Source organism: Carassius gibelio, chromosome A13 (assembly GCF_023724105.1).
Source record: "Carassius gibelio isolate Cgi1373 ecotype wild population from Czech Republic chromosome A13, carGib1.2-hapl.c, whole genome shotgun sequence".
NCBI lineage: Eukaryota > Metazoa > Chordata > Actinopteri > Cypriniformes > Cyprinidae > Carassius > Carassius gibelio.
In genome coordinates this window covers 6,570,276-6,694,467 of record NC_068383.1, presented here as the reverse complement: position 1 = coordinate 6,694,467, position 124,192 = coordinate 6,570,276, and the positions used below count along the sequence as shown (strand labels likewise).

Sequence of the window (124,192 nt, the reverse complement as noted above, 5' to 3'; positions counted from 1 at the left end):
AGACCACGTGAAGTGCTGTGTTTGAACACCGGTGAGTTTAACAGGATCTGATGAATCTGACTTGGCTGCACAGATCAGTGAGCACACAGACAAGATTAGGAACTAGTGGTCATGTGAAAATACTTATAATTCCCTCTGTAAGGCCAGTCAGTACACTGATTTGAGCTCTGGTCCCTACTGAAGCAGAAAACTGAGAAGCTCATTAGTCGCTCACCTTTTGTCCTGGGGGGCCATCGAGGCCGAGTTCTCCTATGGGGCCAGTCAATCCCTAAAGAACATGGAGGGGAAATGTTACATTATTACCTCTTACAATAACAAACGATGGAGGACTGTAACTGAAAAGGATGTTTAAAGGCAGGGTTTGTTGCATGAAACTAAGCTGAAGTTTCAAACATTTAACCAACCAATGACTACTCAACAATTAGCCACAGAATTTGATGCCAAAACAAAATAATCTGTCATTTCACAGGGAATCCTCTTTAATTAAAGCTGCGGTAGGTAACTTTTGACGCTCTAGCGGTTAATAAACAGAACTGCTTGCGTCTTGCGGAAGAACATCGTAGCCGGAACTACTTCTCTCTGTTTATGTCTATGAAGAATCACAAAGGTACTGGGTTACTCCGCCGCGGTACCCCAGAAGCAATCTAAAATAGTCTGAATATAAACACTTATAATAGGTGCACCCTAGTGATTCAGGACAAGCTAAAAACACAATTTGGAAAATGGATTCATGGTGTACTCGCTTATTATATACATTTTTCTACATTTTGAACACAAACAAAGTTACGGACCGCAGCTCTGATTGGTTATTTTTTACCAGGAGCGATGGAGTTTCTGCAAATGGCAATAGGACACTGGGAGGAGCCAGAGGAGCTTGATTTTTTCACAGATTATCTGTCTCATATTCTACTGTCAGGACATAATGACAGGTTTAACAAATATGTAAAAAAATATATATTTACAAAAGTTACCTACTGCAGCTTTAAGTCTAGGCTTCGGGTATCTGTGCTTAAACAAAAACCCTTTTCCTGTGTTCTTTGCTCCAGTCTGGAATGAGAAATTCCTGACATTTTTGACCCATCTAAGAGTGCCGACCACCACTGACTGAACTCTGTGAAACTGAGGTTTGCTTTCCCATATAAATGAGAATCCAGAAGAGTTTTTTAATGCGTTTCCTTACATCAGCTCCAGGTGATCCAGCAAGGCCAGCAGAACCAGGTTTTCCAGGGTCCCCATCAGGGCTCTTCAGTAGAAATAACAATATGTAATATGCAACAAATTCCTATATAGCAAGTTATAATCTCAATGTATGACACACTGATAATCACAGCCGAACGTCTCTCCCCCTGCAAGAAACACATACTTTTAACTCTTCTGTAATGCATAATGGTTTGGTCATTGAATTGTTTTATATTTTAATTTATGTTCAGATTTTAAAAAATCAACTCACATCAATGCCGTCTATTCCAGGCACACCGGGAGGACCAAGAGGGCCGGCTTCAGCCCTCTGTTCAAAAATAGAAACTACACAATGCTCTCCTATAGTAAGTTCATATGTATATGTTTATAGATGCATTAATACAAAGCTTGTGTAATATGAAAACTAAAATGATCCCTCGGGTAAAAATATACAACAAATCATTCATGCAAAAAAAGTTTAAGCAAAAGTTTAAGCACTTGAATGCTATAGGTGTGCACGTACAAGATATGGACCATACAGATGGATTCAAAATTGCAGTGCAGCCTATAATATCTCACAGAATTTTGATTATGTTTAAGAATGCAAAGTTTATTTTTCTTTACATATGCTGAAAATGTAAGCGCTCACCTGAAACTCTGCCTCAGATATCTAAAAGGAAAAGAACAAAGAAGAGGTTGCATTTTCCTGAGCTGTGCAGATGACAGATATCTCCAGCAAAATCAGTAAAAAGGGCCCGCGCACACCAGCAGCGCAAGCCATGCCTTCCCAAAGACACTAAAGCCCCTCCTTTCTGGGATCAGTTGGATTGACGGACCCCCCTACCAAGAAACCCAACTAAATCCCCTGAACACAAGGGAGACCTTAACCACAGAGCCCTCAAACATACGCATGAGGTGGTTTGTTCTGGGTCTGTGATTGGAGGACAGTAGCACAGTTAGAGGTGGAGTCCGGTAGACTTTCGAATAGATGGCGGGAAATATTACTGGACTGTGACATTTGACCTCTGTTAACAAACACTACACTCTTAAAAATAAAAGTTCGTTATGATGCCATAGATGCCTTTTTGTCTAAATGGCTCCTAAAAGAATCTTTAACATCTGAAGAACCTTTCTGTTTCACAAAAGGTTCTTTGTGGCGAAAGAAGTTTCTTCAGATTATTAAAAGGTAAGAAACAAATGGTTCTTTGTGAAACCAGAGATGGTTCTTCTACTGCATCGCTATGAAGAACATTTTGAAGCACCTTTATTTTTAAGAGTGTAATTGGTCTTTTGGAGACAGAGTGAGAATGCTGGAAATAGTAGAGCTGTACCATTAGATGCAGTTTTTGAAGTTTGGACTTTTAGTTTCTTAGATTAAAATTGTGATGTTAGACATGTCTCACCTCCCTCTTTGCAGGAAGGTCACCGCATGTGTCTCTCTGTGGGATGTTTAAGTCACAGTGGATCAGCATTGACTGCAGTTCAAACTGAAACAACAGACCAACAACCATCAAAAAGCATCATGATAATGTGTGCCTGTGGGGTGTATTGAATTGTTTATCATTATATTCAAAAATGTTCAAAAAGAGATTGATTAGTTTTTTTTGTTTAAGAATGAGCTTTTTTATGTTGCACTTTTTGTAGTATATTATTTTTGCAGAACAATGAATTTAAATTAGTTTTCTTGTTGATGGTAGTGATAGACTGAGCTCATAATATGTGCATATATCATTTGCTGTCACTTAATTTAAAAATTACTCAAAAGTTACTGACATAATTACTTAGAGGAAGACACAAACCTCATGTCTGATCGTATAAATTTACACACTAAGACTTTACACTACCGTTCAAAAGTTTAGGGTTTTATTTTATTATATTTAGAATGAAATGAATACTTTCATTCAGCAAGAATGTATTAAATTAATAAGAGTTGAGAGTAAAAAACCTATTTAAGATTTCTATTTCACAAATAAATGCTGTTCTCTTGAAATTTCTGTTGAGCCAAGAATCCTGAAAAAAATTTATCACAGATTAAACAAAAAATATTAAGAAGCACAGCTGTTTTCACTGTTAATAATAATAAGACATGTAAATTAAAATGATTTCTGAATGCCACTGAAAACTGAAGTAATGGCTGCTGAAAATTCAGCTTTATCATCACATCAAATTACTTATTAAAATATATTAAAATATAATTATTCTAACATTTCAAAATAATAATGTTTTTATTGTATTTTAGTTTAAATAAATGCAGCCTTGGTGGAAAAAAAATCTTACCAGCCTTAAACTTTTGAATGGTAGAATATATATGGACATATTATGCTTTAATACAAATCTGTAAATAATAACCTATTATGTTTTTACACAAATTAAAAATTAAAAAGCTACATAACTAATTCTCCAAACATTTAGATCAAAATCTATATTTACACAAAAATTGCCCTTAATGATCCTTGATTTTATCACATTCAGCTTCTGATTAGACTAAAAGACAGATGAGTGCAGATGTTTGGTTTGTGTCTAAATCAACTTTGCAAATGTTATTCCTGCAAGTATTGTTGTGAGTTTTTTATGCAGGTCAGTTGTTGGACTAGAACCTCACTGCTAGAATTCCCACATATCCGCTGAAATGTATTTTGTAAAATCCAAATCTATTTAAATAGACAGTCTGCTGCTGATCCTTTAAACGGCCTCCATACTCACATCTCATAATGACACAAAAACATTGTGACCACAAGAAAAAAAAAAAAGAAAAGAAAGTGTACATATAACATGATGTTTTGGACATAGTGTATGTAAGTACTATTGTTAGTTTTTAATTGCTTTGAGGGGCATTTAAATATCAGGGTACTAAAACAGTAATGACCTTATGGATTAAGATAGAAAAATATGGAATAAGAAATATGTGTAAGAAACAAAATTTTACCGGCACAGCTATTGTTGAATTGTACTTCAGTTTTCCAATAGCCTATGTTTGAATCCATCTAGGTTTACTTCCTCTGGGTGCCAGCTGCTGTGAATCTGTTGCTGTACAGTCTGTTATCAGACTCACACAGCCTTTTTTGACAAGCAATAAAATCTTGTGCCACTGAGAATTGAAGAGGAGTGTTTGGAAAGGGAATAAAGCTGTCTTCCGTTTGTTCTCTTGGGTTCTGTAGGAGAACTCCACAGACAGGGCCTCCCCGTTGAGTCTGACTGCAAGCTGTTCATTTCCATTCAGATCTTGCATTTGCCATAATTTCCAACTCTTATTCAGTGCACTTCCACTTATTCGATAGGTTGCAGAAAATGCTAATTCCTCAGGCAGCCCCATGGGAAACACACAATCTGATCGAAGGATGGAATACCAAGACTCAATTAGACATGATTACAAACAGAAATATTGTCTACACTTATCCTAATGTATGTTACAATACTTAAATGACATAAAAAATATGCCATACTGAACATTATTAGCATAATTTCCGTCTACAAAAAAATATTGTAGTGGTTCTAAGGGTACAGTAATGATATTAGATGGTAGTAACATAAAATTCAGAAACGTACTATGGCACTGATTGATTAGTGATATAGTTTTTACGTACCATGGTATTTGTTTCACTTTTCAAAAAATACTATTTGAAAAATACTTTCGCATTGTTCAAAAATATGGTGTAACCATGGAATTATGTAATATTATAATATTTTTTATTTTGTTACCAATGCATTTAAATAATAATAATAATTACTGCCTATAATTTGGTTTTCTAATTCAGCACCATGGACAGAGGAATTCCATCAGTGACCAGTAGATGTCATCACATGCCAGTAGTACAAGTCATTCTCTAGTATTGACCCTGGTTACTGGGTTAGAGATTTACTGACAAGGGAGAGATTGCAAACACTTTGTCTGTATCATTGGAGAAATCATTAAACTCGTGGTTCTCATTCAGGGGCCCATGGACCACTAGGTGGCCTCAGCACACTTCCAAGGGCTTAAAACTAAAGACAACACCAGATGTAAAATAAATAAGCTAACACAACTAAACAGCCGGAATCATTTAATCGGTTGCTTTAGAGAGGCTGTGAACCACTGACTAAACCTTCAGTTTGATGAGACTTACAAGCTTCATATTAAAGGGGTCATATGACGTTGCTAAAAATAACATTATAGCCGCGTTTCCACCGCAGGAACTTTACCCATAGACAGTAAAAGAAATGGACACAGCGACCCCATTGGAACTCAATTGAGACAAATGAAGCCCAGTTTTAGCGTTTTTTAGCACTTCCTTTTCTGACGCGCAGACTCAAACGAAGCTTGACGACGTCAGCAACCTGTCTGACAGATGTAAATCTTCTAAGTGGCTGTGCGTGCAAACTGCCATCGTTAATCTTGCAGAGACGGCGAGCTTGAGCGGGGAGTTCTTTGTCGTGAGTGAGCAGGAGTAAGTATACTGATTAATTATTTTGTATAGTATTTTAAAATGTAACGCCAGTACGCCATATTAAGTTAATTGCCTGCGAGCTTCTCCTCCTGTCTGTACGGTAATGCGACATAGAGCCGAGTGGTTATGACGCAATCGTTAGCCTATTTTTTACAAAAACTGTTTATACGGGGCCATAATGTAACATAAAAGGTAATGGAGCCCTTTATACATTGTCGTGTATCTTTAGAAATACATAATGGACAAACGGAGTCTTTAAACGCCTCAGATGTAAAGTTATTCGCTGTCAAAGTGACGCCAAAATGAATGGGAGTCAATGGGAATGCTAACGCAAGTGAAGTTCTGCTAAAAGATGGCAGCCCCCGCCCGACTTCAACTTCCGGTCGAGTTCCTTGCCCCTTGACTTTACCCAGGAACTAGGGACTTGGTCCGGTACTTGGTGTGTTTCCACCGCAGGAACCAGGAACTAAATAAAAGTTCCGGGTAAAAAAATGCCCCCCAGAAAGTCCCTGCTGGCGAGGTGGTACTTTTTTAAAGTTCCGGAACTTTTGGGGGCGGGACTTTGGCGCTAAACATACTGATTGGTTGAGTTCACGCAGCATTGGTTGAGTTCCACCACCATTTATCAGTGTTGCCAACTTAGCGGATTTGTCGCTAGATTTAGCGACTTTTCAAACCCCCATAGCGACTTTTTTCCAAAAAAGCGACTAGCGACAAATCTAGCGACTTTTTTTTGACAGACCTTATTTATTCTCTGAGACTCTCCAGTACTGCCGAACGAGCAGTGTTGCCAACTTCTTTCAATGGAAAGTAGCTAAACCGTGCCTGAAAAGTCGCTAAATACCGCTAGATGACGTCATATGCTAATTAGCATATTCATGACGTAAGTGCGTCATATTATTCTGCCCTTTCTGTGCTCATGTAGCCTACTGCATTTTAATGCAGCCAAAATTCTCAATAAAACGTTTTTTATTATTATATGTTAATGTTTCTGTTGTCCGACAATGGAATTCATTTTATAATGACTGAAACGCGTTCCATTAATACTACATACCAGGTCTCAAAGATGTTAATCTCTGCACTAAAATCCTATTCACGACATTGTCTAATGAAATCAAAAACACAAAAGATTAAGACAATGGTAGTACTGTGATTTTGGCTATACTTGTATGTAAAATAGATTCGGAAGCAACAGAATATCTTTTTTTAACTGAAAGTGCTCCTCTCTGCTCGCAGATGCAGAGAGAGAGAGAGGCGTGTGCGCACGCTGGGAGAGAGAGCGAGAGAGAGAGCTCGTGCTGCAGTACCGGAGAGTCTCAGAGACTAAATAAGGTCTGTCAAAAAAAGTCGCTAGATTTGTCGCTAGTCGCTTTTTTGGAAAAAAGTCGCTGAGAGGGTCTGAAAAGTCGCTAAATCTAGCGACAAAGTCGCTAAGTTGGCAACACTGCGAACGAGCACAAGCGCTCGCGCGCTCTCTCTCTCTCTCTCTCTCTCTCCCCCCCCCACAGGCAGCGCGCGCACACGCATCTCTATCTGCCCTGTTCAGCGAGCAGAGAGGAGCAGCACTTTCAGTTAAAAAAAGATATTCTGTTGCTTCAAACTCTATTTTACATACAAGTACAGTCGAAATCACAGTTCAACCATTGTCTTAATCTTATGTGTATGTTATTTCATAGTCGTGAATAGGATTTTAGTGCACAGATTAACATCTTTGAGAGCTGGTATGTAGTCTTAATGGACCGCGTTTCAGTCATTATAATATTAATTCCGTTGTCTGACAACAGAAACATTAAAATATAATAATAAAAAACGTTTTATTGAGAATTTTTGCAGCATTAAAATGCAGTACATGAGCACAGAAAGGGCGAGATAATATGACGCACCTACGTCATGAATATGGTAATTACCATATGACGTCATCTAGCGACATTTAGCGACTTTTCAGGCAGGGTTTAGCTACTTTCCATTGAAAGAAGTTGGCAACACTGCCATTTATTCGGATCAACATTTTCAAAATATTACTGTTATTGTGTCATGAAATGAAATTTTAAAAGTATTTCAGGCGAGAATGTAGTTGTTTGAAACTCAAATCTGTTGTTTATTTATAAAGACAGCGCCTATTTAAAAATGTGTTTCGCCGATCTCGTAGACGATGAGCTCCACTCCATCAGCGGGAGCTCAGTCCTCATGTATCCGCAGAGAGCAGCCTCTCCTGGGATAGACCTTCTGATATGCCCCGCTGGCTCTGATGTGTCTTTAGTGGTTAAAACATAACATATAATTCAGCTGCGGGGTAAATCTAACAGGTTTTCTTTGGTCTGTATTCAATTTATCTATATGTAAAAATGAAAATAAAAAGGCAAGTCTATATAATATTTATTTCATTGTAATGGCTGTATATAACATTACACTTATCCCTGAATTAAGTACATTTCTGCAGCTGTTATTATGTTTAAATGAAAATGAAAGGAGGCAGTGGTATTTTATATCCTATTTCGTTTTATTGTAAATATACTGAGGGGAAAATTGCAGTAGCCAAAGCGATCTGAGTTCACGCAGCATTGGTTGAGTTCAACCACCATTTATTCGGATAATTTACAAATATTACTGTTATTGTGTCATGAAATGTAATTTTAAAAGTATTTCAGGCGAGAATGTAGTTGTTTGAAACTCAAATCTATGGTTTATTTATAAAGACAGCGCCTATTTAAAAATATGTTTCGCCGATCTCGTAGACGGTGAGCTCCACTCAATCAGCGGGAGCTCAGTCCTCATGTATCCGCAGAGAGCAGCCTCTCCTGGGATAGACCTTCTGATATGCCCCGCTGGCTCTGATGTGTCTTTAGTGGTTAAAACATAACATATAATTCAGCTGTGGGGTAAATCTAACAGGTTTTCTTTGGTCTGTATTCAATTTATCTATATGTTAAAATGATATATTTATATAATATTTCGTTTCATTGTAATGGCTGCATATACACATTTCCCTGAACTAAGTACATTTCTGCAGTTGTTATTATGCTTAAATGAAAACGAAAGGAGGCAGTGGTATTTTATATCATATTTCGTTTTATTGTAAATATACAGTAGGGAAAATTGCAGTAGCCAAGACGAGCTGACTGAAGTTATCATATATATATATATATATATATATATATATATATATATATATATATATATATATATATATATATATATATATATATATATAGTATATAGTTACGCTGCTGTTTATAGATTTACCGGACTTGCGTAGTTGCAGACATCACACTCCCCAGTCGAATGCACAAAGTCTGAACCAACTACCGAGGATGCACGTCCAAAATCAGCGTACTTTTTTTTTTTTTTTTTTTAATCAGCAGGTACTTTGTATTGAGAAACGCGCGCAGACCTACGTCACCAGTCTATTTGCCTAATCTACCCGGTACTTTACACCGCGGTGGAAACGCAGAAAGCAACAGGTCTGGGGGGAAAAAAGTTCCTGGGAAAAAAAGTTCCTGGTACAAATGTTCCGGGTAATTTCGGTGGAAACGCGGCATATGTTGTGTATTTGGTGTAATGTATTGTGAAAAAAAAAAACATTATTTTCCACATATTATACATTATTGTTGCTTCTTTACATCCCCACCTTTCTGGTAAGCGTTTGATTTTAACAAAGCACATTATTCTGAAAAGCGAGGTGTAAAGCCAGCTATGTGCTTTGTGATTGGCTGAATACCTCAGGGGTCACTGTAATTTTGCAAAGTGAGACATAAATTTGTGATATTTTAAAAATCCAATGGAAAAAAAAAAGAATTACCTTAAAAATAGAAACTATCTTTTTATCTTTTGTATCTTTTTGCCAATAGTAGGTAAAAAAAAAATATCTGGAAAATAAACACTTTTCAATAGTTTACAATCAATTGCTTTAAAATACAGCAGTTCCTTTGGTAACATCCAGTGTGAACACAACGTCACAGACAGTGCTTTAAGTGGGCCGGTACGCACTGTTACTCAGTACCGCCACTTCCAAATATAGCTCTTGAGCGTACCGCCACCTCTCTGTGCACACAGAACGGGCTTTTAATGTAACGGTACGTTCATTTGGACATCTGTTTTAATAGAGGTTTTAATCCTTTGCCTTTGCCCTCTTCACAATGCACGCTTCCTAAATCTTCCTAGTTCGGCCCTTACGAAAATTAACCATGGTTTTACTACAAATAAAACCAAAAAAACATGGTTTTGCTATATTAACCATAGTTTAACCATGGTATTTGTAGTAAATCTGTGGTTTTACAAATGGCAGTCAATACGCCAAAAAACCATGGGTTACTACAGTTTTACTATAATAAAACCATGGTTATTTTTCGTAAGGGGGACTATGGAGAGTGAATCATTTGAACCAGTTTGGGAGTTCGGAGCAGTATCGCGAATCATTTGAGTCAGTTTGGGGATCGCAAATCATTTGAATCAATTCGGGAGTTCGGAGCCAAGGGGCAAGGAACTCGACCGGAAGTTGAAGTCGGGTGGGGGCTGCCATCTTTTAGCAGAACTTCACTTGCGTTAGCATTCCCATTGACTCCCATTCATTTTGGCGTCACTTTGACAGCGAATAACTTTACATCTGAGGCGTTTAAAGACTCTGTTTGTCCATTATTTATTTTTAAAGATACACGACAATATATAAAGGGCTCCATTACCTTCTATGTTACATTATGGCCCCGTATAAACAGTTTTTGTAAAAAATAGGCTAACGATTGCGTCATAACCACTCGGCTCTCTGTCGCATTACCGTACAGACAGGAGGAGAAGCTCGCAGGCAATTAACTTAATATGGCGTACTGGCGTTACATTTTAAAATACTATACAAAATAATTAATCCGAATACTTACTCCTGCTCACTCACGACAAAGAACTCCCCGCTCAAGCTCGCCGTCTCTGCAAGATTAACGATGGCAGTTTGCACGCACAGCCACTTAGAAGATTTACATCAGGCAGACAGGTTGCTGACGTCGTCAAGCTTAGTTTGAGTCTGCGCGTCAGAAACGGAAGTGCTAAAAAACGCTAAAACTGGGCTTCATTCGTCTGAATCATTTGAACAAATTCGAGAGTTCGTATAGGGTTCGCGAATCATTTGAATCAGTTCGGTAGTTCGTAGCGGGTTTGTGAATCATTTGAGTCAATTTGGGAGTTCAAAGCGGGTTCGTGAATCATTTGAATCAGTTCGGGAGTTCAAAGCGGATTCGCGAATCATTTGAGTCAGTTTGGGGATCGCAAATCATTTGAATCAGTTCGTGAGTTCGTAGCGGGTTCGCGAATCATTTGAGTCAGTTCGGGAGTTCAAAGCGGGTTCGCGAATCATTTGAGTCATTTTGGGGATCGCGAATTATTTGAATCAGTTCGGGAGTTCGGAGCGTGATTCATTTGAGTCAGTTCGGGAGTTCGAAGCTGGTTCGCGAATCATTTGAGTCAGTTTGGAAGTTTGAATGCAGTAATGCAGGAGCTCTTTCTAATGGTATTTTTTCAAAATCCTTTTTTACATTTTTTTTGTGGCTATAATAGAGTACCGGCACCTCTTTTGGGCCACTTAAAGCACTGGTCACAGATGTCAAAGTTGAGGATGGTAAAGCTTCATGTTGGTTAATTTTCATAAATCTCCATCAGATATGTATATAAGACACCACACCACACAAGTGTCCTGTCTTCATCCTGTAATACACGCTTCACTGCACTGACAATAAATTCTGTAAAATAATATACATAATTGATAACTTGAAAAATAGGAAATATGTGCAATAATTTATGACCACAGAAATTAATTTTTAATTTTGTACTGGGATCCCTATTTTGCTCTGGCATCCAAAAAACATCTTTTATAGAATGCATAACTGAATGCAAGTTTGTCTGCCCACAACTTTTGTTGGAAATTACCACCACAGACTAAACACAAACTAGGAGGATCACAGTTCAACAGGATTTGCTCTGTTTCAGCATTTCAAATTAAACCTGACTGTTTTGAATATGCTTATAGAAATGTCCTTAGAGAGAGAGAGAGAGAGAGAGAGTCATATGGTAGCACATATGGTGTACCCACAGGCTCCTTAACGAACTTATGACTTTCTGTGGGGACAGTTTTTATGCTTTATGACAGTGGTTTTCAACCTGTGGTCCGCGGCCCCCTAGTGGGCCGCGGTGGTATTGCAGGTGGGCCGCCAATTATTTTCTGTTCATTTCCAGTCCATTCTAGGGCTGTGCGATTAAAAGAAAACTTCCTAAAATCACGATTTGAGCGTGCGCATATGCCTAACTCCAGGTTCACACACGGTCTGTGATGCGCCTTTTTTCTGAGCCAATGTTGACGGATCAGAGCGTTCTCACTGCGGTAAAAGGCTAGAAATAAAAACGTGCGAAAATAATTCATGTCTAACACATGAGCATAGAGTGAATTTGTTAGTGAACAGGATGCAGTTTAAGTGAGAGGAGACACGTTTTAAGTGTGCACACTCTCTCCTCGCAAAGCAGCGTGTATCTGAGCAAGCACGACCGGTTTTGTGACAGAGCAAAGGAAATCTGCTGCGAACAGAGAGATTCGCACTCGTGTATTATTTTAATGTGCTTTCACGTTATATGTATGCGCTCTCACTGCTGACCGCATACACATACTGTATACACACTGCAAACACCTGAGGCACCGCTACAATTAATGAGCTCTATGAACAATGCATGGCAAAAAAGAAAAAAAAGTCCCTGTATACAGGATTTTTTTTTTATTTTTTATTTTTTGCCATAAGTCTATAAAATGTTTTTACATCTTCACTATAGGGATCATTTTGACTTATGTCTGTTCTAGAGATGTTACAACTTTTTGATAAAGCTCTGATTGGTTTTCTTTTGGAAATATGTTTCAAATTAATCCTGAATGCGTTCATGACTGTAAAAGCACAATTGCAAAATTGATCAAAAAAATCGCGATAGTTTTTTTTTTTTTTTCTCCATATCGCACAGCCCTAGTTTATTCAATAAATATAGTTTAAAATCTAGCTTCTGAGTACTAAGTTATTAACCCAACAATAGCGGGGTCAGTTAATTTTTTTGAAGTGGGCCGCGCAAACATATGTGTTTGGTTGTGTGGGCCGCGAGTTGAAAAAGGTTGGGAACCACTGCTTTATGACATTTGCTTCCTTTTTATAGTAGATCAGTAAAATCATCTGTTAAATGACTAAATGTAGATGTAAATCAGACATGTAAATTTAAACCAGATGAACCAGTTGGTGATACTGTAAGTCATTTGAATGGCAGTGGAGCTGCTGTTAAATGTTATCCCCAAGTCTTAAAGTAACACAATAATTTTGTGTTTGTCCTGTGTGGGAGATTTATAAACAGAAACAAACTCAGATTCACTTGCATGTCCGTATGCTTTGAGATTTACTCTTCATATACAACAAGAAATGCATATAATATTGATACACTCTAAATATTCTGGGTGAATGCATTGGGTTTGTTTTTTGTTATCCTGTTTAATCTATGGGGGACAATTTATTGTTTAGAACACCTAATTATTATTATTTATTTGACAATATAACCCAGATAGCAAAATGCACTCGGATCAGTTCCGGTTAGATTATAACCTGCCGGAGACTTACCTCTCAGTTCAGCTCCATCTGCCACACTTGGGCAGGATACCTGTGTAGGTAATCACTGCCCAATTCCAGCCCGGATCAAATGTGCCAGATGCAGGAACCAGTAACTCGACAACCTGCTACATCCAAGCTGAAATCAGGCCGTCACTCATTTGCACGATATACTGTAGCATGTCAGACGTGGCCCAGTTTCATTTCAATATCTACTGTACTGTTTATTAAAAGTTCATTTAATATAGATAGATACTTTATACAGATTTTAAAACATAAATGACATGACTTAACAAATCTATAAACATCTTATTATTGTGAATGCAAAGTCCATTAAAAAAACTCACTTGATCAAGCTGGCATTAGGAGAAATTTATTTACACAACAATGCATTTTCAAAACAATTGAATTAAATTAGCAGTTATACAGTAAGTTTAAATAAAACATTTAACACAGTTTTCTAAATTTCCCATGCATTTACTTATACAGGGATTTTACAACTGAATGGCCTGGTTTCACTTAGAGGGCTTAGATTAAGCCAGGGTTAAGCCTTAGTTGAATTAGGACATTTTGTGTGTTTATTAATTAATTAATTAATTTATTTTTATTATGCGCCTTAGAAAAAAAATTACTGGTGTGTATCTTGATACAAATCAATGGCACTGGCATATTTTAAGATATGTAAGTGCAAGTTGCTTTCAGTTAAAATAGCTCAAACATGCATTTTAGTCTGGGACTAGGCTTAAACCTTGTCTGTGAAACTAGGCATAATAAGTACAACTTAAAACATTAAAAGTGTAAAAAGTGTTTTGAACAACACATTGGTAACTGGCAAAGTTTTGGAATTAAACGCATTTTGTACCCTGATGAAATTATTTAAATCATTATCTAATGCTTACTAAGGACCATTTTTGAGGGAAACAGTGACTATACTGTTCCGTGGTTGTTCCTCATTTTCCAAATGTCTTATCAGGATTTGTGGTTGATGTGTTACATGTCTGTATACATCTTAATCCTGTGAGTTTCTTGTTTGGGAACTTCCATTTCTGCACCTGTAAAGAGCAATTAACATAGAAGTTACTGAAGGTCTAACTTAAAGCACCAAACTAAATCCTATACTGTAATAGGGGAGGGAACAATTTAGGTGTGGTATGGTAAATAAATAAACAAACCTAAACTTAAACCAGCCAGTTATGATTTGCTAGTTTAGCTGGTTTAAGGTAGGCTACTGTCTGGTCACAGTCAGCTGAAACGTGCCAAATCCTCTTTAAACCAGGACTCACATGACCAAACTGAAAGACCAGAAATAGACAAAAAAACAACAACAATAACAACCAAAAAAAACAACAATCATATATGTATTTATATATATTGGTTTTTATTAGAATTATGAGTTTTGCTGTTTTGTTTTGGAAACAATTTAACATTATAGGTTATATAATATTTATCTTTATTGGACATGGCTGTAATTTTCAACACCTTCATAAAACTAAAATGCCTGAAGTGGATCATTATAATTAGGAAGGGACTGAATAACGTTTTCAATAATAAGGGAAGGAATCAGATATTAACGCCTTTGATAGGAACCGGTGTTGTACCGGCTTGTGTGTGAGCGCCTCCCTTAAACTCACTCTTACAACAGAACGCACTAAACACAAGTTTGGACAATATTTATGATCTACGACTCTAACCGCTTGAACATATCAATATGTTATTCCCTTTTTTCTCTCTCTTTATTTTCAACCAGTCTAAATGATCTGTGCTTTTAAGTGTTCTGCGAAGACCGAACATAGGCGAATTTTCAACGGCATGCAGAGGAATTAAGCAGTCGGGTGATCGGAGCGTCGAGGCTGTATCGCTCTGAAATCCAACCCGTGGATTGAGGCCTAAATCCCCACAGCGGATACATGTACGTGTTTTTAATTACTTAACTGCCAAAAATTTGGTAAACTATAACTGTTTGTTGCGTTTCAGGTTGTAGGTTTGATAACGCATCCGTTAACCCACGCAAATAGTGCGCCGTTCGTGAAGGCTGGTTATTTGACAAGCAAAACAGGCTAACGCTAGAGCTAACGTTAACTGTCTTTGAGGACGCAAATTCACACGACATGAATGAAAAACGAAGGCTTTGTTAACAAATCATGTTTAAACCTATGATATTACAGAAATCGATAATATAATACATTAGATAAATACGCTTACTTGTATTATAAAATGGTATCAAATGCTTGTTTAAATGTTTTATTTGAGAAATTTAATAAAATAGCTGTTTTCATGTATTTTATATGTGTTCATGTATTTTTATATAGGATTGTGGTTTATCAGTTGACATGAGGAAAGAAGATACTGAACCGAGTCAGGACGGGTGAGTCAAATAACGTTTACTTTACACTATGTAACGTTACTCAAATCACTGATAAAAATATGTTATTGTGTGTGTATTAATTTTGTGTAAATTAAATCAATCATAGTGGATTAAATAATGTTCCATCATCATTCAGTGAAAACGGATATATTTGTATAAAAATCAAACAACATATTATTCTGAACTGTATTTGATTATTCTAAACATATTTCAATATATTTCAAATGATTCGAAACTTATTGCTGTCAAATGAGTAAAACCTAGTTGAGCTGAAGGATAAAGTCAAAGCTTGATAAAAATGTACTATTAGAAGTTAGTTTTTAGGAGCTGCACTGTCTGTGATCCGTAAATATAGTCTTTTAATGTTATCTAATTATTCTTGTTCTAAATACGCCTACCAAGATTTTTTGTTATATGTTACCATGAATGTTTTTTTCTGTAAACCATGGTAAAAATGCATGGTAGTCATAATTTTTTTGCCCAGGAGAATTAAACAGACACATTCTAATATACGAGAAAAAAAACTGAAGCTTTCATTAAACTTTCATTGTTTTGATTGCTTGAAAACCCGTTTCATCTTTGACCCATGTACATGCCCATAACAGTACAATGTCTGTCCATAAAGTATTTGTCCCATTCTTTTTCTCCGTATTCATCTTAAAATAAACCATTTGGCTTTTGAATGAATCATATAGATGAAAAGAAGCCACAGCATTTGATTTGAAGACCAAAAAGTCAGAACAAAGGTACAACAACGTGAACATTAATTATTGCTATGAATTGTGATCTTTAAGAATTATAGGTAACATAGTATTTCACTGGGAATTTAGCAATCAAGCACAATTTTAAAAGTTGAAATAACAGATATTTGGATTGTACTTAAACATATGGCATACTAAGCTCAACATGAGTTAACTAAAAACGGTGTCCAACAGATTTAACACTTATGTATTAAAGTCTTTAATTTTGAGAGAGAGTGAGCAGATAAAAGCATAAAACAGTAGGACATTCAAGGATATGAACATATCCCAAGCAGTAGGGTCACACTGATATCATAACCTAATTTTCACCGGAACAACTCGGAGGAAGGAAAGTAGCTGCCCTTGCACAAATAAGGCCTGTTTTCTGTTGTTCATTTTTGTGTATGCAATGCTTGACACTGGGGACGGGGCTGTTGTGCTCTTATCACCAGCTCGACACATGTTGGGAAGGAAAATCTAACTGTGGTTGATCTGATTTGACTTGTGGTTTGCATGTGACAGGCAGCTGCAGTTCGCCTCTCATTTAAGGTAGCTAATCTGTATTAATGAAAGCTAAAGCCCCTGATAATGCCACTAAGCGCGTGAAATCCTCCAGAGACCCCCGCAGGCTAGTCTAGCCAGCGTTAGCGGAGGTATTTGCATTGAACCATCTGAAGTGTGCTGGACTTGTCAGGATCTTGCATCACACCTCAGTACTGTACTGTGACTTGCAAATAAGGGTGAATCATTCTGAAGACCTGTGGGGTGTGTGAAAGCATTCTGTGGTAATTCAGAACAAGCACAGGCAGGGCTTAAAGCTGTCATGGTGAAGCGCATCAAGAATACACTGTAGGAATGATATCTTGTATGCAAATCCATGCCTGTTTGCAGACGAGAATGCCGTTGCTATATTTGTGGGGTTTAAATGTCAAGAGGTAGTCAGACTCGTCTGATGAACTTGGGTCAGAGTTGCTTAGTGAAGTGGAAGTTCATGAGGTTTCACTTGTTACTTCAGGTTTTTTACCCAGTTGTCTTGTTTACAGTCGACTTACAAGCAATTTTCAGATTCTGTTCTCTTTCTAGTGTGAGATTTGTTCGTTAAAGTGAGTTGCACATTTTAGAAATGGTTCAGTTTTATGTTATAAATTTGTGTTGTGTAACGAGACATTCAAGTTAGTACATTTAAAGGGATAGTACACAAAAAAAAAAAAGCTGTAATTCTTTCAATCCTGTGTGCTTTTATTATTATACTTTTTTATTATTTGTGTTTCAGTGGAGGGGATGATTATCACTGAACTTGCACTATTATAAAAAAAAAATTGGGGTCAGTAGGATTGTAATAATATTTGATTAGCATTGTATAAATTGTATAATTAAAGACTTTTAAAAGGTGAAAATTCTTACTGGCCTCAAACTTTTGAACAGTAATATTTTAGTCTGTTTCTCACACAGAGAAAAAATTAGTATGCTATTTTGTTAGTAAGCACAGTCGCACATAATATTGAATGCACACGTATGTGCATTTTTTTTTCTTTCACACATATTAATGCATATTTTGGCTAAATTTCAGTGTAGAAATGTGTATTCCAACTTCTTCTCTGGTCCTTCTGCATGTGATGACACAACTGTTCAAATCGTTGATCTGTTCTTCCGCAGTTTTGCTGCCGATCGTTTGAGACAGGCCCTCCTCCAGTCCTGAATCCAGCATGACGGAGGTCCAGGCCACAGTTGAGTTCTCTGTGGAGCTCCACAAGTTCTATAATGTGGATCTCTTCCAAAGAGGGTAAGAACATGTTTTAATACCCTTCTGTTCCACTAAAGATCTCATCCCAGAGAAAGTGTCATTCCAGGTTGGGTTGCACACAGGCAAAATATTTTCAAGGTTTATCTTGCTTGGAATCCACGACTAAAACAACAAAGAAATAGGGATGAACTGCATTTGAGCAAAGTTTGTTTAGTTTATGCAAAAAGAAGGTGGTGAACGATGGAACGTGTTTGTAATAAGATGTTTGGCAAATTTGGAAGGAAGTTAATAGTCAATGATATTGTTCCACATCCCTTTTTAAGTTAGATTTATTTGAATGACACTTCTTGGTCTTCGAGTTGGTCATTTTGAACCTAATTGGTAAAGCCTAGTTTGTTCTTGATATTGAAAATAAAGCTGTTTGTTGTAAAATGCAATGCAGAGCACAAAGCTAAAACTCACCTTAGAAACTTGCAGCCAGCAACTCTCTTCTCCATTTAGGCACTCCCTATTAGGGATGTAACGATTAACCTTGAGCTGGTTGAAAATCGATTAAAATATGTGACGATTCAAATCGGTTGAGATGCTAAACAAATCGTGATTCATTTAGAGGTATGAGTTTATCTGAATGCATGTCTGAGGGGAACTTACTGTCTTTAGAAAAGTTTAGATAGTATTTTTTCTGTTCATCTTGCCTCTGGACAATGCATATTAAAGTTCATAAGTGCAGCACTGCTTCATTTACAGTGGAGACCAAGGAAACACTTTAAGCGCCACCTGCTGGCAGAGTGAATATGCGTCTCATTCAGCTTGTCTGCTGTTTAATGCAGATATTTTTATGTATAGTTTCACAAAACTGAAGTCAATCCATTCTGTTTTTGCTTCTGAATTTTTTAATTATACAAAATATTTTAATGTTGTCATTTAGCAGACACTTTTATCCAAAGCGACGTACAAATGAGAACCATAGAAGCAATTAAAACCAACAAAAGAGCAATACTATGCAAGTGTATAATAGTATATTATTATAGTTATATTTGAATTTCACAAATAAATGTACAGCAATAATAAAAGGACACACTTTTTTCATAATTTGGCTTAAAGGTATAGTTCACTTTCAAATTAAATTTTGGTATGTTTTAGCTTCCCTCAAAGGCATCCAAGATGTAAGTGTCTTTGTTTCCGCAGTAGTTTCCATTTTAATAATATAAGGTCAAACGGTTCTTGTCTGTGACTTACATAATGCAGGTCTATGGTCACCACCTCAAAGAGCATGCACAGAGAAGTCCAAATTAAACAATTCCCCATCGTAAGTACACATTGATGACCTAAGACACGAAACGAGCGGTTTGTGTAAGAAAATGAAAAGTATTTATATAGTTTTTACCTCTTGTACACAACCATGTCCAAGTGATCTGAGGGCGCACGTGCTTCCTGGTCTGACATGCGCAACTTCTGGCTTAGTCTGCGCAAGCGCGGAAAGTGCCGGAAGTGATCTCTCGCACGTGCACGTCACTCATTGTTTACCGTTTACCAAACAATATGCCACCAATCGGCACTGTCTGAAATATAATGCAGTAATTGTAATGAATTAATTGGTTTATAATGCACCCTTTAATCATTGCGATAATAATAAAAATAGAACACATTACTCGCTCTATTGACAGCGTGCCATTGGGTGCCTCTCGCCTCCAGTTTACACGTGGCAAGTCAAGTCACTTTTATTGTCACATCACCACAGCACATATGCCTTTGTAAACACAACGTGCAAAACGCTGCGGCTCAACAGCGGAGTAAACTCAGGATCTTTAGTCAGATACTGTCAATGTCCTCGTCATCGTCTTTTAGTTCTGGCATTGCTATGTTCCATTCGTGACAACATATGATCTCCACTTCTGTTAACATCTCACAGCACTTGCTACTAAAGCACCACCAATTTTGAAGAGATCTGTCTCTCTGAGACGTGCTGCTGCAGCGGATGCTTCCTCCATCACTCTGAGTACTTGATCTGTGTATTCTGGTTCAAATAAATATGGTTTTGAAGAAAATTTCAACGTTGTCTGTTGATATATCGAAATCGTCTTCCATTGTGATTTCCTGTATGTCTAAATATGTTTAGATCTTCACAGTAAAAGGTAACACTTCTGATATCTGTGTAAACAATGAGTGACATACACGTGCGAGAGATCACTTCCGCCACTTTCCGCGCTTGCGCAGACTAAAGGCCCGTTCACACCAAGAATGACGATAACTATAAAGAGAACTATAAAGATAACAATATTAGCATCCACACCAGCGAAGGATATTGTCTGTGGATTCTAAGCGGACGCGCCTCTGCTGCTTTAAATTCTTTGTTTCCTCACACAAACCGCTCGTTTCGTTTCTTAGGTCATCAATGTGTACTTACGATGGGGAATTGTTTAATTTGGACTTCTCTGTGCATGCCAAAAATTAATTTGAAAGTGAACTTTCCCTTTAAATATCATTTTGTTAAAAAAATAAAATTGTGAATTGAATCGAATCGAATCTGGAAATCAAAATCGCAAATCGAAACGTGAGTTGAGTTAATCGTTACATCCCTACTCCCTATGATATCATATTCACTGATATTAATAACGTGCTCTCTTACAGTGCTGTACAGTCTCTCTTTCATTCCTGCCATTGCTTGCCGGCAAGAGTCTCAGCTTCTCTATCTACATGTGTACCAGCTTTTCTTAGAATTCGTAATTTAAGAGTCTTCTCACAACTATTTCTGTTCAGGCACGTCTCACATGTCTGGTTGGACTGTTTTGTTTAATGTTACACAGTTTTATTCTCAATGAGTTTTGAGGGACACCTCAAAATACCTACCTAAGTTTTATTTATTTTTTATTTTTTTTTAAATCAGGACCCTAAATTAACCCTGACCCAATTGCCAAATGAGGGTAAATATATCAGCCTTACTTGCCAGTTGGCTGTTAGATGGCAATTGGAATATGTACAATATGGTGCAGTATAAAGGTACTGTGGCTTGCTTGGTGAAATTTCATGGGCAAAGTCCAGGCATTTCGATATCTGCATATGTGAGGTTGAAAATATTGTATGAAGGAAAACAGTTCCCCATCCAGATTTCAATTGTGTGTTGCAAATTGGTAACTAGAATTCGCCAGTGACCCTTTAATTTGTCAACTTGATAATGATAACCTTTAAGTCTTAACCTGTTTGTTGTAAGTGATATGAGCGAATCAAAGACATTCTGGTGCAGGATGGTTGGCTTTGGGTAAGCAGTTTCAAGCAATTAAGGATGCACTTACGTATAGCTTTATTATGTATGAGCTTCACTAATGTATAGATCATCTAGGCAAACTGAATGCATATTCATATTTAATGTGAGGATGACATGACAAATTGAGGGTAACTGCAGATAGTGCCAAAGAACTGAAATGACCCAGCATGCTATTCAGGTATTTCCTAAACCTAATCTCTCCTAGTCTTATGCTAAGCTTTGAAACATGGGCATTTCAACACACAAGAGCCTAATGGCCCATTCTTGTAACGTGATCTCTAGAGGCTATTGTTCACTATGAAAAGCCACAGTTTTATTCAGCACGGGTAAGAGTTAAGTCACAATGATATATACAGTTCTATTTGCTGGATATCCAAAGCAAAAAAAATTGTTATTTGTGATAAAATAGTTTAAAGGGATAGTTACCCAAAAATAAAAATAGTCATCATTTGCTTACCGTCCTTTCATTCCAAACTTGTATGACTTTCTTTTATGTTCTGAAGAAAAAAATAAGATATTTTGTAGAATGTTGATACCCAAACAGTCTCAGTTCCCATTTCCTTCCATTATATGGAAACAAAAAATTATTATATGGTCAGAGGGAATCAAAAATGTTTGATTACCGACATTATTTAAAATACAGGTGAGTAAATGATAACAGAATTTTCATTCTTAGGTGAACTATCTCTTTAACTTAGTCATAAGTTTATGTAGCGTCACACTTTCTATGTCGCAATGTAAATGTCTAAAGAGTCCATTTTCAGAGCAAAGGAAGAAACTCTATAATGTGTTTATTGTCATTGCTCAGTAGGGTTGTTTGGTGTCAACACAGCAGTTTGCAAGCTCAGGTTAACATTCCACATCTGCTGACATCTAACTGCTGGGTCTAACTAAAACAGCAAGCCATTGGGTTTGCTCAGTTGTTTGACAGGAAGCATAATGCAACCGTCATTCTCCTCTTCAGCTCCTGCAAGGGGACTGGTTGTTTGTTCCTGTTCTCAGATCTGTTTTCCGGCCAGTTGGTTATATTCTTACCTATCTCCTCGCTTCCACATAAGTGCCTCTGTGTGCTTTTGGTGTCATGATATTATTATCAGAAGGATAATTGCAGCTCTATTTTGGTTGCCTGAACTTCCTCTTTAATTGCAAATGCATGGGAAGATGGAGAACAGGAAATAAACACGAGCTGTGTGGATACAGCCACGTTCAGGAGCTTTCTGATATGCTCCGTGTGTCCCGATTATTCAACCGAGCTCTGATGAGTAGAAATGAGGAACTGAGAGGGTGTGAGATGTATTTGACAGTCATAGTGGCTTTTTCCATTCTAAGAACCACAGAAAGAAGAAAAGCTGACCGGTTTCTTTTAAAGGGGGGGTGAAATGCTATTTCATGCATACTGAGTTTTTTACACTGTTAAAGAGTTGTATTCCCATGCTAAACATGGACAAAGTTTCAAAAATTAAGTTGTACGTTTGAAGGAGTATTTTTGTTCCAAAAAAACCTCTTCCGGTTTGTCACAAGTTTCGGAAAGTTTTTCGAGTATGGCTCTGTGTGACGTTAGATGGAGCGGAATTTCCTTAAATGGGTCTTAAGGGCACGTCTGCCGGAAGAGCGCGTGCTCCCGTATAGCAGAGCACTGAGAGGCTGAGCACAGCCTGATCAGAGCGAGAGCGTCGCGAAAAGTCACAAAAGAAGTGTGTTTTTGGTTGCCAGGGCAAGACAACCCTGCACAGATTACCAAAAGAGAAACAGCATGGATGGAGTTTATTTATACGGAGCATCAACGGAGTTGTGCAAGTGTTTTTGTTTGTTCCCTGCATTTCGGATTGCACATCGTTTATTTCTTAAGGATAATGCAGTCCCAACGAAAAAGGGTCACGGTCGTGTGTTGGAACTGCATGCGGTGAGTAAAACTGCTTCAAATATCTCTGTGTTATTAACTTAGCTATCAGCGCGTAAGCACATCAAGTAAACAACATGCGATGTTGTCATCAAACTGCACTTTCCACATGTACAGCTTAAAAAAAAAAAAGACGACATAAAGTGGAACTTAGTCATTTTCCAAAACCGCTAAGCAAATATATACAGTTTCAGTACATACCACATATAGACGTCGTTGCTGAAGCTGCTCTTGTTAAATTTCAGCCTCTGGATCTGTGTCACCGCTTCCAAACGCTCTCAACACAAAAGCCTACTAGCGCTCGTGATTCTTTAGCTTTGCCCACACTTCACGCCTCTAGGCGCTCGTGTTTTTCCGGGAAAAATCGGTACAGACTATCTTTCTCTTATAAATATATTTATGAAGGATGCAGTACTACTCTATAGGTACTCAAGATTAACAGGATATTGAGTGAAAACGAGCATTTCACCCCCCCTTTAAAATACAATGCAGAAACAATTTGGTTTCAAGAGGTTTGTTTGTGTTATTGGTTCATAAACTGCACTTTTCTGTTGAAAACTGTATCAGTATTTTCTGTATTTAATATATTCAGAGTCTGACAGTCTTTCTTTTTTTTTTGCATCACTAAATCATTCAAGGCATCAAAAAAGGATATTTTAGATCTGCATTTCAGTCCATAATAAAATTTAGTATTTAATTTTGTGTTTTTTAATAGTGAAAAAGTAGGTATACATTTTTAAACATGTATAATGCTTTGCTTGAGTTCTTAAGCTTATTTTGAACACTCTTTGTTTTCTTGCATGTGGTGACAGGTTTTATCAGATCCGAGCCAGTATGAAAGTGCCCCCACGGATCCCGCAGAGGGTGGAAGCCAGTCTGCTGCATCCCACAGGTAAAATCACTCATCCATCTCAAATGAACATGTCATGTCAAGATGCCATAGAAATATAAATCAAGGGACCAAAAAAACATTAAGCTAGAAACTATGCTGCTAGCAGTTTGCAATGTCAGTCCTAGTTTTAATGTATGTATGTGTTCTGGATCATTGTTTGGTCAATTAGATTTTTACTTATGTCTCATTCCATTTTGCCATTAATGTGAGTGTGCTGAATCTGCATTACTAAAGACAAATAAAATGTGTCAGCCAGGTAAATTATTAGTTTTACCTCCTTAGAGGTTTCTTCAGGCTGTGTATTTCAAAAGAATGCAGATTATCTTCAGTTATGAGAGATAATCATCTAACTTCCTCATAAATTTAGCCTACGGCTCTCTTAATATTACATCAACATTCACCTCAGGGCCTACAGTGTTTGACAGTGGGTTGAAAGAATCTTTGCCTGCACTTTAACAGACTCTGTGTTTGAGTTTGTAATGTCTTTCCCTGTGTTGAGAAGCTTTATTATCTGTCCAGTGATTTCTCGTAGAAGTATCAGGGCAGTCTGTATGATGGATGTTTGTTTAAATTTTATCTATTAGCTTTACATTTGAAAAGAATGTTGGTTCACATTGATAACAGTTAGATGCAAGATGCACAAACACATTGTTGGTGCACTTTTTCGCACTATGCGAGAAATACAACAAGGCGGAAAGATTTTCTGAGAACAGAACAATTTAAATTTTAAGGAATAACAGCAGTTATTTCCATTCAATCATTGTGCGGGTTAATTGATTTTATATAGTTTTACATGGAAGAGTAGCACCTGTATTTCTGTGCTTTGTAATGCCCTTCTAATATGTTATCATCCCACAGGTTCAGATCTGGCTTTCCCAGCATCAGTTCAAGATGATGTGGTCTGCAGCAAAACCTTTCAGATCCTTTATAAAAACGAGGAAATTGTAGTCAACGATGTCCTCGTATTCAAAGTGATGATGCTGCTAGATGCAAAGAGGGTGAGCCAATCTCATGACTCAAACAACATGCACACTAAGGGTTCAGTGATAAAATCTGCCTCTGTATGCATCACTAGCGATGGTGGTGATGGTATTTTCTTCCCCTGCAGGTGGAAGAGTCCTTAAATGAAATGGACTTTCAGATGTCGTTGGACCTGTTCTTCACCGATGGCGACTACTCGTATGTAGAAGGATAACTGAATGTTTTTTATAGAGATTATCCTATAACATTTAATGAAGATTTTGCTATTGCTCATATTTAGAGTTTGGGATTTGAACAAACAAAAACTATTACCTAAAACAGTTGTTTCACATGATTCACAGTGTTTGTATTTGTCTGGGTTCAGGCCCGAGGACCAGAGTCCTCTCCAGAGCATCAGCAGTCGAATGCTGCATTTGCACTTTAGCCTTCACAGAGGCATCCATCAGCACGTCAACGTCATGTTTGACTATTTCCATCTGTCTGTCATCTCTGCCACTATCCACGCATCACTGGTGGCTCTGCATCAACCTCTAATCAGGTCAGAAGTACACTTAGAACTGGACATACTGAACATAATAGTCATTTTGAATATGTCACATGCGAAGACAGTAGATTGAGTTCTATAGAGTTGTGAGATGTGCTTCTCAGGCCAGACAAACACATAAAAAGCCTTTACAATAAAGGGGCAAATACATTCAAATGGTGCAAATTATCAAAATTGTGCTTTTATTTTAAAAGCAGCAGAAATGTGTGTACTGTATTTGACTGTCCGTGTTTGTCCCCTTAGTTTCCCACGGCCAGTCAAAAGCACCTGGCTGAATCGGAATGCTCCGGCACAAAGCAAAGACTCTCTCATCCCAACGCTGGAGTGTGTGGTGTTCAGTAACACCTACGTCAAGCAGCTGTCCTCAGATGTAAGAATACATGCACACACACACACACAAATATCCTTACTAAAACCAGTACAACATCTAATGTGCAAGAGAGCTAAAATGTCTACACACATAAATAAAATTTTAGCTAAATGACTAAAGTGTATTTTTCATTTTATTACAGTTAGTCTAAAACACTTTGCTGACATTGCATTTGCAAAGCAAAGTACAGTGGCAGTGATTTTCTCATACCAGTGAGAGCTTTAAATCTGTCCGTAAATACACATCATGTAACTGAAAGGCTTGAGCTGTTACTGTAAATGAGATGATGTAACATTTGCATTACAGAAATTCCATTGGACCATAGTGAGCTCTAGAGTTCACTTTTATAGCTTTATTAAATACAAAACTTTTCTCGAATGTAAAAGATTCTATCACTGAGGGGAATTGATTATTATGAAAGTGCAAAAACTCTTAATGCTCTTGCAGTTCACACAACGTTCAGTGATGCATTAAGATCTCTTTCGTGATTTGCAGGGCAAAACCTTCCTGGTATCGGATCAGTGCCTACAGCATGCCTTCAGCCTTCACCAGAACATGTGTGCCAACTTGCTGCGTGCATATCAGGGTCTGTTCTGCTATTTAACCTCCCTGACCAAGAATCTGCCCGCATCTCAGCGCATAGAGCTAGGTATGTAGTCCATCAGGGCTGAAAAAAATAAAAGTCTTGTTTCCAAATGAGTTGGAAGGCTAAAATTATTTATTTTTACACTGCACTTCAATTATTGACCCTGTATAAAGCATTTTTGTAGCTGATTGTTTTGCTTAAATTAGTTTTGAAGGGTGTCGTTTTAAAAAAAAAATGCAGCCTTGGTGAGCATTAAAAAATGTCCACAAATGACCAAAAGACTACAGGAAATTGGTGTGGAGAATTTAGGGAGAATATTTAGAAGATCTTATTAGGGCGAAAAATAGTTTTTGAATTTTTGCGAATTTTGTGATTTATTTTCTTTCAAATTATATGTGATTGTTGATTACATTTAAAAATGTATATATTAATGTTTTATGTTATTTTGTTATATATTTTTTCATAATATATATATTTTTGCATATTTCCTTCCTCATACTGTTATATATATTTGTTTTTACTGTAAATGCATTGGCTCATTTGCTTTCACATATTAATATATATGTTTTTATATTATCATAGCCCATCAGATCACTGAATACTCACTCACACTAATCCACTCATTCACTTGAATAACTTTTTAGAGACTTTTGGAGACCTGCTGTTATTTACCTGCATATTGTATGCCTCGTTCTTATGTATAGTATGTATCAGCATGCGGATGCTTTTATCTCCTGTTTTTGTGTGTTTGCACCTCAGACCTAGTCTTTAATACGACTTTCCCTCCAGAACTTTCGCTGTAAGCCCTCACTTACTCATTCAAAGCTAAACTACTCACCCCTTGCTGCTTCTGACAGTGACTGAACTTGCATGTATTTGAGGGTTCATTTTGAGCTCAAACAGCTAAAGGTGAGAGTGAAAGTTTTAAACGTGCCTATATGTGCAATCCCACCACTAGCCAAGCCCAGCATGCAGGTCCTTTATGAACGAGTTCTCAGAAGACCTTACCCTCGAGGCCAAAGTCACGTCTACATAGGTATGTCCCTTCAAAACCGACCCTCAAAATAGCTCCACATACCTCTTGCCTTTCATTCGTGACTTTTTTTTTTAGCTCTCTTTCTTTCTTTCTTTCTTCCGTTTCCCCTAACGTGGATGTTTGTCAATGGCAAGTGTCCTTCAGTGAGGGACCTTTTAGATCAACTTAGTCCTACTTTCCTTTAGTAGTATCTCAGGTTGACTTGGGATCAGTCTTATTGCTTGAAATTTGCTGGTATTCTGTGTCCTCTGACTCCTACTTCCTGTGCTGTTGATCCTCTAGATCCCTCTCATGTGCTGTCAATCACAGGCTCTTCAGACAGACCCTTCTCTCTCATTCACTCTATGCTGCTCCTGTTGGAACAATATTTGAACTGCTCTTTTCTTTTCTTTCATTAGAGGAACTTGATGTGGAGGCCCGGCTTGATGAGCTTTGTGAACAAGTCAAGGTATGTCATAGTTGAAAATCATTTAATGCAAAAGAAATGGAAAAATACTGAGCAGGATGTGTTCCAAACAAGTAAACACAAACTTTATTAGAGGGTGCTTTTACCGTCTGGCAACATCTGAAAAAAACGGGATTTTGTTATTTTTCCGTTTTTTATCAGTGATGCAACATGGTCATATATAAGTTGTTATTATCCAAAAGTTTGGAAAGTGAATAATCCAATAAGAGTTTTATCATTTATTTCTTTTATAATATGTTCTATTTTACATGTTTTGTGAAGATGTTTTTTGTTTAGAAAAATATTTCTTTACATTTATTTTACCTGAAGTATTAAATAATCTAAAGTGTGTGTGTGTGTGTTTTTTTTTTTTATCAATTCCAGACATATCATGAACTTATTGTGAATAATGTGTTTTGGTTATGCATCACATTTTTTAAAGTGTTTAATTCACTGAATTATTCAAGTAGTGAATAATGACTTATTCAGGTCATTACAGCTTGGTTATTTAATGTACAAAGGACACATGTAGCCGCAACGCGTAGATGTACCTCTCACCAAAAGAGTTTTAACGTATGAAGCCAGTGATGCAATAAAGGCTTTTTTACTTTTCACTATACATTTCGAGTGCCTTGGAGTTCTAGTTCTTAAATATATGGCTCTTTGTGTATGTGATCTTGTAGCAGAGGGGAGAGAGCCCAGATGAGTTGGCTGAACTGGTGAACATGAATTTGGCGCAGCTATGCTCTCTGCTCATGGCATTGTGGGGGAATTTCCTGGAAGTGGTGTCCCTGAATGAGCGTGTCTCTGAGCTGTTGGCTCAGGAGCACCATACATTACGGGTGAGTTCTCTGAGATTTCTTATTACCATTGCAAATTCTACTTGCATACTTTAATCGGAGCAGCACGCGAGCGTCAAGCAGGAGCATCATGTGAGCAGCACTGAAGTGATGATTTTGGGACCTAATCTATATTTGCTGCTCAAGTTCAATTAAAGTGACCGCGCACTGTTGATGGACAAAATAAATGTGATTTCACACAAAAAAGTGCTAAAAATGCACAGAATAAGCGACGTAAGCAGCACGTTCTATATCAAAATCTGACTGAAAAGACATGATCAGAGCTGTTTTTATTGTTTACCATTTACATATGTATCAACAAACAAACTTTCAAGTTTGTAACTGACCAACTTCTAAAACAAATGTATAGTTATCTCTGTAAAGAAATGTGTAGCTTTGGAGCAGTTACTGTGATGCTGTACACGTGTTTCCTGTGTGAATACTCTCACTGGTCTGCAGCTGCAGTGAAGATGAAGTTACACTGACGCAAATCTCAAGCTTTCGTTGTGAAACGGGCACTACATTCTGACACATTTTGTAATGCAAAGATACATGAAATTGATGCTGCATAGTTGGAGGTGTTTGTGCATAGTATATTTCTGGCTTTATGTATGTTGTATTTATAATTTTTAGGTGCAAAGATTTGCAGAAGCTTTCTTTTGTCTTGAACACCCAAGACAGAGTGCACTAGCCTACCAGGAACTACAGTACGTCTTAAAATATAATTTCTGTGATGTAGTTATTTTGCGCACAGAAAAGATGTGAATACTCATTATAATTCAAATGAACTACTTAATTTAACAGTGCTCACAGTCACCAGCAGATGACCACAGCTATTAAGAACTCCTCCTACTTCTTGTCCTTGCCACCACTTCCTGTTGAATGTGCAGATCTTGATGGTGATGTGAACTCCCTACCAATCATCTTTGAGGACAGATATTTGGAATCGGTTACCGAAGGTGTGTATAACGGCTCCTCTGGATTGATAACGTGATAATCTTTGATTATCATTTTATCCATCAGCTCATATAAAAAAGATTTGTTCCAGCCTTTGGATAAATAGTCTGTTAAATGACTACTTACCATATTTTTTCTACCCTGAAGATCGCGATGGTCCATGGCTTGGTCTCCACAACAACAGGAGTGGCTCTGTGTCCACTAAAGCAGACAGGTCCAACTCAAAGGACTCTATTGCTAGTGGATTGGGAGGCCTTGGTCCGTACCCAGATAAGCAGCAAACTGCCCTCGCCACGGCTTGGCCTGAGCAAAATGAGCCTCCCCTCAAATCCAAAGCCAAATCTATCAAGCTGAAGAAGAACACCAAGACTGAAAATTCAAAGAAGCTGATCAGGCAAAGCTCCAAAGACTCTGTGATCCTCACAGGCTACAAGAACTTGAAGGTTCCTCATGGTGAACCAACCACCAAGTCCAAAGAAGTAGACACTCAGTGCACTCCAAAAGGCGAGCTCGATGACATAGGCAAATACATCTTCCAGAATGAAACTGCAACCACACGTTGTGCTCCAAATACAAGTGACATTCAAGGCAACGTCGGTATCCAGAACGACAGCTTTTCCAATCTTTTGAGTTTGCAAATGCAGGCTAGGCCCCAGGCTGGTACTGGAGCAGAAGCCACACAAAGCGCAGCTGCCAGAATTGATTTGACACATCCACCTGCTGGGCTCAGACATATAGATGTAAAGCCGAGCGACAAGGACCCCTACCAGGGTGAAAAGGTCACCATTCTCTTACCGCACCACTCGGATCCAACCGCCAAGATGGACGTTCCAGAGTTCAAGAGTCGATTCGGGGACGGTGCCATGTTCATCGGAGCTTGTGGAGCTGTGTTGAGGAGTGATTGTGTTCCTCAAGGCTCCTCCAGGCTCTCAGACTCAGGAATCGAAAGCGAGCCCAGCTCTGCAACACAGCTAGCCCCATTCTCTCCGTCTCCTTTTGCTTCTACTAGCCTGGAGCCGCCAACAGAGCCGATTCTACCAAGTGCCCACCAGAGACCATCTCCTCTTAGCCCTGCCTCCAGGGGAGCCACAGCATTGGAGGGTGTGAATCCAGAGAGCACCAGCGGCATTAGTGGAGTCCAGTCTTCCCTCACCTCCATTAATTCACTCCCCTCGGATGATGAGGTGGAGACGGAGGTCACTAGCAGAAAGTCCAGCATCCTGGTGCAGGAACAGAGCCTCATATTTTCAGGAGAATCTCACAACCTCGTGTTATCGAGCTCTAGAGTTTTGACTCCACAAAAAGCTTCCATCAGTCAAGGAGATGAGGACTCTGCTACCCAGTCCTGCTGTGAAAATAATGCTCCTGACAGGCCGTCAGGAGCTAGTGGGACCGATCTTCCAGGTGGTGCAGCTTCAGGGCCAGAAGCATGTAGTGAGCCTCAGACGACTGCCCAATCCAGTACATCGGTCACCAGCAGCACGGACCTGGTGAAGAAAGGCTTTGTGGAGAACTACTTTGGCTCACGTTCCAGCACTGATATATCTGAGATCAGCCCACTGGAGACTGCAGCTGTAACGCTGGGGATCCAGACTTGCACAAATGCTCCTGACAAAGAGGATGAAGAGGAGGAGCAGGATCATGAGATGATTGAGAACGGTTTCTACGAGGAGACCGATGGGTTGGTTTATGTTAATGGACTCCCAGAGGAGGAAGGAAGGTGTGAGGATGGGGGAGCAGAGGGAAAGACCCTTTTTTATAATCAACTGGGATTGGAACAGCTCCAGGAAACCTACACCCCCTCAGCCAGCCTGCAGACACTGCCTCCTGGACCAGCACCATCCAGCAATGACCTCTGCTGGTACAAGATCGCTCCCACTGCTCAGATGACAGCGTGAGTTTTCTTTTTTCCCTTCCTTTTTGAAGTTTGTCATGCATGGGAAATGAAAAAAAAAATATTGCCATTTGTTTTTCCACTGCGAGACAAATTTTCAGGATTGTTTGATGAATAAAGGTTCAAAGGGACTGCATTTTTAAATTAAAAACTTTAACTTTATTTTTTAACATTAATGTTATAAATGTCTTAAATGTCACTTTTGATTACATTAATGCATCCTTACTGAAAAAATATATATAGTTCTCGCATAGCCAGACCTTCAGACTGAAGGTCTTGAATTCATGGCAGCTTTCATTGGCCAAGGGCTGCCTATGAGGCTTTTTGACCGACATGTGCAACAACCAATCACAGTTTGTTTCATTCATCGTCACATTTCGAGTCATGGAAATACTGCCACAATACCACATCGGTGTGTAAAAATCTAGAACGTATTTTAAAGATGCTATGCTTTGAACTTTAAATATTTCACATACTTTTGAAACTTCAGTGTTTAGCTGATCCTGATAAGCGCTCATCGTCACCGTTGTAAATACGGCGGCTTTCTTCTTTCGTGAGAGGGTTTGGCGTCACAGTATCTTTGTTTCCAGGCATAACGTTACAGAATGTGGCACATGTCTCGGGGAAATCCTTTTAGAATTCAACCGTAACGACTTCGACACTTCTGAAGTGTTTCCACTTTTGTGTCCTATATGCATCAGACGTTTAGCAAACGGTCCATGGCTGAGACTACACTCGGTCTATTATATCGATGTTTATATTCATTTTAATGTGAAACAACAGCCATATAGCTTTAGGGATTGTTTATGCTACTCCCCCAGGTAATGGCATCTTTTATTTAAATTTTTCTAAATATTTTGCAGTAATTTAATGCAAATTAATATAATAAATGTTACATCAATAATGGCAAATAACAGTAGATTTAAAAGATATTGCAAATGCTGTTTCACGTTGCGTTTAAGTTTGGATCCTGTTACTACATTAAGACATTGTTAGAACTATATTAAAGAAAGCAGCATTAAAAGCTTCATTTTGCTTATGCATAATACATAGAAACTGCACATTGTAGATACAAGAACAAATACTTGAGAGTAGATTCCGGTTTTGTCTCACATTTTGAATGTGTCTTTGAATCTTTAGGTTTGCCCAAGCAAAAGAGGATTTGAAGCAACTTAATTTACCAGGCTTCCTGTACAGTGAGGTGGCAGATCTGGCGTCCACTGTGCCATATTTCAGCATGGACGAGGATGAAAACTGTGACGAGGGCATACATCTAATAGTGTGTGTACATGGTCTGGATGGTAAGCATCTCTAGATATCGGTATATACTATTTATAACTGAGTCCCAATCTACAGATTCAGATTATTTTATAACGATTAAAACGATTTCTTTAGGTAACAGTGCAGATCTGCGTCTAGTGAAGACTTATCTGGAGCTCGGTTTGCCTGGAGCTCGTATAGATTTCCTTATGTCAGAACGCAATCAGGTAAGCTGCAGAACATTCCCATGAACAAGCACTGGGTTTAGGGCACTTTCTAGAATTAATGAAGTGTGTGTGTGTGTGTACTGTATGTATGAAGTATATGTAAAATCACTGATAAAGAGTTGATAAATGATAAAAACCAATTTCTTTGGTTATTCAAGAATGACACATTTGCTGATTTTGAGTCCATGACTGACAGACTTTTGGACGAAATTGTGCAGTACATACAAATCTACAACCTCACGGTTTCCAAGATAAGGTAAGACCTTTTCCTCAAACTCAAATATATGCGAAAGTAAAACTCAGCTATGAAAAAAAAGCATCACAGTATCACTCTACTAATTGAATTTTAATTTGACCTTGTTGATAAATCGGAGTTGAAAAATACGAGCTTGTCAAAGCTAAAACACATCTTGCCTCGGAATGACAGAATTGCCATGTTGTCTTTGACAGTTTTGTGGGTCATTCTCTGGGAAATCTGATTGTACGCTCAGTGCTGACGAGGCCCAGGTTTAAGTGTTATCTCAGCAGACTGCACACATTTCTATCTCTGTCTGGACCACATCTCGGCACTCTGTACAACAGCTCAGCCCTCGTCAATACCGGTAACCCATCCGCATCAACTCAGCAGTTTTCTGAAGACAGTCATTTATGAGCTATTCCTTTTAAACCGCTTTTAGGAACCACTTTCTCATTTTTCCTATGCGTCAGGGTTGTGGTTTATGCAGAAGTGGAAGAAATCTGGCTCTCTGCTGCAGCTGACCTGTCGCGACCACTCTGACCCACGCCAGACCTTCCTCTATAAGCTAAGCAAGAAAGCAGGTGAGTGTGACGTTGTTATGCTTCCACCAAGCTGATGTTAGTTTGGGTTTCTCCCTTTCCAAACCCTTAAACTCTGTTTCAGGTCTTCAGTTCTTTAAGAACGTGGTGCTGGTGGGGTCTCTTCAGGACAGATATGTCCCCTATCACTCTGCTCGAATCGAGATGTGCAAAACAGCCTTAAAGGACAAACAGACTGGTGAGAATTAAAGGAACAGTAGTTTTAAAACCATTTATTTACCCTCTATTTACTTAAAATGTTTAGGGTCAGGAGTTTTTTTTATTTTTTAAATTTAAGCAAGGATCAAGATCTTAGGGACAATGTCCAAGCTTTTAGAATTTTAATTGAATTTCACTGCGTCTAACAACATATTTCTCTCCTTTTCTCTCTCCTTTTTATAAATCTTTATCATCTTGTGTGATCAGGTCCCGTGTATGCTGAGATGATCGAGAACCTTCTACTTCCTGTGCTTCAGAAGAAAGACTGTACTCTGGTGCGTTACGATGTCATACATGCTCTGCCCAACACCGCCAACTCCCTGATTGGCCGGGCAGCCCACATCGCCGTCCTGGACTCTGAGATTTTCCTGGAAAAGTTCTTCCTGGTGGCAGGGCTCAAGTTTTTTCAGTAGCCTTGCTAGACCAGTAGCGAATACCTCACTGCAAACGGATGTTTTTCTGGTTCTTTTTTTTTTTTCTCACGGTTTTAAGTATGCTCTTGGAGGTAAAGCAAAATATATCAGTGTTATTTTTGTTGTCGATTTAGTTTCTATTCAAGTCGGTTGTGAATGTAGAACTTCTCTTTTGTATTTTTCTTCTGGCATTTTTTTTGTAATATCATTTTAATGGTTTATTCATTTTAAAGAAAATCAAACCTCCCAAGTTTTTTGTTTGTTTGTTTGTTTGTTTGTTTTTTTCCAGTTTTATTTATGTACAACATACATTTTTACCATTCTACCTTATGCTGAACTGGAAATGTAGCTGCTAAAAAACAATGAACTATTTATTTGGGCTGGAAATCCAGGTCATTTTCATGGTAAAAACATGTTCACTTGAACGTTTTGGTATCTAAGGTTGGCTGGCATCCGAACTGCATAAAACATATTTTCTATTAAGAAAATGCCATTTGACTATACATTTTTTACAAAATTATCATTTTTATTGTTTTTTTTTTTTATTTTTTATTTACAATGTCAAAGGCTTCCTGAACCTAGACGAACGTGATTGTAGCTGAAACGAAGCAGCCTTGGACCGCGTGTAGGTTTTATACTAAGTCTCTGGTGCCCAATGCATTTTCATGCACAATCTTGACCCAGCCTGGTGTTGGGTGGAGAAAACCAACGCTTAGCATGTTAGTATATATATATTTTTAACTATTACAGGGGATACAGATAACTAATTAACAATGGGCCAAGTGTGTGGGATAGATGGTTAGTCAGTTGAAAACAGCACATATACTAGTAATCAGATCACATAGTTGTGGGAAAGTATGTTCAGTTTCCTATGAAGGAATTTGTTGATGCTTGTGTGTAAAAATACTTATAAGACATTTAAATTATCCAGTTTTTGTTTAAAGGGTTTTGTAACATGGACTCCACATTTCATTAAATGTATTCGCAATAAATGTTTTTTGTTCTTTTTTTTTTTAAATGGAAGCTTTGTTTTCATGGATTACTGTATTTATTTTAAATTAAAGGAATAGTTCCAAACCTGTGGAAGCCAAGTTCCATAATGTTAGGTAATTACAATCCCCCTTGTACCTTTATCTGTCCCGTTTTGTACATTTTGTATCTTTCAGTTGTGACTTGATTTCAAGAGATGACTTGTGCGCTTACCGTATATCATGTTTTTTTGTGTGTGTGTGTGTGTGTGTGTGTGAAGTCATACAAAAGCATTGTGTCTTAAGTTACATTGAACACTAATACAAGATAATGTAATACTTATTATACAACACACCACTTTTATGATACTTTTATTGGGTTTTTGGTCTTTCTATAAACTACTTGTATGTATAAAAAAAAGTTGCATGTCATTGACATTTTCTTCTCTAGATGGCACTGTTTACTAGCTCTCGGACATTTGATACTGTTCTGATGAATTTCGTAATACTTAGAAGTGTTATTTTAGTTTCATTGAGATACTATTATTATTTTTGTTAATTTTGAATTAGTTTTTATTATTTTCCATTTTTAATGCTTTTATTATGATTTATTTACATTTTATTATTTTTAATTTTTTTCGTTTTGGGGTTTGTCTATATAATTTTTACTAATTTAAATTTACTAAATGAAAAATTAGAAATGTTGCCTTGGCAACTAGCTAAATTAAGTCCATCTCTATTGTATTTATTATCTTAGTTTTACTTAACTGTAATAACTTGGTTTTATATTTTGTGATTAAAAAGGTAAGATTTAAATGCAACTTGAAACATCAGTGAATTATCGAACACATTTTGATGATCATGATCATGTATAATAGAAATGTTTACTCCCTCTGTAGTGTTTTTGCTGCATGCGGCCTCTTGAAACCTACTGATCTTTGGAATGTGGGGTCACCATGGAAACCTTAAAGACCTGAATGAGAGCAGTACCACCCCCAGTTCTCCAGACTCCCTCTCGAGTGCCGGATTGGTGATGGAGGATGATGTCATGCGGTCCGGCCAGAAAAAAAAAAAGCCAGAGATCGAAGGTCATGTGAATATGATCACAGCAGGGGTCAGTGGTTGAAAACAGCACACAGCTATTTTCCTCGAGACCATTAGGAGGCTGAAATTGGCCAGACAGCGGACATCTTTTCAGCACAATGGAAACAGAGGATAACTCCTATTGGCCTGTCATGAACCTTAACGGACCCTTAATCACCCCACATACACAAACAGCATGGCTCCTCTTATTCTGCAGACTGATCAGACCTCCAGGGGGTTAACTGTGGGATGGGGGTGGTCTCCGCCTCCCTGAATCAGTGTAATCTCAGACAGGTTCATGCTGATCTTGATTGTTATGGGTTTAATCTGACCCAGGCAGGTCCAGAGATTTCATTGTTATTGCTTAAAGAAGAGAAAACCCTGCTAAAGTGAAGAAAAAATATTTCTGCACAGTTTTGCACATATGGTGAACAGCACACAGCTGATTCGTTAATTCAGGAGCCTATACTGCAGCACAATATATAATATAATAATTTCCACCAAAATAATGTAGCTACTACAGATATTGTAGTTTTAAAATCATGAACTAATATGGGCTTTCTTTTAATCAATGTTACGTTTCAGAATGGTTTTAATACATTTAATTATTTAGATTAGATTAGATTCAACTTTATTGTCATTATGCAGAGTACAAGTACAGAGCTAATGAAATGCAGTTAGCATCTAACCAGAAGTGCAAGAATATAGTGTTTTATATACATAAAAGTGCAGAGTAAGTAAAGCTATGATATACAGAATGTACAGTGGAGTTGCTATATACAGTATTGAGCAGAGTATATACAGATTATAAATATGAATGCAATGTAGATATTGTATGTACATTATGAACAGAGCAATGAAGGATTATATATACATTGGTATATATAATACATTTATTAAGCATTTTTTTCTTTACAATATGTTTTAAACACATTTGTTAGATATGTGAATCTGTTTTCTCTGGAATTGTTCTGTTGTTTGTCATATATTACACCATTAAGCTTAAGCATTTTATATTGAGCATTTTGTCTTTGTACAGTCGTTACAGTTACAGCTGAGCTCATTTTCTTTCTATAGAGTCCACTTCACTGTTGTTTACAATATAAAACGAATGCAAAACCTTTGGCTAACTTTTCATTAGAAAATAATTTAGCATTATTTAGCATTTATATGTAGTTCTATAACCGAGATAAAAGGTTTCAGAGGATCCATGTCAGCTTGTAACCTTATTACAGTCATACACATTTTATTATATTATGTCAGACCTCTAACAATAGGCTAGCTATAATAAGGCTACAAGAGCTGTGTTAACTTTTAATTTTAATTGATGTATTTATTTGAGATTGCAAGAGGTTTCATGTTCTTTGATTGTAATTTATTTATTTATGACTGGTGAAAAGAAGGTTTCAGGATCCTTGACCGGTTGTAAACTACTTTTGTAGTCGTAAAAATTTATTATTTTTGACGATAATAAGAAGCTTACAAAAACAATAATAGTCCGATCTGATCACCTATGTTTTTAGACGAAAGCAGTTTATTCATGGTGAATATTTGTAGTTTTTGCAACGTGTTTTACAAGGCCCGCATGACAAGTAAACAAGCTTAATGCATTTTACACTTAATCGATTTATACAAAACTTTACTGCATTTTTTTCATCACAGCAACAAAATGCAATGTGTACAGTTAAACTCACACACACTACTATTGTTGTATATCTATTTAAAAGGAGGATCATACATATGCATGAATTTGGCGGAGGGGAATTTGTTTATATAGGTTTTTACCACGGACAACCAAAGTTTTACAGTTTTCCCTCAGTATTTCAGTTTTATTGTGCATTAGTTGTTGTCGCTGACAAATTTTACCTATTGAAATTTAGTAGTAATGTGTTAGTTTTTAGTGCGGTGTAATGAAACCTCCCCCCCTCGCAGCTGTGATTTGGTTCGGTCCTATCGACAGCTCCGATTCTCTCATCAGTGAGTTGTACTACAACAGCATCAAACTGGAAAACAAACGTGCACTCGCGATTTTAATAAGCGGTAAGTGCATTTTTCAGCTCCTAAGAGCATTTTTTTTTTTGTATTTGAAAGTAATGTACTAGCTGTACCTGTGGCAAGAATGTATTCTGGATCTAGGCTAATTCAGCATGTGCACAGAATTATTTTAACTACAGTCATGGGACTTAAAAAATCATGTAACTGTTTGTTTGTTGTTGTTGTTTTCCATCTGCAATATTTTGTCAGAGAAACTAATTGATTTATGGTCGTTTTGAATGTTTTGAGCAATTCTTTTCTCTTTATAGTCAATAAATGTGATGTGACCTCATTTATCTCTATTTTTATTTATTCTTTTTTTGCAAATAATAATACATTTATTAAGCTTTTTTTTCTTTACAATATGTTTTAAACACATTTGTTAGATATGTGAATCTGTTTTCTCTGAAATTGTTCTGTTGTTTGTCATATATTCCACCATTAAGCTTAAGCATTTTATATTGAGCATTTTGTCTTTGTACAGTCGTTATAGTTACAGCTGAGCTCATTTTCTTTCTATAGAGTCCACTTCACTGTTGTTTACAATATAAAACGAATGCAAAACCTTTGGCTAACTTTTCATTAGCCATTAAAAGAATTCAGATTTGATATATCTATTCTAAATCTGGAAATTAGGCTGATTTGTGTGTTTTCATGAGTGATATTGAAACTTCTACAGTTACTTTCCCACCCATGAAGTTGCTCTGCAGGTTGTTTCTTTATATGAACACTGAGATTGTAGTGTATGATGACACTAGTACAGACAGTGAGCTGGATTTAATGCACAAGAATATAAAATATGGTTAAATATAGCCTTTGGACAGATTTTGAACAGTTTGGACACATAGGAACTTTTAGGCTGTGTGAACGGTACAGAAAGGAAATCGGTTGGAAGTAAATTGCGGATATAACAGACTCACCCTTTGACAGGTCTAAACATGAACGCACATTCAACGGACACAGAGTTATGCAGGTTCATGACAAGATGATGAGTGTTTTTTCACAGCCACAGATGGGTGCAAAACCGGCTTTTGACTTCTTCTCAGATCTTAGTGGTTGGTAAAGCCTTGTGATTGGCATTGTGCAATAACTCAAAAGTTGCTTTCCTGTAGGAACTGCATTTCGCTTGAAGTGCCTGATTTATGCTTGGACATCATTGCTCTCAGTATTTCCTTAACAAACAAGCTCACCAAGTAGCCTGCCTGTTATCGTGAGGCTCATCTGAATCTGTTTACACTGGAATTGCTCTGGAATGGACAGACACAGTGATATTTGCATGTGTTCAGAGGTGCTGGGATTGTGAGAGAAACATAGCCGCAAACTGTTGGTGTGGTTGTGCTGAAGATTTGTTCTTGCTTCGAGACTTGAGTCATCCTTCTTTATCTGTCCTTGCAGAGAAAGTTGCTTTTTCAGAATGAAGAATGTTAGAAGCTAAATTTACTGTTGTTTTTCTCAGAGAGGCGTGTGTGCCTGAAAGTTTGATTTGATTTAGAGTGACAGTTTCCAACCAAACCAACTAAATATTCAACTCTATGAAAACAAAATGAATCAAATCTAAATTAGAGAACATTTTGTCAGCATTTATTCACCCACTGTTTGAGTTCCTTTTTTCCCCATAGAAAACAAAAAAGTGATTTTTTTTTTGTTCTTGCAAATACAGTGAACTTTAACTGAAGCTTTCAAGCTTGAATGTAAGGATACAATATGATTCTAAATGAAGCCTAAATTACTTGTTTGCTTTACTGTAAGGCTTACGATATCAGATTATGTACGATACGGTACTATATCTTTGTGTGATGGACAGGCAGTTATTCAATAAACTTCCTTATTTAACGAAAGAAGTACCAATTTTGAATCTGATATGTTCAATTCATCTTTTGAATTTTGTTTCATCTGGTTCACAAACCCAATCGGAATAATTCTTTCACAAATTGACTGATATGGTTCTTGAATTCAGCTCATTGATTAAATCATTTGATCCCAGTGGTTAACAGCTCACTGGAGGGAAAGTTTATCAGTGAATAATGACTTCATATTCTGTATCTTGCACAAAATCAATACTTTAGTTAGTATGATACTTTTGTATCCTTTTATGAAGACTGAAATTGAAGTTCAGTCTTATGGTGTTGGAGTATATGTTCTCTCTGACCTTCTGGGACTGTTTGCGGAGGTGTTCAGGTCTCATTCACTTTCAGATTGAACAAACAGGACTGTGGGTTGAGTTGGTTTAAGTGTTAAACTGCCAACTTCCTCTTGTTTATCAGTTTCTTGACATCTCTCTAAATAAATTATGAGCAGTTTGACATTGTTTGTTGCAGATTTCCTGGGGATATGTACATGATATTGGCAAATACAATTGGGATGTAAATGTATTAGGGCTTATAAATAAGGATGCCCAGATGATCTGGGCAAAAACGTGTAGGTTTCAAGGCCAATGTTGCTTTCTTACAACTAGATCATGTCCTTAGGTTTTTTTATGGTATTCAGACTTATACAATTGGTTTAGTTTGAAGTACTGGGCATTGATCTGTTGGCTAGTTTAGATTAGACTTTGTCAAAAATATGAGAAGAGTTGTGATAGTCTTGGAAGAATCAAACAAAGAAGTAATGTTTTGCACTGGATGCCATCCAACAAAAGTGTGTATGTAGGGATAGATTATGCTTTTCTTAATTGAAGAAATGAATTTCAAAATGCTGAATTGTTGGCGTGGATAATATATTGGTCTATACAGTTCTTGGATGTTGTATTTTATTTCATGACACCTTTGGAATAACATCATTAGTGGTGTGTATTACACTCAATGTTTGTTTCTGGTGCTGTTCCCAGTAAGTCAAAAGCGATGATGACTGTCATACTTTTGTGAAACACAAAAGGCAGAACAACAACTTTAGTCTACCTTCATTGGTACTGTATGAAGAAAAAATATGCAACAGAAGGAAATGTCATTAATTGTCTGCCTAACATCTCCTGTAGTGTTCCATAGAAGTCAAACCGGTTTAGAACAGCATGAGTAGGTTACAACAGAATCTTAATTTTTAGGTTAACTATTCCTTTAACATCATATCTCAGTCTTTAACTGTCCTTCCATTATCTTTTACTCTCAGGGATGTGTTTATTTTTTTCTGTATGCCATGTATAAAATGAGACTATATAAAATAAAGAAATCAGGACTAGCAGCTGGATTCCCCTGAGGCTGTAGCGGTTAACCGTAGCCTAACGTCTTGATTCACAGGTGTGGATGACATTACTGTGGCTCTGAATCACCCGAAGTTAAACACGTCACTGTAAACACAGTGTGAGAGAGCAACAGCATTAGAACAGCCAAAAAAACATTGTCTGATCTGTGCATATTTCTCCTGTTTCACTGGAGAAAGCAATATTATGTATAGAAGAAGACTGGTAGTTTAACTTGGAGCCTTGGTTTAAACTTAAAAGCGTCTTAATTATGATTTATTTATTTTTTAATTGTAATGGACTGAAGTCATGTGGATTACCATGTTGTTTTTATGGCATCCATTAACTACAAAAAGATCCATTGTTGAAAAGTGATGTAATGCTAAGAGGGCACTTTGCTGGAACTCCTGTGTAAGAATAAGTTTTGGTTAAAAGTAATGATAAAGATTTCAATTACATTCATACATTTTAAGTGTGACTTAAAGGGGTCATATGATGCGATCTCAAGTTTTTCTTTCTCTTTGGAGTGTTACAAGTTGTTTGTGAATGGATCCCTAAAGCTGCAAAGATTAAAGTCTCGAACCCAAAGAGATATTCTGTATAAAAGTTGAGACTCGTGAATTGTGATATTATATTTTTTCCATGTCGTCCACCTCTACATCAAATACACAAAATAATGTCCTCTGTACAGCATTGTAGATGAACGGGCTTAGTTTTGTATCAACAGGACAATGCTGATGTTTTTTGTTCAGTAAAAAATGAGAGCAGGTGGAAATTGAAGGTCCACAAACACAAGATCACCCAATAATATTCAACACAGAATTTGCGAGACTCATTGTTTTCAAGTTTAGCATTAATTTCATTATTATGTAATTGTGTTTATATAATCAACTCAACTGGACAGATTGTGCAACGTAATGAGCTTTTATTGCATGATTGAACTGTTTGTATGGACAAGTTTGTATGAAATATGAGCGCAGGATAAAACCTCATATTCCACCACAGACCTCCTCACCATTTCTGGACATTTTAATTACCACAGTATTTTTTTTTTTTTGGCCTTGTTTTGTGTTTTGAAATATGAAAAATATGAGTGCATGCTACTTTCAAACGTATGATCTCCACCCGGCAGATGATAAGATGGCCATAAAATCCTATACACTTACATTGAAGGAGAGTCTGGTTTGTTTTGTGCTGTTTTGCAGATAATCACAATGAAGGAGCCAATATCTGTGAGCAAAGCAACTTGAAGAGAAAGAGGCCAGTGTGAGTGTGTGACTGTATGTCTGTGTACACATATGTATGTGGATGAGCTTGCATAGGCCATGTCTGTCCCCACAAAACAAGAGAGGACAGTATGTGTCCTCCTTCCCACAAAGGAGACACTGGACATCACAGTGGGGGTAAATATTCAGCTCTTGTGATTTTTCATATTTTGATTTGCAGCATGTCTTCTTATTGTTTCCATGTTGGTCTGTCAATGACAAATTACAAAAAAGCAATAACCTACGTCTGGCTGTATTGTCTGTACAGTATATGCAATTTACATATTTGTGTTTATTGCATTGAATGCTTGCATTTAGAATCAGAATGCATTTCAAAATAATGTTTTTATACCGCATTCACTGTCAAATCTGTTTTTCTTTCCCTCCAAGTTGAAAGCAACAGGTCAAGATGTGTTTCACCGTGTCTGTGAGCTTCTCGGGGTTAAAGAGTTGCACTACTTTGGATTGACTTTAGTCAAAGGTAAGGATTGATTCTTCCCAATTACAGTGTACACTTTTAAAGGTTGCAGAGAATGAATGTTTCAGTGAACAGTTCTTAAAAGAACCAGTGTTTTCTTATTGTAAAGACCATTTTAATAATCTAAAGAACCTTTTCCACTGTAAAAACCTTTTGTGCAATAGAAAGGTTACATGGATGTTGAAGGTTCTTTATGGAACCATAGATGCGAAAGAACTTTTATAGTTGTAGTTGAGTTTATTTGTCTTTCACTGAAGACTTCCAAATGCAAATGCTTACAGCTCAAGGCCTTTTGGTCTTTTGCAAATTCAAGCAATGAATGCACTACATCCGAATGACATAATCTGCAGAACATGGTTAAATACACAAACTTGGTTTTATTCGCAGGAAATGTAGCTAATGTAGCATCTGATATTTGTCTTTTGCAATTCCAATCAGGTTCTTTCTACTGATCTTTCTTGTTCTTTCCTGTCTCTTTTTTTTCTCTCCTGTTCAACCTCTCATTGGAAAAGCCTCATTCCAGCTTCTTCCTCCCTTTGAATACCTTTTTATGATTTTGTGTCACCCTCCTCTTGGACAAGAACGTCTTTGTTTTTGTTTATTTGAGGGCTGGTGACCCCAGGGGATTGGAATCAAGCTATATTAACTTTGTTAAGCCTGGAATTCACCATGATTCACCAGAGAGTAATTGATATTGGCTGAGCGTTTAGCAGGGTCACAACCTTCTTGTCATGAACCTCGGATAAAGAGACAGGGAGTCAGAATGAATTTGAGTCATCTAGTAAGGGAGTTAGTGATGCAAAGTTAGCAGTGATAAAGGATGGATAAACAGAACGGAATGTGAACTTTCGCTTGTAAAAACATAACATAAAGTGTTCACATACATTTTTTATATAGATACTGAAACATACAGTATCAGAATTTTCAGCATCTAAAACTTAATTCGAATTACTCTGAATTGTCAATATCACACATCATTTATTGAATAATTCATAATAATAACTGAAAAAAGCTTTTGCCGCTTAATATTTTAGTGTTAACAGCGATACGCTACCATTCTGAAGTATGTAATCTTTAAATTTAAAAACTTTTATTCAGCAAGGATGCATTAAATAGATCAAAAGTAATCAAAATGTTACAAGATTTCGATTTCAAATAAATGCTGTTCTTTTGAACTTTCTATTCATCAAAGAATCCTGAAAAAATGTATCATGGTTTCCAAACAAATATTACAGTACTGTAGCACAACTGTTTTCAACATTGATAATAATAAGAAGTGTTTCCTGAGCAGCAAATCATTATATGAGAATATATTAGAATATACAAATACTAAATAGGTCACATTTACAAATCATATAAATCACATGGACCAGTTGGATGAAAAGGACGTGCGAACACTCTGGGAAATAAAATCCATTTCTTGGTTTTAGCTAAATCTTCTTACATTTTTCTATTGTGACATTTCTTTAAACCATCTTAATTCCATTCTTGCACAAGCTCCCTTTTAGAAGTGTTTCCATGATTTACTCAAAGTGCTAGAATTCTTTTGCAATCGCAGTCGCTCTGGCATCAGACTGCTAGTTTTCCTGGGGTGAGTTTTGTCTGCGGTTAGGGCTGTTGCATACCGGGGGCCTGCGTCCACCAATGGCTCAGCGGGTCTTTTCATTCCAGCCGTCTCCCTAATTGAGGTCATTGTTGGGCAGATTTCATGCATGAATTCATGATGCCATTGTTTGCACTCCGAGAGCATTTACGCTTGTTTCCTGTGTGTCCTTTTCTGGGCTGTTTTAGACAATGAGTACATCTTTCTCGACCTGGAAGAGAAACTTGCCAAGTACTTCCCTAAGGAATGGAAACAGGACTCAGGGAAGGTGAGCATAACACACGGTCCTCCATCATTAACACTATAAAAAAGTACCAAAAATTATAAACAACTATGGGATGATCATCATGGTGGTACCATGGTGTTCTTTTACATAGCTGTAATTGCCATGTCTCATCAGTGATAAATTATATCAATAGTATTCATTCCATCATAGTATCACTGTACCATGTCCTGCATGTTCCCTGTGGTAATCAGGGCGGTTACAGTATGGTAGTTAAGATAAACACTAGTAGTCCGGTCGAGATGTGGGAGTGACTTCATAATGAGGGGGTTGCCACAGTAACCTCGTCAAGCCTTTCTTTCTCTCAACAGGGGTCACAGAGGAGGTCAATCCCTCCCCTGCTCTGTCTGAAGGTCCAGTACTATGTGGAGAACGGCAGACTTCTCTGGTAAGAAACAGGCCAGAGATTCCCAGTGTTTAAAGGGAGGAACCCTCTCATTGGCCTCTTTCCTTCATTAGTTTTAATCCTCCGGGGGGTGTGGCCAGTTTGAGTGGGCTTGTGGTCTTGGTTTTTATGTGGTCTATCTTTGAAAGCTGTTTTTATTAGGAAGAATTTTCCTCCTCCATCTGGGAGTGGTGTAACCGTAAACTGCTCATAATGAAACTCAGACTAACTTTAGATTTGATTAAATGTGGGAAATGAGTGGAGGATTTTGAACTTGGGCTGAAGACTCAAAAACAGTCTCCTTTTTAAATGATTTTTTATGTGTCATATTTCGTTTTGCGTGATTAATATAGTTCACCTAAGATTAGAAGATTATGCTCGAATTGTCTTTATTTTGTTCTATTTTAAATTCTTAAATTAGGCTTGATGTGAATTCTTAGAAACATTTAATTTGAAATACAGTCTTTTAAAAGTTTAGGGGCCGTTTTAATGCTCATGTTAACCAAGGCTGCATTTATTTAACAGTAATAATTAATAACTCTGTAATATTATTACAATAAAAAAACGTTCTATTTTTATATATTTTTAAATGTAATTTATTTCTGTAATGGTAAAGCTGAATTTTCAGCATCATTACTTCAGGAATAGATCTAATATGCTGATTTGCTGCTCAAGAAACATTTCTTATTATTATCAATGTTGAAAACCGTTATGCTGCCTAATATATTTGTGGAAGCAGTAATACATTTTTTAAAGATTCTTTAATCAATAATAAGTTCAAAAGAACAGGATTTATTTGGAATAGATTTATAAATTCTTGCTAAAAATCGATATTCATATTTTTACATGTACATTTTTTTTATGTTCCCAGTGAGCGTAAAGCAAGAAAACTGTACTACTATGATCTGCGGGAACGTGTCTTGCGCTCAGAATGCAGACAGCAGGAGGAAGTGTATTTCCAGCTGGCAGGATACGCCCTGCAGGCCGATCACTCTGACCACCGCTCAGACGGCCACAGTCGGGGACACGCTGCGTATTTCCAACCCAAAGAATACTTTCCACCCTGGGTGAGTCTTCATTAGAGTGTATAAAATGTAATCACTTACATTTGCATCCAAGCAGGTAGTGCTTACTTTGTTTTGAATCCTAGTAAGATTCGTTTGAAGTTGAAAAGTCCCGAATTTGTTGTATGCTGGTGTCCTCACCAGTGTTTTTTAACTAACAAGACTTTCTTGGACAACCAGCTTCACCAGAAGGCCATGCTGATTGACTAGCATTTTTTTAAAAACACCAAACCAGCAAATTCTTATTGTGTTTTTACAGCAGGGGTTTGATTAAAGTTTTTGTAACTCTAATAAAGCATGGTGAGAGCCCACAGTCACTTCATAATCACGCATGACCTGTGTCTGCTCTCTTATAGATAATTGCGAAGCGTGGCATTGACTACCTGCTGTGTCACGGGCCCAAGGTTCATAAAGAGCTGTGGGGGATGTCCTCACGTGACGCCATCCTGCTCTTTATCAGAGAATCTTGCCGTCTGGAGGATGTCCCAGTCACCTTTTATCGCCTACAAAAGGTCAGAGGTCAAGCACGGTTATCGGATTGTCTTTCTGTAGGTCAAAACGTTCTCAGCTGTGGAATGTAGGGAGGTTTCCAAAGTATTTTCATCAAAGTAGAGGTTAAAGGTGAAGTAATTTCTGCACTACTAATGGCACCTGATGGAACTGCATTCTGCTTGATTGAGTCATATTACAACAGCAGCTCAACCAATGCTAGAATGATTTCTAAAGGATCAAGAGACACTGAAGACTGTAATGGCTTCTGAAAACGTACTATCACAGGAATTTTAAATTGTAACAGATATTTTACATTGTAGTTATATTTCAATATCACTGTGTTTTTGATCAAATAAATGCAGCCTTGGTGAGCATAAGAAACTTGTGTGCGCATATAATAAAGATGTGAATATTTTCATTTTCAGTTTTTAATATAAAAATTATTGTTATTTGTTTTAATTATGCAATATTATATATATATTTATATTAATTTATTATGAAGTGTATATAAGCATTTGTCTCTGTCCTGTAGGACAAGAAAGAAGAGAAAGGTTCAGCACTCCTTGGACTCACTCTGCGAGGAATGCAAGTGTATCAGGTGTGTGTATCAGAATGAATGAGGCTCTACAAATAGGGAAAACCACTTATTGTATTTAATTTGCTGCAGTGCAAAAAACTGGACACTGCAACATCACAACAGTAGTTGTTGCACATCACATGAAATCGACAGCCCCCATTGAAAACGAAAAAGGACTTCTGATTGCTTTCTGCTGCTAAACGTGTGTGAACAGCCTACTTTGTTGTGCAGTCCTTGTGTTTTCTCTTTGAGCCGGTGCCAATCACAATGATGGAGCTCTCCAGATAGGCCTGACTGGAATGCATATATTAGACGGTTCAGTCCATAAACAGGGATTTGGAGTGCATGCCTTTCCCCTGAGCCCTCTGATCTGCCCGTTAAAGCGTCTGGGGTTGGATTAAACTAAGGGCCCTGTGTCTAGGAGATCAAAGACCCAGTGTGGTGAGGCCCTGACCCCAACCTTAAATGGGCTCCCCTTCTGCATTGCTAAAGAACAGGATTTCTATTTTACTCCTTTCTCACACTGCCAAATAAGCTTATATTACAAACGATCTAACAAATGATTTGTGGATTTGAGCTTTGCAGCAAGTAGAGTTTAGCGATCTGATTGTTTGTCTATTTGAAAACAACTACTGAAACTGTAACCTGAATAATTTTGGTTGGAATGAACTGTGTATTATTTGTATTAGAATAACAAAATGTATAAAAATGTTATGCTTACTTAAGGCACGGTTTTTCTCATATAAATCTTAATATTTGTTATCTAATATAAATGTTATTGCAAAATCTTGTTTAAAATGTTTAAAAAAATCTAAATGCTCTATTTTTTTAAATAAAAATAGCGAATATTTTTATTGATTTTATTAAGTACATAATTAGCAATTATTATTTGGATTTCTCAAAAGTAATACATTAATCTGTAATGGAATCATTAAGGAACCCGAACCATTTAGTGAAATCAGAAACAGCCATTTAATTTTCTAACGATTTTTAACTATGAGTTGACCATTTTATGTGACAGAGGCCTTTTCTTTCTTCTTTATTTTGCAGGAGGTGAACAATGTGCGTGATCTGCTGTATGACTTCCCCTGGTTTCACGTGGGACGACTCACTTTTCTGGTAACAATTAATGTTACTGCTTTTTACGTTATTAGATCACACCAGACCTCACTGGTTCTCCCTCCTTCCAAGTCATTTTGGGTTGATTTATCTTGAACTCCATGAAGTGCTTTGAATTGTGGTGCTCGATCACCTGCTCTGACATTAAAAGCTACTTCTTACAAATCCAGAGGTTCTGTTTTCTGTCTTCTCTGCACAGGGGAAGAAGTTTGAGATCCAGCCGGATGGTTTGCCCTCTGCGAGGAAGCTGGTGTATTACACGGGTTCAGCCTTTCGTTCCCGACATCTTCTGCTGCATTTAAGTTCCTGTCACAGATTGTACCTCAGTTTGCAACCTGCACTCAAACACCTGCGGCAACTTGAGGACTCAGAGGGTGTGTGTCCACACAATATTCCTCTACAAGCCCTTCATGCTTGCTTTTGTAGTATGATATTGTTCCCCCCAGATTTTGCCATTTACATCACTCTGTTTCTAATGCAATACTTCAGAAACAGAGTGATGGAAACATAGATATTGACCTCTGGCTTCTCGATCGCAATATTTGAATCAAGCTTTTTTTCTCAAGCTGCTTTGAAATGATTTGAATTAAATTGAAAAATAAAGTGACCAGATTTTTTTTAATGAAAACTGGGGACATAATAAAATAAGAAATAATAACATGTATTATATAATAAACATAAAATAGTAAATAGTTACTGTTGCAAATAGAAAATAATTCAAAACAGTATTATAACAAAATTATAACTTTAGAAAAACACCAAAAACCGAGACAGAGATGTCTGGTCACCCTATTGAAATATACAGTTTATAAAATCCATTGATTTGGGTTGAAATAAGAACTGGATATGTTAAAGTGTTTGTGAGAATCACCCTTATTTGTCACTGAATTTTTGTACCATATCAGACTGTTTTTGACTAAATATAATTTCCTCCGTCTTCGGATCCAGAGAAGAAGAGGTACCGTGAATCGTACATTAGTGATGAGCTCGACCTGGATCAGCCGTGCAGCGAGGGCAGTCCCCGTCTGTCTAGACACTCCACCAGCAGCTCTGGCATTGTGGCAGACGCCAGGCAAGTCTCCACAGAGATGGTTTCCATGGTGGAGAAGGAAAAGCCCTTCATCTCCGCTGTCAGTAATGGCTCCTCACAAACCTTTGGCATTGACACCAGCAGCAAAGCTCAGACTGATGAAGATGAGTGGCAGGAGGAAGGTGAGGTTCAAACACTTTAGTGATATTTGGTATAATACTATTGCAGTCGTTTTGCAACAGTAAAACATGTCCTGCTTATCAGTTTGACATGGTCTGCTGACAGATAGGCATTGCTGGGATTCCTCACAAATGTAATGCTAGAAAGCTGCAGCGGTTGTTCTGAAGTTATTTAGTCTATTTGCTCAGTCAGCTTGACTTGCAAAATGTCACGTTCGCACTGACAATGAAAGACCAAATGTTTTGTCAGGTCTGTTAGGTTTTTGACAAGGTTAAGCATGGATTAGCCCATGATGGACAGTTTGTGATGAAATCTCAATGTAGATTTGCAGGAGATGGTGAAGGAGCCCGGGGAGGTCTCTGTGGATGACCCTGTGGATATCTTGCGATTGGCTGAGCTGCTGGAGGGCGTGTCCATCGACTGTCCCACCATCCAATCAGATACCGAATCTAAAGGTGACTCACAAAACAAACCGAATTAGGTCCCTTTCAAACAATTCTGCATCTGACACATCCAGTCTGAAAACTGATCTCCATTAATTGATCTGTTTCTAATTCATTTGTAACCAGTTGTTTAATTTTTGTATTTTTTTTTTTATTGTTGCTTAACATAAAAATAAAGTTACTGAAAGCATGGTAAAATATTTTAAATCATAGAGAAAGTGAATGCTTACAACCACTGGCAAGATTAATATAATTATATAGAATAATTTATTAGGGTGCTGATTATTATTTTATATTATCATATTATTTATCATATTATTTCAGTTGTATGTTTGATATATAATATTTAGCAGTTTTTTTATTTAAAAAAAAATACAGTAAAAACGGTGTGAAATATTATTAAAATTAAAATAGCTGTATTCCTTTTGTGATATGTTTTAAAATGTAATTTATTTCTATAATGGCAAAGCTAAATTTCCTGCAGCCATTACTCCAGTCTTCAGTGTCACATGATGCTTCAGAAATCTTTTTTTTTTTAGTTAATTAAAACAAATGTGCTGCTAAATATTTTTGTGGATAATTTTTTTTTTTGTAACGATATATAAGTCTTATCTGTCACTTGATCAATTTATTTCATCCTTGCTGAATTAAACTGTTAATTTATTTCCTAAACTTTTGAATGGCAATGTTTAAATTGAATGTGAACAAATCAATATGTCAGAATATTGTATCTGTGCATTAGGCCTTAAAGCATAAATTTAGTTTTTTGACAATTCGTAAATACAGTAAACCAATATTTTGCCCGCAGTCTTTGATTAGAATATATATCTCACCCTGTTTACTGTAACATCTGTTTCCAGGTCCACAAATGAGATCAGTTACAGGCAATGATCAAATGGACCTTTGTGATCCAGATAACATGAAACAGGTTTGCCGTCTATGTCTTCTTCAGTCTTTCCCTTTTCATTTCTTCATCATGTCACTAATTGCTCTCATCACCTATTACAGGTTTCGAATCAGAAGGCTCGTAACCCGGCCGACCGCTACAGTCTGAGTCTGGATGACGTGCGACTGTATTCCCCCCTTCTCCCTCTGGGAACGGCATCGGTTCCAGTCACATCCGTCAGCTACACGTTTGGGCTTCCGCACTCCCCGACCAGCCCGTGTCCAGACAGTACTTCATTCTGTGTCCAGCGCTCCACGAACTGCCTATCTCTGGACCTGCTGGATGATAACCAGTTGCTGGAGCTTGTCCTTTAAGAAACTGAGAAGACTGCTGTTGTCTTGCCATTAAACTGGACAGAAAAATAAAGACAAAACTGAGGCATTAAAAGGACACATTTTTATCAGGAATTTCATTAAAACTCAACCAATGTGTTTCTATGCTGTATGACAGTATGAACAAATGTTGGTTTTTTTGTTATCAATTTTTTTTTTTACAAATCTTCGGTCATGTAGAATTTTGTGTTGAACTTTTTTTAAAGAACATTGTTAATTAAGTAACATTAAGAGAAGCAAAGCATTACTACTCTAACACTGGGCCTTGAGAAAATGACTTGATAAAATGGTCTCTTCCAAGTAAATTCCACAATAAGCAACAGGAGTTCTCGCCCACACTGAACTTTCATTGGTACAAATCCTGTTCTGCATGGCAGAAGTGTATATTAAACAACTAAACAAAACATTTCCACATTCTTTGTGGACAGAATAATTACTTGTCGGATCACATCTACTTAGGACATGTTGAAACATGTTATGCTACAAATATGGTTTAGGGAAAGAAACTTTGGACTGCTGAATTTCACATTTGCTCTAAGATAGCTTGAGAACGTCAGAATCTGAGGAACATTCTCTGAATTACATTATGAGAACACATAGAAGCTACCAGAAAATCCACTGAGTGCACAAAAACAAGTCCTATACTCGTGCAATAAAATGCCATGCATTCCTTTAAACAAAGACTTTTAACTTGGGAGATTGTATGGCTAATCAGTCCTTAATATCAAATATGATAGAAGAATTCACTTCTTTTTCAGTCATGATAAGGCACTGAACATGCACCACATTTTGGTTTAAAACTATAATTGTGTACAAACAATACTTATGTTCCTGAATTACAAAGCATGTGTGAAGTGAACCCGCTTGAAACAGCAACTGGAACTAGGTTAAAAGGTCAAACCAAAATATTCCATGTCTGTTTTCTATGAGGTCTAACCACTGGTTTAATATAACATCACTTAGTTCTTTTATAACACATGTAACGTTGAACTGAGATTAACTTTTAAGAACAATAGGAAAAGTCTCGTTCGTTGCATTTAGATCATTGTTTGTTTTGTTCAGGATACATGGAACTCTTTTTTTTTCCCGATAATTACAAAACACACATCAAGCCCTCAGAGGTTGTGTATATAGTGGAGGGTGTCATTTCTTCATTTATGTATTGTAGACACTCATCCTATTAAAATCATTCTCATATAAGTGTTCCTTTCAGTGAAAGGAAAAGCACCAAGAATGAAAAGTATGAATAAACACATTTTGAAGTTCCATAGTATAATATGTGTATGACTTATTCATTACTTAGAAATACAATAAACTGCTAAAAGCAATTAGCATAAATGCAGGGCCATATTACGGCTTATTTCTGCATTTCCAGTAAAATTATCTCCCCCAATTCACCCCATGGTTTCGACCCATCCTACATAGGCTAAAGTCACTGAATGAGATCAGATAGAAATGTTGGATACTACTGGAAATGCTGCTATTATTTATTTATTTATTTTTGCTTGCCCCAGTGAAGCCTTTCTATAAATATAACTAATTAAGTAGTCAAACTCATTCTATATCAGCAGAATAGTGTGGCACAGAAAGTCTATGTCCATATAAAGATTCTGAATGAATTATGTAGCTTACTGATGCAATAGCAAAAGTAATAGGTCAGTGTTATTATATTGCAGATGAATATTTTGAATAGTTGGATTGTGTATTGTGTATTGCCATATGTATGTACAAGTCATTGGTGTTTGGTGATGTGTTTAGTGTAAACAGTGTATGTTTGGTGCTGCAGGGGACCCAACCTCATATTCTTTTATAGAACCCAAAAATGCACCCCAGTTGAGAATAGCCACACATGTATCAGTGAATTTAACGTTACAGACAAAATGTGCAAACTTTTCGTTCTCTCCCACAAACACAACATTTAGCCTAGACCTTTCTTGAATACTGTGCAGGTGCATTGGAATCCTAATCTACCAATTACTCATTAAGAAACTCAAATATTTTGTTACTAGCTGCAGAGAATATGGGGCAAAACACATTCATACAGCTGCATAAATAAAATATGAAGTCACTGACAGATTGTGCAATTTTTTTTTTTTTTTTTTTTTTTTTTTTTTTTTTACTTGCAAAGCCTTTTCAGTCGAAATTAACTAAATAATAAGTAGGCAATATTAATGCAAATGGAGATAACTAAATAAAGATGTTTTAATGATCCGAACAGCTATATCGATGTTCAAAAGAAAAGTCGGACCTCCCATTCAAATAGCAAAAAATAAACAATCAACCAATAAATAAATAAACAGTCGCCATGAGCCCCCTGCTGGCAACAACCATTATCACTCAGCGCATGCGTCGATCGGTCACGTAATATTTCAGGAAGTAGACGCTGTTCCCACGTGTCTAGCAGGCAAAATTATCGAACCGGATTTTAGCTATTTTAAAGCTGTGGATGTTTTTAACTCAAAAGGGCTAACGTTAATAAGAAAATGTCTAATTTTTTGATAAACACTCTTTTGTCCCACCATCCCGATCCCGAGGATTTGTTCAGTACGTTGTGTTGGCCAAGCACATCACGCCCCGACATAGAGAAGATTGAAGCTCTAACTGTTTTGATCAAGGAGCTTTCCAATAAATCACAAGAGGAGCGCTTTATTTGTAAAGTGCAGTCAGTGTTATGGAACCAGTGCATGCCACTAATGCAAACGATCTCCAGTGCAGATGATGGAGGGAAAGATATGCTCAGTGCTCTCTGTGGACTCTTTGCAGCGTGTGTCAGTACCTGTCAGACCCATGATGTACCTGAGAAGGTAAGTCACGTTCTTCTGCCTGTGCTGTTGACGAGAGATGATGGCAACCCTGAAACCAGCAGGTTTGACGTGGATGTTGCCATTGAAGTCACTGCAGTGCTGTTATCCAGCATCTCATATGACAGAGACATCATCTCCAGGACCTTGTCCTGCACCCTTTGCTGTGTCAAAGACCTCTCTGACTCCATAATCTCAAAAATCATAGTCCGGATCTGGTTCACCATACTCAAGTCCTGCGATAAAGACGCTGAATCCGAAGTCCTACATCAGATATGGGATGATTTACTGTCATGGCATCAGAGAGATCATACAGAATCAGTATCAGCTCGGGTTCTGTTGTGTCTCACTGCTCTCTCCGATTACCTTTACTCATCTGAAACCTCTCCGATCCGGCCGGACCCTAGAAGATCTCAAATGTTTTTTAGTGCAATTCAGGCCGGATTGACCCACAAGGACAGTGTGACCCGAAAACGGGCGCTTTACCTGCTCACGAGGTGTGTGGCACTGGCAGAGATCAAGAAAGAAGATGTGTTTACTAGCGAGGAACCTAACACGGGTAAGACAACATGCATGGTGTGGAAGAGGTTTAGGATTTCTAGCAATGTTCACATATGCATCTCTCGGATCCCTGCAGATGAGATCCTGTTCAGATGGTCTCCAGAAAAAAAGCAGTCGCTGAGGGAATTCTGGGAAGATTATGCTCTAGTATTAGAGACTCTAGAGGAAAACCAGGTAAGAATGATTCACACAACCCCACTAGTTTTGTTCAGAATAGAAAAATTCATTTTGAATGAATGAATCTGTATATTCGCCTTATTAGCGAGAGCATTGCGTTAGCAGCGCAAGGTTGTGGGTTTGATTCCCAGGGAACACGTTAGATAAAAACTGTTAGCTTGAATGCACTATAAGTCACTTTGGATAAAAGCGTTTGCTAAATGCATAATTTTATATATTTAAAATGTATAGTGGAAATACATATGTGATTTTTTTTTAATTTTATTTTTTATAAAGATTCACGTGATTCGACCTGTACTCAACAGGATCGACATGCTTGTTGAGACAACGGCGACTGACATCCAAGGTTGGCCACATTACTTTCGTTGGCAGCATATGCCATTATACAGTTTTCTGCTGACTGGCCTTGATTCTTTGCTTAATCTTGTTCTCCAACTCTCTCCACCCTCAGGTGGGCTGTTTTCTCCTTCCTGGCTGCTGTGTGTGTATCAGCGCATGTTTCACAGTGAGAACAAGGCAGTTATGAAGGAGGGAGTCAATCACCTGTTAGAACTGAAAGCACTGCGTCGTCCTGCGTTTGCATTGGCATTCTCACAGGTATCCATCCATCCATGAATCTGAAGATAATAGGATGTTATACCTTATGAGATACTGTAACGTAATACTCCGTTTAACCCAGAGATATGTCACATTATGAGATAAATAAATACAAATCTTAATCATGAACATTCTTGTGGTTGTCAGTTTGTAATCGGTCCTCTCATGGATGTTCTTGCAGAGAGTTCTCTCTATCACAGGTAACTGTTGTCTGGTATTACATTTCATTCTGGATAAAGTTGTATTGTTTGCTCTGAATCCTAAAATGCTTGTTTCCACAGAGCACCACAGCAGAACATTAGAGATTGTCCAGAGCTTGGAGTGAAACTCCAGATGTTCATGGTGAATTTCTTCAAAAGTCTGCCAGAAGAGAACCGAGGTAAAGAGATCCAGTTTTTGTTTGTGGAGATGTTTCGGTCCATAAGACCATGAAAAGGTTTCTTCAGGATGTTTTATGCTGATCTAAAATGTGCGGTTGATGTTGCTGTCGTGACCAGGTTCGGTGTTGCTGCAGCTCGTTCAGCGGTTGGGTTCACGGCACTGGTGCGCGGTTCCTCTGCTCTTTCTGTCCCAGGCCCTGTCCTGTCTGTCCCCCTGTCCTTTACTAGGATCTGATGGACTTCATGCATTCAGGTACAAACTACTAGCTGCTGGAATCCAGTGATCCTGCCATTGGAGAAATGTAGTGAGTGTTAAGTACAAATTAAAGGGAGAGGTGCTACTGTTTGTATCTATTGTAAAGCACACATGATTTTAGAATATTTTGTTTTGCATTATCATTACATCTAAACAGACAGATATAAACTGCCTATGGATTACAGTTTGACCAAAAAACTAAATGTAACAATTTTTCAAGTTGGATCCAGCATACATGTGAATTCTTCAGTGCTGTTTAAAATGCATGCTGTGATGTGAATTGAGTAATTGACTGATTTAATTGGTTGAGAGAATGTCCGGAGACTGATCTATGAGATCCGACTAGACAAAAGAATGTATTTGTTGCGATAAGTTTGTAAGTCACATCATCTGCTCGTGTTTTTGTGTTCAGAGAAGTTCTGCGCTGCACCATGATCACTCACCAGGTTCTTCTGAGAGGAGCTTCACAGTGTTTTCTGCTCCGTGCTGCTCTGTGTCTGACAGATGTGGTACTGTAGCTTTTCTACTTCAAATCCCTAACCCTGTATAAAGCCTGCCATATGAAATAATAGTCATATTATTCGCTTTTTAAAGTGCCCCTGTTATGGATTTTTGAATCCATGACTTTTTGTGTAGTGTGTAACACAGCTCTAAGTGAATGAAAACATCTTGCAAAGGGTTAAATCTGAAAGTGCACCGTGTATAAAGTTACTGTCTCTTAAAAGAAAGATTCGACTCTGAATCATTGAAACGAGTCATTTTTAAAAACGAATCCCAAGCCATTTCATGGTGACGTCAACAATAAACATTAGTTTGGGAAAATGAATCGTTGAGCGAATAAGCCGTAACTTTATACACAGGAGTTGTTGAGCAAATAAGGAAAAAATAAATGCATATTATAAGACAATGTAAGTAGGTTTTTTTTTACATTGCATGCATGTCAACCTGTTGTTGGGGACAAAACCAAAAAAATCAACCTTTCATCACCCATATTAGGGGCACTTTAATGGAAAAAGTAAAAAAAACAAAAAACATTCAGGCTAAAGTTTTCGTATGTGTTTTGTATCATATAAGTTAATTTTGTATGATATGAGTGAGAATATAGAACGAAGGAGAAAAAAATACACCTCAATTTTATTTTTATTTGATTGAAAACTGAGCAAAAATATGTCATCTGGTGAAGATGTTATTTATGTGGGTGAAATGTAAGAAGTTTTAATGCACCCAGTTTGAATATGCCCTAATCAAAAATTAGGTTATAGTCATTTTCTAAAAGTTTTGTTTGGAATTCAAGATTATACAGGTTTCATTCTTTTTATTATGATTGTGTTAAGTCATAATGGCTCATTTAACCATCAGAAGTGATATCTGAATGGGTTTCTTTTTTTTGACAGTCAACGGTGTCTCTCGATGAGATATTTGGTTTTCTTTTACATTTTCGAGCTGACGAGTCTCTATGTCGGGGTACAGCACTTTGGAACGAGGTAAACTCAAAGTCTTTGAACTAAACCAGAATTTATAAATCTTGCCCAATCCCAAAGTATTTAATCAGAACTAAGGTTCACAAGACATTTAACTTTGCTCCCATCACAGCTGTGTAATTGGCTCCAGGCTAACGAAGGCTGTTTTCGTTTGACCAATGGCGATCCGGGCTCCTCTGAGGAGCTTCACGCTGGAACCCAAAACAGAGACGGAGCTTCTATATTCGGCTACATCCAGCAGCGCCTGAAGACCTTTCTCACAGTTCCAGCCAGCTCAGGTGAAATACAGCACAACAATTGAACAATATTGGACATGTTGCTACATTAACATCTTTCTATTAATTCTGGAACAACATAACTGTCGACATCTGCAACTGAAACATCCCCAGTTGGCATACGTTTGATTCTTAAATTTTAAGGTCAATATCATCTACCTAATTTATAAAACATGGCTCCAAAACATTTTCCACCATCTCACAGTTTCAGATCAGACAGGAAGTCTACCTGATCCAAGTGAGGCCGAGCTGCTGGTGCGGACTGTACTGCTGACAGCCGACCTTCAGCAGACCAGGAGTGAGGAACCTGGTCTAGAACTGCTTCTCCAGCCCCTTCTGGACGTCTTACAGAGACTCAGCACTAATGTCTATCTGGTGCTGCAGAAGACGGACAAGAGTCTGCAGTTACTGCTTCGCCTGCTGCAGCTGCATCGCAGACGCTCGGACACGGAGAAGGAGAATGGTGCGTGTTGTGTTTGAGAAAATAAGACTAACATGCCAAAGTATTGAAGCTAGTGTGTCTGGATGTTTGTAGAGGATGTTGTGGCTGTTACGCTAAAGACGCTCTTGCTGTCGGTGGTGGAATCAGTGCAGGAGTTTCTGCTCAGGAGGTTGAGCGGGGAACTGAGAGAGGTGAGTGTTTTCATGCATCACATATAATCCTGCTGGAAAAAAAGCAGGTCCGGGAGGCTAAAACTGGGTTATTGCTGATCCAGGTTGGTCTACCATCACTAAGATGGTCTGCCAGGTCGAAACCTGGTCCGTCGACCACTACCATTTGGTTTGGCTGGATTATCGGGGGATTTATCTCTTTTCTCTCTCTTTCTGTAGTTATGTGATGTGGAGAGGTCTGGTCTTTATCTCTCAGTATTAAGGGAGCTGGTTCTCACCTATTCCACTGTGTCGTGGTACGGCTCAAATCTGCAGCAAAACTACATCCCAAAAATCACCACAAACTGCCTGAGGATCCTCGGTGAACCCTCTGAACAGGTGCAGCAGCGCATAGTCTAGACTCCTCAGACTCTGTTCATCATGATTGCATGTTTGATACAATTCCCATTTGTATCTCGACTGTGTGTGTTCTAGAATCCATCTGTGTCAGGGCAGGTTCAGAGAGTGGTCAGTATGGCCACACTTGCACTGTTGTGTGACATGGCTGATCGAGGTGTCCTGAACGACCGTTCTGAGGCCATGAGAGCCCTTCACTCGCTGAGCGACTACTTCTACCCTTCATCATCTCCGCATCTCAACCGTACATTACTGAAACCCACAACTGTGACAATCAGGTCTGGTCAAGCTCTAAAAATATATTTATACATTTTAGGTTGCTGTTGATCTTAGAATTAAAATAGAGGATACATTTAGTTCGAAGTAAGTTTACTTTTGGAACATTATCACTTCTTCATTTATGAGTTATGTGTGTTTCTAACAGTGATCCGGTGGACAGTGGCGTCCTGAAAGACTGGGGGCGAATCGTGGCCCAGTTTATTCGAGATCAGTGGACGTGTCTGAGTTTTCTGCAGAAGTCTGCTGGGACCCCTGGGGGTCCTGTGGCGTCTGTGGTCCTGAGGGCTGCTGTGGATGCTCTAGCATTACTGCCTGGTCATCTGGTTCTGCCGGTGCTGGACTTCATGGCATCCGTCGTACCACAGGTGGGCCGCAGTTGCATCTCCTTTAAGTTAGGATCTTATTAGCTTTGTTTTATTAGCATTTCATATTTAAAAGTATTAAAAATATGTTCTACTCTCTTCTAGGTGTTATTTAGCTTGAAGTCCGTGGATAATTTTAGTCTAGGTTTTTTGTGCCAAACAATTTTCAGTAACATATTATTATATTATCAAATTTCATTTATACATAATTAGTTTATTTTTGATCATGTGATGATGTGAGTTCATACTGGTGTTTAGTTGCTGGGTCTGTTTTCTCCACCAGGTGGTGCAGTGTGATGAATCTCTGTGCATTGAGGCCATATGTGCATCGTGGAAGGCAGTTCAGGCTCTGAGCACAAACCCTCATGATTTCTGGTCCACGCTGCAGGGATTCGTGCGCTTAGCTTTTCACCGGGGCCTTCTGCAGCTCACAGAGGAACAGAATCCCAGAATCACAGCCTGCATACAACAGGTCAGGAAAATGTGCCATTTGTAATCCAGAAAACAGCATCATGTAGCTAGTTTATATAATAAAAGCGTTCTGGTTTTTGGCAGATTCTGACTGAGCTCATGGAGTTGGCACAAGTCCGATCAGGAGTGTTTAATGTTCTGATCCAGCATTGCTGTGAGACATGGCTTCCCTGTGGGGCAGCAGAGGGTCTCCAGGCAGACCCTGTGTTCAGTTCGTCTCTGTTACACCTAGACATCCTGACCGAGGCCTGTGTGTACGGCCCAGTGTTCAGAAGAGACCAAAGGTGAGTGCACAGTAAAAACAACACATGAAAAAATCTCTCTCAACAGTGTTTAGCAGCAGCGTTCCTACTAATAAAGAAACTGTAAGTTCATCTACTTCAAAAACAGCCTCGCTAGTAAAAAATGACAAGTTGCTTTAAAGTTGCTAAACTATTTTACTGCTAAACTCATCAGAGCAGTACTAACAACCTGTTTCTGTGCATAGATGTTTTCCTGTGTGTCTGTACTATATGTGTGTGCATTTGTAAGGGAGAGTAGGAGAAAGAGAGATTATTTTGTAACAAAAACATGGAAATAATTTGTCGTTTTTATCCTATTGTTTACTGTATTATTTATTTGCTTGGCCAGTGTTGTTATGGGCTTTGGTTATATTGCTGTTTTAGGCTGTTAGGACATTTGAAATAACTGAAATCATTTGGCAAAGTGATCTGGACATGTGATATGGTCAAAACCTATTTGGAACTATACTTGAAATTATAAAAATAAAACATTTTCTCTTTTGCTTTCAGGCTCGTTCAGGAGGTTCAAAGTTATGTTGAGCAACTTGGTGACAGTTGTGCAGCGAACACAGCTGTCAACAGGTAAACCACAACACTGACTGTTTGTAATGCATCTAAAAGGCTGAATACAGCTGAAATGAATGATGCACATTTTAGGAGCTGACACAATTAACTGTGGACTTTTACAAATGTGGTGCATAACTGCTTGAATCAAAATCTATTCTTTTGCTCACATACTTTGGCGCTGATTTACATCTATTATTCTGAATCTCATTTCCAGTGATAACAGGGATGATCAGTTTCCTCGAGTGTGTGTTCTGGCTTTCCTCTGCCGCTTGAATCCATCTGATCAGCTCCACCAGCGTCTGATGGAAGAGCTCGTGCAGCGACTACTGAGAAAGGTTCGTGTTCAATTCATAACTGCGGCTCTTATTGGAAATTGGACATTTAATTCTTAAATACAGCACTTCCTGGAAACAATAAGTGTGTGTTTGATTGTGTTTTGAAAGGCCCATCTCATGGTTATTGCATGTGTTTTTTGATTAAAGTTCACTCCTTTGTCTCTGTTCTTTCCCTCAGGATGCCGAGATTTCGAAATCCAAAGTACGTTACTATAGCAACTCCATCCAGCACCGAGTGAAGAACCGCGTGTGGCAGACGCTGCTGCTGTTACTGCATAAACTCAGACCGGTTAGATCTCTACACCAACACACCACACGCATGCATATTAATCCACTTTGTCCTAGAGATGCTTTGATTTCAAGCTTTTTGGCCAGTAGCAATTCTGCTGTTATTAAATCACTATGTTGCTTCTGAATTATGCTTTTAATTAAACACAATGTGATTCCCCCCTATAGAGATTTACAGTAGTACTCCTTTCCTCTAAATATTACTAATTTGAATTTGATGGATGTGTAACAAGCCTGCATTGTAAGACAATAATTATTACAATTATTACAAATAATAATTAATACGAATAGGAATATTTTATAGAGGTTATGTTTGAACTGCTAAAGTAATTTTTTCACCAGTTGCAATAGAACATTAGAAATACAAATGAATTACAATAACCTAAAAAAAAATCTTGCTACTTGATACGACCAAAATATTGCCTGTTCAACAAAAAGTATGCACATCCAGCAGCAACAAGTTCAATAATGCTGCTCAACCACAAAACCATTCGCAAAATGGAAGAAGTTGCAACACAATATATTTATTGCAAGTTCTCACTAACAGGGATGTTTTGAGCCATATGGCTCTTAATCAGACAAATATTGTTTGCTAAAATGTCATTATTGTTGTTGATTAAAATGCAATGTGTTTAATCAATCATTTATTTTATTAAGTGTTAAAATAGCTATGATATAGCTGTAATAAAGTAGAAAAAGTAATAAATTCTGTTAGTAAAATGATTGTTATATTCAAATTCTGTGTACACCGTTTCAAGTTCAGCAGTCTATTTTGATGTTATCTGTCACAGGAGTTTGTGTCGGAGTGTGTGTTGAGTCAGGTGTGTGAGGCCGGGTTCTGCAGTAACCAAGCGTCCGTCAAGTACCTGATCGAGTGGACCCTGATCCTGGTCCTCCACCAGAACCCATCACACATCCAGAACCTGTGGAACTGCTTCAGTCAGGTGAGTCTGAACTCATCAGCACACAAACTTGAATCTACAAACAGATGCAGCATACATAAAGATCAAATCCACTCCTGAATGTTTCACGATTATTACTCACTATTAGTGGCATTCAGAAGAGTAGGAAAAATAGCTAGATTAAACTAGGACAGGAGAAGTTTTTTTTGAACGTCTTTTAATTATCTAGATACGTCTGTCATTTTCTTGTAAACCGTGCAGTTATTTGTTTCGCAGGATCACGAGAAGACAAAAACAAGCATATGCACTTTTCTCTCTGTCCTTGTGCACCTGAATGTCCAACTCCCAAAACTGCAAGATAAGGTGCAGTTCCATCATTTGAATCTGATTTCTTCTTCCTGTGAGGCCAGTGTGAACATTTGAAAAGGTTAACTGTATTGCTGGTGTCTTTCTCAGGAGGTGCAGTGGCGTAGAGCTGTGGAGGTGAGCCTGCAGTGGTGTTTCAGTCATAATTTCAGCATCCGTCTGTACGCCCTGCTCGCCCTTAAAAGGGTGTGGGAACTGGAGGACGCCCGTGTCCTCCCGGAGGAACACCTGGGCGGACTGACCACAGTGGTTCAGGCCTGTTTACAGCAGGCTGAAGCTATGCAGAACACTGGGTGAGAAAAGATTCACTCTTCAACCCTATAAACCCTAGATTTTTTTTGTTTTACTTCCTTCGCAAGTAAAAGGTAGTAGAATTCTAAAAATGTCCCCCTTCAGGTCATCGTTCACATGTCTTTTTGATGTGAAATTTTCACAGCTTTTTATAAAGTAAACATGGCATTGATTTGATCATAATCTTACAAATATTATTAGGAGTAATTTATGTAATAAAAACATTTTTATATTTTATATTTACATTTTTTATATTAAGATGTAATTGATTTACATTTATTTACATTAATATGTCAGAATTTCATCTTATTTTTTTGTAAGATTACCTGCACCAAATTGTCTTTTTTTCCTCCGTTTGTGCCACTGATATAGAAAAATATAGAGCTCCTTCAAAAACAGGGGGAAAAAAAACTTTTTTATTCATAATATATGAGCCATAAAAGCCTGATGTATCAAATTTGTTACTTAAAAAAAAACTGTTTTTTTTTTTTATTTTTCCCCCCAATAAACCAAACTGTTATAGCATATGTCAGGCTTGTGATCCTGAGTTATAGTGACTTGTAGTACTGATTTTCCAGGGTTCTCTTAGATTCTCATGAGAAACCTGGAGGTATCAGAGATTTTTAAATATATTTTTTTCCCCCACAGAAATGCGATGAAAAATTGGTCTAGAATCCAGGACCATTTCTTCTTCAGTGCTTTTAACCCAATCAGGGACTACAGTGTTGAGGTGAGAGCTTTCTCACACACTATCTCTCTCTCTCTCTTTCTCTCTGTCTCACTTTCTTCCACCCTGAGTGTATTATCTGGTCTGTTCCGTGCTGTTATGAACCAGAGGCATCACATTCTCTGCTTCCCCAGACAATATTCCAGAGCTTTCCTCTCCTCTCGGAGCTGGCAGAAGATGAGTGGCTTCCACTGTGGAAATTTGAATGTTTTGTTGACTTCCCGATCGATGCTGCCCTGCCCTTGAAGAACCCTGTGACAGATCTCTGTGAACTCCAGCCCGGTGACTGGATCCAGCAGGACAAAGGTGCTCACCACATGAGGGTGGCAGAGAGCTGGAACCACACCACACTTCTGAAAACACTCACTGTTTACATGTGCACCATTAATGCCATTATTTTCAATAATGAGAGGATCCGCGAACTTGCGTAACTCAGCACTGACAAAACTTTGGCATATTGAGTAGTGAGGGGATTCTTGAACTTAAACACCTCTGATTGGCCATTGCGTTCAAGAAATCAACAGATAGGTCTGTGACTGGCTACACTGCTCAGCACTGCAAAGCATGTTGTAAATAGAAACCTCTCCTGTGCACAAACACCAAATCGCATTTGCCAAATCCGTTTCGCCAATTCATAGTTTTCAGTCATGTGACTGGCTAGAACACCTGGCCGGCAAAACGTCCATAGAACTGCAGCACAAGCCTGTCAATTTTCTATCACTTCCCATCCGAAAAAATATTTAGATCACTTCTCAAAAGAATAAAACCAAGATATGTGAACAAAATGCAATATTTGGCCATTATCAATCCATATAAAGAACCTGCTGCAATCTTTCAATCACTAAAAACAGCGGTACGTCCTAAAACGTTTAATGTTTATATTCTGGGTTCATCCGCTTGGCTGTACAAAATATGCCTCATCAACACAGTCTGAATTTGGCCTTTTAAATACCAATGTCTTACATTACTACTTAGTGCAAACCTCATAAAAAGAACTGGCGGTCATGGGAGGAAAGGCTTGTTTTTCCCTTCATGTGGGTGTAACATGAAAACGATAAATATCCTACTTTTGCAGCCTTAACTAAGGGAGCTTTTGCCTTCGTTTGAGGGTGCTTAGGACCCTATAACACCCCCATAAACCAAGACTGCTTTAGAATAATGTCACTGAGTTCATTCATAATGTGAAGAATATGTGGCATCTGTGTGCATCTGAGAACATGCGCACTTTGGCTAGAGCAGTAATAATGTGATTAAGGCATTTACATGCCTGTTTATTGCAATTAAAATTGGTTTTCTCCACATAGTTTAACACGATAATTGTTACTACTGTACTTCTATAAACTATAGAGCTCTCATGTTCAGTTTGTTGTGGCTTCAGGTAATTTGTTAAGAGAAAGGCGAAAGCATTCCGATATTTGAAATGTTAATTCAAATTGTAAAAAGTTTTATGTCTGGCAGGTGGTTTGGAGCAGGAAGAGCGCTGGGCAGAAGTTCAGAAGAAAATCACTCCGTGGAAGCTGAGTGTCCAGGAGCAGGAGCCTGAGCTCATGGCCCAGCAGAGAGCAGCCCGCCTGGGCAAACTCACCAGCAACCTCCTGGTGGTCGCATCTCTCATTGACAAGCCCACCAATCTGGGCGGTAAGACAAATAAATAGACAAATTATTATTATAGTGAATTATAGTGACTTTTATTAAAATTGGCATCTTAAATTTTTACATTAAAGTGACATTAATATTATTGTTGTAATTATTCCTTTCAATATAAATTTGCGCAAGATTCCAGTTTTTAAAGTTGCCTTTTTACTGTCCTTCTGTGTACACGTGCCAGACATACTTATAAATATACTTCTGTTCTTTTGCATTGTGCTCCATCGACCTATTTTTAACAGAAGAACACATCCTGCGATGGCCTTTATTCTCCTTGAAATGACAAATATTGCAGCATCTCAAACTGTTTACATTAAATTTGGTCTTTGTTTTTTTTCCTGAATGTCATCATTAACTATAACAGTAACTATAACAGGCATTCAGCTCAATCGTCATCTCTGAGTCACCAAGCAAAGCAGTTTTAACACAAGCTCATTATAAAAGGCTCATTCATCTCATTCAAACATTCTGCACACACCGGTTATTGTTGGTTTGATAGGCATATGGTTTTCATTCATTCAGTTTTATCTCAGTCACATTTCATGAATAAATATTGATGCACGCGGTTGCATTTAATAAGACTGATAGAAGAAACAACTGATGGGTTTAATATTTAAACAGTCAGCCACGACTCTCAAATGTGAATGTGTCTTTTTTTTTTTTTGTATACGTGGTTTAGAAAGAAGTCTCTTATGCTCACCAAGGCTGCATGTATTTGATTTAAAAATACAGTAAAAACCATACCATCGTGAAATTAAACTGCAATTTAAAATGGCTGTTTTCAATTTTAATATATATTATCATGTAATTTATTCCTGTGATGCCAAAGATGAATTTTCAACATCATTACTTTAGTCTTCAGTGTCACGTGTCCTTCAGAAATCATTCCAATATGATGATTTGTTGCACAAGAAACATTTCTTCTGAAACAGTTGTGCTGCTTAATATTTTTTTGTGGAAACCATGAGACTTTGCTGAATAGAAAATCGAAAAGAACAGCGTCTATTTGAAATAGAAATGCCTCTACCGTCAGCTTTTATCAATCTAAGGCATCCTTTTTTTATGCATTATGTGCACGTTAATGTTAAGATCATCATGGCACTAAACTACAAGTGTTTGTGTGTCTGTTCCAGGTCTGTGCAGGACATGTGAGATTTTCGGAGCCAAAGCTCTGGTTCTGGACAGTCTGCGACATGTTAATGACAAACAGTTCCAGGTCCTCAGTGTGTCCTCAGAGTTGTGGCTGCCGATGCTGGAGGTGTGTGTGTGTGTGTGATCAAATCCTATTCAAATCCCTAGAGTGAATATATCTATTGCTTAAAATCTGATCTGACACCAATCAGAATTGTAAAAATAGTGACTCTCTACATACAAGTTTCAATGCTACACATTGTTTGGTAAACCGCCCATAAACTGACACCACTGGTAGAGTCATGTTGCTGAAACAAACAGAGCGCAATTCCATTTGGTGTCACCAGTGGTGCTGAAATTACACACTGCACCTTTTGAGACATACTCATATTTTCATAGTTGTTCTGAGTGTGGGCTTAAACAAGCCTAGAGATGCTATTCATCATAATCATACGTTACATCAGCCGAATACACACACTATACAGAAGCATCAGAAGCTGTAAGCCTGGTTCTGTGGAGCAAGACGTAGAATCTGATTCATTGCACTGATTGAATCTGTCATGATTAATGAAGCCTTTCAGAAATGTCAAGTTCTATGCCTTCGTTTTCCAGGTGAAGCCTGCCGAGTTGTCAGATTTCCTGCAGCTGAAGAGGAGAGAGGGATACTGGGTAATAGGTGTGGAGCAAACATCCAACAGCCAGAGTTTACGAGATTACACGTTTCCTGAGAAAAGCCTCCTACTATTGGGGTAAACCAACACCTGTCTGTACACTCAAAAATATACATTACAATCATATTAGGAAATGCCCGTCCTAAGTACACTGAAAAAAAATCATTGTAATTAAATTGTCTGTACAATTGAGCTGAATCTTGTATAAAAAATAGCTTTAATTTTAAAAAAAACCTGTTATTTTGATTTTGTTAAAATAATGGGAGAAAAACAAATTCTGACATGATTTACTGATATAATTTTTAACTGTAACTATAGTAATGTTTGCCAACCACATTTTGAATTTGTAACTTTTTGGTTTGATATATTGTTATCTAATGCAAAGATATTTATACATTTTTAAAGATCAATGACCCTTATGATTAAGACTATGATAAGGAAGCAGTTTAAAATACATGATTTTATATGTCAGGTTTTTAGAAATGCTAATACTTAATATTTGTATTTTTAAATAATATTTTAATACATTTTGAAAAATTCAATTGACCCTTAATTGTTAAATTACTTGTTGATATCATTTTACATGAATGCAGCACACAAACAAGTGATCTTTGATTTGATGACTTGTTTAGGCCAGGATAGTCTTTGTGCAGGGATGTGAAAATAGAAGCATCTTGGTGTCCGCTGACAGTGCAGTTTAAAGGGTTAAAATTTATAATTAGCCCATAAATTACTCACCCTCAAGTCATCCTAGGTACATATGACAATTTTCGTTTTTGGATGAACTAACCCTTTAATGTTATAAGGGTAATTGATGTGTCTCTCTCTGTGAGATTTGAATGCTGCTGGAAAAAGAGACAAGCACGATCGCTCATCAGCAAAATCACCCAACATATATGCACAGTAAACACCTACAACAAGCATCAACTATCATTCAGTCTTGAGACAAGTGTCTCTCTGTGTGTGTGTGTGTTTGGTTTTCATGATTGCTCTTGCTGTATCACTTGTCTTAGAGGCAGTAAAGCCACCTGATGTTTTGTCCGCAGCAGATGTGTGAATTACTGCATTATTATGCCTGATTATCCCTCTGATTCAAAGCTATTGAGCAGCAGTTCAAGTCAGACTTATTATTTAAAAGCTTGGTTTATTAGTTCAATCAGCATCCGTACACTGAGCAGCAGGTCTAAACAGCATGACTGACATTCATATTGTCTACACTATTACAGAATACATTTTAAAACCCTGTACTATCAAAACAATTTTATTTTTTACTTTAGTTTCTTTTACTTTTAATGTAAGCTTTTAGGTCAGCTATGTAGTGTACTCCTAAAACTTAACAAAACAAACTTTTTGTAGATATATTAGCCTTTCTCTTCCAGGATGAGAGTGGCAGTTTAAGTCAGATTTATTATTTAAAGAATTGTAACATGTTCTGCATTTTTAAAGAATGCATAGATTTTTTTTTTTTTTTTTTTTATGAAAAACATAAAGAAAATAATAGTGTTATTTATTTATTTGTATTTAAGATATTTGGTTATCCATATGCTAGTGTACTTAACTAAAAGTTATTAAAATGAACATAGATATACATATTAAAATGTACAGTCTTTTTCTTTAAGGAAGTGTTTTTTATTATTTTATTCAAATATATGCTATAGTAATTTTTAAAGTTTAACTTTTGGTAGATTTACAGGTTAAAATGGAAAATGTATGTCTTTCTCGTCCAGGAAAATATCTCCTCTCATCTTGTTTACAGAGTTGTATTCTAAATTTTGCCTAAAAACCAAGGTTCATGTTTGTACTTCAAACGGTTGTTGGTCTGAAGTTATTACACGTGTTCCATATTTCCTTTGAAGCAAATACAGGAACCGAAACTGCACATTCAGTCATTTCATGGCCAAATAAGCAGAGACTGCTGTGCTCTTCTTGGTAGCAGAAAGCATAATTAAATTAGCCTGATGCATGACTCTGGTGTTTGTGTCTGTGTCTGTACAGTAATGAAAGAGAAGGCATTCCTGCAAACCTGCTGCAGCTGGTGGATGTGTGCGTGGAGATTCCTCAGCACGGCATCACCCGCTCCCTCAACGTGCACGTGAGCGCCGCCCTGCTGGTGTGGGAATATACCCGACAACATTTAAGACAGAACACTGGGTCATAAAACAGCAGAAAATATCTGTCAGTATTTTTGAGATGTTGCATTGTACTCGTTTTTTTCTAAGGAAGAGTCATGTTTATGCAAATCAAGTAAGCCTTAAAGGGGTATTTGCTTGACCAGATTCCCCAAATGTAATTAAAATGGCAGAAAACCGCACAATATCATCTTTTGTTCCTTTTCCTCTCCTTTGAGTCTCTTTTTACTCTGTATTTTATTTAAAAGTGATGTTGGACATATTTGTATATTATATTTTAAATGAAATATTTCAGTATTGCTTTAAATTTAGGTAAAATAAACTTGTTTCAAATGCATTTCAAGTCAAGTCACTTTTATTGTCACAGCACGTGCCTTGGTGATTGAAACTCTTGGAAGCATGCTCCAGAAAGTGCAGAAACAATTTACATATAACCATTCAGACTTCAAAAGATGAAAATGTGCAATATGCACATACATATAGTCAGTACACACAGTGTACTATTTGACATACAGTTAGCACTGCACATTATATGCAATATGTACATGCATAAAGTTATCATTACACATTATTATACACTATACACATTATGTACACATTCTACAATATATATGTATACGCATAAAACGCATAAATTGAGACAAACTTATAAGCGTTTGTCTCAAAATGAGTGACTTGTTAATAAAATGAGTAACTTGGAAAATGTAATGCAAAATTGACAATTAATTACATCCGTAACCACTGTTAACCCTTGAGAAACTAACCATTTGTGTAAATCATTTAACCATTTTCCTAATTGAGGTTGTAGATAGAGTGTCAATGGTCCATTTGAGAGATAAGTGGCGGTTATGCATTTATAAGTCTGTGATCTGCCGTAAAGCAATAAGAAGAAGACAAGTCAGGTGCCGTCTGTTGAGGAAGCGATCCGGACAGTTCTGACATTACGGTGAAAAGCAGAGGTAAAAAACTGTATAAATACTGTTCAGTTTCTTGCACCAACCGATCGTTTTGGGTCTTTACACATCAATGTATAATCACGAGCCGCAGGGTTTAATTTGGTTTTGTCTGTATATGTTTGTTTTTTTTTTTACTGTCAAAGTCATGATTCCTACCTATCCACTTGCATTATATAACTGACAGACTGCAACCGTTTGAGTTTGTGTTCTACTGAAGAAACAAAGTCACCTACATCTTGGATGCCCTGGGGGTAGCAGATAAACATCTAATTTAAATTTTTGGGTGAACTATCCCTTTAAATTGTATTAGTATTTTACAATTTTTTTACTTTATTTTCCATCAAATAAATGCAGCTGTGCTATATATTACATCTTTTTAAAAATGCATTTAAAAATCTTAAGTATTCCAAACGTTTGACCGGTAATGTAGTACATTATAATAGATATTTTATATAAAATGTTTTTAAAAAACTTATATAGTCTGTATATACAGTTAAATTTATAATTTTATGTTCTTTTGAAACAAATGTTCAGAAATGATTATTTTGTTTATGCGTTTCAAGGTTTTAAGGTAGATATAAAGTACTTTACCGTATTTTCCGGACTAGAAGTCACACTTTTTTTTCATAGTTTGGCTGGTCCTGCGACTTATAGTCAGGTGCGACTTATTTATCAAAATTAATTTGACATGAACCAAGAGAAAACATTACCGTCTCCAGCCGTGAGAGGGCGCTCTATGCTGCTCAGTGCTCCTGTAGTCTACCCCTGTAAACATAGAGCGCCCTCTCGCGGCTGGAGACAGTAATGTTTTCTCTTGGTTCTTGGTTCTAAATAAATGCGACTTATATTTTTTTCCTCATCATGACATATTTTTGGACTGGTGCGACTTATAGTCAGAAAAATACGGTATATGAATTATTCAGTAAAACCTGTTTTATTTTTATCTTTTAATCGCTCTCTCTCTTCTTTTCCTTTTAGGTATGCCTTCTTACTATGTGGATGAACTTGAGGTTATACTTTGCTTTCTGTTGATAATGGCTTGTCATGTGAAAGCTACTTGGTTTTACATATGTTAAATGTTTGTGATATGTAAGACAACAAATTACGTATACAGGTCCTTCAAAAAAATTAGCATATTATGAAAAAGTTCATTATTTTCCATAATGTAATGATAAAAATTCAACTTTCATATATTTTAGATTCATTGCACACCAACGGAAATATTTCAGGTCTTTTATTGTTTTACTACTGATGATTTTGGCATACAGCTCATGAAAACCCAAAATTCTCAAAATCTCAGCATATTTCATCCGACCAATAAAAGAAAAGTGTTTTTAATACAAAAAACGTCAACCTTCAAATAATTATGTTCAGTTATGCACTCAATACTTGGTCGGGAATCCTTTTGCAGAAATGACTGCTTCAATGCGGCGTGGCATGGAGGCAATCAGCCTGTGGCACTGCTGAGGTGTTATGGAGGCCCAGGATGCTTCGATAGCGGCCTTAAGCTCATCCAGAGTGTTGGATCTTGCGTCTCTCAACTTTCTCTTCACAATATCCCACAGATTGTCTATGGGGTTCAGGTCAGGAGAGTTGGCAGGCCAATTGAGCACAGTAATACCACGGTCAGTAAACCATTTACCAGTGGTTTTGGCACTGTGAGCAGGTGCCAGGTCGTGCCCGAAAACGAAATCTTCATCTCCATAAAGCTTTTCAGCAGATGGAAGCATGAAGTGCTCCAAAATCTCCCGATAGCTAGCTGCATTGACCCTGCCCTTGATAAAACACAGTGGACCAACACCAGCAGCTGACATGGCACCCCAGACCATCACTGACTGTGGGTACTTGACACTGGACTTCAGGCATTTTGGCATTTCCTTCTCCCCAGTCTTCCTCCAGACTCTGGCACCTTGATTTCCGAATGACATGCAAAATTTGCTTTAATCCGAAAAAAGTACTTTTGGACCACTGAGCAACAGTCCAGTGCTGCTTCTCTGTAGCCCATTTCCTGCACACGCCTGTGCACGGTGGCTCTGGATGTTTCTACTCCAGACTCAGTCCACTGCTTCCGCAGGTCCCCCAAGGTCTGGAATTGGTCCTTCTCCACAATCTTCCTCAGGGTCCGGTCACCTCTTCTCGTTGTGCAGCGTTTTTTGCCACACTTTTTCCTTCCCACAGACTTCCCACTGAGGTGCCTTGATACAGCACTCTGGGAACAGCCTATTCGTTCAGAAATTTCTTTCTGTGTCTTACCTTCTCGCTTAAGGGTGATGATGGCCTTCAGGACAGCAGTCAGGTCGGCAGTCTTACCCATGATTGCGGTTTTGAGTAATGAACCAGGCTGGGAGTTTTTAAAAGCCTCAGGAATCTTTTGCAGGTGTTTAGAGTTAATTAGTTGATTCAGATGATTAGGTTAATAGCTAGTTTAGAGAACCTTTTCGTGATATGCTAATTTTTTGAGATAGGAATTTTGGGTTTTCATGAGCTGTATGCCAAAGTCATCAGTATTAAAACAACAAAAGACCTGAAAAATTTCAGTTGGTGTGCAATGAATCTAAAATATATGAAAGTTGAATTTTTATCATTACATTTTTTGAGAAGAACCTGTATTATCACATATAACTTTTAAACAGGCAAGGTCAGGAAAAGCTTCTGTTAGGTTAGTCTTCTGCCAACATCTACTGCCTGGTCTATCTTCTTCCATTATAAGTGCTTTACAGGAACCACATTTCTTCGTACTGTCAGTAATGTGTATGAATCCGATGACCCTTTTGTGTTTTCAGTGCTGCCAAAATGTTCATCTTTATTCCTCCTATACCATCTTTACACATGGATTGGAACATGGATTTGTACAAAAAAAAAAAAATGTTTTTTTATCAATTTCTTCCCTGATGCACCAAATTCTGGGTATGACAGAAAATGATTGTCATACCCAGAAACTGACTCTATCAGCATAATTAGCTTTTCTCATGAATCAAATTTTGTCTGAACATATCTTCTATTTACTTCTTCTATTTACATTATTTTACAAATTCTTTTGAACCCATTCAGTTGGTCTCTGTGAATTAATCATGTTCAAACAATCTATTAATTAAAACAATCGTTTGATATTCTTAAACAGTAGAAAATGTGAAGTTTTACAAGGCAGATGTGAAAACAGTCAAAGCAGATCTATTAAATTGAAGTTTTCATTTATTTTTGTTGTCATTTTCCTCAAATGTGATCAGAATGCGTTTCAGTGTAAAAATCATTCCTTACAAAGGTTTACAATAATATCAATATAATAGCTATAGCAGTAATTCCAGAGGAATACATTATTATATTTATTGTCATTGTAACAATGACAATGGGAGACAGTGCTGATGAGATCCTATTGCAAATCAAAGAAAAGGCAGTGAAGCCATCATAGCATTTATTGGCATTTCCGGCATGCATTTTTCTGTAGAAATAATTCCTTTCCAAAGGAACAGTCCATAAGGATAAAAAAAATGCAATGCAGTTTTCAAGAAAAGCAGTCTTATGAAATGCTGGATGTTTTGTGTATGTAAAGGTGGCGTATCAGTTCCAGTCACCACCATTTGCAAAGCACATAGTGTGGGTGCACTTTTCAGAAATGGTCATACATTCACAGGATGCTCACGGCAGCCTTTATGTTAACACAACTCACAGATGATTGCCTTTTCGAGTTGCCAGTACTGCCGCTGAAGTGTCCTCACAGTGGTTAGCATGTGACTCAGAAACAAATGTGATGGAAACAAAGCATACATGTAGCTTCAATATAAACAGACTGGATGCTGTTGTTAACCCCACAAATATCTCCGTTTACATTTTAGGAGAACTTTGTATGAGGCATTTGCACTGTACCAGCATTCCAGCCAACCTCAGCACCACTGTCTTCTGATGCTATTCCTGGTTCACCTTTCCACCAAGACCTTCGAGATTGCTATTATCCAGAACATCTTCAGTCACAGATTGGGAGGGGAAATCCCTCAGATGCACCTGTTGTAATGTAGATCTTTGTTGTGCAAGAAGACGGCACAAGTAGCAGTTCTTAATGTCTGTATTAATGTATGGCACATGTTCTACTGGCCACTCGCAGTGATTTGTGCCAGAGAGATACACAATGTAAGCTGTAAAGTCACAGATGTGATTCTCTGAGCTCCGAAGAGAAGTTAAACAATCTCAAGACCAGAAACTAATCTTTATTGTGGAGACATTGGTTATGTGGGTCTCTTGAGCAGAGGTCTCAAACTCTTCAACTACCTGATGGTTTATGACCTTACATTTTAACTACATACAGTTATTGAGGCATGGATACATCTTTCCTTCATACCTAGCATGATGCTCATGGTTAGTGGAGTAATGATGCCTGAAATTGCATTATTGCATTACTTTCCTCCTTGCAGAGGCAGGTAGCAGTGCCATTTAAAAGATTGGAAATAACACAACCTGGCCTTGACGTAACAATCAGGCATTTTTCAATATAAAAAGACTTAGATAGCAATCAGTCTACATATATATAAAAATATTTTTATATATATCAGGCAAAATAAAAAGGTTGGAGTAGCTGTAGTGCATGAAAAATAGAATCTTCCATCCACTGAAGATGCCACAACAAGTGCTCCCAGTGTAAACCACTCTACTGATTGTAATAATAGCCATCTAGTCTTACATGCATGTAATCCAAAGTTTTCTGACTTTTCTGTCATTTTACATTCAAGTTTTAGGCCTATAAAAGCCATGTGGAGAATAAGAAATATATAAAAATAAATTATAATACATTATTTGCATTAAATTACAACAGTATATAAAATAAAATTGAAATATTATTAAAGTTTACATTTTCAAAGTGTAAAAAATGAAAGCTGGGCTGGATTTAAGGGTAGCCTATTAACACTTAATGACTTAATTCATGGGTCAAATTTGAAGGTGAAAGTGACAAAGTCACACTGCACACACACTGCAGTGCCAAGGGAACTTTTCGGGGGTTCAGTGCCTTGCTCAAGGGCACTTCAGTCCTGGTATTGAAGGTAGAGAGAGCGCTGTAAATTCACTCCCACACCTATAATCCCTGCTGGCCCAAGACTCGAACTCACAACCTATGGATTACAAGTCCAACTCTCCAACCATTAGGCCATGACTTCCCCTATAAACCCATGGATTGGTAGTTTGAGACCCCTGCTCTTGAGTTTCAAATAAAGACCTAAGTCATTGTTCAAATCCACTTACAGTTGGGAAAACTGCAAACAATGCTTTCAGACAGTTTTTGATATAATGTGCATTATGGTACATTATGGTCTATGGAACCTTGTTGACTGAGAAATATTATGAATGAATGCTCGTCCTAGCATCATTCAGTCACTGTATGGGAGAAGGTGAGTGTGTGTCAGTGGGAAAACGTGGACATGGAGGTCCTGGCGCGTCGGGTCCAATTGAGTCCTGAACTGGTTCCAGTCTCAGCCGGCTCAGCAGTCTGTTCCCGCTTTCTGAGTTTGGTGCCGAGCTCAATCAAACACTGATCCCAGTCTTCTGGTAACAGCAGCATCAGGAAGCCCAGACAGATGATGAACACAGCGATGAGCCGCACTGTGTTGAAGTGGATATCACAGGTGTACAGGTCCACCACTGCAACACCAACCATACACACATTAAGAGCCACTAACATCCACCACAAACTGTCTAGATGAAGCTACAATGACTGTCCACTTGCTGCTTCAAAAACAGGTTTCCAAAAGTTAGAATCTTTTTCATTTTCTCCTTAAATAAAATTATTTTTAACATAAACATTTTAAAACAGTCATACAATGAGCTATGAGTGTAATATAATGCCTATATTAAAGGGTTAGTTAACAAAAACATGAAAATTCCATCATTACCCTCATGTCGTTCCAAACCTATAAGACCTTCGTTCATCTTCAGAACACAAATTAAGATATTTTTGATGAAATCTGAGAGCTTTCTGAACCTAAATAGACAGTAATGCAACTGAAACATTCAAATGCCTAGAAAGGAAGTAAAGACATTGTTAAAATAGTCCATGTGACATCAGTGGTTCCACCGCAATTTTATTAAGAATTCTTCACTTCCTTATCAGCATCTGCTGCCATTCATGAGAGTACCACAATGCAAGCTCTGAGATTGCACCAAAAATATCTTAATTTGTGTTCTGAAGATGAACGAAAGGTCTGGGTTTGGAACGACATGAGGTTGAGTAATTACTGACAGAATTTAAAATGTCATGGTCAACTATATATATTATTAATATATATATTTAAATTTACATTTATTCATTTAGCAGACGCTTTTATCCAAAGCGACTTACAGATGAAGACAGTGGAAGCAATCAAAAACAACAAAAGGAGCAATAATATATATACATATATTAAATCAGTCAGTGGCACAAAAATAAAAAAATACTTTGAAAATGACCTCACCTGCATTGACTGGGACACTCAGCACAATGCCAAGTGAAATGAGTGTAGGGTATGTAATGGCAATGCCAAAATTCACCAGAATATTGAATGCTGTAAATGAAGAAAAAATGCACAGTAAATGACAGACCTAATTGTATGTGTGTGTATATATATATATATATATATATATATATATATATATATATATATATATATATATTATATATATATTATAATATATATATATATATATATATGTGTGTATATAGTATATATATATATATATATATATATATATATATATATATATATATGTATATATATATATATATATATATATATATATATATATATATATATATATATATATATATATAAATATATATATATATATATGTATATATATATATATATATATATATATATATATGTATATGTGTATATATATATATATATATATATATATATATATGTATATATATATATATATATATATATATATGTATATATGTATATATATATATATATATAGATATATATACAGTATTGTTCAAAATAATAGCAGTACAATGTGACTAACCAGAATAATCAAGGTTTTTCGTATATTTTTTTATTGCTACGTGGCAAACAAGTTACCAGTAGGTTCAGTAGATTCTCAGAAAACAAATGAGACCCAGCATTCATGATATGCACGCTCTTAAGGCTGTGCAATCAGGCAATTAGTTGAATTAGTTGAAAGGGGTGTGTTCAAAAAAATAGCAGTGTGGCATTAAATCACTGAGGTCATCAATTTTGTGAAGAAACAGGTGTGAATCAGGTGGCCCCTATTTAAGGATGAAGCCAACACTTGTTGAACATGCATTTGAAAGCTGAGGAAAATGGGTCGTTCAAGACATTGTTCAGAAGAACAGCGTACTTTGATTAAAAAGTTGATTAGAGAGGGGAAAACCTATAAAGAGGTGCAAAAAATGATAGGCTGTTCAGCTAAAATGATCTCCAATGCCTTAAAATGGAGAGCAAAACCAGAGAGACGTGGAAGAAAACGGAAGACAACCATCAAAATGGATAGAAGAATAACCAGAATGGCAAAGGCTCAGCCAATGATCACCTCCAGGATGATCAAAGACAGTCTGGAGTTACCTGTAAGTACTGTGACAGTTAGAAGACGTCTGTGTGAAGCTAATCTATTTTCAAGAATCCCCCGCAAAGTCCCTCTGTTAAAAAAAAGGCATGTGCAGAAGAGGTTACAGTTTGCCAAAGAACACATCAACTGGCCTAAAGAGAAATGGAGGAACATTTTGTGGACTGATAAGAGTAAAATTGTTCTTTTTGGGTCCAAGGGCCACAGGCAGTTTGTGAGACGACCCCCAAACTCTGAATTCAAGCCACAGTACACAGTGAAGACAGTGAAGCATGGAGGTGCAAGCATCATGATATGGGCATGTTTCTCCTACTATGGTGTTGGGCCTATTTATCGCATACCAGGGATCATGGATCAGTTTGCATATGTTAAAATACTTGAAGAGGTCATGTTGCCCTATGCTGAAGAGGACATGCCCTTGAAATGGTTGTTTCAACAAGACAATGACCCAAAACACACTAGTAAACGGGCAAAGTCTTGGTTCCAAACCTCTCCAGACCTTAATCCAATTGAGAACTTGTGGGGTGATATCAAAAATGCTGTTTCTGAAGCAAAACCAAGAAATGTGAATGAATTGTGGAATGTTGTTAAAGAATCATGGAGTGGAATAACAGCTGAGAGGTGCCACAAGTTGGTTGACTCCATGCCACACAGATGTCAAGCAGTTTTAAAAAACTGTGGTCATACAACTAAATATTAGTTTAGTGATTCACAGGATTGCTAAATCCCAGAAAAAAAAAAATGTTTGTACAAAATAGTTTTGAGTTTGTACAGTCAAAGGTAGACACTGCTATTTTTTTGAACACACCCCTTTCAACTAATTGCCCAATTGCACAGCCTTAAGAGCATGCATATCATGAATGCTGGGTCTTGTTTGTTTTCTGACAATCTACTGAACCTACTGGTAACTTGTTTGCCACGTAGCAATAAAAAATATACTAAAAACCTTGATTATTCTGGTTAGTCACATTGTACTGCTATTATTTTGAACAATACTGTATATATATATATATATATAATATACTGTTTTCTGTCAGTATTTTATCTACCTAGTAAGAGTCCAGCTACTCCACACAGGTAGGCCCAGGGAAGATCAGCTATGGATGTGAAGTACTCAACATGTGTGAAGTACAGTATAACTGGCACAAAGCTCAATAAGACAAAGTTTGCACCTCCGACAATGGTCAGAAACAGAGCCGCCTCTCCAAACTTGGCACTGCCCAAGACAAGCTTGAAGAGCACCTGAAGAATGAAAAACAAGACTAGGTCAGGTCAGAATTATTATTATTTTTTTTTTATTTTTTTTTGGTGAATAGGTTCATTAAGATGGTTAATTTCAATGGCCTAATCCACATGGTGTTATCACAATATTCATATTTTGCTTATTCTATTTTGTAAAATTAGTTTTATTTCAATGTAAGTTTATATGCTTGAAATGCTTATATGCTTGTCCAAAACAAGTTTAACTATATAATTTGGGGCATTTTCAAAGCATGTAGACACACAAACCCCGAATAACAGGACTGAACAGAAAAACATTTGATGAATAACTTAAGAAGAGTCATGACTGTTGATGCGGGATTACCTTATAGAGGGCAGAGGCAGATGCAGAGGCCACTACAAACGTTATGCCGATAACAGAGTGACTGTGAAAGCCATCAGCGTAGGTCAGCATCACGATTCCAGCGATGGCCAGAATGGCAGCAACAATCTGGTAAAAGAACAAAATAAAGGTCACCAGCATCACACTGTGTTACGTCAAATAGCGCAAAGATGGCCTGAAGACTACAATGTCTATTTCAATAGCTAAAACATCTAAAAGAATGAATGCAACATTTAAAGAATGAATTAATAAATATCTAAAAATTATAGAGAAGGTTGGTGCAAAATGTGATTTGAAGCAGAAAATCGTGTAACTAGGGCAAAATGATCAAAAAGTATTGTATCATTTTTTGGGGAAATTATTTTACAATGTGATCAATACAGTCATATATCTATCTATCTATCTATCTATCTATCTATCTATCTATCTATCTATCTATCTATCTATATATATATATATATATATATATATATATATATATATATATATATTAGAGTTCAAGGAAGTATTACTCTGGCATTATATATGATGGAACAGGCCTGCTTCATACGCAGTGTGTGTGTGTGTGTGTGTGTGTGTGAGAGTGTGTGAATCCGAATGAAAAATGTTTCCAGAGCGTAGCTGAATTGAGTGCAGTACAGAAACATTATGAGGATGTCAGAAAGACTGATTGCTCTCACCCAGCAGCCCTCCTGAACAGCTTTCCTCTAACACTCTTTTCCTGCTCTGCCTTTTGTTTTGGTCCGACTCTCACTGTCTTATCTCCTTTGTTTGAAAGACTGTTGAAATATTGTCATTCTGCATTATCATAGATGTCGCAATATTCGTATTACTATCATCTTTCCAGGAGAACTTAGAAATAAACTTGGGTAAATATGAAACCTGTTCAGGGGAAATTTCAGCATAAATATCACAAGCGAGAAATAAGATTGTGTTTTCTATAAATGGAAACCAGCTTAACTTCTACTGCGCCATGAACGTCCAAACACCCTGACTCACCAAAATCTGCACTGCAGTGCCTTTGTGTGTGTGATGTGTGTGTGTGTGTGTGTGTGTGTTCTAGAGAGAGATGGAAGAACGGGAACACATAGAGACAAAGGAAATGTTACACAGCACTTTAGGTCCTTTGAATCGAGAAAAAAACAGGAAATATGAGAAAGGAGGAGCACAAAGGAAGAAGACAGGAAAAGGTTGTAAAAGCAAAGGATTGTATTGTGATGATACTGCTGTGATTAAACAGCAGAAGATATCCAGAGAAAACAACATTGGATATATCCATCCATCCAGTCTTTTAGCAACACTCATGTCAAATAAAATCTTTTCGAATTTCATCCATCTATCTAATGATCCATCCATCCACTCACCCTGACACCCATGAAGCGATCCCGCAGTACGATCCAGGACAGGAGAAAGACAAAGGCTTTGTTACAGCAGAAGAGGGCTGATACATCGGTGCTGTTGATCTTTCTCAGAGCCTGAAGGTACAGGTAGTTTGTCATAATCCACAGCAGGCCGAAAGGGGCCACTTTAGTAAAGAATACCTTCGCCGTCAGTCCATCGTCCCCGAAGAACCGACAGCACTCTCTGAAATACCACAGAGATAAATCAGTGATGTTAATTAACTGTCCACTGCACATAATGCACATTTGATTTGCTTTATGTACACCACCATTCAAAACTATGGGGTCAGTGCATTTATTGTTTAAAGAAATAAACACTTTCATTCAGCAAGGATGAATTAAATTTATCAAAAGTGACGGTTGTAGAGTCACTTTCAAGTTTGGGTCCACTACTAGGAGTGTTGCTGTCAACATTAAAGTGTTTTCTAATTTAAGGTTTTTTCATTTCTATATTTCTATATAGAAATTTATATGGATTTATATTTCGGAATCACTCACACCTGTTCATATGGAAAGCGTTATTTTCATTGTCTTTGTAACTATTTCATATTTACAAAGGTTTTGATAGTTGAGAGTGAACAAACAGAAAATGTATTTTGTTTCTTTGATAAAAATGTTTCTGTGGACCAATTAGATGATCTCAAAATGCTTGTGGTGTCACATGGCATTTTTCCACCCATCGGTTTCTGTGCTTGACAAATATATGACTGTCTGAACAGATCAGTTCAAAGATATTTTGCAATCTTCAGTTTCCCAGACTCACAAGCGTTATTGCAACACTTTCAGGTAAAATCAGGCCAACAGAGAAATTAAGCATAGCTTCCATACAGTGTATGCTGTCTTTTACAGGAAATTAAACTATTTTATTTAAGAAATGGTCTTGTTTGCATTCACCTGTTCACATCTATTTTTTAGTAGTTTCAGCTATTTAATTGCCTGTTAGTTTAATTATGATTATTATTAACATTATGAGTATTATTTGTAAGTTCATTTTGCCGGAGTTGCTTATTTGCTCAGGATTGTTATTCCCTTCATTTTAGACATTGTTTATAAATTGTGAATTCAGTAAAAATACACTTTCCTTTTTTTTTTTTTTTTCTTTTCATTTAAGCAGCCTTTGTACTGTGACGAAAATGAACTACAAAGCCCAAAATGCAATGCATCAAGTGGGAGGAGTCAGTCAGCTGGAGGAAATTGAGTAATCAAATCCATTTAAAACAAGTGTTTGTGCCGTGAGTATTGAGTGTGTGTCTGCTGAGTCTTTGTCTGCTGCACCGATCGTCAGAAGTTTGAACTGCCTGGAGATAGGTGTTTAAAATGCAAAATATAAAGCAACAAAATGGGAGATGACTGTCTTAAGTAAGCATCATTTGCTGTTCTGTGGAGGAGTGCCTGGGTTCTATAATTTCTGCAAGCTACTCCTTTCTCCGTGGTGTCTGGGCCATATGAAAGTTGAATTAGCAGACAGTAGGTGCTGTGAAGTAAAGCCGCTGACAATGAAACTACAAGCTTGAAGTCTACGGTGTTACAGAAGTTTCGCTGGCTGCACAGTGGACGAGTGTTCACATGTTTGGTATGCCATTCGTTTATGAGCTGTGTTTGAACTACGCGGGATTGGAACGCTGTAACTTTGAGTGAGTTTGTGGTGTTTTGGCTGGACTGCAAATCCCCTGATTGTGCATTGGACTCCAGGTAGGCCTTAAAGTTCATTATCTCCACTAAGCTAATTAATCATCAATGACTCTCGAAAAAGATGGGTCTACTGGACATCTAACTCTTTCACACACACACAAACATCAATCATTTCCACTTTAAACTCTTCATTTAAGAACACAATCATTTAAAAGAGTCATCAGAACTGTTGAAAGAACCTTATGTATATGAATGAACGTGATTATAAGTTGATGGGTTATGTTTGGTTCACTTATGGACTTGATGCACTGAAGTAGTGTTTTTGTTTGAATATTTACTGATGTTGTCTTGAGTCATTGACCCGGGTATTATTCTCACTCCCATGGAAGACAAACGATCCATTGATGTTGTCCTATATGGTGTACTAATTCATAAGTTGGTTTATTTTTGGTTGTTTATTGGTTGTGTACTTTAACATGCTTTGAAGCAAGAGATATTGTGAAAGAAATAAGCACATTTGGGTTGCATTAAAGCATAAGAGTAAAAACTGTTTTGCAATTTGTAAATGGGTGGCTAATTTACTGTTCTGTGAAGTGTGATTTGAGTTAACTGCCATAGCCAGAATCACTATGTCACAGTACACCACAGCTGGTGTTTACTCTGCAGTGCTTCTGATATAGTTTTCTCACGCGTGACAAATTGCTTGGGCTTTTATGCATTTTACACAATCGTTTGCTAAATGGTTGGATAAAAAAGCATTTGAATCTACAGTATATTGGGTACTTCCCAACACCTTTTACTTTGGTCTTCCTGAACCGAGCGGAGGGATATTTTCCTTCAACTCGGTTTAAATAAGTAATGAGCCTGCTTCGTATTCAGCACACAGATGATAAAAGGAAAAACCCAGAAAGGACAAGCTGTTCGTGCATTACAGCATGGAATTTCCTCGGTGTCCCCCTTAACAGAAAGGGATTTCACTAAAAAGATTCACCAGATGTCTGTGATACTCACACAAAACCGCTGGATATTTCAGCTGTACTACATCTTAATCTTTTGCTCTGCACCAGAACCTAATAAGCTTCATCTTCTTCAAGGCAATCCCAGAGTGCATTGCTGGATAAACGCCAATCTCACAGGACCAGATTCTTACCTAAACCTCTGTTTTGGTGTCTGTCTCTCAGGACTCTTGCACAGGTGGCCGATGTAATACAGAGGGAAGAAGAGGCAGTTCCACGTGGTGGTGAACCATGTGAGAGTGAACGGTGCGTCGTACTGTTTGAAGGTCAGCTTTGCCAGCTGGGTGGAGCCTGCCCATGATGAGCACACGCACATCACCATGGCCACGCCCCATATTGCTTTTCGCACTTGAACGGCTGTGACTCGAATGCAGCAGTGTAACCGCTGCCTTCCTGCCCCTGACTCCACCCCTGCTCCGCCCACCATCGCCTGTCCATCTGCGTTGCCCATGGCGTTCTCCCTCGGCCGGTCCTCCCCTAAAAGCAAACAAAACTGATATCAGTTGCTGATTTATGAGCTGTTTTATTCACATTTTTTATTATGGATTTGAGCAAACAGTGAACAGACAATCAAATCGCTTGACACTGTAAAAAAATACTCCCTTCAGATATATTAAGTGCCATAAAACAGCAGTAGGATTGCCCTATTACTACTCCATGCAGTGCAGTGCAAGTTTTCAGTGATGCAGTACACATTTGGATGCAGTGTTTACAACTTGTAGAAAATCTTTTTTTTATTTCTTTAATATAAATGCGAATGTAAAATAAAAATGTAGGTTTCTTCGTTGAACAAATTTGAAATGACAGCATTTATTTTTGTAACATTATAATTGTCTTTGCTGTCAATTTTCAGCAGTTTAATGCATCCTGCTAAATAAGTATTATTATTTTTATGTACTGACCTCAAACATTTAAACGTGTTTAAAACATGTTCCAGTGCTACATGCGTTTTTCAGCCTCAAATGACATGATGGATGTTTAATTTTATGCCTCTCACCAAAGGTGACGCATCACTTTCTCACCAGCATTTCCTAAAACATCCAAAAGGAAATCAATAGCATGGTTTACTCACTTATTTATTTTATAATACAGAAACTTTGAATGACATCTGTCTGGAGTCTCTCAAGAACTGCAGTGCTATTGTTCAGACCAGATAAACACATCTCAAGCTCACCATCCATACATAAATGCTCTTAATGGCTCTTAACAGCCCTTCATCTATTCAGTAATTAGTGCAGTAATTACCCTGCCTGCGCCTGGTGGAGGATTCAATCTGTTTATCCATAAAGAGAAAAAAGTAGCGCTGAAACATGAGTACTCTATGAAACCCAATAAAGAACGATAGATTATTCTTTTATTTACAAGAAAGTATACACTTAGTGTATTTTAAAATGTAATGTATTGCAAAGCTGAATAATCAGCATCATTACTGCTGTCTTCAGTGTCACATGATTCTTCAGAAATCATTCTAATATGCTGATTTGCTGCTCATAAACCATTATTAAAGTCGAAAACAGTGCTGCTTCATATTTTTGTGGAAACAGTGATACCTTTTTAGAAAGCTTAAAAGAACAGCCTTTATTTGAAATAGAAATCTTTCCTAACATCCATTTTCATTGCATATATTACATTCTATCTAATTTTAATTAAATGGTCTCTTAACAGTAGATCATTCTAATTTTCTAGACTTTTAAAGACGCATGGCATAGCAGACACAAGCAGAGCACAATTTCAAATGAAAGACCGTGAGAGCTCGATCATCATATCCATGCGCAGGCCTAATAATATCACAATCTAGCCTGAATCCTAATCTAGCAAGTGATTCAAAGTGAAAGATGATTTTCTCTTGACACCCTCAACAGCCTAGAGGTATTCCACACAGACAGATCCTTAGTAAAGACTGTAAGACGATAGCACCTGCTAAAACACAAGAATTATATAATAAAACAACATTTTGTTATACCATAAACTAGGAGTTTAGGTAGTTTAAGAGATCATAATAATGCTTTCTCCCAAAGTACAGAAGCTTTCTTAGAATCCATATCCCAAAGAGATTCTCTGAACGAACTCAATAATTTGCTGGTGTTATGTAAGATTTTCTTTTTTCTGCAGAGAGCCCTGATTTTGCTTTCATAGTTCATCAGTCCACCAAACTCTTAGCCTTCAAGTACCTGCGCCCCTAGAGATGTGCCTAGAGAAGCCATCAACATCCAGAGTTCAACATAACCGCACGTTCACCGATAGATCAGTTTCTGTTGACAGAAGCTACAGTTTCCATTCAGAAGGAATCAAATAACTCACAGTAAAATTACACCACCCACATGAGGTTGTATGTGTAAACTGATACTAAAGCGTACACCAATCTGTATTTACACACGATCCCTGTGGAGGCTGTTGTCATATCATACACCGCAGTAAATGAAAAGTATTTCTTCTTTGCTCAATTCAACCTTACATTTTAGTCTAATGCCAAACATAAACGATACTTTTTATTGCTATAGTATTTTTTATGTCAGAATATTCAAGGGACTCAATCTCAAACCTCTATAAATGACCCATGAAATGCAAACTGTTCAAGGTGTGTGCATTAGGTTGTGTGATGCTGCCCTTGAATATAAAACTGTCACTGCACTCTGCCAGCACTGTATATGCTTTCAAACCTACCACCGCTTCACAGTCCCCTCATAATGAACTGCTTCTACCAGTGCGTATTTAACACGTGGGTAATTATCTAAAAGCAGTGGACGTGTGTAGTAACCATGGAAACTGATAATCAGTATGATGTGGATAAAAAAAAATCTCTGAAGACCCGATCACAAATACAGTCCTCAATACACAAGCTCAGCAGAAATTGTAAAGAAATTTGCACTGTTAGAAAACAGTAAATAATTATAAATAAATACCCAAAGTAAAATGAGGAATTAATATTATTTTTATTCAGAGGAACCACTGGTTTAGGCCGTCTAAATTCAGTTCCGGTGAAATTCATCTCAATCTCACCTTCAGATTCTGACCCCATAAACCTTAAGTCTTTTCCTTATGTTCCAGAGATTGGTCAGCTAGCTAGATCATCAAACTCTAATCAACCAATCAACTCCTACACCAAAGAAGACCAAGCTAAGCACTTTTCAGCCAAAACCAGAGCTACATTGATTAACACTGTTGAGCCGAATCTCAGGAATGAGTCCAAGAACTACATTTCCCAGAGTGCACCAGAAGCAGCAATCTGGCTGCTTGTCACCTGTTGTCATTTTCACTGATTTGGAGCACCTGTTAAAAACCTGGAGTTCCTCAGTCATTCAGATAAACAAACTTCACTGAGAAGACACTCCAAGTTCAATTGTAGTTTCAGTCCAAAGACGCCAATGGTCAGTGAAATGTTTTATTTACTTTCATGGTGTTTGGAATGCTGTATAACATGTTGAAGCTATGTTTTAATTGTAATTTAATTGCTGTGTAGATTGTTTAAGTGACGCATTGCAGCATTGACTTGTTGAATGGGTTCTTTATTCCACGTAAAGGCTGAAATGACTAATTCACCATAGAATACATATGTTTAATTAAACATGTAAACAATTAAATTCATTATAAATGTTAATTAAAATGTTTAATTGAAATGGTAACATTTGTTCTCTGTTTTTGAAGGTTTACAACCTAATTTAACGAACAGACCAATCAACTGACAAAGCCAAAATAAAAATAAATTGAGCTGGAAATTTGAGTCGTCCATGTGTCCTTTGGACCTTGAACAAGAGTAGGACTTGACAAACACAATGCATTCAAAACAATGCTGAATGTGGAGAAAATAAGCACATGATTCGGCTGCCAGAAGGAGATGCTAATGTGACTTTTATCATGTTGTCATCAATGAAGTTTCTGCAAGGATACTCTGTGTAATTAACAGTAAGAGAAGGTCTTCAGAAGGAAGTCTTCAGTCACTGATGGAGTCTGAATCAGAATTTCACTAATGACTAAGTCTTTGACCGTCAAAGCAAATTTAAAATGATTAAAAGGTTGTAAAGAAAACCTTGTGTAATTTCTGAAAGACTAAGTTAAGAGAATAGCCATTTAATTTTTTTTTTTTTTACCATCAGAATGAGATCATCCAATGGACCACAAGAAACAACAATAACGAATGATATCAGAATCGTGGACTTTTTAGTTCGCACTGCCTCACAAACACAGAATCTTTCAGTTTGTCTTTATATTCAAAACATTTTCAACTTTTTTTTTTTTTTTTTTTTTTTTTTTTTTTAATTTGAATTACTGTTATAGACATGTAATAACAAGTAAGCCTGCTGGTTGGCCAGAGACAGTTAACAGGATAAATGCTGATCCTTCAGAATCACAGATTTCAGGGGTCTTTGGTATCAAGAAGTTTGTAAACGTAATAATTACTATTGGAATGTGACTCGATAGGGTCCCCAATTTTAAAAGTAGCATTAGCATTTGTTTCTCTATGCATGAATAATTCTGAAAAGGCTATTTTGAAGGCACCATAGCTTCAAATAACAGTTCTTTTTGACAGGGAAGATTAAAATCTGCCTGCGCCAGAGGCTTGATGCTGAATCAGGCCAGTGAGTGTTTCTCACAAAAAGCATTTCAAAATGAATCGACGTGTCAAGAGGAGCTCAGACAAAGTGCATCGGCAATGAGGGCAGCGGTCAGAGCTCAAAGTCTGAAAATGCCACGAAAGTTCAGCCTCGAGGACGTGACTGATTTCAATCAGAACTTCTGCGACCCAGACTCAGCAAAAACTGTGACAGTGAGTGTCAGGGAATGCCATTCGGTAGGTTCTGGTTTAATGAGGACACAATCTGAACCCATAACCTATGGAAAAAAAATATTAAGATTTAATGAGTTGTCTTTCACCCTTTTTCCTATATTAGCCAAAATATGCCTTCAGTCTCTAATTGAGAGTCTTAATGTATGACCCATGATAGGATCTGCAGCTATGATTAGTTAAGTAAAACGCTCTTAAAAATTGTGAAAAAAAAAGTGTCTTTATTGGCATCATTTTATTGTTCCAAAAAGAACTTTTTAACATCCGTGAAACCGTTCCATTGCTCAAAAGTTTTGTTTTTTAGGGGAAGTTTCCCTTTTTTTAATGTTTTTTTTTATTAAAATAATAAAAAAATCTTTAAGAGTTTAGAACTTAAAAATGAATTTAGTAAAAAAGGTAATTGCAACTTTTTATTACAATTCAGACTTTTTTCTTGCTATTTTTCTTGCTTTTTCTAATTTCAGACTTTTTCATCGCAGAACTGCATGTTAACACAAAGTTTATTTCTTGCAATCCTCTGATTATATCCTATAAGTCAAAATTGTGAGAAAAGTCTGAATTATAAAAAGTTGTGGTTAATTTTTAAAAACCTGTGGCAGAGCTTCTATAAAAAAAACTATAGACAATTACTACTACTACTACTACTACTAATAATAATTACAATAACACACAAAAATAAACTTTAACTGGAATGAAAATGGGGGGGGGGGGGGTGGACTATGTTTGCATCTTGATACTAAAGCACTGCAGCTGTCTTGTGGAAGACATTAGGTCTGATGATTGTTTGGTACAGCTGTATGACTGCCACAGAATATGAGCCTATTGTAGAACAGATGCACAGATTCCCTATTCTAGCATAATGATGTGACCATATGCATTGCTAAACTCATAGCGGATAAGTAATTATTAAAATTGTTATTTTAAAGTCACATATGCCTCATAACTGCACACAAATCCAGAGCCTTTTCCTTGCCCATGTCTATCTCTTTTTGAATGCATACATAGTCTTTGGTAGCTTTCTTCCCTCCTCTGTTTGTCTCTGCAGTGCAGATCTCGCTTGCTGATAAGTGCCAGTTCTTTGTAGTGCCAACTCTGCACTGAGCTCAAGCAGCATGAAAGAGCACAGTCTCCTCGATCACACACGCACTACGGAGCAGGTCCATGTTATTTTGTAATGGCATCGTGAGCGTGTCTGGGACATCGGTGCATGACTTCAAACTGTTAGAGATAAAATATGAATGTGTTGCCATCTGGGTGATGGTGGTACAGCTTTACAGTGCAGCATCCCATGGATTCTGGCTCAGTTTTTAGTGGATTTCCCTAGATGCATAACTAGGGCTGGGACAACGCGTTGGGGTCATCGATGACGTCGACGCAAAAAATATGTCGACGCACAATATGCGGATCGATTCGTCGACCTGTTTATATCTCTCTAAAAAACATTTGCAAAACGTTTACCTTATGTGCGCTGAATATATGCGATGTCCGGATCAACATTCTGTCCAACGTTATATAACCAATCCAGGAGTTTTTCTGCATTGATCTTTTTTGGCGGCTGTCAAAGCCTTATTTGATCGGTGAGTGATGTAGAATAGAATGAGTGCTGCGCCTGACAGGGCGCGTACGAGAGAGAACCCCGGCTGCGCGCGCACTCAGTCTTCAAACAACACGAGCGCTTCTTGATCTCTCTCTCTACCTTGTGCATATTAATCAAAATCATTAAACACGATAGAAAAAGGGTGAAACACCAAAGTTTCACCCGCGCTCGCGCACTCACAGTCTTCAAACTACACGAATGCTGTCTTGGGCGCTCTCTCTCTCTCTCTCTCTCTCTCTCTCTCGTGCATATTAACAAAAATCATTAGACACGATAGAAAAAGGGTGGAACGCCAAAGTTTCACGTGGCGCATTCTGAGATTATTTTTTATATATATATATATATATTTTTTTTTTTTTCAATGACAGGCTGCTGGCTCCCACTGTTATTTTTATTTTTTTTGGAAAAGCACTCTCTGTATTAGCTTAAAGCCCTCAAGTTTACATTGGTTATTGTATTCTTTCAATTGCTCTAAACAAGTATTTTGGGTTACCTTTTTTATTGATTGCTAGACATCAAGTTGTTGTTATTTTCATCTGAAAGCAGAACTTTTTTCAGTAAGCTAGGCCCTATGTGTTCAGTAAGCTTGTTTCAGTAAGCTATGTGTTTTCAAGGCTTCAAGGTTTTATTGAATGCTATCTCTATACAAGTGCAAAGTAATGCATTCTTAGTCGGTCTTTTATTTTGTAATTTTAAGAGCAATAAACATATATTGCAATGTTAAAGGTGCCATATGCAAAAATGGAGGTAGAAATATTCATAACATGACCTACACGCATCAAAAGAATGAGAAGAAATAAGGGCGATGATGTCATTTAAAAAATGGCAAGTTATAGTGCTGCAGAGATCTCAACCTTAATTAGCATTACTAGCCCTGGCCCGACAGGTGACGTAATACCAGTTTCGGCAATAGGAGGCGGTATGCGGGCAACATATTTACCAGCCAACCTGCAATACACTAATAACTTGCACGGCTTGTGGGCGTGTACTTGAACCTGATGTCAATCGTGTGGAAAGTATAGCACACTACTTCATTTCAGTTCAGGTAAGAGAGCGTCACCCGCTACAGGGAAACAACCGCGCTTGGAAACACAAATCAAATCCGATAAGAAAAGGACCAGAGTAAACATCAGCACTGCTTTCAATCGCTGGAGAAAACTGATGGACCTGAAAGAAATGAGGTTCCACTCCGAACTTGCAACATTTCTTTTGGATTGGTAAGCTAACGTTAGATGCTGTTAGTATTTCGCTAGAAGTTTGTTTTATATGTTTGTGTATTTGTTTTCGGGAAGTTATAACATAGAAATGTATCGAAGGCTGTTCGATAAACATGCTAATGTTAACGATGGCTAATCGTAGCTGCGTTTGATAATTAGCGATCTATAACTTACCCGTTGTTTTATTTCATAACTAACCTGCTCTGTCTAGTCTGTTGGTCTCCGTGTCCTCTTTGCTTCGTGGTTTTTCTGATGTGTGGCGTGAAAGCGTGTGAAAAGGGTCAATTGCATGTGTCTCACGGTGAATGCTTGAGAGTTGGCAGCTCTGGTTACGTTGGTTGGCGCTAGCTTTGATCAGCTGTCTGATGTTTACCAATGATGTTGACAGAATGCTGTCTGTCAAATTAATTTAATTCAAATAATGTGTATATACAACTCAAAATGTAATATGAACAAAACGAATAGGAACATATTGACTGGTAAAGGTGAAGGGGAGTAGCTTGAAGATGTCATGTTTCAATATCACTTGACATCACCCAACGTTGCGTCTGGAGGCAAAACGTCCTCTTAGGCTTCGGCTATGGCTGTGGGGTTGTTGTGAAGGTAGGGGCGGAGCATAGAGACTATGCCGTTTCTCATTTGTTACTCTAGAGTAGACCAATTCACTTTATTGAGGCATACTGCCCCCATCTGGTATGGAATGTGGAGTATGACTTGATTTTTTTTTTTTGCCAGACATGACAGATGGCACCTTTAAGGAATTCATGTTTTTTTTTCATTCAGATATGTAAATCAACATGTATAAATTGTTAGTAGTCAATTAATGGGGAGATAATTGAAATCGAATCGGTCTGAAAAAATTAATCCTTAGATTAATAGATGCATCGAAAAAATAATCTATAGATTAATAGTGTAAAAATTAATTGTTTATCCCAGCCATATGTGTAACATATCCTGGAAGGAATATACCATGATTAGAGGCATGCTGTCAGTTACAATGCCATCAATGATTTTAATGGACTTTTTATTTTGCCTTGTCTTGACGATTGGTTCGATTCATTTCCTTGAATCAATTTAAAACTCTGATTGAATGATTTTTGTTAACTCAAAAATGGAAAAAATCAGTGTTGATGTGATGGTTCCTTACTACAAAGAAATTTAGAGAAAATAGGATACATTAATACAAAATATTGTCAAATGGCTGAACAAATTATTATTACTGAATAAAATTATTTTAAAACAAATTATTATTACTTTTATTCAGCCAATTGACAGTAAAGACATTTATAATGTTACAAAAGATTTAGATTTTAAATAAATGCATTTCTTTTGGATTTTCTTTTTATTAAAAAATCCTGAAAAAGTTGAAAATTCAGCTTTGCATTCACAGAAATTGTATATTTTACTATTATTATTATTTTTAAATATTATTTTACTGATTTTCTTTAAATGCAGTATCGGTGAGCAGAAAATACTTATTTGAAATAAATAAATGCATAAATCTTACCAATGCCAAACTCCCAAGCTGTCCAGAACTGATAAGAGTGGCAGATGTTTTTCTGTTGCATGATAAAGTCCTTCAGAAATTACCATTCATTAATGCTGACAGCACCATATGTTTTCTAGCTCGTTGTTTGGGCTCTGTGGCAGTGCTGTTCCAAGTTTGTATAGAAGACAATCTCTCCATATGCAATTAAAGAAAGACATTATTCAGCAATATACAGCAAGACACACTCATTTAAACACATTGTTGCAGTATGTCCAAACATTCTAATCACAGTAAGACCATATGCAGATATTTCATTTTGATATTTACTTTGCAAATTCATTCTGCGAAGCTGGGAAGACATTTGTATGTGCTTGTGTCAAAAGATGTCCATGAAAACAAGTGGCTTTAGAGTGTGAGTGTGTGTGTGTGTGTGTGTGTGTGTGTTGGTACTGCAGGTCAGTGAATCCTGCAGTGTCCAGCTAGAAGAACAGATGCCTGAGATGTCACACACTGTTGTGACCCTGCTCACGGCTCATGGACATGACAGAGAGAAGCATAACCGTGCCAGCTGCCCACTGTTTGCTTGTGTGTGTGTGTGTGTGTGTGTGTGTTTGTGTGTGTGGCTGCGTACTAGTACAGAGCATCAGAGGCATCCAGTCGTGTGGATTTTTTTTTTTTTTACAGATTGGTTCAGTGGATCTTTCTGTAGGTTACATCATTACACCAGTTGGTGGGCATACATTATGAATGAGCCGTTCTATTATTCACTGATTAGTTCAAAAACATGAATTACTTTGTTTGAAAGATTATTCACCCGTTCGTTCACCAACATAATGTAAAAATGAACTGTAGTCCGATCAGATTTTGAATCATCCCTGTATATTTGATTAATTGACTGACTGATTCCTTTTTAAATCTGTTTACCACAGATACTTGTTCATTGATTAATTCAGTGACTCGTCTAACAACTCTTTGTAAATCAGTGACAACTATCTATACAACTAACAATATTTTCTGGAAACTGTCATACAACTACCAACAGTTTGGGGTAACCAAATAATATTTTCATATACACCTTATAGTCTATCCCAACCCCTCTATGTCCCATTCTCCACCGCAGCCTGTAGATCCTGCAGAAGAAAGAGCTTCTGACTGGAGTCACGCCAGCATTCCTGCTCAAGATCAATACAAAAAAGTCCCCTGCTGAATCTAATTGATGAGCTAGTGCTGCAGGTGTCTCTCCAAACAGAGCTTTCCACACTACTAATGTACTGACCGTGTGAAGTGTCCAAGTAATCTGACAGTTAGACTTCGACTTAAGTGTACAATACTAATCCAGCTCAGTCTGCAAACACTGAGACAAGTGTGCCATCAATAAAATGCTGTCTTGCTAGATGCATAAAGTCCTGTTCTTGTAAATAAGAAACACTTCAGGAGAGTCAAGGCTATCCCACGACCAATTCGTACATATTTTACGAGGTGGCTTATTCGTACGAATTTGTACGACCTCACTCGTACGATTTTATATGACCCCACTGACGTTAAGTTTAGGGGCGGGGTTAGGTGTAGGTCATTCGTACAAATTCTTACGAATTGTGCAACTCGTAAAATACGTACGGTTTGCCAACAATCGTATGAATTTGTACGAGTGTGGTCGTACGAATAAGCCACCTTGTGAAAAATGTACGAAATGCCGTGAGATCGGGTTAGGAGAAAAAATTATGGCAAAAACAACTAAAAATGAATTCCTTGAATAAACAAATCAAGGTTGCATTTAAAAAGAAAGAAAGAAATTTGCAGTAATAGACTCAAGATTGATATAGTAAAACTCCAGTAGTTGGTGACTGTATTTTTGACAGAATCAATTATCAAGTTCAAATAGGCCTTTACTGATTCATTCATGAACACTACAAGTGGTTAGTGAGCCACTGAATCATTCGCTCAAACGATGAATGAATCACTCCTACTCTGTATCGATCGGAGATGTTTAAAGCATTATACAAAATAAATACTGTCTGTAATAAAAATTAAGTATTTAAATATATTCTGTACATAAGCTTATAATTTACTGTTGGAATGAAAATATATCAGACAATATGAAATGAATAATAATTTCCCCAAGCAAAGACTTTCTTAATATCTTTAAATCAAAAAAGAAAATGTAAACATCTGAAGTGAAGCGAAGATGAGATCTCTCCCACTAACTAGTGTAGAGCTGAACAAGAGACAGAAGCACCCGTTTCCCACTCATGCAAAATGTCTCTTAGTCAGGATTATGTGCATCCAGACACAAACGTATCACAAGCAACACGCAAGTTATTCTTAGACTGAAGCTCTGTATCTAACTGACTGATGTCAGACAGAAAAACAACTCACAACAACATGGATGTTTTGTGCCCCGACTGCTGTGAAATATTTGATTAAAACGCTTCAATTAAATGGCTGGATATGTACCAAAAACCAATTTAAACAGCCCACTGGCTTCCAAACAGGGACGCAGAGTTCTTATGAAAGCCAAGATGTGAACAGACAGAGTTTGGCAGTGAAGGCATCTGAGTCACATCGGTGTAATGACTCACTGCAGGTTTATTACAGCCTCTTACTTCTGCCACCCTGTATTACATTTAGTGTTTGATGGAGAAACGGCTCATGTTCTCAGATTTCTCTGGCTTAACGTTCAAGCTGTACTTCTAAGTAGGCTAATAACTAAACACGGTATATCTCCATATAGCAATTTGCTTTTTAAATAAAATGGATTCTGCTTTGGCTAAAACTGAACTTGGGGATTTCTGGACATACAGGGCTCCAAATGTGAAGATGAAAAGAACAAATGTACAACAGTGATCTAACATGCATTCGGGGAAACTGTTTGTGACCAGTGTTTTCCTGCAAACAAAAATGAACACCGCGCAAGCCATGACTCCTGATTTGCAAACAAACACCTTTCACAGTTTCTTACTAATTGACTCAGTCAAAAGAATTCAATGGGTTATTCAGTTAATTTGTGGATTGAATCTGACTCAATCAGTCAGTGAATCATTCACAGATGTTCACAAATAACTCACTCACTGAACTGCGAGTCATATTTTTTTTATGTACAATTCGAAATAAATCAATAACTGTGCTCGTTAGACTTGCATCTGTGTATTTACTGACTGGTTGTTCATAACAAATGTGTAACATTCAGGTTTCTATTGGATGGACGAAGAAACAGCCCTTGAATTTCAGTATCTGACCTCAAAGGAAGCCCAAAAGGCCCAACAAATCTCTGAACTGCCAGCATAAAGCTTTTAGTAATCGTAGGCCTAAACCACTGACCGCTGGGTCTGAGCCAAGGCTGAAACCAAAGATCAATGAGTGTCAAACATCCCACCTCAAACATACAGTAGTCCAGAGTATAGCAGATTCTTTATATTCTACATCCGCCTCTGAGCCAGACACTTTGATCAACAGTCCATATACTGTGAATTTACAATATGTGTGAAAAGAAATCAATTAAACTATCCAAAGAAATAGTGATTACCAATAACAAGCGCGCATTGGTCTCAGAAGAATGAGTTCATCAGTGAGTCAGAGTTGATTTGTAGTCCATTTCTCCAGCTGGTGCTGGTCATCACTTCAGATTGGACCCTTGGAGAAGATGGTTACTCATACTATGAAGTGTGCATAAATGAGATGTCAGGGTATGTCAAAACTGCCTGCCACAATGTTCTGAGTCAAATCTTCACAATAACTGCTGATATTTCTCCTGTGCTCATACAAGTTTGATACAGACCACAAAACCTGAGGAAAATGTAAAGTAATAAATGTAGCAGTTTAGTGAAGTAGGGGGTCAATTAATGACAGTTCTATGCATACAAACAGCATGTGAAATGTACAAAAATATTGGGAGTTTCAAAAAAAAAAAATAGTTTCTGTCTGCATTAACAAGTAGAGGCACTTTTTACATCATCGTCTAGAATTAAGGACTTGTTTGCTGTGTCTCAGTAGAAACAGCAGATTATATACATCCTCAAGAAAATAGCAGATAATCAGATAATCTCTTAGTCTTAAAACCTCATCAGAAATATATATTCGTGGTAATTTTGAAGCAATTACAATCAGAAATCCACTAGGATTTTAAATGCTTTGAGATATAAAACTATTTGGATTGATTCTAAATTATGATAGCAACAAAAAATCATATGTCTTTAGGATTTTTCGAATTCAGATGTTTTAGCATCTGATGCACTGTAACCTCAACAATGATCTGTTTATATTAATATTCCAACCATAAAAGGCGCAGAGAACAACCAAACATCTGTACTGGTGATGCGCATAGGAGACCGGTGTTTCTCGGTGTTTATTTTTATGCAATTTTTTTCGCATGCACTATAGTTCGATTTAAATTTCATAGACGGTTTTAACGCAACAGAGCAGACTAAGTGCGCGTAAGGAAAGCAGATCGCCCTACAGAACGAGGTTGAATCGCGAGTCGTGTTGCGCACGTACCTCTCACTTTGGTCAGGGTGAGCACCGGGCTGTTACAGGCGGACAGCGGCGCGACCCGGGCCGAATGTTTCTTCATATTGACGAGCTCGGACAGACGGAGCTCAAGCCGCATCGACTACATCCCTAAAGCTGATAGTGACCGAACTGCTCTCGATGTGTCGTGCGCCTCCTCTACCCCTGAACTGTGCTCTCCCCTCCCACTAAACACTCTGCGGTATCCTCCCGCATTGTCCACGCGGGACAGCCACGGTGCTGCAGTTCATTTATTTTGCCCTATAGAGGTTTGTACTCTAGTTTTCACATTGGTACTGTACATAAATCTCAGCAATGATGTTGATTCTGACAGCTGCGTCGCTGTACTCCAACATATTAACCCCCTTTATCTGTAAATGTAACCAAAGCCATATGAAAGTTTATCCAAGAGAAAACGAACTAAAAATTATTTAAAATGAGGAAAAACATAGAAATGGCAACCTCAGAAAATAATTGTGAATTAATTAATTATTTAATTATATTATTATTATTAATTATATAATACTAATATAATTATATTAAGTTAATGAAAATGTATTATTTTATTTCAGAAATAATATTTCTTTAAAATACTGCTTCTATTTCTTCATCTGTCAAAATACCACAACAATTAGTTAATCGTTGCATGTGGAAATAGGTTTAAAAAAAAAAAAAAAAAAAAAAAACTACCTTAGAGTGCCCCTATTATGGATTTATAAAAAAAAATAGCTACATTTAATGAGCTCCAAGTGAATAAAAACATCATGCAAAGTTTAAATCAGAAAGTGCACAGTGTATAAAGTTATTGTCTCACAAGGAGTCGACTCTGAATCATTGAAACGAGTCGATTTTAAAACTAATCCCAAGATGTTTCATGGCGACATCAACACAAAACATTAGAATATTCCCCGCCCACATGTTGGTCTTTTCAGTTGTTATGAATGAAATTGCAAATTCATTCTTTGACACTAGTTGCCACTTTTTGGAGCGGTTAAAACAGCCGTTTCTTCAGTAACGATGTGCTCATAAACCCTGCTTTATCAGGCATTACAGTCATGATGCAGACCAATCACAGTAGATTAGAGGCACATGGAGGGGTTTAGAAAAATTAATCGTTGAGCTAATCGTTCAGGAAATATGATAAAAAATAAATGAATATTATAAAACAATGAGTGTTTTTTACATTGCATGCATGTCAACCTGTTGTTGGGGAGTCGGGACTCTCAAAACCAAAATATGAACCATTAATTACCCATAATATATAATATAGGCTAATAAATTTATTTTAAACTATTTTTTTTATTAACTTTAAAATTCAACAACAACAAGAATACATTTATTTAAAATATTACTTAAATGTTCAGTGTTAACAATCTGAATCTGTCACAGAAAATAACACTACTATAATAATCTGTCAAAGAAAATATCAACAATTTGTTTACCCTTAAATGAGGAGCTACCTAAAACATTTTTATTTTTGTTTTTATTTTCTAATTTAATAATAAAAAAATAAATTTCTGTGAAATGCTGCTTTAAACTCAATTTTATAAAAATGTTTGAAACACCTTGGACAACAAAGTGATCAAGGAACTTCCCATCCCATCTTAAAGGAATATTTATGCACAAGAGCAATAGGGAGAGAAGGGGATCAGGAGAGAGTGTGGTACTGTTTTCTTCCTCCTCTGAGAAATCACCTGAATTATTCACCTTCCAGAACCTTAAAAGAAGATTTAATGATTCTGGCCCTTAACTGAAACTAACAAGAGCTAACCTTATCCCATTCACCTTTCTGCTATCGCTCTCTTCTGTGTCATTTACTGGATTTCTGACCATTTTCCACTCCTATTCTCCACACAGCTAGGCATGTGTTTAAAGTTGAAAGACTGCACATAATTTAACACGAACATGGACTATCATGATGGAAACCAGAACAGGATCTCTGGAGTGGAATATATATATATATACCTGTGATCAATCATGAGTCACCTATAGGTCACGCATTGCTTTGGCCTTCACATGTAAAATACTGCAGATAGCGTCGTGACAGGGTATTTTATAAGGCATTCTTTTTTTGACATTGTGCAATTCATAATTTTTTCTTTGAATGTCATGATATGGTATTGACATTGGATTAAAGTTTAGTGCATTAGAGAACATTGACACAAATCATATGACAGGGCCTTAAAGGTGAAGTGGGCAATTGTTTCAACACAGTGTCAAAACAGACATTCAGCCCTCTGTCACTCATTGTTTAGAAAAACAGACAGTTCACCCAAAACTCACACCATTATTTGTGCCGATATTGTTTCTGACCCAGTCAGATCCATCAAATTAAAGAGGTAATTTGATGAAATTTCATTGCATTGGTTTTTGAAACACAGCAGCTGCTTTTGCTTGTGTTAAACCAAGTCTCTGCCATTCCCACACAGAACATCCTCCTTGACAGCAACCAGTCTGGTTTCAGAAGTGGACATTCAACCAAGACTGCCTTGCTCTAAGTTGTTGAAGAGCAAGGCAAGAGTGGATTCCAAATCTTCAGTACTTATCTTCCTGAATCTGTCCACTGCTTTTGACATGGTTAGCCACCAGATCCTCCTGTCAACCCTATTGGCAAAAGGCATCTCAGGAACTGCACTCCAGTGGTTTGAGTCTTACTGTACCTATCAGATAGGTCTTTCAAAGTATCTTGGAGTGGTTAGGTGTCCAAGTCGCAGCATCTAACTACTGGGGTGCCTCAGGGCTCAGTTCTCGGACCACTTCTCTTCTCTGTCTACATAGCATAATTAGGTTCTGTCATTCAGAAACATGGCTTTTCCTATCACTGCTCTGCTGATGACACTCAACTCTACCTCTCATTCCATCCTGATGATCCGACGGTAGCTGCTTACATCTCATTTTGTCTAACAGACATTTCTTGCTGGATAAAGGACCATTACCTTCAACTCAACCTGGCCAAGACATAACTGTTTGTGGTTCCAGCAAACTCATCACTTAATCACAGTTTCACCATCAAGTTAGGCACATCAACCATAATTCCTTAAAAAACAACCAGAAATCTAGGAGTTATGATTGATGATCACCTGACTTTCCCAGACCACATAACTAAAAATGTTCTGTCCTGCAGATTTTCTTTATTCAACATCAAGAAGATCAGGCTCTTTCTTTCGGAACATGCTGCACAACTCCTTGTTCAAGCTCTCATTCTGTCCAGGCTGGACTATTGCAATGTTCTCTTGGCAGGTCTTCCAGCCAGTTCTATCAAACTTAAAATTAATCCAGAATGCGGCAGCAAGATAAATTTTTAATGAGCCAAAAATAATTCACGTCACGCATCTTTTTATCAATTTGCAATTGGCTACCAATAGCTGCTTGCATAAATTTCAAGGCATTGATGTTCGACTACAAAACCACCACTGGCTCTGCACCCCTTTATCATTTATTAGACAATTATCAAAAGCAGACCTCTAACCCTAGCTTGCTCTGTTCTTTTCTATGCTATCTGTTTTCTTTTTATAAGCACACAGCAGAAACTACCATTATTTGAGTGGGTAGAGGGAAGCCTTGCTTGGTCACGACAGCTTATCTATTATTTACAACACAGAAAAGAAAAGAACAAACTCAATTCATGAACATGCATGTGTAGGTCAAAGGGTTCATTCTCACAGGTCCAGATGTCTTTAAACCAATACTTTTAACATTTATTGAAAAAATATTCAAGCATAACTAATGAATCCAGTGAAGAAGAGGGAAAGAGATAGTAATATGGATGAGTATGCAAAACATCAAACATACAGCATCAACCTCCTACACTTCAGTACCCACAAAACCCCTCCTAAACTCAAATGTGTGGGCATAAATCTGCATCCCTATCATCTCTTTGCTGTGTTTGGTGATGGTTGGTGGTGGCTTTTATCCACATAATGTCAAAGAAACAGTTCACAAAAAAAAAAAGTTATGAAAAAAAAAAATTGTATTGTGGTATTAGTATTAACCAGCTGTTTTCAATATTGATAAAGTTTCTCAAGCAGCAAATAAAAAATAAATGTCCATATAAATATTAAATCAATCAATTTAATCACTGAAATGCTGTCATTAACATTTGAGGTGAGAAAGACTAAACAGTCCTTGGGACAGTTATTGTACAGTAATGGCAGCAATTGTACAAGCAATCAATTGTATTTCTAAGCTTGAAAAATATGGTTAGTCTCACCAAATGTCAAAATGGGAGTCACTGTAGTGCAAAACAATTAAAGAAGCATTTAAAAGAAAATCACCCTGAAGCTGACAGTGACGATCATGGACAATCAAACTCATCTGTAGTGCTGCTCTTCCTGATTTAACATGATACAGAAGTGGCCACTGATCTTTGTTATAATTATTCCTTCAGGACAGGTCAAAGATGAAACACACTCCAGAAGAGGAAGTTTTTCCAACCTGGATGAAAACGTGACTTAAAACAACAGAGAAACAAAATTCTATCAAAACTGATTGATGATGCATGCTTTAATATTCATAATTAAATATTAAGGTAATGCTCTGCCACATGTTGAGTGGAAAATAAATGAAAGAAGTCCAATAAATGATGCCCTGAATGATACTCTCACTAATAACAACAACAACACTAGGCTGGATATCTGCTGAAAGACAACAAGAAATGAACAGTGTCAACCTCATTTAAATCAATATAGTTGTTATAACAATTGTTTATATAAGTAAAGGAAGTGAAGTGACATGTAGCCAAGTATGGTGACCCATACTTGGATTTTGTGCTCTGCATTTAACCCATCCAAGTGCATGCAGACACACAGTAGAGAACACACACCCGGAGCATGGGCATTGCTGCACCACCCATTGAGCAGTTGAAGGTACGGTGCCTTAGTTGTTCAAGGTCTCACCTCTGTCCTGGTATTGAGGGTGAAATAGAGCGCTGGTTATTTGACAATTCCTGCTGGACCTTAGAGTCAAACCCACAACCAAAGTCTAAATCTCTAACCATTAGGCCACGACTTGCATCTTTTCTTCAAACACAACACTACTAGACACAGTTTTAAGAAATCTCTGACACGTTAATCTTCAAATGTTTCAGCTTTTATTGCATAAAAACTATAGAAGGAGGTGAATCATAATTGCACTGTCTCCATTACTGCGGTTATGCTCAGGCAAACAAGTAAAGCTCTCAAACATGGAGCATAATCTAATACAAACACCCCCATATGCATTAATACAGAATAGCATTGTGCTTTCTGAGTGCAACAATACAGTTATCATCTGACATTTGAAAGGAAATGTAATAGGTACCATATTTCTATTGTTAGTCCTTTTTGGTGTAATATTTTTATTTTGATCTTCTGTATACCAGTGTTCTCACCTTATGTGAAAAAAAACAAAAACATAGTGGGGTCATCATTATATAACATAATGCACAGCAGATACAGACTGGTTAAAGACTGTAAACACAAGGGGGATATCTAATGGGTGATATCAATAGATGGTGTGTAATGTGATTCTATACTAAAACAAAAGATAGATTTTAGTTCAGTCCAAATCAGTGAATCATTGAGTGAATCACTTGAAAGCTGCAAGAACATGTCCAGGTCATATTTTAGGTCATAAATAACAAGAAAACAATAAGAAAGTATACTTTGCTCAAAGTAAAGTAAAGCCTAATTCAAACTTTTAGCAGTGTTGGCATTAAATCACTTTCTCGCCGATGGATGCACTGCAGTGAATGGGTGCCGTCAGAATGAGAGTCCAAGCAGCTAATACAAAAATAAAAAATAAAAATATCACAATAATCCACAAGTAATCCACATGACTCCAGTCCATCAACTGACTTCTGGTGAAGTAAAAAGGTGTGTGTCTGAAAGAAACAAATACATCATTAACACACTTTTTTTTTTTTTTTTTTTTTACTTAAAATTATTGTTGCCCGGTAAAATATGAGTCCTCTATCCATAAAATTGCGTTCACCAGGGTAACCCATTCACTGCAGAGGATCCATTGGTGAGCAAGTGATTTAATGCTACATTTCACCAAATGTGCTGCGAAGGACAAACCTACACATCTACATCATGGATGGCCTGAGGGTGAATACATTTTCAGCAAACTTTCATTTTTGGATCAACACATCATACAGCATTCAAATGGCACAAGAACATTGTAATCTTTCAGAACCATATCAAAACATCATGAGTGATGATTTCAATGCAATCACACACACACACACACACACACACACACAAAAGCACAAACAAAGAACCACTACTAGATTTTATATTGACTGATAGAGCAGTAGGGGGCGCTGTGGACTCACTGTATTGAGTCTCAAGAACAATGATTGTACACTAGGAGATTAATAGAAAAAAGTTGTCTCCGCTTTACTGTAACAGGACAGAGGACTCGCACTGTGCTTTGATATGGAGTAGGGCAGCTTCTGAGAAACAGTATAGAGTATAAGAAGAGACTGAGAGACTGATAAGAATATTTATAGCAGGTTCCCCTGAGAGAGATGTATTTGTATGTTATCTACTTTTTACAGACATATCATTTTCACACACCACACACAATTTTCTCATGAAAAACAAGAAATTAGAAAGAAAGACAGAATACCAAGAATAAAATCAGCACAAAACGAGACATGGGTAGTTTTTGGGGATGACTCTTTTATGTTCTGTTTTTTTGCACACATTTTATAGTGGACATCGGATGCGGTCTCAGACAGCCCATAACAAACTGGCTGCATGTTTATTTTTTAGGCATTTCTGAGCTGGCAGACACCTAGTGCCAGAAACCTAGAAAAAAAGAAAAAGTGAAAACTTCCCCCTTTAACAAGCTATTAGCAGCTATCTGCGTCCTGCTGCTGCTGCGGTTTTCCATTGGGACACACTGTTACCACACGCAGTGGGAGAATCACTGGGTCTAATCAGTCAACCTGACCTTGGATGTCGGTTCACAGGAACAAATGCAGGGATCACAAGAGGGTTTTTTAGAAATATTTTTAACTTGAAACATCTTACTCAACCCATCAAAAGATGTCAAAAGAGCAGAAGAGACAACACAAGACAGTGGCACAGTACTATATAAATGATGAAATTCATAAACGTTTAAAAACATTTAACATTTATTACATGCAAATGTGTTGCTCAAAAAAGGTTGTTAAATTCTGTGTTAATTTAGTTTATTTTTTTAAGTTTTTTTTTTTTAATCTGGATTCTGTATTTTATAATTTAAAGGTGACATACCATTTAAGACTTTTTTTCGGTTTTAAGTGCTATAATCGGGGCCCTGGTGCACCTACCAACCCAGGAAACGTGAAAAAGATTAACCCAGTAACTTTGTTTTGGTAAGCCTTTTTCTGCAAGCGTCTGAAAAAAAACCAGCGTGTCAGGTTTCTCTGCCTTTGTGACGTGGGAAAGGGATCTTATTATAATATCACCGCCACTTTATCTGCACTTTTCACTCACGGTGACATCATTCCTGTTTTCGCAAACTACAACAGTGTACCAGTTCTAGCGCCATGGCAACAGTTCGAGCAAAGCATGCTAACTGTTCTATCATTAGCTGCACAGACGAGCACAGAACACTATTTAGAGTCCCAGACTCAGAAGAGACAAGAGAGCAAGTGGATTTATTTATTTACTGTATATTACGCTGCTGATCTTGACACAGATCAGCAGCATAATATAAACATACACTCCAAAAAACATACACAGACAAAACCAAAATTAAACCCTGCAGCTTATGACAATACACTGATGTGTAAAGACACAAAACGATTGGTCTGTGCAAGAAACTGAACAGTAGTCACTAGTCCATATAATGATTTGATAAAGTGTGCAGTTGTGCTTTAATTTATGTATCCAAAATTTGCAAAATTCTGGATTCCATGGGGTCTTGTTTTTTTTCAAAAACAAAACATAGGCTAATGCTTCTGATTGGATATCCCAAAATCCTTTCATCTTATGTTTTTGTAGCTTCCATTACATATCCCAAATACAGAATGTGAATAAATTATAAATCACTTTGAACTAAATTCAATAACTGTGCACCAGATAACAGAATTTTTGATCACTGGAATCATTTGGACATGAAAGCATGGTCATTTTGATGGAGTGACATTAGCCAGAAGACTGTACTCTTGGCTGGTGCTGATGTGCAATCTGCTGTTGACAGTTTAGAGCCCATCCATAAACGTGAGAAGAAATCAGATGTGACCACAAACTAAAATAACAATGGCAAATCAAAGTCTTAATCTATAATTTCATTTCCTTTCCTTTGAGTCATTCTAATTCTTTAGTGGCATTCTGTCATGAAGGAAAATTAAATGTTGTTTTCCTGTCATGGCTGCATTACCAGAAGGCATTGCGGAAACTTAGGGGGAGAAAAATGAGGAAATTTATGCAATGATGCAGACACATCAGATGAAGAGAGAAAATAAATAATATAACAAGGCACGGAAGGCCTCCGAAATCAATTTGACAGAGCTGGAGTGATGCGAAGGAGGGTTTGCATTTAAACTGAGGTTGGTTAAGTCCAACAGAACAGATACATAACTTGTTCCATTTAGCAGGGTTAAAAATTAAAACAAAGGAATTAACTTGAGTCTAGTGAAACCTGCTAATGTAACTCCAGTAAAGAACTATTTTTTTTTTTTTGGTGAACTATTCCTTTAGGAGATAATGAATCTTAATTATTATATTATTATAAGGGAATATGCAATAATCTCCAGTACTGAGCTCAGCATCGATGAGACTTCAAATCTCTTTTACTGATGCTTTAAAAGTTTATGGCTCATCAGCTTTACAAATATTAGCTGGGGAGAGAAGCTTTTTTTTTTTTTTTTTTCTTCGCTAGAGCTTTATACATTACTGTCCCTTAGCTCTTTGATCTCTATCTGTGCTCTGTTTTTCTTTGCCGTTCAGGATGAGCTCTTTCAACAGTGATCATGCAGGGTTCTAATCATGCATCTAAGGTTGTGTATCCTCCAATGCTGCAGCTGGTGTTTTAGGACTGCTTTCAAAAGAACCGGAGTAGGTATGCCCGTAATCTAACTTGGAAAGTTGAAGAGGAGAAAATCAGAAAGATGCTACAAGCCATCATCTTGTTCTGAATAACAAGCTACAATGGCAAGAGCAATCTGAATCTGAAACTAGACTAAAATTTCGCTGTAGTAGCCTGATTTTACCTTGAACATCAATAGAGACCAAACACCGCACTAGACATGCTTGCTGTACAAAAGTAAACAAATTGCCCTTAAAATGCAACATTAAAGGGGGGGTGAAATGCTCGTTTTCACTCAATATCCTGTTAATCTTGAGTACCTATAGTCTAGTACTGCATCCTTCATAACTCCAAAAAGTCTTTAGTTTTATTATATTTATAAGAGAAAGATAGTCTGTACTGTTTTTTCCCGGAAAAACCAGAGCGACTGGAGGCGTGACGTGTGGGCGGAGCTAAGGAATCATGAGCGCGAGTAGGCTTTTGCCTTGAGAGCGTTTGGAAGCTGTGACATAACTGTGAGGAAAAAAAAACATCATCCAAAACAAACCATGGCTAACAGTCAGATTCAGCGTATATTTATGATCCAGAATCAGATCCGGAGGCTGAAATTTAACAAGAACAGCATCAGCAACGACGTCTCTATGTGGTATGTACTGAAACTGTATATATTTGCTTAGTGGTTTTGGAAAATGACTACGTTCCACTTTATGTCGTCTTTTTTTTTTTTTTTTTTTTTAAGCTGTACATGTGGAAAGTGCAGTTTGATGACAACATTGCATGTTGTTTACTTGATGTGCTTACGCGCCGATAGCTAAGTTAACAACACAGATATTTGAAGCAGTTTTACTCACCGCCTGCGGTTCCAACACACGACCGGGACCCTTTTTCGTTGGGACTGCATTATCCTTAAGAAATAAATGATGTGCAAATCCGACGTCAAACTGGGCCTTGTTTGTAAAACAAGCATCTTCGAAATGCAGGGAACAAACAAAAACACTTGCACAACTCCGTTGATGCTCTGTAAAAATAAACTCCATCCACTGCTCCCTTAATGCTGTTTTTTTTTTTTTTGGTAATCTGTGCAGGGTTGTCTTGCCCTGGCAACCAAAAACACACTTCTTTTGTGACAATTCGGTCTCTCGCTCTGATCAGTGAAGTCTGTTGTGCTCTCAGTGCTCTGCTATACGGGAGCGCGCGCTCTTCCGGCAGACGTGACTTAGGACCCATATAAGGAAATTCCGCTCCATCTAACGTCACACAGAGCCATACTCGAAAAAAATTTTCCGAAACTTGTGACAAACCGGAAGGAGTATTTTTGTATCACTTTTTGCACAACTGGTGCTCGGGCCCTAAATATTGCCATGAATTGGACAAAAGGCAATTTTGTAAATTCACAAACAGCAGCACAACATTAAATAAACCTAACACATGAAACAAACTCTATAAGCCAAATATTGTATTAGCATTTGCTATGAATATGCACATGAAGGAATTACCTATAACATGTTTTTCTAACTATGCACCAATTTCCCTTTCTCTCTGCAATCCTATCAAACACGGAACCTATGTTTGGGTTGCAATCCAGTACTTGAGAACTACAGACTAGATTGAATATCTATTCTGCAGGATTTGGAGGGGGAAAAACTGTTCTTTTTATTTATTTTGTTAAAGCTGTTCATCTAATACTTTTGACTTTTTATGCATTTAGCAGATGCTTTTATCCAAAGCAACTTACAGTGTGTGTGTGTCTATATATATATATATATATATATATATATATATATATATATATATATATATATATATATATATATATATATATATATATATATATATATATATATATATATATATATATATATATATATATATATTAATTTTTTTTTTTTTTTTTTTTTTTTTTTTTTTTTTTTTTACCAGCATGTGTGTTGCCTGGGAATTGATGCCATGACATTTTGCACTGCTAACAGAATGCTCTACCACTGAGCCACGGGAACAATACTAATACTTTCACTTCTGCAACAAGTTCAGAACAGGTTCACTTAATCCTTAATGATGATTATGACAAAGATAAGCACCATTTTTCAGAAGTTCAAATAATATTCAGTGCTTTTCCCTTACAAGAAACTCATAAACTATTCACTGTACATTCAAAATGACTGAAAATAAACAGTGAAGATCTAAAAGATGCAAAACCTAAATCTTTTCGCCTCTGTTGTTTAAACCTCCTCCACTAAATTTATCTTAAAGGGGGGGTGAAATGCTATTTCATGCTGTGGCGAGTGGGGCGGGGCCGAGAGGCGTGGGAACGAGGAGTGAGGCCAGGTGTAGTGATTGGAGATGAGCTACACCTGAGCCCCACCGCTAGTATCGAGTCCTTCACGGTCGTCACTCCAGTTTTATATCCTTCCATCTCCTACGTGGGACTCGATACTAGCGGTGGGGCTCAGGTGTAGCTCATCTCCAATCACTACACCTGGCCTCACTCCTCGTTCCCACGCCTCTCGGCCCCGCCCCACTCGCCACATACCCCCATCGCCCCTCGCAGGCCGGGGGGTACTCCCGAGACTGCGCTCTACTCCACCCCCCCCCCCTTCCCTCCGGGGGAGACCGCTCACGGGGACCTGCGGGAACCTGGGGGTAGGACAGACGAGGCGAGAGAAAAGGAGATGGAAGGAGGAGCGACAGGGACGAGAGAGGGGAGAGAGGAAAAAAAAAAATAAAAAAAAAATCCGGTACCCAGACGCACTGCTGCTCGGCCCTCCACCGGCTGGGTGATCTCCTCCGCGGTGCCCGGCGGTGGCACTGGACGGCCCTCGGCGGACGGCACGACACTCCTCCGCCGCCCGGTGGACGGCGACGGCTCCTCCGATTTTGGGCAGCGGCAGGAGTCCCCCGTTCCCTGCCCCTCCGGATTCCGTCACGGAGGCGGCAGGCTCCGGCCCCCTGGCGAACGGCGCCGACTCCTCCGCTCCCTCACGGACGGCAGCCGCCCCTCCTTGTCGTGGGCGGTCGGCAGCGAGCTCGCCCGTCCCCGGCAACTCGCTCCAGCCCACCGCCTCGAGCGTCCATGGCGGCACAAACCTCGCCAGCTCGAGGGCACCGCGGATTCACCACAGCGGCGAGGGATCTTCAGCAGCGCGTCCCTCCTTCTCCCGGGCTTCGGCACCACCGTAACAATATGAACTTCTTACTCATCGGGAAGAAGGAGGCGGGAACCGGCGCACAATCAAAACATTTTAATATTCAAAATAAACACAAAGCAGCGCGTCAGCCCCTCACAGCGACTGACGCGCACAAATAAAAAGCAAACATAAAATAATATCCCAGGCCTGGTCCTCTCTCGTCCTTCACGGTCGTCACTCCAGTTTTATATCCTTCCATCTCCTACGTGGGACTCGATACTAGCGGTGGGGCTCAGGTGTAGCTCATCTCCAATCACTACACCTGGCCTCACTCCTCGTTCCCACGCCTCTCGGCCCCGCCCCACTCGCCACACATGCATACTGAGTTTTTTACACTGTTAAAGAGTTGGATTCCCATGCTAAACATGGGCAAAGTTTCAAAAATTAAGTTGTATGTTTGAAGGAGTATTTCTGTTCCAAAAATACTACTTCCGGTTTGTCACAAGTTTCGGAAAGTTTTTTTCGAGTATGGCTCTGTGTGACGTTAGATGGAGCGGAATTTCCTTATATGGGTCCTGAGGGCACGTCTGCCGGAAGAGCGCGCGCTCTTTACTAGAGAAGAAGAAGAGCGCGCGCTCCCGTATAGCACAGCACTGAGAGCACAACACACTTCACTGATCAGAGCGAGAGCGTCGCAAAATGTCACAAAAGAAGTGTGTTTTTGGTTGCCAGGGCAAGACAACCCTGCACAGATTACCTAAAGAGAAACAGCATTAAGGGACCAGTGGATGGAGTTTATTTTTACAGAGCATCAACGGAGTTGTGCAAGTGTTTGTGTTTGTTCCCTGCATTTCGAAGATGCTTGTTTTACAACAAGGTCCAGTTTGACCCATGGATTTGCACATCGCTTATTTCTTAAGGATAATGCAGTCCCAACGAAAAAGGGTCACGGTCGTGTGTTGGAACTGCATGCGGTGAGTAAAACTGCTTCAAATATCTCTGTGTTATTAACTTAGCTATAGGCGTGTAAGCACATCAAGTAAACAACATGCGATGTTGTCATCAAACTGCAAGAGTAAAACTGCTTCAAATATCTCTGTGTTGTTAACTTAGCTATCGGCGCGTAAGCACATCAAGTAAACAACATGCGATGTTGTCATCAAACTGCACTTTCCACATCTACAGCTTAAAAGAAAAAAAAAGACAACAAAGAAAGTGGAACTTAGTCATTTTCCAAAACCACTAAGCAAATATATACAGTTTCAGTACATACCACATAGAGACATTGCTGATGCTGCTCTTGTTCAATTTCAACCTCTGGATCTGATTCTGGATCATAAATATACGCTGAATCTGACTGTTAGCCGTGGTTTGTTTTGGTTGGTTTTGTCCTCACAGTGTCACAGCTTCCAGACGTGCTCAACACAAAATCCTACTGGCGCTCGTGATTCTTTAGCTCCGCCCACACGTCACGCCTCCAGGCACTCGTGTTTTTCCGGGAAAAATCGGTACAGACTATCTTTCTCTTATGAATATAATAAAACTAAAGACTTTTTGGAGTTATGAAGGATGCAGTACTACTCTAGGTACTCAAGATTAACAGGATATTGAGTGAAAACGAGCATTTCACCCCCCCTTTAAACTCCATTGCTTCGGCATTCACATTTCAGCAGCATTCATATTTTGTGCTTAATTAAAGCTGAAATGTGTCATAGTGTCAGCAAAGTGTCTCTATAGTCTTTCTTCGGACATTTTTCGTGAACACACCTACCTGTCTACCATTGGTTGGACAAACTCAAACTACTGGTTGAGCCATTATTGCTGTTTTTGTTTGCTGGTTTGCATAATTGCTTTAGTGGATCTGGCACTAAAACAAATGCAAATAAATGGCGCTATCCATGGGTGCAATTCAGTGCCACTGAATACCCCATATAATGATTTTCAAAGAAAATAAATCTACAAATGGCTCCCTTTTGAATTAATCTTTACACTGGACTTGCATATAAGAAACGTATTTCAGTTCAGTTCTCAGTTTTCTCAGTTGTGCATGGCGAATCTGTGAGTCAAGATTCTGTACCTTCCATACTGACAAGAAAGTAAATGCATGACCTTTCCAATGCTGAAGAGCCAGGGAAAAAAATAAAATAAAAAGCCACTGAAAATATGCTGCTCAAATCTGGATTGACATACTGTAAAGCATGCAGTCAGTCTTAGCAACATGTCTCATTCCTAGTTGATGATGATAATGATGATGAAAAAGAGGATGGAAAATCATGGTACTAATGCAGAATGGGACTGGGTGGGCAGGGGAATGCCTGCCTGAGGGGGGCTGTGGAGGGTATTTTATTTCTGTCTCTTCTTTCTCCCTTCCCCCATTGGCTGTCATGTTGGATATGTCACCATCATTGCTCTAATTGCATGTGTGCATGGAGCTGTGCTGTGGTGTGTATTACACACGCTGGGAGGAAAACGACTTTACACACACTGACTCGCTGGTCAGAGCTCGCTGAAGTGTCCTGGCAGGCTGGCATCTGATTTGTGTTTTAAAGCGCTGCTAATTTTTCATGCTAATCAGTGATCAGTTTGGCCCAAGCATCTGCCCATGTGCCTGATGCTGACAGAAACAGACGTGTTGCAATTCAAGATACGAGCATACAGGAGTCAGTTGTTCTCCCTGTTCTCAAACACCCAAGAGGACAGGTTAAAATATTTACACGGTTGGTTCAATAAATAAGGTAGAAAGATGTTTTGTGAGATGTATTCACCTACTGTATATGCAGGAATCCAGACTGTGACTAAAATGGTTGACAAAATATACAAGTGTAAAAAGTCTACAAGTTTTAATATTTATAGGCCTTATGCACAGAGTTATTTAGAATGACAGAACAATATAAATTGATAGAACGATTGATAGACATAGCAATACATAGATATGTTGTTGTTGTTGTTGTTGTTGTGAGCATCACTAAATCCACTAGTCTATTGCAAATTACAGTATCCTTTCAACAAAACCTTCTTGAATGCTCCGAAATAGCTAGTTGCGCTTTGCACTTTGTTATAGGTAATCAAGTAATCATCCATCCATCATTGTCCCATGAATGCAAGAAAAAGATGGAAACCAACAGAAAGCAAAAACAAAAAGATGCTGAAAGTAAAGCAGGTATTTATTTAAAGTTCATCCACCTTCCAAAATCCACTCAAGAACCATCTGCACACAACTTTCTAGAACTTCTCATGTGTTTTCATCAGAGAACAGTATTTGATCAGAGACCAAATCATTAGTTTCTAATTCTTTCTGAAGTGGTTTCATTTTTAGGCATTATTATTGCAAATGTTCCACAGTACTCTCTCTCACAGTAGTGTCAAGGAAAAAGTTGTACTATTCCGTTTTTCTTAATGCAAGCAGCAGTAATGTTTGTGCTTTACACTTTAGTGAGTATAATTTTACTTGTACCTGAGCATAAAGAATGTCGATATCTATGGAATCAACAAGTTACTAAGGCTGGGAATCTGCACTGTTTTTTACTATTATTAGAATTTCTGATTCAGTGTTATATTCCTTCATATAGATTAATAAAGAATATTTCAATGCATAACATGCTTTAAGACTAAAACGTTCCAAATTTACTAAATGTTTTTACTTTACAGAGGGCATATTCACTTACAACTGAATAGCGATAAAAAGTGTATTGTTTGTCCATTTTGTGTATGGTGTAATACAAATATTATTAAACACTAATTCCCATGCATCTACTAAAGAAAGCAGACCTTTAAATCAGATGTTGAAAGTTGAAATGAACATCGCAGTTATTTGCAAAATCTGTATTTTTAGACTGCCCTGGTATTTTTCATAATACCATAAATGGTTATTTATCTATTGAAAGAACATTCATGGCATACATTCGTTCATGAGGTATTTTATTTTTATTCTGAAAAGAGCAAGCAATTGATATCTATCTTTTCACAAGCAGGCAGTTGTATCTGACAAAACTATGGTTGTAACTATGACTATGGAACACTAAGTGTCTGTGCACATGAAAGAGCGATTCACTGGGACAGAAAGAGAAACTCCTCATCCTCTCTTTTCTGAAATCTCTCCCACGGCTTTATCCTGAATGTACTTCCATGGGTTTGGGTTTTCTAGCACCTAGCTGACCTTTCTGAGATGACTGTCATTCTTTCCTGGTAACCATCAAACAGACGGCCCAGCAGGAGGGTATAACCACCCACATAGTGTGTGAGAGTGTTTTCAGGTTAGGTTATAAATCAAAAAGACACAGAGAGCCAATTTTAGCAACAGTTTTCAGCATAGATTGATGTTGTGTTCACATATATTTTAAATGCAAGTCCAGACAGACAGACAGAGAGATAGAAAGATAGATATTTTAGATATTGCAAGATCATTTAACTGATGATTAATCAAAATGTAAAAATTTTTCTATCAAGCACAACTACCGATTCAACAACGCTCTTCTTCTCCTCCTGCTTGACTATCTGGCCCGCATTTTTATTGGAGAGCAAGACTGTTTTTAATAATGCTGCTGTGAAAACATGGGAAAAGCCAACGAGGAAAAAGTTGGGATGAAGCGATCTTTATATAGGCAGAGCAAAATACTTCATCGCTTCGTCTATAGCGCATTGTGATTGGGTGTTTACACTGTCAATACAGGAAACAAACCAATGGGCCACTGGCTGCTCACTTTCCCTGTGTGATGGTCCTCAGCAAAAACAAAAAAAGAACAAAATAAAAACATTCTTATGTGTGTCGGCCCACCAGGAAAATGCCCAGTATACCCGATTACCAGTCCAGCCTTGATCACTGACAAAGCCCAGGGTTCAAACCCACACCTCTGATGATTGTGACCTTTATTTGATCCAAAGCCTCTGTTGGGAAAAAATCCATATGTGCATATAAATAACACCATTTTCAAGCTCACAAAGCTCCCTAGAAAGATGAGAAGAGGTAAATGCACATTCTGCATCTTTTCAGCTCGTTTGTTTTCATTCTCTTCTCCGATACAATACTCTGCATAAAATTAATCTTGGTTGACGCACACCAAACTTTTGTATTTTCACACAGTGGCAGCTAAGAATACTACAAACTTTCTTTCCTGTTTAGCACTTTGCTACTTAGAAAAATAAACACAATTGACTGATAAGCAGTGTGAAAAAACAAAGGGAGGAGTGTGTGTGTGATTGTGTGAGAGAGACTGAGGCTCTTCATTGGGGATCAGTCTGACCTCGTTTAGAGCAGAGCTGGAACATTTGGAGAATCCAATCAATGGACAAACACGCCATACGAGCATGAGCTCTCTATCTCTCTATATGGCAGCAGATCATGCCCCAAGATGCTGGACAGACATGAAGTCATAATCTTTTCCCAGTCTATCCCCTCCAGAACTCAGTACATAATTCATGACGGTACAAGTTAATCTTATCGGAGACAATTTTTTGCGGTTTCATTTTTAGCCATGAACCAATTAACATCATATGAGCTGAGAGATATAAGCCAGTCCTATAATGAGCACAACATGAAGATGCATTGAAATAAACTGGTTTATAATTGATCATTCAGGTCGACTGAAAACCAAGACATAAAGTTCCACAATAATTTCAGAACAAACAGATTAGTATTGTAGTTCAGAATGATTCATGTTATTAGTCATACATTGCTCTGGTGGTCCTCCTACACGTATGCTGATTTTAGGTTACCAACATTCTTCAAAATATCAGCATTTGTGTTCAGCAGAAGAAACTCATATAGGTAAGTAACAAGTAAAGTTATTTAATTTTTTGGGTGAATTATGCCTTTAATATTAGTCTCATGGGTTATTTCAAATCCCTAACCCTAATTTAAACAGTAGCATGACGTTTGCCTTAGTAACGATTAATAAGTGAAAGCAATAATAATAATAACAAAATCATTCATTTTAATTCCCAAAATTCCAAAGTTAAATAAAACTTATAATTATAAAAATAATAATTTATAAAAAATAATCATTACAATAAAATCAGCTCACACTGATGGGACCACACAGACTATAACAAATATAACAACAACCTTACAGTCTCCCATTTCAGTGATACTGGGGACCTACTGTAAGCACTACAATTTCTACTTCTAAACCTTCTGTTTGCATCTATATTTGTTTACATTACTGCTAATGACACATTTTATGGAGTTTTGCATTCAGCATTTAATTAGCTTGTTAGTTAGGCTAGTTATTAGTGAGTGAATGCTTTTTATCTAAAGTGACTCACAGAACACTAATTGCAATTGTTTCCTCTGGCGTAGCCTGGAGTGACAATGCTGAGCTCAAGTGCACCACAGCAACAGCGTAATACTGTGATTACATTAGCACTTCAATTCACCTACAGGCTAATGCTACTCCATCAAATCAAGAACTGATGACAGTAATCAAAAACAGTGTTATTCGCGGCACAATAATGTCTGTTTAAAAGGGTGGAAAGAGTGCAAAAGGGCTGACTGGTTTCTGTTGCATGCTGTGATGAAAAGAATCTTTCAAGAAACTGAATAATTAAACATATGGAATATATAAATGGGGTATTAAAGGGATAGTTCACCTAAAAATGTAAATTCTGGGATCATTTACTCATGTTGTTCCAAACCTGTATGATTTCCTTCTGTTGAACACAATTGGAGATATTTTGAAAAACGTCTCAACGTCAGTGGTGTCCAAAACAATGGGCCCATTGACCTTCACTGAATAGACAAAAAGAGTTTAGACATTCCACTAAATATCTTTAGTAAAAAATTAGATCATTTTAATTTTGGGATGAACTTTGCCGTTACATGTTAGTTTTAACTCCATTATGTGATCTATGACCATATTTCTATAATGTGTGTCATATGTGAGAACAATAAGACTCATTTTCTACATTTTCTGAATAAACTAAATGAAAATAATTCACATTTGAATTGCATTAGTTTTAATAAAATTCTTCGAGAACTAAGCTTTCAGTATATAATATATAATCTCTCCTCTAAAGAGAGTTTCAATAGACAGCAATTGGTAGAATTTCAATAAAATGTTCAAAGCTCCTGTATGCAGCATAGGATGAAGCAAAGTGGGAGATGCATGCCACAAATAATTCATTGAGCCTCTCTTACATAACCCACTGTTTACAGAGGGGAAAAAAGTATAAAGCTCCTCTTCCTTTGCAACTCTGTTGATGTTAATGAAAGTGTTCAACTACTTACAGACTTCTGAATGCACAAGGTAGAAAATAAAAAAAATAAAAAGACTTTTAGACTTTGCTTTTACCTGTAGATGCGATGTATTGCTCTGGTACCAACAAAACTTAAAGTGTAATTTAAGTTCTTTTCAGGGTTATCAGGAGAAAATGCCTCATAATGCGCATATGCGTTAATCGACTTCCAGCGTGGTGCAAGATAAAACTATTTACTTTCTGCTGGGCTTTCATGCAATTTGTTTATAATCCAGACTGGAGCAGCACCTTCCTTGCACATTTTATGCTCTTCCTATTTAGGAAGACGACTTCTTTCTTTGAATAATTGTTATTATTTTGAATTTATACTGTGAATTAAATATGTGAGAGTCATTTTTAATGGACAGATATATTAAATAGCTCCCATTTAACCACTTTTGGAGCAGATGTGTCCCTCTATTCTATATAAAGACCATTAAGTAACAAATATATGTCTTTGCCTGCTGCTACTGTCTTCTGATATACCTTCCGCGCCAAAGCCAAATTCTGGTGTCACATTTTTTTTCTCAGTGCATGAAATCCTGCTTGACTGAAGGGTGAGAGTGACAAATGTGATAGATGTTGGTCAAGGATATCACCTACAAATAAAGCTGTGACCGATACGGTCATATTTTCATACACTTCTCCTCTAGTCCAATATTAATGCCCAAATCATAACATGCAACATGGTAAAAAAATAAATAAAAATAAAAAACCTTGCAAAGGTATGAATAAACAAGATACAAAGGCTCACAATGTTCTGCCTTCAAGCTTTGTAAGTATCTGCAAATTGACTGCTAATGTGTTGACAGGGCACTTCTAGGATATTTTGGGTGGTTGCTAAGGTACTGCTAGACTGATGGTTAATGAAGATCTTTACTTTAGAAAGCATCAATTATAACTTATCAGCTGTTACACTGAAAAACAACAACTTTATTTTAAGATAATATATGAAGAAAAGCCCCAACCTTCCTCAATGCTAAGCTGTTTTTAGCTTGTTACTATGAGGTTGCTAGGGTTCAAAGTGTTAAACGGATAGTTCACCTAAAAGTGAAAATTATCACCCTCAAGTTGTTCCAAACCTGTATGAATTTCATTAAGCTGGTTCACCCAAAAGATTATATTTTGAAGAATGTTGGTAACCAAACAGTGGCGGGAAGCCATTGACTTCCATAGTATGAAAAATATATATATACTATGGAAGTTACGCCTTTAATATTAGTCTTATAGGTTTGTTCGAATCCATAACACTAATATAATTAGTGGCTTGAGTTTTGCCTTAGTAAGCATTGATAAGTGAATGAAGTTAAATCCCAGGTTAAAAATAGATTCCAAATCAGTTAAATTCCTCAGTCCTAAAAATAATCATTGCAATAAAATCAGCTCACACTGATGGGACCACAAAGACAATAACAAATATTACAACAAACTTTACACCCTGCAGTACACAAATTTGAGTCACAGGCAGAAAGTGTTTACAGAAGTTGATTTAGGACCGCAGTGTAACTCTACAGTGCTGGTAGGGAACCGACACAGTTTTGTATGTTTGAGAACATTTATCACAGTCTTGTAAGGTTGACAGTGACGGAAACCTCAGCACTTTATCAAATCAACTCAAGAAAAAACTCTGCGTTTTCGCTCAGTAGTTTGTGAAGTTAATTCTTGTGCAAGAAACTACTGTGATTACAACACCGTGCCGTTAACATGATTCTATATTTTTTGGTGCAAAAATATGATTTATACTTTTCTAACAGCATTAACAATCAGCATTAACAATTTCCATATATATATATATATATATACATATATATATATATATATATATATATATATATATATATATATATATATATACATATATACATATATACATATATACATATATACATATATATATATATATATATATATATATATATATATATATATATATATATATATATATATATATATATATATATATATATATATATATATATATACAGGATCCTCATCTCCTCTACATAGACTCATCATAGACAACCTCCAATGTACTAAAGACTCTCTTATCAATCACAGTTCACAGTTCCTGGCCTTTGGGAACCCAACAAAAATTGTAAACACTGCAGTCCACCTATATCTGTGAGTTATATGTAGAGTTACCTCAAAAAGTATTTTCTAACTTAAAAATATGAATTTAATGCATTATAAAAAACAACAACAAAAAAAGAAAGAAAAACAAACAAACAAACTAAAATCCAAATTATGCAAAATGCAATAAAAAAATTGCTATAAAAATGCAACGAGCTACAAATCTATATATATATATATTATATTATATTAGGGCTGTCAAAATTAACACGTTAATGACGCTTTGCGAATTCATTTTAACGGCACACATTTTATTAATGCATGATTAATGCAGTGCACATTTTCTGTTTCAGGGATTCCATGGGTCCTTAAAAAGTTTTGTAAGATGACTTAAATTTTGTTGTAGCATATTTAAAGCCATAAAAAGTCTTAAATGGTACAAGAAAGTCTTAATTATGATTTCAAGAGGTCTTGAATTTGAGGAGGGAAAGACAAGAATTGCGATTATGGCTTAATGTCATGATTTAACTTCAAAAGACAATGATTTAATTGAATAAATATGTGCACAGCACGATAATGAATTAGCATTTTCAATTAGCCCGTCTGCTGTTGTTGTTCAGACCAATGCAAACATTCACCCATGTTTTTATGCTGCAAACATGCATAAATGTAAATGTGAACAGGTAGATCAATAATAAGATAATACATTGTAAAAATCTATATAAATGATTATAAATCAATAAATGATTATATCAATTAAATAACACCTTATAACTGTATTTTACCGGCTTAATTGTTTATATTATATATATATATATATATATATATATATATATATATATATATATATAGTAAAATGTTAATTATTTTACCAAAATAAAAGGGATCATTGAAAATGCATGTTTTTTTTTATTTTTTTATTTATTAATATTATTTAATACTGACCTGAATTTTTTAAGTGTGGTTAAGAGTCCAAGTACTTTTTGAGGCCACTGTGATGCCAAATAATGAAAAGTTAAATACAGACTTTCAATGTATCATGTAACAAAAGCATAAATTTGCCAGCGTGCCAAAATAAACAAACCACATCCTAATTGCATCAAGTCTTTAGTTTCTCAGAGGTTTCTCCTTAGAATAAGACCCCGGAAATCTCACATGTGCCTATTCTAGCATTTCAGAGATCGAGTCAAGTGACCCTTGTTTATGTGGACACGTTATAAAATACACATTGTTTCAAAGCAGCTTCAAAGCACTAAACAGGAAAATGACAGAAATAATGATGCAAACTTCTTCAGATATGATACCGATTCAAATGATACTCTAAAGCACATCTCAAAAGACAACAGTGTCATTATTCACCTCAAGTCAGTTCAGTGTTGATTCAGATTTGGTTAAATAGTTCATCAGTAATAAAACAAGTTCATTTCAGCCGTGAGAAGCTCTACAGAAGACAGTAGTGTCACTGAGCTTGAGTCAGTTCAATGCGGTTTCAAATTCAGATCAGTAACAGTGTTGATATCAATTATCAACAAATTAGGTTCAGAAAGCAGCTCTACAGAAGACAATAGTGCCATCATCAGTGCTGGGTAAATGATGTAAAAGTAATAAATTACTAGCTACTAATTACATCTTCAGCAGTGTAGTTAGATTACTGTACTAATTACTCTCTCTCAAAAGTTTTGTATCACTTATTACTAATTACTTTCTAAATCCAATATCAACCTCAACCAGTTGAACAAAACAAGGATTATATTTTTCTCAAGAAAATAGTATAAAAAAATAGTATAAAAAATAGTATAAAATTACATAATTATTATTTAACTAACCAAAGTATTTTAATGGATAAGGTTACGTTAAAAACAAACATTTTAGCAAACATAACATTTTAAAAATCTGTTTTTTTAATATAGAATTGTTCTGTCTATATATTATTTAATGCAATTATAACCGAAGTAATTGTTATTAAATTGCATATTAAGAGTATTTAATTACTTTACTTTTCAATCGAATTACGGTAATTAACCCAACACTGGTCATCATACAACTCAATTCAGTTCAACTTCTGTTTGTTCTCATCCGGTAGTGTCAGTGCTGGCAAATCAAAAATAATACTAAATAGCATGTAGAAATTCTCGATAATACTTAGGGGTGCTCCGATCACGATATACCCCTAATAATACTGAACTCGGACTTTCAGAGATTTAAAAGTCTAAAATATGAACTCAAACATTCCCAAATTCTTCCAAGACCCAGTGATCCGATCTATGCTACTGGCATTCATTTTGTAACGTTATTCCCGCATCTCAACAACTGTCACATTTGAGTATATTTTTATTTTAAGACTAGGTTTAAGATTTAAGATTTAAGACTAACTCCATCTACTATGCAAGATGTAAAATGTTCTTCTAGGAGACTCTCAACAGCTTGATGTTTTCCACAGCTGTTCCACACAATCAATTTATTAGTAAAAATGAGTTGCTTACTCTTATAAACTGCATTCCACGGCTGGTAGCCATAATAGCCCGTGATTCTCAAGATCCTCTCCTCGATGGACGCGCTGTTGATGTCCTCAACTGATCGAGATGACTTCAGGTCCTCTTTAATCGACTCATCCACCACCAGGTACTTGAGCTGGCGCAGTTGTGGGCTGATGTCGGACAGCCTTCTGGGACTCACCTCGGGGGATTTACGCATTCCGCTGAAGACAAGAACACAAAGTTGGAATTGCGTTGGCTTTGAGCGCTTGACACAGAGTGTGAGGTGTGCCAGTGACAGCGTGGCACATAAACAGACCCTCTCATTACATTGGGACTCGGATAGACCACCTCCTTAAACAGAGGATTGGGTGTTTGTCAAACACAAACACTCTGTGTAAAACGGCTTCGGAGCACGCAGCTTTGTTTCGGTGAGTAAAGAGGGTGGATGCACGAATCCTCACCCTCCACTGGCATTATGAGCAGACGAGACAGAGGGGCTGAGAGATGATAACCAGACATGGCTGCTGCTCCGTACAGTGTAACTCTGGTACAGTAGGCCATCATTTAGAAGAAAGTATAGTTATACAAATTTGAAATAAACTATTTAATATATTGTTTAGTTCACTAAATATATAAATGTGTATATATAATGTGTTTAATTCAATGTGTTACTTGAAATCAATTTCAAAGTAAAAGAGTTTCAAAGTAAATCATACCTAGTGTAGAGCTTTTTCTTTTCTTTTTTTTTAAATACAAATGATAATACTGAAAACAACAGTGATAATAACGATTGGGCAATCACGTGAATATAATAATAATAATAAAACATATTGCGCTATAAACAAATAAATAAATAGGCTACTAATTACAAATTTTAATTGCATTTGTAAGATAACATGTTGAATAAAACAGACAAACAAATCAGAAGCAGTTTTTTTGATGATGGTGTTAGGTGATGATGTTCAAATGAGGCTGGCAGTTACATTCACAATAATGTAGATAAGAACTGAGTGAATCTGCATCTACTAATGTAATAAATAAATAAATAAAAACAAGAAACAGAATCAGGACTTGACAGCATATGGCAAATAAGTTAATATAGTTTCCACTGCTGCAGTTTTTGGCCACCGGGAGGCGTGCGCGAGCCGCGCGATTCAGCTTCCTCTGACGCGTCTCCGAAACAATCAACGCCGCTGTTGGTGCTTTTCGCAAATCCCGTTTTAACAATTTAACTTTATTTTTCAGTTTTATACAGGGAGTTACCTGAAATATATATACATTTTTCTAACGCTTTTTGCATTGCATCTAAGATAACTGGAATTATTTCCTCCTACAGTCTCCTATGAATATATTTGACATCTTGTTAGGCTATAAATTAAAATGCCAGTTACTTTCAGATAACTGTGCTTTCTAACATCTTCCTTGTTCTTATGAAAAGAAATCGTTAAGAATACCCAGATGCGCATGAGACTTATATCGCCATTTATGAGCGTAATGAGCTCAGTACTTTTTATTTTCTTCTAGCTGGGATTTGTTTCGATTTTTTTTTTCATTCTGTCCCTTAATAGAAACACAGCTACTACATCTGTCACGGCTCAAAAGTGATGCTGATTAAAGCTGCATATCAACACAACACATACTCTACTCATGCATATGTGGTTTTTAAAATTCTTACATGGGAATCAAGGTGGTCGGGGGTCCCAGGTAACACGTGCAGTCCCTCCGTGGGGGTCCGAGCAGGTCTCCATCTCCATACATGATCCCCATGAATGACAGCAGATCACTGCTCACGCGAACAGAGACACACGGGCTGGAATGGTCCGCTTATCCACTCTCACACACACTCCAGCCGTGGCATGTACAAATTTTCAGATCGTATCAGCTGTCACACCTCCAGAGGTTTTTCAGGACAACAGCGCCATCTGACGGTGGACGCAGCGCCGTGCTGAATGTTTTGTCGGACTGATGAGCTTTAGTTTGAAGTAGAAGTAGGCCTAAATCAAAAGACGAGTTTCAAATCAAAAGATTTTAGAATATTAGTCAGCTTTTTGATCAAACTCGTTTAGTTCTTAGCTGGTATACACCACATTTTTAATGCAAGTGCACTCAAAATGATGTCGTGAAGTACGTTCTTACGAGAAAACATCAACAGCAGGCCTACAATTTCAAACTTTTTAATCTTCACATTTAATGCAACATGTTACTTGTTGTTTCTCTGTGAATATTTGTGAATTTACTAGCAATTTTTAAGACATTAGACATTTTTCTCAGTGTGCAGGTGTTAACAGGATTGCAAACGTTTTATAATTATGCAAAAAAACAAACAAACAAAACAAAAAAAACATTTAAAGTTAGATAAAAGGAGGCAACTATAACACCAGTAACTTTCTACTT

The 124,192-nt window shown here is 37.4% G+C and overlaps 4 protein-coding genes across 9 annotated transcripts; 3 read left to right on the top strand and 1 right to left on the bottom strand.

The window, feature by feature from the left end:
* Positions 1–14,785: 14,785 nt before the first annotated feature.
* Positions 14,786–36,256, top strand: LOC128025989 (protein FAM135A). 2 transcript variants are annotated; one of them, XM_052612639.1, is made up of 22 exons: positions 14,786–15,122; positions 15,523–15,578; positions 17,975–18,101; positions 24,040–24,119; positions 24,978–25,117; positions 25,228–25,298; positions 25,465–25,638; positions 25,888–26,014; positions 26,510–26,663; positions 27,559–27,636; positions 28,035–28,084; positions 28,765–28,923; positions 29,554–29,627; positions 29,725–29,879; positions 30,025–31,771; positions 32,912–33,072; positions 33,167–33,258; positions 33,417–33,514; positions 33,709–33,860; positions 33,967–34,077; positions 34,160–34,273; positions 34,501–36,256. In XM_052612639.1, exons 3-22 carry the CDS (start codon positions 18,025–18,027, stop codon positions 34,704–34,706), a joined length of 4,020 nt encoding a protein of 1,339 aa, XP_052468599.1. In that variant the 5' UTR covers positions 14,786–15,122; positions 15,523–15,578; positions 17,975–18,024; the 3' UTR covers positions 34,707–36,256. The 2 variants fall into 2 exon arrangements, with proteins under 2 accessions (XP_052468599.1, XP_052468600.1); XM_052612640.1 differs by lacking the exon at positions 27,559–27,636 and having other exon boundaries at positions 14,817–15,122.
* Positions 36,257–38,650: 2,394 nt separating this feature from the next.
* LOC128025988 (FERM domain-containing protein 6) lies at positions 38,651–52,577 on the top strand. Of its 2 annotated transcripts, none has more exons than XM_052612637.1 (14): positions 38,651–38,797; positions 43,172–43,369; positions 43,622–43,712; positions 45,501–45,580; positions 45,904–45,983; positions 46,852–47,047; positions 47,401–47,556; positions 48,069–48,134; positions 49,164–49,232; positions 49,432–49,606; positions 50,181–50,444; positions 50,766–50,897; positions 51,746–51,813; positions 51,894–52,577. In XM_052612637.1, exons 2-14 carry the CDS (start codon positions 43,292–43,294, stop codon positions 52,143–52,145), a joined length of 1,707 nt encoding a protein of 568 aa, XP_052468597.1. In that variant the 5' UTR covers positions 38,651–38,797; positions 43,172–43,291; the 3' UTR covers positions 52,146–52,577. The 2 variants fall into 2 exon arrangements, with proteins under 2 accessions (XP_052468597.1, XP_052468598.1); XM_052612638.1 differs by having other exon boundaries at positions 38,652–38,797; positions 45,907–45,983.
* Positions 52,578–54,486: 1,909 nt separating this feature from the next.
* LOC128025987 (probable methyltransferase TARBP1) lies at positions 54,487–70,483 on the top strand. The gene is made up of 29 exons (XM_052612636.1): positions 54,487–55,523; positions 55,602–55,699; positions 55,979–56,048; positions 56,154–56,299; positions 56,447–56,499; positions 56,581–56,678; positions 56,797–56,932; positions 57,348–57,444; positions 58,330–58,419; positions 58,529–58,694; positions 58,897–59,154; positions 59,227–59,324; positions 59,523–59,681; positions 59,778–59,977; positions 60,124–60,343; positions 60,624–60,812; positions 60,896–61,095; positions 61,603–61,674; positions 61,874–61,994; positions 62,173–62,283; positions 63,074–63,226; positions 63,461–63,547; positions 63,641–63,843; positions 64,490–64,571; positions 64,703–64,874; positions 66,027–66,206; positions 67,349–67,473; positions 67,959–68,095; positions 70,013–70,483. Exons 1-29 carry the CDS (start codon positions 54,647–54,649, stop codon positions 70,173–70,175), a joined length of 4,761 nt encoding a protein of 1,586 aa, XP_052468596.1. The 5' UTR covers positions 54,487–54,646; the 3' UTR covers positions 70,176–70,483.
* A 3,789-nt stretch (positions 70,484–74,272) lies between these two features.
* On the bottom strand, positions 74,273–123,627 carry LOC128025986 (putative thiamine transporter SLC35F3). Of its 4 annotated transcripts, none has more exons than XM_052612633.1 (9): positions 123,474–123,627; positions 121,805–122,019; positions 84,442–84,784; positions 81,801–81,843; positions 81,624–81,734; positions 80,242–80,367; positions 79,706–79,898; positions 77,537–77,626; positions 74,273–76,727 (listed from the first exon to the last, which is right to left on the bottom strand). In XM_052612633.1, the coding sequence occupies exons 1-9, from the start codon at positions 123,563–123,565 to the stop codon at positions 76,489–76,491; spliced, it is 1,452 nt and encodes a 483-aa protein (XP_052468593.1). In that variant the 5' UTR covers positions 123,566–123,627; the 3' UTR covers positions 74,273–76,488. The 4 variants fall into 4 exon arrangements, with proteins under 4 accessions (XP_052468593.1, XP_052468595.1, XP_052468591.1 ...); XM_052612635.1 differs by lacking the exons at positions 121,805–122,019; positions 123,474–123,627 and adding exons at positions 93,412–93,585; positions 96,917–97,023; positions 97,885–98,029 and having other exon boundaries at positions 81,624–81,843; XM_052612631.1 differs by having other exon boundaries at positions 81,624–81,843.
* Positions 123,628–124,192: the final 565 nt, after the last annotated feature.

What these genes read in the sequence shown, in the direction of transcription:
- LOC128025986 (XM_052612631.1), bottom strand. Translation starts at nt 123,565, where the DNA reads ATGGGGATCATGTATGGAGATGGAGACCTGCTCGGACCCCCACGGAGG. An exon ending in CCGACCACCTTGATTCCCAT is followed by an intron (nt 122,020 to 123,473) that starts GTAAGAATTTTA and finishes TCTTGTCTTCAG; the next exon opens with CGGAATGCGTAAATCCCCCG. An exon ending in GTGGAATGCAGTTTATAAGA is followed by an intron (nt 84,785 to 121,804) that starts GTAAGCAACTCA and finishes GTTTGCTTTTAG; the next exon opens with GGGAGGACCGGCCGAGGGAG.
- LOC128025989 (XM_052612639.1), top strand. Translation starts at nt 18,025, where the DNA reads ATGACGGAGGTCCAGGCCACAGTTGAGTTCTCTGTGGAGCTCCACAAG. An exon ending in TTCACCGATGGCGACTACTC is followed by an intron (nt 25,299 to 25,464) that starts GTATGTAGAAGG and finishes GTCTGGGTTCAG; the next exon opens with GCCCGAGGACCAGAGTCCTC. An exon ending in ATCTCAGCGCATAGAGCTAG is followed by an intron (nt 26,664 to 27,558) that starts GTATGTAGTCCA and finishes TCCCACCACTAG; the next exon opens with CCAAGCCCAGCATGCAGGTC.
- LOC128025987 (XM_052612636.1), top strand. Translation starts at nt 54,647, where the DNA reads ATGTCTAATTTTTTGATAAACACTCTTTTGTCCCACCATCCCGATCCC. An exon ending in TAGCGAGGAACCTAACACGG is followed by an intron (nt 55,524 to 55,601) that starts GTAAGACAACAT and finishes GGATCCCTGCAG; the next exon opens with ATGAGATCCTGTTCAGATGG. An exon ending in GGACACGGAGAAGGAGAATG is followed by an intron (nt 59,155 to 59,226) that starts GTGCGTGTTGTG and finishes GGATGTTTGTAG; the next exon opens with AGGATGTTGTGGCTGTTACG.
- LOC128025988 (XM_052612637.1), top strand. Translation starts at nt 43,292, where the DNA reads ATGTCTGTCCCCACAAAACAAGAGAGGACAGTATGTGTCCTCCTTCCC. An exon ending in TGGATTGACTTTAGTCAAAG is followed by an intron (nt 43,713 to 45,500) that starts GTAAGGATTGAT and finishes GGGCTGTTTTAG; the next exon opens with ACAATGAGTACATCTTTCTC. An exon ending in GAGAACGGCAGACTTCTCTG is followed by an intron (nt 45,984 to 46,851) that starts GTAAGAAACAGG and finishes TTATGTTCCCAG; the next exon opens with TGAGCGTAAAGCAAGAAAAC.